The sequence below is a fragment of the Hevea brasiliensis genome, chromosome 3 (genome assembly GCF_030052815.1).
Source record: "Hevea brasiliensis isolate MT/VB/25A 57/8 chromosome 3, ASM3005281v1, whole genome shotgun sequence".
Classification (NCBI taxonomy): domain Eukaryota; kingdom Viridiplantae; phylum Streptophyta; class Magnoliopsida; order Malpighiales; family Euphorbiaceae; genus Hevea; species Hevea brasiliensis.
This window is the reverse complement of record NC_079495.1, coordinates 107,408,098-107,542,161: the sequence shown is the minus strand read 5'-3', so window position 1 is coordinate 107,542,161 and position 134,064 is coordinate 107,408,098. Positions and strand designations below refer to the sequence as shown.

At 32.4% G+C, this 134,064-nt stretch overlaps 9 protein-coding genes and 1 long non-coding RNA gene across 42 annotated transcripts; 7 read left to right on the top strand and 3 right to left on the bottom strand.

Annotated features, from left to right (window-relative positions):
* The first annotated feature begins 23,426 nt into the window (after positions 1 to 23,426).
* On the top strand, positions 23,427 to 26,371 carry LOC110662525 (transcription factor MYB4). Of its 2 annotated transcripts, XM_021821512.2 has the most exons (5): positions 23,427 to 23,841; positions 23,943 to 24,072; positions 24,167 to 24,564; positions 25,635 to 25,712; positions 26,210 to 26,371. In XM_021821512.2, exons 1-4 carry the CDS (start codon positions 23,709 to 23,711, stop codon positions 25,637 to 25,639), a joined length of 666 nt encoding a protein of 221 aa, XP_021677204.2. In that variant the 5' UTR covers positions 23,427 to 23,708; the 3' UTR covers positions 25,640 to 25,712; positions 26,210 to 26,371. The 2 variants fall into 2 exon arrangements, with proteins under 2 accessions (XP_021677204.2, XP_021677203.2); XM_021821511.2 differs by lacking the exons at positions 25,635 to 25,712; positions 26,210 to 26,371 and having other exon boundaries at positions 24,167 to 24,721.
* Positions 26,372 to 27,028: 657 nt separating this feature from the next.
* On the top strand, positions 27,029 to 33,568 carry LOC110662524 (cell division cycle 5-like protein). The gene is made up of 4 exons (XM_021821510.2): positions 27,029 to 27,670; positions 28,573 to 30,285; positions 31,028 to 31,309; positions 32,328 to 33,568. The coding sequence occupies exons 1-4, from the start codon at positions 27,494 to 27,496 to the stop codon at positions 33,186 to 33,188; spliced, it is 3,033 nt and encodes a 1,010-aa protein (XP_021677202.2). The 5' UTR covers positions 27,029 to 27,493; the 3' UTR covers positions 33,189 to 33,568.
* Positions 33,569 to 34,582: 1,014 nt separating this feature from the next.
* On the top strand, positions 34,583 to 39,096 carry LOC110662522 (low-specificity L-threonine aldolase 1). Of its 7 annotated transcripts, none has more exons than XM_021821503.2 (12): positions 34,583 to 34,710; positions 35,930 to 36,030; positions 36,431 to 36,458; positions 36,532 to 36,979; positions 37,208 to 37,319; positions 37,526 to 37,576; positions 37,685 to 37,756; positions 37,846 to 37,978; positions 38,069 to 38,127; positions 38,257 to 38,357; positions 38,675 to 38,741; positions 38,838 to 39,096. In XM_021821503.2, exons 3-12 carry the CDS (start codon positions 36,437 to 36,439, stop codon positions 38,874 to 38,876), a joined length of 1,104 nt encoding a protein of 367 aa, XP_021677195.2. In that variant the 5' UTR covers positions 34,583 to 34,710; positions 35,930 to 36,030; positions 36,431 to 36,436; the 3' UTR covers positions 38,877 to 39,096. The 7 variants fall into 7 exon arrangements, with proteins under 7 accessions (XP_021677195.2, XP_021677198.2, XP_021677199.2 ...); XM_021821507.2 differs by lacking the exon at positions 36,431 to 36,458 and adding an exon at positions 34,783 to 34,807 and having other exon boundaries at positions 34,627 to 34,710; XM_021821508.2 differs by lacking the exon at positions 34,583 to 34,710 and adding an exon at positions 34,792 to 34,807.
* Positions 39,097 to 43,705: 4,609 nt separating this feature from the next.
* On the top strand, positions 43,706 to 45,423 carry LOC110662523 (protein LIGHT-DEPENDENT SHORT HYPOCOTYLS 1). Its single transcript, XM_021821509.2, has one exon. The coding sequence runs from the start codon at positions 44,455 to 44,457 to the stop codon at positions 45,040 to 45,042; it is 588 nt and encodes a 195-aa protein (XP_021677201.2). The 5' UTR covers positions 43,706 to 44,454; the 3' UTR covers positions 45,043 to 45,423.
* Positions 45,424 to 52,044: 6,621 nt separating this feature from the next.
* Positions 52,045 to 63,495, bottom strand: LOC110662520 (putative lysine-specific demethylase JMJ16). 9 transcript variants are annotated; one of them, XM_021821497.2, is made up of 13 exons: positions 63,304 to 63,431; positions 62,350 to 62,411; positions 61,400 to 61,722; positions 61,158 to 61,229; positions 60,868 to 60,945; positions 60,219 to 60,740; positions 59,834 to 60,058; positions 59,052 to 59,213; positions 57,692 to 58,060; positions 54,801 to 56,229; positions 54,589 to 54,692; positions 53,213 to 53,410; positions 52,045 to 52,836 (listed from the first exon to the last, which is right to left on the bottom strand). In XM_021821497.2, exons 3-13 carry the CDS (start codon positions 61,715 to 61,717, stop codon positions 52,507 to 52,509), a joined length of 3,807 nt encoding a protein of 1,268 aa, XP_021677189.2. In that variant the 5' UTR covers positions 61,718 to 61,722; positions 62,350 to 62,411; positions 63,304 to 63,431; the 3' UTR covers positions 52,045 to 52,506. The 9 variants fall into 9 exon arrangements, with proteins under 9 accessions (XP_021677189.2, XP_021677190.2, XP_058000441.1 ...); XM_021821498.2 differs by lacking the exon at positions 63,304 to 63,431 and adding an exon at positions 62,782 to 63,274; XM_058144458.1 differs by lacking the exon at positions 62,350 to 62,411 and having other exon boundaries at positions 61,415 to 61,722; positions 63,304 to 63,495.
* On the bottom strand, positions 57,304 to 95,420 carry LOC110668146 (uncharacterized). 8 transcript variants are annotated; one of them, XM_021829267.2, is made up of 33 exons: positions 95,402 to 95,420; positions 94,852 to 94,971; positions 94,644 to 94,731; positions 94,390 to 94,498; positions 88,999 to 89,097; positions 87,547 to 87,589; positions 85,753 to 85,824; positions 85,549 to 85,644; positions 85,191 to 85,427; positions 84,667 to 84,850; positions 83,738 to 83,849; positions 83,567 to 83,653; positions 83,282 to 83,420; positions 82,855 to 82,951; positions 82,691 to 82,753; positions 82,432 to 82,541; positions 81,476 to 81,580; positions 80,304 to 80,377; positions 79,346 to 79,421; positions 78,558 to 78,791; positions 77,488 to 77,559; positions 77,089 to 77,160; positions 76,934 to 76,998; positions 76,738 to 76,840; positions 76,502 to 76,633; positions 75,898 to 76,041; positions 74,012 to 74,119; positions 73,849 to 73,899; positions 73,707 to 73,784; positions 73,515 to 73,628; positions 73,053 to 73,249; positions 72,798 to 72,867; positions 71,630 to 72,148 (listed from the first exon to the last, which is right to left on the bottom strand). In XM_021829267.2, the coding sequence occupies exons 2-33, from the start codon at positions 94,936 to 94,938 to the stop codon at positions 71,960 to 71,962; spliced, it is 3,507 nt and encodes a 1,168-aa protein (XP_021684959.2). In that variant the 5' UTR covers positions 94,939 to 94,971; positions 95,402 to 95,420; the 3' UTR covers positions 71,630 to 71,959. The 8 variants fall into 8 exon arrangements, 4 of the variants coding, with proteins under 4 accessions (XP_058000443.1, XP_021684959.2, XP_021684957.2 ...); XM_021829265.2 differs by lacking the exon at positions 95,402 to 95,420 and adding an exon at positions 95,098 to 95,241; XM_021829266.2 differs by lacking the exon at positions 95,402 to 95,420 and adding an exon at positions 95,125 to 95,195.
* LOC110668147 (uncharacterized) lies at positions 66,672 to 71,499 on the top strand. Of its 2 annotated transcripts, none has more exons than XM_021829270.2 (6): positions 66,672 to 67,009; positions 67,563 to 67,740; positions 67,881 to 67,978; positions 69,892 to 69,988; positions 71,018 to 71,114; positions 71,270 to 71,499. In XM_021829270.2, the coding sequence occupies exons 1-6, from the start codon at positions 66,785 to 66,787 to the stop codon at positions 71,352 to 71,354; spliced, it is 780 nt and encodes a 259-aa protein (XP_021684962.2). In that variant the 5' UTR covers positions 66,672 to 66,784; the 3' UTR covers positions 71,355 to 71,499. The 2 variants fall into 2 exon arrangements, with proteins under 2 accessions (XP_021684962.2, XP_021684963.1); XM_021829271.2 differs by having other exon boundaries at positions 66,675 to 67,009; positions 71,029 to 71,114.
* Positions 95,421 to 97,662: 2,242 nt separating the features above from the next.
* LOC110668149 (uncharacterized) lies at positions 97,663 to 100,642 on the bottom strand. Of its 7 annotated transcripts, XR_009147726.1 has the most exons (4): positions 100,209 to 100,613; positions 99,667 to 100,022; positions 99,499 to 99,567; positions 97,663 to 99,202 (listed from the first exon to the last, which is right to left on the bottom strand). It is a non-coding gene; the product is annotated as an uncharacterized LOC110668149 (long non-coding RNA). The 7 variants fall into 7 exon arrangements; XR_009147728.1 differs by having other exon boundaries at positions 97,663 to 100,022; positions 100,209 to 100,270; positions 100,342 to 100,642; XR_009147724.1 differs by having other exon boundaries at positions 99,499 to 100,022; positions 100,209 to 100,619.
* Positions 100,643 to 100,747: 105 nt separating this feature from the next.
* LOC110668148 (casein kinase 1-like protein 10) lies at positions 100,748 to 107,101 on the top strand. Of its 4 annotated transcripts, none has more exons than XM_058144453.1 (14): positions 100,748 to 101,461; positions 101,567 to 101,607; positions 102,684 to 102,753; positions 102,890 to 103,038; positions 103,135 to 103,230; positions 104,183 to 104,253; positions 104,795 to 104,856; positions 104,976 to 105,039; positions 105,164 to 105,248; positions 105,435 to 105,561; positions 105,863 to 105,936; positions 106,026 to 106,089; positions 106,543 to 106,676; positions 106,782 to 107,101. In XM_058144453.1, the coding sequence occupies exons 1-14, from the start codon at positions 101,386 to 101,388 to the stop codon at positions 107,052 to 107,054; spliced, it is 1,386 nt and encodes a 461-aa protein (XP_058000436.1). In that variant the 5' UTR covers positions 100,748 to 101,385; the 3' UTR covers positions 107,055 to 107,101. The 4 variants fall into 4 exon arrangements, with proteins under 4 accessions (XP_058000436.1, XP_058000439.1, XP_058000437.1 ...); XM_058144456.1 differs by having other exon boundaries at positions 100,757 to 101,461; positions 106,029 to 106,089; positions 106,546 to 106,676; XM_058144454.1 differs by having other exon boundaries at positions 100,757 to 101,461; positions 106,029 to 106,089.
* Positions 107,102 to 115,458: 8,357 nt separating this feature from the next.
* Positions 115,459 to 131,559, top strand: LOC110668151 (serine/threonine protein phosphatase 2A regulatory subunit B''beta). Its single transcript, XM_021829276.2, has 13 exons — positions 115,459 to 116,004; positions 118,144 to 118,386; positions 118,548 to 118,653; positions 118,739 to 118,838; positions 119,372 to 119,477; positions 119,650 to 119,740; positions 120,269 to 120,410; positions 120,651 to 120,798; positions 120,984 to 121,093; positions 129,470 to 129,626; positions 129,987 to 130,112; positions 130,228 to 130,378; positions 130,979 to 131,559. The coding sequence occupies exons 1-12, from the start codon at positions 115,849 to 115,851 to the stop codon at positions 130,366 to 130,368; spliced, it is 1,626 nt and encodes a 541-aa protein (XP_021684968.1). The 5' UTR covers positions 115,459 to 115,848; the 3' UTR covers positions 130,369 to 130,378; positions 130,979 to 131,559.
* Positions 131,560 to 134,064: the final 2,505 nt, after the last annotated feature.

Below are 134,064 nucleotides of genomic sequence, written 5' to 3'. Positions count from 1 at the left end.
ATTAAAAGTTAATTTAAAATTATATTTTGGTATCTTTTAATTATACAAATTTTAAAATGATTAAATTTCTTACTTCTCAATCACAATCTTCAAAGGAGCATAAATTTATTTAAAATAAATTATTTAATTTAAACTTTAAAAATATAAAAAATAAATAAATTTTAGTTTAATAATATTAAAATAGTATCTTAATCAACAAAAACATTAATTATTAAATTAATAATCTTTTGCAGCGTAAATAGATAATTTTCACTCATAAATGGTCATACAATATTTATAATAAAACTCCATCTTTTAAATTTAAAATATTAAAATAAATTATTATTTTATATCATTAATAATTAATGACAATTCAATTTTAACTTTGAAATAACAGCATTATTCCCACTATTCGTGCATTGTATAATATATTTAAAATTTATATTTTTTTATAATAAAACTTTAAATTATTTTATAAATTTTAAATATATAATTTTTAAATTTTATAATAAAATGAAATGTTACATCAAAACCACTAATTATATTTATATATCAATAATTTTTTAATTAAAAATTTTTTATCGATTGTAATAATTGATATAAATCATAAAATCTTAATTTTAATTTTATTTAATTAAATAAAATTAGAAAAATAAATAAAATTAAAATTAAGATTTTATGATTTATATTAATTATCCCATTTTAAATTAAATTATCACTCCCAGTCAAAATTAATTTAACAAAATATAATTTGACTGATATTAGTAAAAATCTATTCATCAATCTTATAAAATTAATATATAACATTTGATGAAGCAGTTATATAAAAAAAAAAAAACCATGATTAAAAATATATGCATATTATGAGATGCACAAGTTTTAAAGAAAACCAATATTATTGTTATTTTTTATCAACTATAAAAATAATATAATAAATTTTTAAATAATAAATTTAATTATGTAGATTTTGAGATTTGACAATCAATTATAAAGAAAATAATTACTTAATCATTAAAATTGAAATAACAATGTCAATAATAAAAATATTTAAAAGAAAAAAATAAAAGAAAATATCAATATAAAAAATAATTACTATAATTATAAAGCAAGACAATCTTTATATGGTGGATGTGACATGATAATTCTAATGAAAAATTTATTTACATGACAGTACCAATCTATTAAATACATTAAATGTATAAGTCTAATAAATTTATGTATTGGATTTATAGTAGGCTATGTCTATACAAGAATTTTCTATATGAATTTTCTTGCCTAGATTTGATCTATCAGGTTTAAAACATAAACATATGAGAATGCACCTATTAAAATACATGAATCTCATATGTTTGTGTATTGAATCCTAGTCAATAAAAAAATTATTTTACCGAACATTTTTACTTTAAATTATTGTATAAACAACTAACAACCAATATGTAATATCTAATATCTAATAATTAATAAAATAATTAACAGTTATTAAAAGAGTTAATAACTATTAAAATAACTAATAAAGCTAACCAAATAAACCATTAATAGACTTTCATTTAAGAATTTTAAATATAAAGAAAACAGAAATTTCTATATATTTTTCCTTTATATTTATATTTGTAATTAAGTAAGCATTATTAATTCTTGCTTGCCTTTGTTCAATGACCAAAATTAAAGGCCTATTTGGCATTACTATTGATAAAAATTATTTTTTTAAATATATTAGTTGGAGAGTATTAAAAAATAATTAAAAATTAAATTTAATAAATTTTAGTCATTAAAATACTAAAATAACAAAATAACTTTTTTCAAACTGTTTTTTTCAACATCTAAAATGATATTTTTATTTAGAAAAACAGTTTCAGGTTTTAGAATTTAATGCCGAACAAGTTGTAAGCCCATAACAATGACATATGCTGTGTGCTTCCACCATTTATAAAATCATTGGCAAATTAATCATATTCTTGTTCTCATGAAAATCATTGATTGAACCAATCTGTGTGCTTGTTTCTTCAAAAAATTAAAATAAATCTGTGAGCTTTCTTTTCAATTAAAAAATTGTATAAAATATGTTATTTCCATTGCCAGCTATCTTTTTTTTTTAATTTATCAATCTCAAAAAAAAAAAAATTCAATTTATGCTTATTGAGATGAGCTTTGTTTTTTTCCCTTTTAGTTAATTCAAGAAAAAACAAAAATAATGCATGATTAGATAAAAATAATATTTTAAAAATATAGCTTCTACCAAAAGCAAAAAATATATATATATATATTATTATTTTTTATTTTTCTATGATGTAGGTAAATTCATATATTTACTAAATATATTATTTTTATTATATATATTATAATAAAATTAAATTTTATAATATCAAATTTAAAATAAATCAAAACCTTTATTGTTCAAAGGAAATTAAGTTTAATTAGAGAAAGCAAATTAGGCAAATTATAGAATATAATCAATACAATAAAAAAAAAATACATTCAGTACTCACAAAAAATCAATTAAGTTGTAAATATAGAAAAGTGGAACTTACTCTTTTTGTAAATAGAAATATATGTGCATCGAATATACCCAATAATTTTTCTTCAAATTAATGCCATTGAATTTAGGGTTTGAATGCATATTAAAGGTTATTGAATTAAGTATATAAATAAAAAAATGAGGAATTATTAGGTGCACCCGTGTATATATATATTCTCTTCAATCATGTGTGGGACTCTCTATATATAATATATAATGATCACTTTTTCTCAAGAGAGATAATTTTTTTTTTTTTTTAGTGTGTACTAATAATTAGCCAAAATTAGGTTTACTTTATCTTGCATTAATTTGAAATTTAATTAATATGAGAAGAATAATTAAGATTTTAATTACTCTTTAACTTGATGAATTTATTTGATAAGAAAGAAAACAAGAATTTGTATAAGTGTTGAGACACCCAACAAATTTATATAATGAAATTATTGCAAAGAATTGTGTTAATGCAGGGTTTATTAGTTATCAAATTATGTAAAAAACAAGAAAATTAATTAGAACAATTAGATGAGGATCATGTCATATTCTTTCAATGCCTTATCCATAGAGAATATTATTTGATTTGTAATTGTATATCTTATATAACCTACTTTATTTTCTCCAATAGATTGGCTCCACACTCACTCTTTTTTTTTTTTTTTTTTCATAGTACTTCAAATATAGGTTAGGTTTGCTCAGTCTATTGTCTTTTCTTTTGATTTAATGGTTTTTTTTTAAATAAAAAATAAAAAAGAATGTAGAGCCTAAAGATGGGTAGCACATACATTTTAATTGTAAATAAAAAATAATTTATATTTTAAAAAATAGATTAATTTAGAAACATGCATATTGTGGTTCCATTATTGTATTATATTATCTCCATGTAGGAGAATATGGTAGGACAAAGGGTAAGGTATAAAATCAAACACCCTTAATACATCACATTTCATTAAGATTAGGGTTTTCAGATCAAAATTAATTAATCTAAATTAACATGATTAACAATGACTCAGATTGCAATTAAGGAGAAAGTATGGTGAAATTGTATGATGGGATTGAGAGACTTTGTTTCCATTTGACATAATTAAAGGAGGTTTTGTTTGTGAGTGGGGCACTTAGGTTTGCCACTGAATCAATGGCCATGTCTGTCTCCACCAAGGTGATAACTTTTTCTTAAATTAGATTTCTAAAGTTACTCTCATGCCTTACACTATTAAATAGAAACTACATATAAATATATGGAATGACAGAGATCGATCCATTAGATAGAGTACTTGGGATTCTTAAATAAAGTAAAAGTCATTTTGGCTTAGGTTGGGGGAGCCTCCTCAGACCTCACCTAACTGAGTGGATTTGCCGGACAGCTCCAGGTACACACCGTGGACATTTCTTTAGTGGGTCATGCACTATCTCTCATGCATACACCGAATCACAATATGGTAAAGTATTTCTCTGCTCATCGGATCATAAAATTCTAATGCCTCAATATATAAATTAGTTCTTGAATTTTATTAAAATATTTAATTGCACCTTCAATTTTAAAAAATTAAGCATTCCATCTCACCCTCAAATGTTCGTATTTTAATAAATTTTTAAAATCAGATGCATAAATTAATCTTTAATCTTTATAATAAATTATCTCATAATCTAATAATTTCGTATAAGTAATTAACTCCTTATAACTTCTTTGAGCTTAATTTTTAATAACTATAAAAAATAATTAATAGGTCTTAACTCCAAGGCTCATATAATTAAATTAAATTTATAAGAAATTAATTTAATTAATGGGTTAATTTAATTATTTTTAGTATAAATATATTCACAATAAATATAAATTGTGTATTCTTAAAAAATATATATATATATATAGATAGTTTATTAAGAATGTGATAAAGACAGGAGAAGCCGCCAAGCGTCAAGACAGTTGTTAAATGTGCATGCTATAGTTTAGTTAGTTGTCGCGCCTGACTCCCTTAAGATTCTCCTCAGCGGCGCATAATTCGGAAAACAACAAATCATAAACATTAAAAAAAAAAAAAAGTAAATTATTACCCAAAAAAACAATAAATTATTCCAACCATATTTAATTCAATAATATTTAAATTATTTTTAAAATCATAAAATTTTAAATTTAAATATTAGTAATTATTTTATATTTTATACTATAATTAAAAAATAAAAATTTTAATTTTAATATTATATGAAATGAACACTTGACTATTAAGTGTTAAATTCAGTGATATCTCTTAATTCATGATCTAAGCGATTACAGGAGATTTAAAACTTTAAATAAATTTTATCTCTTTTATTTTATTTTATTTAGCAACTGGCAATAGTTAGTTTATTACATTATTGAAGATACCAAGGTAATTAAGTGGTGGGTAATTAATTTAAGCTAAGGCTTAATTAAAATCCATTCCTTTATTCCTTGCTAATAATTATCCTATAAGCATGATTCTTGAAATAAATTAAACGACATGACATTTTTGATAGAGATGGGTAATCCATTTCCCTCAACTGGGGTTTGGGAAATTTTCACAAGACTCAAACTTTATTAAGAATTGATGACCTATATATCATGCCTAATTAATTTATTATATTAATATGATGGATAAACTTCTGTTTGCTTAAGGTATATGTATAATGCCACGCTTCGAGTCCTCATTTCCTCAGATAATTTAATTATTTACAATTATTTATGATAAGGGTTTTTTTTTTAATTAACTTTATTGAAACTTATAATTTAATATGGCTGATAATTAAATTACTTGTCACATCTAACGTGTGCAAGTGCAAATCACCATATCCTATAAATGTTTACTTCATTGGATCATGCCTGACGTTTAATTTTTAAATTAATCGATGGCAACCCCACGCTGAATAATATTATAGACTGCATAATTGATGATGAACATCATATTATAATTACAAAAAGCTCAAAGAATATCTGAAAAAAATAATAAATAAAATAAAAATGACACTAGCTATAGTGAGTGATACAACATGTATAGAAGTAGAACATCCAATTGTGTACAATTTAATATAGGCACAGAACATTGGTTTTCAAAAGCATAGCAGGGTGGTTTTGCCACCATACATGCGTCTTGTTTTAAATAAACATCAACAAGACCTAAGATCTATATATTTATTTATTAACAATAATTAAAAAAAAAATTAAGTAGATGAATCTAATCAAAATAGATAGATTTATCATTATTCCATAAGGCTTGGAAAAAGTAATGCAAAAGCCTGGCGATAGTGATTCAAATAAATGATTTAGCATGTTGATGTTAACACAAATCTTTTTGTAATTGGGTTAATTGTATACTGTGGTTTCGGTACGTTATAATACGATGGATATTATTGCTTGTTGTTTGGAATGATGAGATTTTGGGCAATTTGCTTTTTGAGTTGATGAGTACTGGTACGTTTGTTTGCCTCTGCTTATTTTGCAGTAAATTGTTTTTTAAAAAATGATTTTTATATTTTTTTTAGTATTTAAATATTTAAAAAATAAATAAATATAAAATATTTTTTTAATTAAAGATAATATAAAATTATTTTAAAAAATTACTTATTTATTTAAAAAAAATCATTTTTTATATTTTAATAATCTTATTAATATGTAAAAAAAATATTTATACATATTTAATATAAATATATATTATTAATTTAATATTACAATCAAATAATAAAAAATATTTTTGATACTTAGAAAATAAACTTCATGAAAAATAATATCCATATATAAGTTATTTTTTATAAAACAAACAGAGATATATGAAAAATGATTTTGCATAAAAAATATTTTTTAAACAACTATTTTTTCATGAAAATATTTTTTATTATTTGATTGCAATGTTAACTAACTATATACATTTATATATTTTATATTTTAATAAAATTATCAAAATTTATAAAATAGAAAATAATTCTCTCTTTTAAAAAGAGATTATCATTTTTCTAAAAAATACTTTTAAGTTTTTTTTTTACTAAGAAAATATTTTTTATTAACCTATTTTTTTAAATGCTCTAAACATTAAAAAAAATGTAAAGAAATATATTTCGGAGAATTTTTTTTTTAACAAGAAATTAGAAAAGGTTGTTTAGTACATTTACTGTATATATATTTTTATTAATAATTATTTAACATTTATTATGTTAAAAAAAATTATATGACATTTACTTTTTAAAAATTTATATTTTTATGAGTGAACGAGCATTTCTCTAAGTGTATTTTTGTCTCTAGTATGAAAATTTTATAGAAAGTGAAATACATAATCTTCTTGATTTTAGTTTTAAATTTAATTTCACAGTGAGAATGTACGAGTTCTAAATATTTTTATCTATTTATTTTAAAATAATTTATTTTTATAATAATTAAATATTTTTATCTATTTATTTTAAAATAATTTATCTTTATAATAATTAAATATTTTTATCTATTTATTTTAAAATAATTTATTTTTATAATAAAAAATAAAAATGACTACTTATCCATTACTACTCGATCCATTAACCTCTACTAAAAAAACAATATACAGAGAATTTCATCAATTTTGGTGCTGAAACTGAAATTCATTATTTAATGGTTTTAATCAGAAAAAATAGTACTTGTTAGATCAGTCCATTTTTATGTTGGTGGGCCTTGGATTACTTTTTTGGGCCTTGGATTATCCTAACTTTGAAATTTTTGTGTTAATCCGCTATTATTTTTAGGAGAACGTAAGAAAGAGAGATGGACAGACAGACAGACAGACAGACAAAAGAGAAGAGGGCGAGAGATCGGTGAGGATAATTTTTATATTTAAATTTTTCATTAGAGTTTCACCTAATGACTTTCAGAAAATTAATTTTAATTTATATATAAATTAATTAATTAATTAATTTAAAATTAATTAATTATATCATTAAATTTTCAAATAATTACACTCAGAAAGTGGAGGATAAAGAGATTAAGAGAGGTGAAGAGGTAATTAAAACTATTAAATATACTTAATGATATATAATAATTAGCATCAAATAAATATATTATATCATAATTAATTTATGTTAAATGTTTGGTAAAATTATGTTTAATTGTTATTGTTGATATATGAAATAGCTAATAAGGGTATATATCATATGATTTATTTTATTATTAAAATAAATATAAAATTATAAATTTATTATATTATATTATATTATATTATTATTAAATTAAATATATAATTATTAAATTTGTTGTCCCAAAATAGTTCAAGAGGGGGGTGAATTAGACTTTAACAATTTTTCGGCCCTTGCTTGTAGCCTAATGAAAAATTGTGACTTTGTTCAACTAGGTGCTTCTTAATATATAATGACAGTGATATGTATTTCAAGAAAGTGTCCCCAAGTTGCAATTCAAGCTTTAATCAATATTTATGGCTATTACAACATGCATTACAAAATATTCAACTAATTTCTCATCATATTCATAAATCCTCAAATATACCAACTCAATATATTCAATCAACATTCAAGGTCATGTATAAAAATTAAATTGCACAAAAGTAAAGAGGTCAAGGTTAGAGAGATCAAACACAATGATTTTTATAGTGGTTCGGCTTAACTAGCCTACATCCACTCTCTCAAAGAACCCTCTTTGAGTCTTCTCTCCACTATTTGCTCTTTTAAAGGCAAGAGACCAAAAGCCCTTTACAACTTTTTAACACCAAGCTTTTATCAAGGTAGCTTGAACCTTTGACAAGTGCTATCTCAAGCACTCACTCTCTCAAGCTTCAATAGGTGCTTGTACAACCTCTCTTAAATGCAACTTAATGTTTTAACACTCACTCTTACTCAATACAAATCAAATTATAAAGAAGAGATGAGTTGATTTGCCAATGGTAGCTCAAAGTCTTTAAAACTTTTGAATGAAAGCAATAAATGAAAAATCAAAGTTGGAGTTCAAATATAAGCTTTCATCAAGTGTAAAATGAAGTAAAGAAGGTGTATTTATAGTCTCAAATCATTTTAGACCGTTTGAAACCTTTTTGGAACGTTATACATACTGTTCAAGACAAAATGGCCGTTATTTTGTCTTTTTGTGCGAAGTTGAGCAGCTCTGATCATTTAGTAAACTAATGAAATTTTGGCAACAGCAGTAAACTAGTTAGTAAACTAATGTTTTAGCAAACATATTAGCAAACTAATATTTTAGCAAAGCAGTTAGTAAACTAAGTCAACAGCTGCATGTCTCAACTTGTAATATTTAAAAAACAAAGATTTAGACCTTAAGAAAAATAAGTTCCAATAGCAGTATCCAAGGTCATGATGAGGAAAAGTAATCAGAAAATAAAGTTTCATTTTTGAGCTCCATTCGATTAAACTCTCATCTATTCTCTTCACATAAGACCTAAGACTCAATCTCTACCTCTATGACTTTCATACCTTTACTTTGAGTCTTGGCTTACATAATCTTGTCCTTTCTCATCTTGGATTTGACTTGAGATACCTTTGAGTACTCTTCCTCCTTAGATGCAACTTCAAAAATTATTTATGAATAAGAGAAGGAATCTACACATCACTTTAAAGTTGGGTTAGATAGATTCTGTTTGAGTTTTGTCATAATCAAAATTAATGCTCATTTTGAGCTATACGGGGTCAACAATCTCCCCCTTTTTGATGATGACAAAACTCAATTGAATCATCAATCAAGAAACAATAAAAATGAGTGTAAGATTATGTATATCCAAGCAAGTTAGTATGCAGAAAAATGCTCCCCCTAAATATATGCACATAACTTCCAAGACATTTATCAGCTATACAAAAACTCCCCCTGAGTTTATGCTATAAGGCATGTTCACAAGATATTCACAATATTCTCAAAAAAATATGCACATAAACATGCTTCCATTTGTCAAAGTATAAACACATATCCATCCTATCACATATCCATCCTATCAAAGTATAAACACAAGTATAAACACATATCCATCATATTCTCCCCCTTTTTGTCATCATCCAAAAAGGAAACAGGAGAGATTAACCCAAAAAGAATCAAGTTAGCCCAAAGTTAAACGCAGTAAGCTAAATAGTAGCAAATTAAAAAGCCAGTCAACAATAGTAGCAAACAGACTAGTAAACTAAAAATGTAGATAGGAAACTAAAAATCCAGATTAGATGCTAATCATTGAAGTCTTTTGCTCCTGCGAGTGGCTTTGGAAGGCACCATCTTCTTCCTGGTGGGTTTAGCAGCAGGTGGCTAAGAACCTTGGTCAGCCAACTGGTCATGCTTCTGTGCTTCATCTTCATCAGATGGTGGTTGAAGGGTAGCAGCTAGGGACTGGTATGGATTTGACACGGTAGACTTAGATCTTTTTCTACCTTTCTTGGCTGGAGGTGCAGCAGCTGCAGATAATTGAGATGGAGCACTCTCTTGGTGATCCTTGAGAGAGGCTTCCTTCTGCTGTGTAGAGGCAGCTGCAGGTTCCAGAAGTGGTTCACTTTGAGGTTCAACAGCTAGCTCACCTTCAGGTTCTATAACCTTTTCACTACCATGCTCAATAGGAACATCAGTTGCAAGACCAACTTCGGGTTTAACAACCTATTTACTAGCATGTTCGACAGGGGCTTCAGCTGCAGGTCCAATTTCAGATTCAACCACTTGTGCACTTTCATGTGCCACAGCAGCTGGAGACTCACCAACCTTATTGCCTTCACCCCTATCAGTATCATGAGTAGAGGCATCATTTGCAGGTATAGTAGTCCCAACTTTGGTTGGGAAACCAGTTTCCTTGGCCTGCTGAAGAACCACAAGCAGCTTCTTCAATTCCTCATTTTGAGTAAGCAAGTGACTCACTTTGTAGTCAACCACATCCACAAATTTTCTCAGAAGTTCAATGGACTGATGGGTTGAACTAAATTGACCATTAATAGCAGTTTTTAGCCCTTGGAGCTCACTCATAAACTCATTTGTAGAATTTGAACCAACCTTAGCTGAGGAAGAACCACCTTTTTCAAACCTTTTCTTTCTTTCATCAGTGTCAAAGTGAATTTCTCTAAGCACAATCAAATCAGTCCTAGAACTTTCCTTAGAGACATTTATATTCAGTTCTTTAAACAAAGCAGTCAAGAGATGTGCATAAGGCAATTTTCTAATCCCATAAGCTTTGCACATGTTCTTGAAAATCAAATAAGCCAAATTCATCCTTACTTTGTTAATAATGTGCCACATGATACACATGTCCAGGTAACTCAAATAACCATAGCTGCCAGACTTAGGACAGAAAATGTAGTTCACCATACTGTGAATGATTTTAATATGTTGAAAAGCTTTTGTGCTAGTGTACTTTTCATTTGTGGCAGTGTTGGCAGGGAAGACTTCTTTTTCAAACTCAGCCAAATTAAAGCCTGGAACCCTAGCCACATCTCTATGAGTGGAGATTTTATTTCCATCATTAGGCAAGTTCAAAGCTTTAGCAATCATCTCAACAGAAACAACATACACACTATCATTCAAAACAACTTCAAATTTGTCTTCGTCATCAACTGTTCTTAGAGTTCTATAAAAGTCTTAAACCAGTCTAGGGTAATACGCATTTGTACACTCACAAACAGTCATCCATTCTTGAAACTCAAAAAGTTCTTTGAATTGAAAATTTACCTAACCAAAGTAATCCCATTTGATGAATTTACAATCAAGCAGCGCTTTATCCACTGAACCCAAAGATTGGGCAGTGCCCTTTTTGCGTTGGGTATCAATCCCGCGCATTTTTCTCCTCTTTTTCTTTTCTGGTGTTGATACAGTGGGTTCGACAACCTTACATGGGTTAGAGGATGCACCAGTTGATTCAGGTTCAGGTGAGTTCTTCTTTTTTTTCAATTTCTTGATATGGCGACGAGATCGTCGGATGCAGATGAGGATGACGGCAAGAGTGTGATTTGCATTTAGTGCGAGCCATCAAAAAAAATATGGTGAAATCTAAAATGGCTTTCGGGGCAGTGATGAATGAAGAAGAGAAGAGAGATGAGCGGTCTGATAAAAATGGGTTAGTTTTGCCGGAAAGAAAATTTTTGGAGGTGTAATGTTGTAAACCAATGCAGAGGAGAGAGGAAAAATGGGTGACGGTTTCGTGTAGCAGAGGTTTTAAGTTTTCTTGAGTCCCGCGCTTTTCTATTATGGTGTACTTTATCTGAACTTATTTCCCCCTTTTTTTTTTTTAATTTTCAAATATATCTATCTATCTTTACGTGCACATATATATATTTCTACATGTCTGACACAGCACTGAGAATGTGATACCAAATGTGAATAGATAAGTGCATTGCTGGACACGTAGAGAGTTTCAAGCACAATCACTTTTTGGTTTGAAATTTGAACAGTACACGATATAGCAAACTAATTTTAGTCACGCAACATTAGCATACAACTTAGTAAACTAATTTCGCGAGTACGCAAACAAGTTAGCTAATGTTCTTTAGAGTTTTCTCAGTAAACTTATATCACAGCAAATTACTCACACATTGGATAAAATGCAAATATATGAAATTACTATGACTTAAATTTCAAGCAAGTGGTTTACTCATGCCAATTTCCCTTCTAATTTTACAAAAAGTTTCCTCATTAAGTGGTTTTGTAAAAATATCAGCAAGTTGATTTTCAGAGGCAACAAATTCTATTTTGATTTTTCCATTTTGGACATGATCTCTAATAAAATGATGTCTGATCTCAATATGTTTTGTTCTTGAATGTTGGACTGGATTTTTGATCAAGTTTATGGCACTAGTGTTGTCACACCTAATTGGAACAAGATTATATTTTAAACCAAAATCTTCCAATTGTTGTTTCATCCATAAAATTTGAGCAACACAACTACCAAAGAACTATATATTGTAGATAAAGCTACTGAAGTTTATTTCTTACTGTGCCAAGAAACTAGTGCAAGACCAAGAAATTGACAAGTACCTGAAGTACTTTTTCTATCCAATCTACTTTTAGCAAAATCGGAATCACTATAACCAACAAGATTAAATGATTCACATTTTGGATACCATAAACCAATTGAGTATGTGCCAATAAGATATCTAAAGATGCTTTTAACTGCACTTAGATGAGATTTTTTTGGACATGATTGAAATCTTGCACACAAGCAAACACTAAAGTGTATGTCTGGTCTAGATGCAGTAAGGTACAAAAGAGAGCCAATTATACCTCTATAAAGCTTTGTATCTACTTCTTTACCTTTTTCATCATTGTCCATTTTAATTGTTGAACTCATAGGAGTGCCCATGCTCTTCAAATCTTCCATTTTAAATTTCTTTAGCATATCCCTGATGTACTTTGATTGATTTATGAATATGCCATCTTTCATTTGCTTAATTTGAAGTCCAAGGAAGAATGTGAGCTCACCCATCATGCTCATTTTAAATTCATTTTGCATAATCTTAGAAAATTTCTTGCAAAGAGATTCATTAGTAGCACAAAAAATTATATCATCAACATAAATTTGCACAATGAGCATATCATCATGATGCTTCTTAACAAAAAGTGTTGTGTCCACTTTGCCTCTTTGGAAATCATTTTGTAAAAGAAATTTACTAAGCCTTTCATACCATGCTCTAGGAGTTTGTTTTAAACCATATAAAGCTTTAGTAAGTTTATAAATATGATTTGGATGCTCATGATTTTCAAAGCCTGGAGGTTGTGCAACATACACTTCCTCATCAACATAACTATTTAAAAATGCACTCTTGACATCCATTTGATAAAGCATAAAGTCCTTGTAACATGCAAAGGCACACAACATTCTAATAGCTTCAATTCTAGCAACCGGAGCAAAGGTTTCATCAAAATCAATCCCTTCCTCTTGGTTGTAGCCTTGAGCCACTAGTCTAGCTTTGTTCCTAACAACATTGCCTTTTTCATCCATTTTGTTTCTAAAAACCCATTTAGTACCAATAATTGAATGATCTTTTGGTTTAGGCACTAAATTCCAAACTTTATTTCTCTCAAATTGATTTAGTTCTTCTTGCATGGCAAGAATCCAACTTTCATCATTTTGAACATCTTCAAAACATTTAGGTTCAATTTGTGAAACAAAAGCAACATTACCAAACTATCTTCTCAATTGTGCTCTAGTCATCATCCTCTGAGATGGATCATCAATAATGTCTTCTTGGGGATGATTTCTATGGAATCTCTATTCTTTAGGTAAATCTTCATGTTGGGGCTCATTTACTTGTAATTCTTCCAAATTTGGCATTTCTTCATTGATTTGATCTTTATTGACATTATGGACATCTATTGTGGTTTCTCCTTGAGTTTCTTCATCTTTGTTATCAATTTGTTCCATTTCTTGACTTGATATTATATTTTCTTTTTCAAAAACCTGCTCATTATTATTATCATAGACATTTTTCTTTCTGATAGAAGGGTTAGTCTCATCAAACAAAACATGAATAGTTTCCTCAATAACTAAAGTTCTTCTATTGAACACTCTATAGGCTTCACTCTTTGTTGAATACCCAAGAAAGATTCCTTCATCGGATTTAGCATCAAATTTCTTTAAGTTATCCTTCTTGTTATTTAAAATATAGAACTTGCAACTAAATGCTTTGAAATATGAGATATTTGGTTTTCTTCCTTTCCACAACTCATAAGGGGTCTTTTTCAAAATTGGTCTAATCAAAACTCTATTCAACACATAGTAAGATGTATTAATAGCTTCAGCCTAAAAGTACTTTGGCAAATTATTTTCGCTCAACATAGTTCTAGTCATTTCTTACAAAGTCCTATTTTTCCTTTCTACTACCCCATTTTGTTGTGGTGTTCTAGGAGCTGAAAAATTATGGTTAATTTCATATTTATCACAATATTTCTCAAATAAATGATTTTCAAATTCAGTTCCATGGTCACTTCTTATAGATGTGATGCAAAATCCTTTTTCATTTTAAACCATTTTATTAAAAGAGGTGAATTTTTCAAAAGTCTCATCCTTGTGAGCAAGGAAGAATGTCCATGTATATCTTGAATAGTCATCAACAATAACTAAAGCATATGACTTCCCACCAAGACTAGTAGGAGTTACGGGTCCAAATAAATCAAGATGAAGCAATTCTAATGGCTTAGTGGTAGACACAATATTTTTAGATTTAAAAGATGCTCTAGTATGCTTTCCTAGTGCACATGCTCTACATTGAAATTCATTTTCATAGTTAATCTTAGGAAGACCGTTAACAAGTTCTTTCTTAGACAATTTTGAGATTGTATGCATGCTTGCATGACCCAGTCTTCTATGCCACAAATAACTAGAGTTATCAAAAGATACTAGACATGTACCATGATTAGTTTCAAAATTATTCATGTTAAGCAAGTAAACATTATTGGATCTATTGGCAATGAACAATGTGTCATTATCTAAGTTATTGATTGTACATAGAGAAGAAGTGAACTTTACCTCAAAACCTTTATCACAAAGTTGGCTTACACTTAGCAAGTTGTATTTCAATCCTTCAACAAGCGACACATCTTCAATACAAGGTTTGGTTCCAACTGTGCCATTTCCAATTATTTTTCCTTTCCCTTTATCTCCAAATTTTACATGTCCTCCATCTTTCATTGTGATTTTTGAAAACTTGTCCTTTTCACTGGTCATGTGTTTTGAACAACCACTATCTATATACCATTTTTCACTTTCCTTCATCCTTTGAAACAAACCTGAAATTTAATCACTGAGCTTTAGGTACCCAAGCAACTTTGGGTCCTTGGGGGTTAGTGACCTTAGGTAAGCTTCCCTTTGGCACCCATACCTTCTTTACCTTAAGAAGACCTTTCCTAAGTGTACAAGAACTAATCATATGACCTCTTTTATTGCAATAATAACATGTAACATTAGGCAAGGAGGATGTAGATGCTTTAATGAAATGATTCTTATATTTACCATAGTTCATGAAACCATCAAAACCAATTCCATACTTTTCATTTGAAATTCTTTGGTTTCCAAGAAGTACATCTAGAGTTTCTTTTCCTTTTGTAAATTTTGCCAAACCATTTGTCAAAGACTCTACTTTTGCTTCAAGAACTTTATTTTTCTCAATGAGTATTTCACAAGTTTCTTTTGAGATTTTCAACTCTAAATCTAATTCTTTAAACAAGGTAATTTGTCCTTTGTAAAATTTATTTTCTTTATACACATTGAACATGGCAATATTTTGTGATCTCAATGATTCAATCTCTAAATTCATTTTAGTGCATTTTCTCTTGTAATTTCTATACTCATCATATACTTTAGCAAATGCAAGCTCAAGTTCTTCTACATTAGGAGATTCATAAGAGTTTACCTCATTGTCACTTTCTTCTTCCTTTTGTGAACTCTCGACTTTCTCTTCAAGTGCCATTATACAAAGAAGAGCAGTCTCTTTGTCACTTGATTCATCATTTGAAGATTCTTCACTGTTGCTCCATACTACTTTCATAGCTTTCTTGCTCCTATCTTCTTTTCCTTTCTTCTTTTTGAGTAATGGACATTTGGGCTTGATATGTCCAGGTTTGTGACACTCATAACATACAATTTCTTTTTTTGAATCCCTGAAATGTTTATCCTTGGGAGTATACTTTTTCAAGAATTTCTTGTATTTGCTTCCTCCCTTCTTGAAAGCTCTTTTGAATTTTCTTACAAGCATAGCCATTTCATCATCATCATCACTTGAAGCACGTGAGTTATCACTTGAGTCAGCTTTGAATGCAACTCCTTTCTTCTTATCTTCATCTTTGTTTGACTTGAGAGCAATGCTTTTCTTTTTCTTTTGCTCATTCTCAACTTCATCTTTCTTATATACCATCTCATGTGCAATAAGAGATCCAATGAGTTCATCATAAGTGAATGTTTTAAAATCCTTGGTATCTTGGATAACTGTTGTCTTTGCTTCCCAAGATTTTGGAAGTGATCTAAGAATTTTCTTCACAAGCTCGGCTTCCTGAAATTTTTTACCCAAGTGCTTTGAGAAGATTTACAAGATTGGTAAACCTTGTACTCATATCAGCAATTGATTCTCCTAGCTTCATTTCAAATAGCTCATAATCTCGAATAAGAAGGTTTGCTTTGGACTCTTTGACGACATCAGTTCCTTCATAAGTAACTTCAAGCTTATCCCAAATTTCCTTAGCAGATTGACATCCTGAAACACGATTGTACTCATTAAGGTCAAGTAAGCAATGCAAAATATTAATAGCTTTAGCATTTATAGAAATTTTCTTCCAATCATTGTCATCATATTCATCTTCATGTTTTGGAACTTTTGTAGTTCTTGGACCATTCTTTTGAGGAACATGTGGATCGTTTTTAATAATCCTCCATGCATCGATATCTACATATTGTATGAAATTTCTCATTCTTACTTTCCAAAATGAATAATTTGTGCCATTGAAGAGTGGTGGTCCAGTAATTGAGTAGCCTTCAGCTAGTGGTGCGGGTATACCGGCAGTATTGCTAGATGAACCGGCCATTATGGATCACTCTAAGGTTGTAACACCCTAAGCAAGAGAGACAAGCTCTGATACCAATTTGTTGTCCCAAAATAGTCCAAGAGGGGGGTGAATTGGACTTTAACAATTTTTTGGCCCTTGCTTGTAGCCTAATGAAAAATTGTGACTTTGTTCAACTAGGTACTTCTTAATATATAATGACAGTGATATGTATTTCAAGAAAGTGTCCCTAAGTTGCAATTCAAGCTTTAATCAATATTTATGGCTATTACAATATGCATCACAAAATATTCAAGTAATTTCTCATCATACTCATAAATCCTCAAATATACCAACTCAATATATTCAATCAACATTCAAGGTCATGTATAAAAATTAAATTGCACAAAAGTAAAGAGGTCAAGGTTAGAGAGATCAAACACAATGATTTTTATAGTGGTTCGGCTTAACTAGCCTACATCCACTCTCTCAAAGAACCCTCTTTGAGTCTTCTCTCCACTATTTGCTCTTTTAAAGGCAAGAGACCAAAAGCCCTTTATAACTTTTCAACACCAAGCTTTTACCAAGGTAGCTTGAACCCTTGACAAGTGCTATCTCAAGCACTCACTCTCTCAAGCTTCAATAGGTGCTTGTACAACCTCTCTTAAATGCAACTTAATGTTTTAACACTCACTCTTACTCAATACAAATCAAACTATAAAGAAGAGATGAGTTGATTTGCCAATGGTAGCTCAAAGTCTTTAAAGCTCTTGAATGAAAGTAATAAATGAAAAATCAAAGTTGGAGTTCAAATGTAAGCTTTCATCAAGTGTAAAATGAAGTAAAGAATGTATATTTATAGTTCCAAATCATTTTAGACCGTTTGAAACCTTTTTGGAACGTTATACACACTGCTCAAGACAAAATGGCCGTTATTTTGTCTTTTTGTACGAAGTTGAGCAGCTCTGATCATTTAGTAAACTAATGAAATTTTGGCAACAGCAGTAAACTAGTTAGTAAACTAATGTTTTAGCAAACATATTAGCAAACTAATATTTTAGCAAAGCAGTTAGCAAACTAAGTCAACAGCTGCATGTCTCAATTTGTAATATTTAAAAAACAAAGATTTAGACCTTAAGAAAAATAAGTTCCAATAGCAGTATCCAAGGTCATGATGAGGAAAAGTAATCAGAAAATAAAGTTTCATTTTTAAGCTCCATTCGACTAAACTCTCATCTATTCTTTTCACATAAAACCTAAGACTCAATCTCTACCTCTATGACTTTCATACCTTTACTTTGAGTCTTGGCTTACATAATCTTGGCCTTTCTCATCTTGGATTTGACTTGAGATACTTTTGAGTACTCTTCCTCCTTAGATGCAACTTCAAAAATTCTTTATGAATAAGAGAAGGAATCTACACATCACTTTAAAGTTGGGTTAGATAGATTCTGTTTGAGTTTTGTTATCATCAAAATCAATGCTCATTTTGAGCTACATGGGGTCAACAAAATTAATATATTATATTATTTATTATATTATTAAAATAAATATGTAATTATTAATATATTATATTATATCATTTATTTTATTATTAAAAAAAATAATTAAAATTTTTTAAAAAATAATTAAATAACTTTAAAAATATAGATAAAATAATAAAATAATTATTACAATTGATAAAGGAAAAATTTATAATTAATTTTAAGTTTTTAAATGTAAATAAATATTTTATATTTTATGTTATTAATAAAAAAAATATTTTAATAAAGTTGAAATGGGTTAATTAAGAAGTTAAAATTATAAATAAAAAAAGATAAAAATATTACTAATATTAATTTTTAAGCTAAATAAAAAAGGATAATATAATCAAAATAAAAAAATTAAATTAAATTAGTTATCGACTGATGAGAATAAAAAAAAACTTATAATTAATTTTAAGTTTTTAAATGTAAATAAATATTTTATATTTTATGTTATTAATAAAAAATATTTTAATAAAGTTGAAATACGTTAATTAAAAAGTTAAAATTATAAATAAAAAAAATAAAAAATATTAATAATATTAATTTTCAAGTTAAATAAAAAATAAAATCAAATCAGCTATCGACTGACGAGAAACAGCTCTAAAAATGAAGTTGATATAAACTACAGCTGATGGGTATCATATCAGTTACCCATCAGCTATCAACTTTATTTTTTTAAGCTTAACAAATATTTTAATAACCTATTTGAGTACCTATCAACTATCAGCTACACCCAATAAGTAAACTAAACACCCCTTAAAATGACAAAAAAAATTAAAGAAGATATTTTTTTCATAGATGCAATTTTTGGAAGGCCGTTGATAGCCATTTATTAATTATTTTAAATTTCATTGAATCTTTCTATTTTATTATTATTTGTTCAAAAAATAATTTAATAGAAAATAACTTTCAAATACTTTTAATTAATATTCATTTATTAATTATTTAAAGATTTATTGTTTATTTTTCTTTTATTATTGTTTTATAAATATTTTTTTATGTTAAATAAATTACAATATTATAAAATATAATTATTTCATAATTTATTGAGAAAATTACAGCATTTTATAAATAACACCATTTTGTTTGAGTGGACCTTTTAGTGCAATTAGAAAAAGGAAATTTGAAATGATGAATTTTATTATTTTAAAATTTTTATTGGGGATTTTAATATAATTGAATTAAAATTAATAAATAAATTTAAATTAAGATTCCTATCACTTTTAATAAAAATATTTCTTATAATTTTTTTGAACAAAAATTCAAGCAAAGGATATCAAAAGGACAAAAATTAATGCCCTTTCGAACAAAGGCGTTTAACTCATTGCAAGCTTAGATTTACTTTTCCAACCAAATCTAATGTCGGCAGAACTCCTACTATTTGTCTCTCCACTATAACCTGTAGCCTTTTTTATTTTCTCTTCAAGGATCACTTTCCCAGAAAAAGTTCTTATCTGCCAAGAAAAATTTTGAAAATCCAATTCAATCTTCACCCCAAGTCAACATTTTGGCTATAATGCCATCAGCCAAGCTGCAAATTGGTCTTACTGAAATGATTTATTTTACATTCTCAAGTCAAAAATCTGACTCAAATGCCATTTTCTTTTCCTTTTTTTTTTTCTTTCTTTTTATTCCTTTTATGGATATGGAGTTGTCCAATCTACCGACATATATAAACTTAATATTTACTCTAAAATTCTGTTTATTTTATAAAAAAGAATTTAAATATTAAAAATATTTTTATAAAAAATATTTTTATTTATTTAATAATAATATTAAATTAATAACATATATTTATATTATATATTTATAATTTTTTAATAAGATTTTTTTAATTTAAGTGTGTTTATAAAAAATTTAAATTTATACGAGAATGAATGTATTTACTATTAGATTTAATTTTTATATATAAATTTATGAATTTTATATATATATATTTTTAATTAATTATATATATATTAATATAAATATTTAATTTAATTATAATTAAATTCATTTTCTCCGACTTATATTAAATATAGCATAATTTGATTATGCTATCTATAAAGGGCAGGAAACTGGGCCAGTTAAGCAGAGCGACATTATTAAAGCAGAAACTGACCATGGCGGTGGCCTCTAGCTCTGGGCCTTCTGGCCAACAACCAACACATCACTGCACACACATGACACAACCCAATCAAAGCACGTGAATTTGATGCTCTCACCGTCAAAATGCTGTTAAAAAAAAAGCACGTGAATTTGCTGTTATTAGAACTTGGCAACCCAATCGAAGCTCCCAATTAAGAGCAATTTACATTAATCTATCTATAATTAATTATGATGATAATTTGTAGTTCATTAAATATAATTATTTAGCACAATTTTTCATACAATGTCATTAAAATTGTAATGAAGGAAAATTTTAAAGGAAAAATGATTGTGTACACGTGAAATGCGCAAAATTCATTAACATAAAATTGATAAACAAAATTTACATTGAACTCAAAATGATATTATTACAAATTGAAGCAAAATAGCAAATGAAAAAAAAAATGGAGGAAAAAAAAAGAGATGTTGCTTGTGGCTGCGGAGCTGGGACATTGCGATTTGCGATAGCTGATTGGTGAGGGATTACCGGATTGACAACATGCAGAGCTACGGGATTGCCATGTTTGTAAGGTAGGGCGATGGGCAAATTAGAACAAATGAAGGAAAAGAAGAGATGGGGAGGTAGGGCGATGCGATGGTGGTCGTTGGCAGAGGAGAAGGATCAAAGGTTTGAAAATAGAGTGGTTACTAGTGAGGTAGGGGCGTCGGATGGCAAAAGAGAGATGGAGAAGAAATTAGGGTTTGGAAAAAACATATATATGTCATAAAAATGGGTGGCTGAGATTATTTCTTAAGGATGGATGGTTAGGATTTCATGTAAGTAAAAGTAAAAGAAAAAACAAATAATAAAAAGAAAGAGGATGAGCAGAGGGGTGGGGGGGGTATCGGACTCCAGACTTGCATTTGCCTTACTAAATAGCTAACCATTAAGCCAGAAGATACAAACGCATTTTCTTTTTTAATTTTAATTTATTTTGTTTTGGTTAAATTTTCCGAAATTTTTTGTCTCAAAAATAAAATTGAACGAATCAAAAAATTTAAAAATAAAAATCGAATCAAACCGAATTTCTAGATTAATTCGGTTTGATCAGCTATTTCAATATGAATTGAATAATGCTCACCCCTATCTAATTAATTAATTGATTAAATTGATTATAGTTACTTGATTTATGGTATAATTGATTATAATCTACTTAATTAATTGATAAAATATCCGATAGTACTTGATTATGATATTAATTAAAGTTACTTGATTTATGGTAAAATTGATCATAATCTACTTGATTAATTGATAAAATATCTTATAGCAGTTGATTATAATATAATTGATTATAGTTACTTAATTTATGATTTAATTGATTATGATCTACTTGATTAATTGATAAAAATATCTAATAGTATTTGATTGTAATATTTTTTATCATAATTACTTGATTTATGATATAATTTATTATTATCTACTTGATTAATTAATAAAATATTCGATAGTACTTGATTATTATATATTTAATTATAATTACTTGATTTATGATCTAATTGATTATGATATACTCGATTGATTAATAAAATACCTAATAGTACTTGATTATGATCTAATTGACTATAGTTACTTGATTTATGATATAATTGTTAATAGTTATTTAATTAATTGATTATGATATAATTGATTATAGTTACTTAATTTATAATTTAATTGATCAATAATTACTTGATTGATTGATTTAATTATTAATAGTTATTTAATTTATAATCTAATTGATCAGTAATTACTTGATTAATTGATATAATTATTAATAGTTACTTGATTAATTAATTTAATTGATTATATTTACTTGATTTATGATATAATTAATTAATATTTATTTGATTAATTGATCTAATTTATTATGATATAATTGATTATATTTAGTTGATTTATGATTTAATTGATTAATTTATCTAATTAATTATGACCTATTTCGTCGGTAATAATTGATTCGATTTGATTAATACAAATTTAATTATTTTCTAATTTAACTTCAAATTATATTACGATTTAAATGAAATAAAATAATGAATTGAATCATGTTACTTGAAATTAGATTATAATGTAAATGAAATAATCATGTAATTTAAATTTTGAGTATAAAAAATAATTTAATGAAATTGAGATATAAAAGTCAGAGTAATAAAAGAAGATAAAATAAGATGGAGAGGTAACATTTTGGGTAACAAAGAAAATTGATCAAATCGAGGGTAAATTTTCAGATGGATTGTGGATGAAAAAGTTAATTTTCAGTATATTAACATAATTAGTTATTTAATCACAATTTAATAAAATAAATAAATTTTAATTTTGAACTATAAATTAGTAAGAGTTGATTGCACAAAGAAATAGAGAGTTATGAGTGGTTGAATTTTGAAAGGAAATAATTTTAAAAGGAAAATAAAGTAATTTAGAATCAAAATAATTTAAGAGTAAAATAGACATTTAACTTTATTTATATATTTTTTGAATATAAATTTTTATACGCTAAATCAAATTTAATTTTAAAATATAAATAATTATAATTATTAATTATAATAAATTTTTTATAAATATTATATTAATGAATCCCATCATGATTAATAAGGAGAATGTATTTATTATACACATTAGAAAAACGATAGTATAAATGCATATTGTTAAAATATCCTACATACAAGCATGCTTGTTCCAAGCGAAGGATATAATGGAGTGGAGTGGCGGCTGTGAACATCACCAAGCCCATTATGAATGTTGATCATGGCGCATACTAATCTTGACTATTAACAATAACACGTGTCGCTTACACTTTTCGGCAATCCAAAGCGAAGCAACCAAGAAGCATAGTGGGACTCGGTGTGTTTTTTCCTCTACCCTGCGGATTCTTTGGTGTCATCTTCAAATGAGCTTATGACTGATATCAGGCATGTGACTATAGGATATCGTCATTTACTTTAAAATCAAGCTACAAAAAATCGGAGTTGAAGAGTCCTTTGTTGGTCCATTTCTTAGTGATCAACGATAGAAAGGCAGGTCCTGCTTTTGAAAACCATGCAATTCTTGGACCATTATTACCGGAACGTAAGAAGAATGTTTTGAGCTTTGAAAGAAGAAACAGAGAGAGAGAGAGAGAGAGAGAGAGAGAGAGAGAGGCATCCAAGATTTAAAAGCGTAAAAATGGTGAGGGTTCCTTGTTGTGAAAAGATGGGGTTGAAAAAGGGACCATGGACGCCTGAAGAAGATCAAATCTTGGTATCTTATATCCAACGTTTTGGCCATGGCAATTGGCGAGCACTCCCCAAGCAAGCAGGTACATAGGATCAATATACAGAGATTTTGAGTGCAGGGGATTGGAATAGCTACTTCAAATTTTTGACTAGCCTTTCTTATGTGTTTTCTTTACTACTACAGGTTTGCTAAGGTGTGGAAAGAGCTGTAGGCTTAGGTGGATAAATTACTTGAGACCAGATATTAAACGAGGAAACTTCAGCAATGAAGAAGAAGAAACGATCATTAAGCTGCATCAGAACATTGGGAACAGGTATATATATATAATTCAATTTCGTTTGCTATTTTTCTTTAGTTCTTTTCTTTCTTGCTTATAAATTTTCGTGTAATTTTCTTTTGATCCTCAGATGGTCTGCAATTGCGACAAAATTGCCAGGAAGAACAGACAATGAGATAAAGAATTATTGGCACTCTCACCTAAAGAAGAGACTTGAAGGGAAACAAGCTACCCCAAGCACAAGCAGTTCAGCTGGTCAAACCACCAAAACATCATCAAAAATAAGGGCAGCTATCAACAATGCAAGATCACCACAGCAGCCTGAGAATTTTCCTACCCATCAAATTAAAAGAAGTCATCTTGACCATGCAACAGTTTTCCCACAAGAGCCATCCCAGGAACCTTTGAGTTCTATGGCAACAACTGTGGAAGCCATCAACAGTTTCAATACTGTAAATGATACGGAGTACTTTTGGATTGGACTCTTAATGACAGCAGGAAATTCTAAAGAAGTGCATGGAGATTTAGGTGTGTAGTCTGTGTTGTGTTATTTGGTTTGTAATATATATATATATTATTTACTGGCTTGAGATTTGGCAATATAGCAGTAATTCCTAGGGTTTGTTTTCCAAATCTGTAATTTTTCATGATTAATCAACAAATAAATCATATAATTATAAATAAATTGAGCTAAAAATATAATATATATATATATATATATTTTTTTTTTTTTTTTTTTCTTCCCCCTTAAATAATACAGCCTGTTTACCTAGAACATTATCATATAGAAGAAAAACATCCGTTCACGATGGGACTCGAACCACAATCTCCCGCTCCGGAAGCGAGCGCCTTATCCATTAGGCCACGCGAACTGAAGATTTGGCTCCTAAATTTTAAACTTTCTCACGTTTCTTCTGACCAAGAATTCTCCGCTCAATTTCTCAATCTTGCACTCAAGGTTGTTTTTTTTGCTCAAGGGTACAAAAGTATAATATTTATTTTATTTTTAACTTTATTATTGTTATATAAATATTAATTTTTATAAAAATTTTCAATTTAAACTAATTACTGGTAACTTGAAATTTCCGTATTGGACGCAACGCGTAGAAAGTTAGAAACTACCTTTCATTGCGTCAAAACCTCTGCCGGAACCCTACACAAAAATCGACTGTCGCAAACAGTCAAAGCAATGGCTTTGTCGATCTCAAATGTGTTTAATTGCCCTAAACCCCAAATTACACAAAGGAATGGCAATATCAAATGCTTGCTTTAAATACAAGCTCCTCCATTTGTCAGATAAAATAATGGTATTGAGATAATTCAAACTGCTATTTCTGTAATAAAAAATAGATATTATACTGAATTCTTAATGTTTCGGCACCTGCCAAATGTTATTGATCATTGTATTGAAGCTTAGTTCATACTTCATATTATCGTATAGTAATGAGTCGATAGATGGAGGAGTTCTATGAACTGTTTTGTTGCCGAGAAAGTGTTTTATAAGAATCTTTATTGCGATTTGGAAACTTTACTTGGGCACAATGACGAATATTGTCTTATTCTGTGGATCTTGTGGTCTTTTTATGCCTTACTTCCAGCTTGAAAAGGCGTATGATAAACTGATGATGTCGCAATTGGCAAACCGGAAGAATGGCATGATATATGATTCATTTAAGGTATGATCTCATATAATTTCTATGTATTATTAAGCCTGCTTGAGTTGATAGTGAAAAATCAATTGATTTATGTAGTCTTTTATACACTGGTGCTTCAGTTGGTGCATGAACTTTAAAGCTTTGTAACTACAACAGCAAATTTTAATGTTCTAATAGTAATGCTGCTTTGATGTTGTTTATAGTTTGCCAAAATTACTGTGCTTGCCAAAATTACTTTGCTTAATCTGTCTTTCCTTGTTATTATGAATCAAATTTGTATCTTCATTGAGGATGTAATTTTGATGTCAATGTAGTCAGATAAATGTCATAAAAAGCTGCAGAAAAAAGTGAAATTCTTATTCAACAGAATTTTGTAATATTGTTATATTTTTTTAATAGAAATTTTGGAAGCCTTATTATTAGAGATGTTTAAATTGATATTCTGAAAATATAATTAATTTGCTGGATTTATTCATGCATTGTTGTTACTGTCCTTATATTTATTTGTAAAATTGCAGGTTTCAAAGGACATAAAATATGCTGATAAGCAGCCAATTGTAACATGGGGGCCAGAAACAGTGTAGTTCTGCCACTACAAGCAAGGGCTTATCTACTTAACATGTATAGTTGCATTTCATTTAAATGGATAAATCCTACTTGATTTTCTTATAATCTGGAGAAACACTTGGTAATGCCTACTTTCTTGCTTTCATCAAACAGTTTAGAGCAATTTCCTAGGGGGAAAAGGAAGAAAAAAGGGGCATTACCATAGCTTCTTGATGCGTTCTTGTATGATAATTGACTTCCCTCATGTCCGCATTTATGAAATTTATGGTAGATGGAAGTGAAGCTTACGTTAAAAAGAATTGGCAAGCAAGCCTTAGTTATTTCAGGGAGAGCTCAATTCAGCTTGGTGTTGTTAAATTAATTTCATTCGGTCAGTATCTGCATTTGTTCCTGAACTTGAAGGATGACCTATGACAAGTTAGCCAAACTTGAGCATCTTCTCATCCCCAATGACAGGTTCTAATCTGCAGGAACTGTTAGCCGCCACTTCATCAGCTGTCATGCTCTACATTTTGGGATCATATTAAAAGGAAAAGAAATTTTGTTTAAATTTTACTGTAAGTTGTTTTATAATGGGTAATGTTATATATATTGTAATTTTATTTTTTTATCTTTGAAAAAAAAAATGAGCTAATTTTTTTTTTAAAATAAAAATTTTAAATATGTACTGCATATAGTATATCCAATAAACTCAAGGGTGGGTCGGGTTGACTTGACCCAATGATGGGACGTACGGGTTAGACTCTTACTCTATAACCCTTAAACAGATCAAAGCAATATAGCCCTCGTGCCCGAGGATCGTGTTTGGTTTTCTCAGTGAACTTCTAACCCGCGTCGCCATTTCTCTCGTCGGCGAGTCCCTTACGTCCTTTGCTTCATACCTAAAGCTTTATCTCATTTCCTGCATCCTTCCGCCGCTGTTAGTCGCTGGTCACCGCTATTTATTCATTCATTTCCTTCCGTCTCAGCTTTTTTACAATCTCGTCACCGATAAATTCCAAATTTTATCGCTCTTTCTTTGTTTCATTACAGTATCTTCACTAACTGCTTCGTAGCAGTTACGGTCATCACTGCCGCAGCCTTTGTTGCTTTTATCTTATCCAATTGCGAGCAATAGAGTAAATCCACCTTAGGGAAAACCCTACGAATATAGATTGAGAGCATTTGGCTATCAATCTTAAAACCCTTAAATTTTGAAGAATTAGAGAGCGTTAGTTAAATATAAAGGAGGCAAGATGAGGATTATGATAAAAGGTGGTGTGTGGAAGAACACGGAGGATGAAATCCTCAAAGCGGCGGTTATGAAATATGGGAAGAATCAATGGGCCCGAATCTCTTCGCTTCTGGTTCGTAAATCTGCTAAACAGTGTAAGGCTCGCTGGTATGAGTGGCTTGATCCCTCCATTAAAAAGGTACTCTGTGCTTCTGTATTCTTCAATTTGTTTATACATACATGCACACCCACATTTGCACTTTTATGATTGTATAAACTTTATTTAATATTTTAGATTTAGAAGTGCTCATTAAAAATTGTTTCAGACTTGAGCAGCTAGTTGTTTCTAGTTTAGTGTTAAGTGTATAATAATTTTGAATAACCTTTCTAAGATTTTTGAACAAGAACAGCATGCATAATCAATAATATTTCCTGTCTATGAATGGTGTTGGAAAAAAGGGTTCGTCTTAAGATTTTGTTATTTACGCTCAGGAGTGTAAGGAGGTTTTTAAAGTAAGGGAAGGTAAGATAAGGTAACGGAAGGGAAGGTGTGAAAACCTCCCCACCCACCAATTTGGTGAATTGAAAAAGTAGGGGTTTTGGAGGTTTTGAAACTCCAGAAACCTTAACCTTCCTAAAAAAACAAGTCATTAATTATGAATTTTGGTACCTGATCTTACAAAATTATGTGTGTATGATACTTCTGTTTGGTGAGGGTGATTCTTGTTCTATGCATGGAGTCTTTACCTTTTGGGTTGTTGAGAATGCTGGGAAATGATGATCTACAATTTTGGATTTTGATGTTTTATGGCACCCATTGGGCATTATCTATTTTCCTAACCCAATTAAGAAAATACATTAGTTCCAATCGGCTAAGCCACATGTTGCACTATGTGTACTGAAGAGAGTTTTGTTCTGTTAACCCCAAGAAAGGAAAATTATAAGCCATATTCTTTCCCTCTGGCATTGACAAGTCATGACATGGATGCAACTCTGTGATCTTAGTCTTCTACTTAATGTTATGTTTTCAAAATAATGGCAAACTCAACTCATGTAGGTGCTACTTTTTATTAATGCCTTTTTGTTTCATGATATTTGTAGACTGAGTGGACCAGAGAAGAGGATGAGAAATTGCTTCATCTTGCTAAGCTCATGCCAACTCAGTGGAGAACAATTGCCCCAATTGTTGGCCGTACACCATCTCAGTGCCTTGAACGTTATGAGAAACTTCTTGATGCAGCCTGTGTTAAGGATGAGAACTATGAACCTGGTGATGACCCACGAAAATTGCGTCCTGGTGAGATTGACCCAAATCCAGAGTCAAAGCCTGCACGTCCTGATCCTGTTGATATGGATGAAGATGAAAAGGAAATGCTTTCTGAAGCACGAGCTCGGTTAGCCAACACAAGGGGCAAAAAAGCAAAAAGGAAAGCTAGAGAGAAACAGCTTGAAGAGGCTAGGAGGCTTGCATCCTTGCAAAAGAGAAGAGAACTGAAAGCTGCTGGTATTGACACACGGCAACGGAAGAGGAAAAGGAAGGGGATTGATTATAATGCTGAAATTCCTTTTGAAAAGAGGCCTCCTCCTGGCTTTTTTGATGTTGCTGATGAAGATAGACCAGTGGAACAGCCTAAGTTCCCTACTACTATTGAAGAACTTGAAGGGAAAAGAAGGGTTGATGTCGAGGCCCAGTTAAGAAAGCAGGATATTGCAAAGAATAAAATTGCTCAAAGGCAGGATGCCCCATCAGCTATTCTACAAGCAAACAAGTTGAATGATCCAGAAACAGTAAGGAAGAGATCGAAACTGATGCTTCCTGCACCGCAGATTTCAGACCATGAATTGGAGGAAATTGCAAGGATGGGTTATGCAAGCGATCTTCTTGCTGGGGGTGAGGCGCTAACAGAAGGGAGTGGTGCAACACGTGCTCTTCTGGCAAACTATGCCCAGACACCACAGCAGGGAATGACACCATTTCGAACTCCCCAAAGAACTCCTGCTGGTAAGGGCGACGCTATTATGATGGAAGCAGAAAACTTGGCTCGGTTGAGGGAGTCACAGACACCATTATTGGGAGGAGAGAATCCAGAGTTGCACCCTTCAGATTTTTCGGGGGTCACCCCCAAGAAAAGGGAGATCCAAACGCCAAATCCAATGCTAACCCCTTCTGCAACTCCTGGAGGTGCTGGCTTTACTCCTAGAATTAGCATGACACCATCAAGGGATGGGTACTCTTTTGGTATGACACCAAAAGGAACTCCCATCAGGGATGAACTCAATATAAACGAAGACATGGATATGCATGATAGCGCAAAGCTTGAGCGACAAAGACAAGCTGATCTAAGAAGGAACTTGCGGTCTGGTCTTAGTAATCTTCCACAGCCCAAGAATGAATATCAAATAGTTATTCAACCACCTCCAGAAGATCAAGAAGAACCAGAAGAAAAGATTGAAGAAGATATGTCTGATAGGATAGCTAGAGAAAAGGCTGAGGAAGAAGCAAGACAGCAGGCGTTGCTTAGGAAGAGATCAAAAGTACTGCAGAGGGAACTCCCTAGGCCTCCTGCTGCTTCATTGGAACTAATTAGAAATTCTTTGCTGAGAGCTGATGAAGATAAGAGTTCCTTTGTTCCTCCTACGTTGACTGAACTTGCTGATGAAATGATCCGGAAGGAGCTTCTAGCCTTACTTGAGCATGATAATGCAAAATATCCGCTAGATGAGAAGCTGAGTAAGGAGAAAAAGAAAGGTGTCAAGCGAGCTGCTGTCTCTGTTCCTGTGATAGAGGATTTTGAAGAAGACGAGCTGAAAGAAGTAAGTACTTTATCTCTGTTTTTGTTAAACTTATGCCCTTCCATTTTGCTTCTGCAGTCAGGTCATCGGTATATTGATTATGATCTAAGCATCTTGTTGAACTCAGTAGTTTCTATTTTTACTGTTGTTTAACATTTTGATTTTATCTTTAGGTATATTCACCAAGTAGGTTTTCCTCTTGGGATTATGAGTATTGAGTATATATTCACTATTTTGGGTTTTCTTCTTGGGATTATGAATATAATCACTAAGTGGGTTTGAGGCAAAATTTTGTTATTGTTTAGTGAAACCATTTACATTATCAACTAGGTCATGTTTTGATTTTAGTTTATGGGCTAGAATATTTGTCCCAGAACTGCAAGCTGCTGGTTGAAGAGGGATTTCTGTCTGAAGTATTTGAACCATTGCTGCGAGGAAGAAATATACATTAGCACATTTGACCTCCTGCCTAATGCTCTGGACATTTACTGTCTATTCCCAAACTTCTATATTTTATAATCTTTCTGTCCATCTTGTTTCTTGTTATAATCAGTATTTCTGATGTTCCATCTTATCTGATTCTTGCGTGTTGTCCTTTTACTTTTACATGCTTTCTGTAGTTATTTTATATATCTTTGTTCTGGATTTGATTTTGTAAAGTTTATTCCTTTGCTTGATTTGACAAAATAATGGCCTTGATAATTGTATTTCAGGAAGTCACTGGAAGTTTAGTGATTGATGATGATTACATTCTTCTTTACAGGCTGATAATTTGATTAAGGAAGAGGCTCAGTATATCCGTGTAGCAATGGGACATGAAAGTGAATCTCTTGATGCATTTGTTGATGCACACAAAACATGTCTAAATGATCTGATGTACTTCCCCACTCGGAATGCTTACGGTCTCTCAAGTGTTGCTGGAAATGTGGAGAAACTAGCAGCTTTACAGAATGAATTTGATAATGTGAAAATGAGGTTAGAGATTGAAAGAGAGAAGGCATTACGCCTTGAGAAGAAGGTCATTGTTCTTACACAGGGTTATCAGGTATGTCGTTGTGTAGCTTCTGGATGTTTGTTATGACTGGGAGTTGTTTCTATATTTCTCTTGCTTTATTTTGGTTCTCATTCTTTTATTAATTCTGATGTAACTTGTTCCTTATTTCCTCTGCCTTGCTCTTATAGTTTGTTGGGCATTGTTGCTGTTGAGGGAGTATAATTTTGAATTTGTTCACTAAAAGCCATTAAAATTTGTTTTTAGTTGTAGATTTGGCATGCCTTTTACAACAGATCTAAAAGAATGCTTTTTCAAAAATTAATTTTGACTTCAATGCCAAACAAACGAGCAAGATATGCTTATTGAACTCCAGTGGTTTTTAATGGCACTGGCATATCTGAGAGATTTGCATTTTAGTTTTTCTTGCAAATGTTCTCATGCCCTTCTAATTCCATGTCTAAATAGTTGTGAAATTATTTCATTATTTTTATTGGAAGGTCTCTTGCTTCAAAGTATGTCATTTGGCAGTATCTAATACTGCCTTCAAAATAATATATCCTCATACACTGACAGCTTAACCTTCTTAATTTTGTCTCTTCTGCTACTTGTGTCTCTTTGTGTGTTGATTTCTTTCTCTATCATCTTATAGTATCAAGCTTTCTTTAATTTCCTTCTTTTATCTTCCCCTTTTTCACTGATTCAGTTATTGGCTATTAATTGAAAGATTGAAACCCGTCAAAACTGACTTGCATCTTTGCTTTAATAACAAAATAGGGTATTGATCTTGAATGACATTTCATTTAAGTTTTTAAATGAATGGATTTCCTTTTCTTTGAGGTTCATAGGTTGTGGCCTTAAAGGAACACTTTTACTTGAACACTGTCAAGTTTGGGTGCATTTATCCTCGAGAAATAATATGCTTCTCTGGTTTCATTTTTTGTCTAAGCAACAATGTAATTGAAAGTGAATCTGACACTTATTTGTGATGGGATCTTACAATTTTACATTCTCATTAGAGTTCAAGATGATAATAGTGGGTTACTAAACCACTAATATTTTGAATGATCAGACGCGGTCAGAAAGGCAGCTGTTGCCACCAATTGAATCAATTTTAAAGCAGATGGACACTGCTGGAACAGAACTTGAGTGCTTCCAAGCTTTACGGAAGCAGGAGCAATTAGCAGCATCCCACAGGATCAATGGCCTCTGGGAGGAAGTTCAGAAGCAAAAGGAGCTAGAACAAACTTTGCAAAGGCGATATGGAAGTCTTGTGGCTGAGCTGGAAAGGATACAGCATCTTATCACTGATTACAGAACACTAGCTAAGCAACAGGAAGAAATTGCTGCAAAGAATCGTGCACTTGAGTTGGCTGAGAGTGCAGCAAAACAAGCTGCCATACAAAACTCAGAAACTTCTGAACCTATGTTTTCAGATAACCTTGGAAGTTCTATGCTAGTCAATTCATCTAATGAAATACCAGAGCAGCAAACAAATGCTGTTCAAGATGACATTCATGCCAGTCTGAAACATGGTATAAATGCCGATTCAGAGAATGAGCATGCACCTATGGATACAGATGTTAGCATATCTACTGATGTACCTTCTGTGGTGGAGGGGTTGCGTACTGCGCAGAACTTGATTATGCAAGGAGATAATTTTTCTGATGTGGTGGTTGCAGAGGGAAATAATTTGAACGGTGAATCTATTAATGGGAATGCTGGTGGCATTGCAATTAGTGCTGAGGCTACAGAGGATGGTGCAGTTGCTGAGGACCAACAAATTGTCATGGAAGCAACAAAGCCAGATGGTGTTGCAATTAAACAAGGAGAGAGTGGTGAAGATGAGAGGGCAAAATCAACCAAGGATGAGATAAATGTTGCCAATTCTGAACAGGCAACTGCAGATGAGGATGGGGGGAGGGAATTGTAATATCTATGAATGAAAGGGAAAGTTTTAAGTCTTACTGAAATTTTGCGACAATAGCATTCTGAATCTATTGGAGCCATGAATTCAAGTTTGTCTTGTATGTCCCTTATTTAGCCGCACTAGTAGTGGTGGTTGACAAGGGACTTTTGCGGACCGTTTCCACAATTTGTCCATTCTGTGTTTCTGCTAGAACCGGACAGTTATGCCCATTGTTTTGTTTGTGCTGTTCTGAATGCTTGAAGGGACCAGATAAGAAAATCCGGTCATATGTATGGTACGGTGCAACTGATGTTAGATTGAGGAACTGTCATATCATAGTATCTGTGAAGAGTAGTGTGCCATAGTCGAAGCTTTTTAATTATATCAAGTACTTATTCATAATAGGTCAACGTTGTTATAGCTGAGCTGAGGCTGAATTTTGTTGCTCGATTACTCTTCCCCAATCCCAAACTCTGTTATTTGAATTGCTCCGCAATCAGTTTTGAGGTTGTGGCATGTCCAGCTGGATGTGTCATTTCCAATTGCATGAGCTTAAATCTTTTTCCCGAGTAAAAACTTGAAATGGTAAATGAGTTGGCCGTCTTTTATTGTGAAAATCAATTGCAAAAGCAGACCAAAGATCGTTTCAATAAGCATGCGAGGCATAAAATCATTGTTTGGAAGTTAAAAATTTATAATAAGAATTTAATTAAATTTATAATTTATTTTAAAGTCACATTCTAAAGTTGGAGAAATTTTGCCCATATCGAGTGTGTGAGCCAAGTTGGGTCAGGTCATGGTATAAATTTTAATAATTATCTCTGAACTTATATGGTTATAATATTACGGTACTTCAACTTTAAGTGCAACATAAAATTTTTTAAATTTTTAAATTTTATATAATAAAATCTCTCTAATTTTTAATTATTGATTTTTCAGTTAGAAATTGATGCAAATAGTTTTCACATTGTCTTTTGTCAACATTTCTCTTTCAATCTCTTATACTAAGTGTAAAATTATTTTCTCTATACATGAAAAATTATTTTGTCTATAGAGTAAAGAATTATTCAATTTATACATGACTTGAAAAAGAAAAGAAAAATATTGACTAAGTTCCATGTTGAAACTATCCAATTAGCATCTAACTGAAAAAATGATAATTAAATGTTAAAGGAATTTTATTATGTAAAATATAAAAATTGATAAAATTCTATATTACATATTTAAATTTAAAAATTATAATATCACAACTAGATAAATTCCACGATGGCTGATAAAATTTATCCCATGCCATCACATCTTCGCGTATGCACTTATCCCATGCCTCCCTTTGGCACGTAAAATGATACAGATTACTTGTTTGACAAGTCAAGGAATTACATTAATAATGACAGCTAATTTAAGCACAAGCCAAATTGAACCTCTCCTCCTCCTTGATAAGAGATAAGCACCATTGTGAAGCCACCTTTAGAGTTCTATAAGACAAGTGCTCCTCTCTCTACTTGTATAGTAGCATTCAATCGAAGCCCATGCTAGTTGCATAGAGGTATGTCTCTCTTTTTTTTTTTTTGGCTTTCGATTATGACCTCACTCAATAATCCTTTTTCTCCTTTATTAGGCAACTCCACTGTGTCTTTTTTCTGGTAATTAAACTTCCAGTCCATCCATTTCACGTTCATTCATTTTCTAAATTAGCAGATAAAATTTGTATGTTACTCTATTACAAAGAAGCGAAAATGCAGGATCTGATGGCTCTCAAACTCGCAATCATATTATGGAATCAATCAGTAATTAAATTACCCAAAATATTTATTTTTTATAGTTTGAAATAAGATAATCTAGGCTTGAGTATGTGGGTGTCATAAACACAATATTTTTTTTTTCTTAAAAAGTATATTTTTTTTCAAATATAAATAGTTTAATGCACTGAATAATTCCCCTAAGCCAATTTAATATTAATATCGTAATCTTCATTGATATTTCTAGTTGGAAAAAAAAAAAAAAATCTTTCATTGAGACAGAACAAGAAATGCCAGAAAATATGATAGCTTTCAACTTTACCTGTCGGCTCTAGTTAGAGTATACCACCGCTACTGGTACTGGTACACTGCACTTTCAGAACCAAGTGGACAAGCTTGTTTGTGCACATGTTTATGCATGTCCCTCTTTGTTTGAGTGGTTTGTTTGGTAATTTGGATTCTTGTTTAAGAATTTATTTCCAAGTTTTCCAAGACCACCTCCAAGGATTCCAGGAATTTTCTTCTTTGAATATTGTAGCGGGTGGTTGTTTTGCATATTTGAGTGGTGGGTTAGCTTAGGTAATTAGTATATGGTTGCTCTTTTGGATTTTTCCTGGAAGTGTATTTAAAGAAGACTTAACACGACCATTTGCTGGTTTCTTAGAACTATAAGACTCCGAATTTTGGGTAAAGATGATATACTTAGTTTTGGTTTAATTAAGCTTCTTCGAATGAGAATTTGAGTTTTGTGTGCTTTTAGGCTTATATTTTGATATTCTTGGGATTATTTTCTTGACAAGGTTGGTTTAATTATTTTTATAATCTAAAACTAAGTTGCTTCTCTGGTAAAGTAGTTTCTTATTTTAGTCATAATGTTTCTTTATGCCAGAGTTAGTTTTTTTCCCCCCTGTTTTTATTGTCGATAATTCTGTTGGTTTCTGTTAATATTTTTGTGGTTTTAGTTTAGAGCTTAGTGTAGTTTTCATAATTTAAAGTTTTCAACTTTTCATGTTTCCTGGTATGCAGAGTATAAGGAAGTGAGCAGCAGTTCCAATAAAGAAACTTTCTTGAAATTAAGCTTAAAGGTCAAAAATTCTTTTGTGGAGAAGAAAGAAACTTGCACACAGGTAAGACCCTCTCTGTGTGTGAAACACACACTTGAATTCTTGACTGGGCTGAGCTAAAATTCTTGAATTTCCTTAAAATCCTAGTTCAAGATGGGCCGGGCATGCTTTTGAAATTAGAAAACTGCAATCGGGTGAAGAAATTATTAATTGAGATTTTTGCTTTGACCAGAGCAATGATCCGTATATGTCTTAATTGAATTGTATATACTTTTGTTGGTTTCTCATCTAATTTAAAAGAAAAAAAATGGCTTATTTATATCATATTCTAGTTAGATTAACAACGGGGTGAATTTATGAGTTTTTGTGGTTATTTTTTTATCCTCCAACTTTCACCATAGAGAATTTTGATTGTTTCTTCAAGTTTTATTGCCTCTTACTCAATCACTGATGTGGATATCAGCCAAACATGGTTGCAGAAAAACAACACCGTAAGCATCAATCTATTAGTTATGATTTACCATCCCTTAAATTAATGTTTGTTTAATGATTAATTGTTTTCAGCAAAAATGGTAACCAGAACAGTGGATCTCCGGTCTGACACTGTGACTAAACCAACTGAAGCAATGAGAGCAGCTATGGCAAATGCTGAGGTTGATGATGATGTTCTGGGTTATGACCCGAGTGCCTCAAGATTAGAGACTGAGATGGCGAAAATCTTGGGCAAGGAAGCAGCTCTATATGTTCCATCGGGCACTATGGGTAACCTTATTAGTGTGCTTGTGCATTCTGACATTAGGGGAAGTGAAGTTATTCTCGGACACAATTCCCACATTCACATTTATGAGAATGGAGGCATTTCAACTCTTGGAGGTGTGCATCCAAGGACCGTGCAGAATAACAAGGATGGAACGATGGATGTTGATTTAATTGAAGCTGCAATTAGAGATCCGAGAGGAGGGCTTGTGTATCCAACTACTAGGCTTATTTGCTTGGAGAATTCACAAGCCAAGTACGTACCACCCTTCCATGAAATTGTCTCAAGTTTGTGGTGGCTAGATGGTGATATGATAATGATATCCACCTAAGTAATTTAACCTTTTAGCTTTCTGTTTTTACTGTCATTGAGAACTGAGATCGTCAAATTAATTTTTTTTGTTCCTCTTCAATTAAACCAGCAGTTTACACTGTACCTTTTCTTGTCTTTTACCTCTTATAATTGGTTTTTTAATCAATGCAGCTGTGGTGGTAGATGCCTATCTGTAGATTACACGGATAGAGTTGCAGAATTAGCTAAAAAGCATGGTTTGAAGCTTCACATTGATGGCGCTCGCATTTTCAATGCAGCAGTTGTGAGTAAAAATGTTTTCAATATGTTCAGTTATGAGTCCCATCTGCAGCTCTATGGCATGTTGTTAGGTCATATAGAGGTCAAGATAAAGAAAATGATTGTCCTAGATTTAAATCTTCTTTTTTCCCTAAAAAAAATCGTTATAAAGCATTAAAGGTATATTTGACTACTGTTTTCAGTTTCTGATCTGAAAATATTATCCCTCAGGCACTTGGAGTTCCTGTGCATAGGCTTGTTCAAGCTGCTGATTCAGTTTTGGTACGATGAAGGGATGAAGTTATAAGTCTTCTTTCTCAGATGACTGATATTCTCTTATTTATTGCGTTGCTATTTTTTTTTTTTAATCTCCTTAAACTTTTGATCCAGGTATGCCTATCAAAAGGTTTGGGTGCACCAGTTGGTTCAGTTATTGCTGGTTCAAAAAGCTTTATTGCCAAGGTAGTATATAATGTTTGCTTTGATGGGGAATGCCAGCCTTTTTTCCTCATTGAGAATAGATTCAAACTCTTTGGTTTGTTCTGCTTTAGGCACGAATACTCAGGAAAACACTTGGAGGTGGGATGAGACAGGTTGGTATCCTTTGTGCTGCTTCTTTAGTTGCCATACAAGAGAATGTAGGAAAGCTCGAGGATGATCACAAGAAAGCCAAGACGCTGGCAGGTTAACGTCTATATGCTTGATTTTAGTTCTATCCTCTTGCTTTACAAGGTTTACTCTAATTTTGCAAATTTATGGATTTCTTTTTTGCAGAGGGACTGCATCAGATTAAAGGACTAAGAGTGGATGTCGCCGCTGTAGAAACCAATATTGTAAGTATCTGTTACCTATGTATCAAATTGTAAAACTGTTGCTGCTCTGTTACCTTGGATTGAAAATCTTTCCGTATGAGAATTTGAACAAGTGTTATATTTACTCTTTCTTTATATTCTATTGGCCAGATGTATTTGGAAATAGAAGAGGGCTCAAAATTTACAGCAGAAAATCTATGCAAGAGCTTGGAACAACATGGTATACTTGTGATGCTAGCGGGCCCATTCAGGTCTGTCTAATCTCCAACATCTGGAGCCATGAAATGTTATGGAGCATTTGTTACATCTGAGCATTTCATATAATTTTCTTTAAATTTGCATAATATGCCTCAGATTCTGAGTCTTGAGACTCATAATCATAAAACTAGAGCAGCATTATTGGTCAACTTTAATATTCTGGTACATGCGCAATTCAGAAGGCATAGTATTCAATTAGTCCTCAGTCGTGAAGCATTCTTGATTATATCAGCAAATGCATTGTTTTCATGGTCATATAGACAACAAGCTAACAAGTCGTGTTTGTGTTCGTTTTCGTTTCCTTTGTCAGAATTAGGATTGTTCTTCACCATCAAATTTCAGCAAGTGATGTGCAGTACACTTTATCATGCTTTCAGGTAATCGATTTTTCGCCGATATCCATGTAACTGTTTGTATTTCATGTTCTAAAAAATTGTAGAAGTCGTCACATTTCTGCTGACTTGAACTTGCAGCAAGCTTTAACAGGGGTGCAAGATGAAAATGGCAACTAGTGGAAGAAATTGCTGTGAATTTCTCTTGAATATGATCATTTCCATCTGTTAAGTGGAAGTGTTTTTACCCTTCATCAGAAGTAAACTGCATTCACCTGTATTAATGAGTAAAAAATAGTTTGAAAATTGAAATTAAAAATGGTTGGACAAATAACAGTGCTCTACTGCCATAGTTTGTAACATTTATCAAAACTAATTAAGAAAATCTTATTCCTCTCTCTCTCTCTCTCTCTCTCTCTCTCTCTCTCTCTCTCTCTCTCTCTCTCTCTCTCTATATATATATATATATATATATATATATAGAGGAATTAGATATTCGAATCTAAATTTGCAAAGTGAGTAATATGATTTTAGTTACAGGATTAAGTTTGGCTAGGTTTAGCCTCCTATATTTAAATAAGATATAAATTATTTTTTTAAGGATATTTTTTATGAACAAATAAAATTTAATTGAAAATATAAATGCATCCCAACATATGGAACAATCCTTCAGCATCAACTGGGTCATCTTATAGGTTGCGCTTTTTGTTGGGTACCATTCTTTTGTTTTTGATTCATATGGGTTCTCTCCCCTATTCTAGTCCTAAGAACATGAAAATTTAGAAGATGATCATGTACCATCTCCAATGAGATCAATTTCTGCTTGGATTTTTATGAGTTAACATGCTGCTTCTTACTTATGTCCAAATTCTATCTTGTTCAGGTAGCCCCAAAGAGTAATGGGTATGCTTATTAATTACATGTTTGGTACAGTGGAGTCGTAATCGTCAAGATTTTAAATGGATACAATTTTTATTTTTTGGTTGTTAACTATGAAGAAGAAACATATGATGAGTTAGGTAAGCTTTTCATTTTCATGCATCCTCAAATCAAATGGGCCTTAATGAAAGATTCAAATTAAGCTCAGGAATTGCCTTGAAGGTTCCTAATTTTGTTGCTTTTGATCATTTGTTATTGCAGCTTTACATTTGCTTTTGATTTTTTTTTTTTTTTATGCACATAACATTTTGTTAGGAATTAAATAATAGGTTGCATTATCTACATTTTCACCAATTATCAAATAAGATGGGACATAATCACCTTCAAAATTATTATTTTGTACTGAAATATGCTTAATGCAATCACACTAGTTTTAAAATAATAATTTTTTATATTTTACAATAAATATTTGATAATTAAATTATTGTTTCAATAACATTTTGAACATTACTTATTAATTTTGATACAAATAGAAAATTTTATTTGTTATAAATTCAAAACATAAACACGTTAATAAGTGAATCTCATCATATATATTATGCATTTAATTAATAATAAATCGAGTTTAGACAAAAAAAAATATGTATAGCAATATATTTGATTTTCATTTGCCCAGATATATTAATTCGAAATTTCCTTGGGTTGCCAAAGTTTCTAAAAAATATTCAATTTATATATTCAACTGTCTATTATTTAGATTATAAAATAAGTATATTTGATTATTGAATTACTGATTGAAAAATTAAAATTTGAGAAATTAAAAATAAAATTAAGGATTTATATATCCTGAATTGTGTCTATCAAAACCTAATGTAAATTGACGGAACAATAACGTCCAAAGGTTGTTTGTTTGCATTCAAGCATACTGTCATATATGGAAGTACAAAATGAGAAGTACCTTTCGACAAGTAAATTCAAAACTAAGTAAGATGGAAACGTTCAATTTGTCATTTTACATATTTTAATTTCCCTATCTAATTTCCATACGAATTTACGTATCTTATTCATTCACCAATTGTTTAATTATAAACATCCGTAAAATTATATCTCATTAAATAAAAATATTAATTTAATCATACTGAAATTATTTAAGACTGTGAGATCTCTTTTAATGGATTCAGACTTTGTACACCTTCCACATTTTACACTGACAAAATCAATTGAATTTGAAAATGTTTATCATTTATTTGATTATTGAAAATATATTATTTTTAATTTTTTTTTTTTAAATCCCTATCCACTTTGTGGGATTGTTATTTTAACCAAAAGGGGTGGCAGCAGACCAAATCCTTGGTTCCAGGCCAGCAGTTAAGATAATGGAGGTATATGTATGGGACACAACTATTGAACAGTTTTTAGATTGGAGGGGGTTGTGTTTGACTGTTTGTTACTCTAAAAGGAAGTAAACTGAGTTGCCTTTTTGTACCATAGAGTGCATACTATTCACTTTTCTTATTATTCCTAGGATACAATAATTCCCTAGGCAATAGCCATTATAACATATAGTTTTTCTATATATCTACTTTAGTGATGATAATAATCATAATCATATCCAATTACTTGTTCAAATTTACAATCACAAACCCCAAAACTTGAACCCCCTTCTCTACACTATCTACTTAATGAGATTACAAATCATTTTTTTAACTTTCTTTTTTACCTTTTTTTTCACTTTTACTTGGTTAATTTGTCCTCAACTTTATGTTTAATTACCAACTTAGTGGTGGTGAATCTTTTGCTGGGCCCTTAAAATCCTTTTTACTGTTAGGCACTTTTAAGCACTAATTGTAAAAAAAAAAAAAATTATATTATTGATATAAATAAAACATTATTCATCTTATCGATACGAATAAAACGTTAATTTCATATGAATCGTACACGTAAAATTTATCTTTATCATATCAATCAATCAGTCGATTTTATCTTAAATTAATATTGATTGATATAATCTTTATCATCTAAAGATAATTTAAATAATTGGAACTTGTAGTCTACAAAGGTATGCAAGTATATATTAGGGAAATAAAAATTTATATATATTTGTTTATAAGATGTAAACAAGATGAGGTCCAAACGTAGTATTCTTAACAGGCTTTAGATTACTTCAGCTTTTAAGTCCATAAATAATATTTAAGCAATTTTTTTTTTTTTCTCAAAAACAAAGTTATTGGGCCAGGCATGAATTGCATATCTTATATTCCAAATGGGGGAAGTCTGTTCCTCACTCTGAGTGGAAGGTTAACCTCTTGCTTCAAATCACTGATTGCTTCTTATTTGTTAATGCTCTTTCAATGTCCCTTATTTTATTTTTCTATGCCCTTTTGTGGAGTGATTGGTCTAGGTTCATAAATGGGTCAACACCTACCTTTCCTCAAGATTGAAGTGACACCACCCCTGTGTAAATTTCTAATTTCCTTTTTCTCTCCTTGCCATTGATGGTGGAGGTAGCTTTCTATCATCCCTTTAAATTGATTCCACCAACCTTATAGAAGTAGGAATCTTTGAGTGATGCATTGATTGAAATTATTAGCTCTATCCACTAATATATATCAATTATAAAGTAGACTATGTCTGTTACTGTTGAAACACCAGCAATAAAAATTTCAAGAGAAATATCTTATATTAATTATCTCGATGTTATAAAATTAATTAAAAATCTTATATTTGAATCATGAGATTGTCTATCTTATATATAGATAATATAAAAATTTAAAGAATTCGATCTTAATATTCCCTTTATTAGGGTACGTTAGCTATTTAATTTGGTGATACCTTTCTTTACACAAAATTATTAAACACAATTTTAAATTCACTTGAAACCTTTATATCCACAATAACTAATTAACATAAAACATAGTAATCTTGAAATTTTAATTATTTTTTTTAATTATAAAAATCGATAATTCTTCAAATATAACGATTATGATTCTTTTAAATTTAAAGTTTATTGTTAGATATTAGTATTCTTAATTTAATTCAATATAATAAGATGATACTTACTATCAATTCTGACATAAATCCTAAGCTGTCAAAATTGTAGACAATTCATAATTAATCAACCCACGTATCAAACAAAAATAATATTTAATCTTTACATGTTAATGCAAAAGGTTAAACTGGAGTTGAATTTCAACACTAAAAACTTATCACTAGTTCATCACGTTCTATGTTCCTGGGACGAGGATAGGGAGGTAGGGTTTGGGAAAATTAATTAAATAATTTGAGAAAGTTAGACAAACCCCTTAACTAGGGTTGCAGAGTAAGAATCTCTAGTTACTGCAGTTTTACCCAATGGACGAGAATCAGTTATTAGCGAAACTATAAAAAAAAAAAAAAAAAAAAAAATTCATAGTTAAAAAAAAAAAAAGAAAGAAGTAAAAAAAGCAGAGAAGGCACTTTATGAAGACACATCATCTTTACGCATTATTGTCAAAATAGCCATAATAAAAAGCAACTATTGCCTTGTGCTTATGCTGATACTCACTCTGTGTTTCCAACAAATCAATTTGTATACTGCACTGCACAACTTTAATTTCCTTTTCCTTCTCCCATCTCACCTAATAAACTTAATCTGACATTGTTAATAAATATTCTTTATTCAAACAGCAAGACAATGTATATTATATTATTTCAATTAAATCTTATGGATATATTATACCAACTTTGAAAAGGACACAATCACATTTTCTTAATATGTGAAGAAAATACAAGCAGAGAATTAGGAAGCAAAAAGGAAGAATGTAGTGTTTAAAAATTGGAGCCAAAGGCATTATAATTGAGATTTAAAGAAGAAAACAAAAGGAAAGGAAATGAAGAAAAAATTAAGGCAAAGGGTACAAAGATTTTGGATGTGAGTACATAAGCAATTGCTATGAAGGTTCCTTGATAAATCAATAAATGAAAATTTATACTTTTAGAGGGAAGTGATGAGCACGCGCTTTAAAAGGTAACAATGACTAGTGACAGCATTTTTGTGTTGTGGCTCTTGGGTCACCATCCATTCTGCTTATTGCCAGACCTGTCCTATTATGGCAAAACAAAACACTCCCTTGTCTTATTAGTTATTATCAGAGGGACACAGTGTTAACTGAGCCAGATAGCCAATGCCAGTGGGACTATTTCACTCTCTATCTCTCTCCCCCTTCCCTAGCTACCCCTCACTCTCTCTCTTTCTAACTTTATCTACAGTGTTAACTTGAGTTGCTTGCTCTTTTCCTGGAAAAAAAATCTGATGGTCTGATCTTCTCTTTAAGCATATTTCAGATACCATCTATCAATAACTGCGGTCCTTAAAGATTTCTTGCAGACAGCAGCCATTCTTTGCTTAGAATCTTGTGTTTCCCCTTCAAATTTTTACCATTTTCTTTAATTACCATCAATTTCAAAACTCCTTTTCTCTCTTTCTTTATCGTGAAGACTGGGAAGCCATGCAAATTCTTGCTTATTGATCCCCTTTTTGGTTATTCTTGTGTTCTACTTCTATTTTCTCAAGAAATACCCATTCCTGCAGGGGCAAGGAGGATAACAACAAAGCTTCTTAACTCTTCCATTTCAAGGCGATAAACTATCCCTCATCACCTGAAAAACAAGAAACCGCTGCCTCTCTGTGTCTCTGTCTGTCTCTGTCTTTCTAGGGTTCTTACTTTAGTCATCACGTTCTCTCACAAGTAAGCAACAAGGGGGAAAAACTGTACTAAGACACCCAAGAAGAAGAACTGCAGCTAGAATCAGGACAACCCTACAGCAAAAACAAATCTATTAGCAGGATCCTGATAAAGACAGCAGGAAAACCCTAATCCTATCTATATCATCTGTTTACATGGATTTGGCATCCTCTTCAGCAAACCCAACCTTTTCAAGCCCAATAATGGGTGGCTCGATCACGCCCTCCAGGACCTCCACCACTTCAACCACACCAAACGCAACCTCTTCCCCATCTTCCACTCCAAGTCGCTATGAGAACCAGAAGCGGAGAGACTGGAACACTTTCTGCCAGTATCTTAGGAATCACAGGCCCCCTCTTTCGCTTCCCATGTGCAGTGGTGCCCATGTTCTTGAATTCCTTACGTATCTTGATCAATTTGGCAAGACTAAAGTCCACACTCAAACTTGTCCATTTTTCGGCCTCCCTAACCCACCAGCACCTTGTCCATGCCCTCTCCGCCAGGCGTGGGGAAGCCTTGATGCACTGATCGGACGACTCAGAGCAGCCTATGAGGAGCATGGAGGGAGGCCTGAAGGGAACCCATTTGGTGCAAGAACAGTGAGGATTTACTTGAGGGAGGTTAGGGATTTTCAGGCTAAAGCAAGGGGAGTTAGCTATGAGAAGAAGCGAAAAAGGCCTAAACCAAAAGCAACATCAACACCTCAAGCAGCAGCACCACCACCTGATTCAGGCGCGGCCTAGAGAGTTAAAATATGAACAAGGAGAAGCTTGCATTGAAGCTATATGATGCGGGCTCATTATCACCAGCAGCTTTATCTATATGGGTATTATTTTTCTGCTCTTCCTTTATTTTTATCCTATAAAGAGATGGTTATATAATGAACGTTGCTTTGCTTTGCTTTCTAAGAGCATATGTTTGGATTTGTGGGTACAATTGGAACTACTCTTTAAGGGACAAACCGCCTGGCAATGAGCTAGTACCAGTAATCAGTAGTGCTAGTAATAGTGAATCTAGTGATAATAGACTTTTAGCAGAAATTATGATACCAAGTAATCTTGTACTTGTGGTCATATATGGAATTTGTACTTTGAACATATAATCTAAGTACTTGTTGTTATATATATGCTCTTTTTAGTCTCTTCTTAAGCTTGCTGTTTCACCCTTTCTGTGGGAATTAGATATTTTATCTGTTCTGTACACAAAACCTGAAAACAGAAATGAAAGTTCACTTGTGTATAGCAGATGATTAGATAGAACTATATACTCCACTATATTAAAAAGTCTACATAGTAATTTAATCATCTATGTAATAAATCTTCTAATTCCTGCGCTCAAGCATCTCTCATATAATATTAAAGTCTACTAGAATGGAAGGCATCACTAGTAGTAGATACAATGCTAGTTATATTTGTATAATATTCTCTATCTCATGCAAAGATGCATTTACTTTTATTTGAACATTTGTAAAGAACTAACCTAGAAAATGAAATATTTCTGGTGGTGAAGGACATAGCATTTAAAAGTTGGTGGGAGATCACGAGCCCATGAACAGTGAAATCGATTAGGTATCCATTTAAAGATAATGTGAAGGACTCTATATTTAGGCATACAGACAAAAAATTTGATTCAGCTTTTCTAATATTGATGCCAGCTAAAAACACACAAGTTCCAAAGTAATTAATAAATAAATTGTACATCCAAAACCCAGCATTAAGAAATGTAATTTCGAGAATTTGGGTGGCTATATTTTATAATCCACTTGGACCAACAATCATTTAAACTTGGATTAACAATATGGTTTTATGTTTTGTTTAGTTGATGTTGGAATTGCCTCTATGGTGCTATATTATTATATTGCTTATAATAAGAACGTATACTGAAGAGAGATGATCTCATATATATATTATATTCGAATGGAAAGATTTTGGTGTTTGGAAAGAGCTAAGCATTTGTCATCAGTGATCTAGATCATGTTTCTTCTTGATCTTTAGTAGAATTTAAGTGATACTTTACCAACTATGGGATTAAAGCTTACACGCAACTAATCATCAAAGTTAAGTACTAGTTAGGTTTTTTCATTTTCCCTACTAATAGGATGAGAGTATTGGGTGTTCTATTGACCAGTCTTAGTCGGATGGCATATATTATTATTACATTTAATAAGCTTGCTTATCCAAAAAAAAAAAAAAAAGAATTACTAGCTAGGTTAGTCAAGTCAATTTCAATTAATTTCTTTATGCATGCCATGCCATGCGGATTTTCTAGTGAATTGCTTGTTGGATTTGATGAACTCAAGCTACATAACTATTAGATTTTGAGTTTTTTTTTTTTTAATCTTAGTTATTATTTTCCTTTCTTTAGGTGTATACATAGGCTTATTGCAGGCTTAATTAACAACTTTAGTATATATTTATATTTGAGTTAAACACATTGACCACTCTCCTCTTTTTCCTATTATCGAATAAATTTTCATTAGTTGAGATAGCTTTATTTATAGGTTGATTATTTAAGGATTAGTCTTCCAACATTGTAATTAACCATCATAATTTGGAATTGGATGCAATTACTTAAGTTTTAAAAGCTCGAATTGAAGCAATAAATGTTTGATTCAGAATTCATTATATCTCTTCTTCTGTGTTTCCTTTCTGTTGTATATCAAAATTATGAAAATTTGTCTACTAGATACACAATTATGTCTCTCTCATTAGTTCTCCAGCTCCCATAAACTTACCCTGAAAAACACAATATAAACTATAGCTTAGAGCCCTACTTGTATAGATCCTTCGAGCCACTTCGAACCTTAGGAAAAATATTTGACTTTCCTACTCAACGAAGAACAGAACCACAAATCTAATTAACTAGGAATTACATGGCCTTTGAAATGAGCCCTACACACAACAATTTCAAAATTAAAATTAAATTAAAGAAAGAGCTGTGCTGATATATTCAACCATATGTTTGCATGCATGTTATATCTGTTGTTGTGTGGGAAATTAAAGCTAGGGTTAGCATAATTAAGATATCTCTTTTGAAATTCATTTGTCTTATTGGCATTATTGAGGAGATCTCTAATGGAATGGTTTCAGTTAACTGTGTTCTTACCAAATAGAAATATTTGGTGAAATTTCTTGTTAGTTCATATAACCATTCTGCTCTCTAATGAATGCGCAACTGGCTGTAAATTTGTTATGGAGCTACTACTGCATATTACATTTAAAGCAACGATTTCTTAGCAACAGTTATAAAATTGTTGCCTTTATTTTATATATATATATAAAAGGCAACAATTTTGTAATAATTTGAAACCATTGCAAACAAATTGATAAATTATGTAAAAAATTTAACAAAATTGCTATTAGAATTGTTACAATAGCAATGATTTACACCTATCAAGGAAGCGGTTTTTATCCTCTGTAAAAACATAATCAAACTGTTACTTTATGTGATGGTAATAGAGGCAGATATAAGCCATATTTGGCATTGAGTTTCAGACTCTGAAACTCAATTTGGTCTGAAACTCAATGCCAAATAAAAAGCACAATTTTAGATGTTATTGAGAAAAGTAGTTTAGAAAAAATTATTTTATTATTTTAATGTTTGTACGATTAAAACTAAAACTGATCAAATTTAATTTTTAATTATTTTTTAATACTCTTTAATTAGTATATTTAAAAAAGTAATTTTCTCAATAACAGTTTCATCAGTAATGCCAAACAGGCCCATAGTGATTCTCAAACTACTATTATCAACTTCTAATTTAAACATATATGACAAGAAATTTTCACTGTTGCTTTAGATTTATTATGTAGTAACCTATTTAATTTATGAGCATTTTTATTTCATGAACCCATTCTCAAAGTTAGGTGTACAATTTCATGAACCCCTTCTAAAAATTATGATGTTATTATTATTATTATTGTTATTTGCAGTTTAAAAACATTCATCGTTTTCTTCTTTCCTTTTATCTTTTTTTCTATAATAATTGTGGATTTATTCAGTTTTTTATTTTAATTATTAAAATTATTTATAAGAGCTACTTGATTAATTAATTGGGTTTAAATTCGATCCATTATGGATCGAGATATAAACGTGAAATTTAATTTATTTAGAACTCGTATTATATTTATATCTTAATTTTATAATATTTAAGTCGAGAGAAGAAAAATTCTAATTAATAATGCATCTGTTAAAAATCACTTTCATTACAGAACTAATTCTATTAAGCTGACGGTGATTACAGTGATTTAATGTGTACTTAAAACTAATTGCGTAAGAATTTTTGTGAGGTCAAGGCAGCATTCAAACGGATATATATATATATATATATATATATATATATATATATATATATATAATATTTTTTTTTTCATTTAAGAAAAGAATTCTGATTCCATTTCTTCTTTCGAATTCTCGAAGATGATGAAGAGCTCTTATCCGCATGAGGCTTGTTTCCATTTGGAGGGTTTAATGGTAAAAATACGTGGAAATTTGGGAGCATAAATATTAATTATTCATAACTATCCCAACTGTGAGATGCTTTTTCGGACGTAATTTTGGTTCTGATTTAGTTTTTCTTAAGAATTGGAATTAAAACTAAATTTTTGTTTAAATTTTGGTTTGATTATAAGTACTTTTGATTTTAATTTAATTTTCAATTTCAATTTCAATTTAGTTTGAATTTTGATTTTTACACTCAAAATTATATATTATTATATTGTATTCACTTTAAAAGAATTAAAATAATTATATATTCTAATTGTTGAATTAAAAAATAGTATGGAATAAATTTGTATTTTACATAATATTGTCAAAGATAAATGATTTACACTAAAAGATTAAAAAGAATATTTTGTTTTTAAACAAAGAGATTCATTGAAAAAAAAAAGATTAATAACAAAAATTAGAGAATTAGGGAGCTAAACACTTGTGGTATGGCAATCAAACTAATATTATGTAAAATTAGTTTTAATCTTTTTTATTAGAGTGTTAATTATTGGCTAATAAAATTAACCCTAAAATATATTATAAAAATTATATTTTATTAGAAATATTCCACTTCATGAAAAGCCGTAATTCAATAATGTTAGATTCATCTTTAAAATTTTAAAGTTTCATATTTGTATGTGTCGATTAGTACTGATTGATTTGCAAAGTGAGAATGCCTTTATTTTTTGTCATATGATATATGCAATTGGTACAATATATTAGCAGAAATTTCAAAGTTGTACTCTATGATATGAAGAAATATATGATTCCATTGAATGTTGAGAAAGAAACCCTAATGGTGGGCTCCCTTTTCCCCCTCCTAGTCATAAATGGCCTAACTCAAACACTTCAACGTACTGTGCTCAGTCTCATTCATTTCTTTAAAATCTTAAGCTGATATTCCCTCACAGTTAATGCAATATACACTAGCATTCACCACCTTTTTGGTACACTATGGATTATTCTTTAATTTATTCTATTTTTACTCTAATTATTTAGATAGATTTATATATTGATCTTTTAAATATGAGGTAACAATATCCTCTTATTCTACCGTTTTAATTTTACCCAAGTTTTCTGCTTTGAAAATAGTGTTTCCATCCAAATGGGCCTCGCCGGTAGATCTTGAAGGGACTATGCACTTGGTAAAAGCTTTTCTGGTAAAAAGAATGGTGAATAGCCCATGGCTGTATGAACTTAGAGCCATACTACTTCCAAGTCCCAACCTTACTTATTACCATGCATGCCCTAAAGTACTTCGTATATCGTGAACCCTACTTCCAATATTATAGTCGCTGCAAACATTTACAAATAAAAAAGATAATCACCTCTAATTTATTATGAATATAAGATATAAATATATATAGATATCACCTCTATTTTTTATATAAATTTTATTTTTTAAATTTATGATGAACTAAATTTAAATAATAATTTCTCTTTAAATTTACACTTAATTGATTAATTAACTAAAGTGATAGGTTATTTAAAAAATAAAAAAAAAAACTTAGGTAAGAGGTTTTTTTTTTTTTTTCCCTCTAGCTTTTCTCTTTTAATTAAATAAATTTGTTAGTTCTATGAAATCATATTGGATTAAAATCTCAACTAGCTTAATTTTGAGTTTACTTTATATATGTCACCCATGTGTGAGTATATAGAAAAACATAATAAATTAAGACATGGTTTATTTTATAAAAAATAATTTATATATTAAAAATAATTTATTTATTAAAAATAATTTTATAAAAAATATCTTTTACAAAAATATTTTTCATTATTTGGCTGTAATGTTATATTAATTGTATGTTTTCATTTTATTTAGATATAAATATTTTTACATTTTAATAAGATAATCAAAATTTTAAAAAATGAAAAATTATTTTTTTTTTGAAAAAAGAAAAGTAATTTTTCTTAAAAATAATTTTTTTAATTAAAAAATAATTTTCAATAACTAATTTTTTAAAAGTTTTAAATGCTAAAAAATATTTTTTAAAAAACTTTTTTTGTGAAACAAATGAATGCTTAAGTTCTTGAAATATTTTACAATACTTTAATTTTATTTTTTAAATAAATTAGATTGAATTAATAATAAACGGAGAAGAATGACTTCTAGGATATAAAATTATTGGGTAAAATAATATTTTAGTAAATAAAATATTGATGAGTAATGAGAGGATATTATTTTATATTTTTAAAATTTTAGTTATTTTTAAATTATGAAATGTAAATTTTGTATTAAAAAAAAGAAAAAGAGCCTATGCTCATCGCAGTAGAGGTGACGATGCAGGGAAACCAAACGGCCAAGCCGTTGTAAGCTATAATAATAGGCAACGGTAATAATAGAAGAGCACAGCCAGCTCCCCCCTGATTCTATTTCAACTCCGTACACAAAAAGATCCGGCAATCTACGCTTTACTAGACATTTGACACGTGTAAACCTCTTTAGCCCCCACCTACCGTATGCAACCACGTGGAAACAGGCATTGAATGTCGGCAACAGAAAATTCTCACACACTACCTTGGCCTCGTATCTAGAGTTTCCTTGCTTTCTGTTCCACGTGGAATGATTTCTGCCGTTGGATGGTTTTCCTTTTTTTTTTCATACATTAAAGTGCTTTGCTCCCTTTGCTATTTATAGGAACAAACAGGAAAGGCGCACACCCATTGTTATTCCAATGTCAATTTTCTCTCTCTCTCTCTTTTTTTTTTTTTTTTTTTAAATAAATTTACTAAGAAAGGAAAACAGCTATTAGGAATAAATCTGACCGCCCCAATTTCAGGGAAAATTATAGAACCAAGTGGTGATCATTATATACTATAGAAAACCAATAGAATGAAGATAATTATATAATTATAATTATTTTATTATTTAATTTTATATTATGAAAAATTAATAATTTGATAATTTAATTTTAAAAACACATTTATTATTTTTTTTTAATTCTGTTATATATTTTTAATTTTTTTAAAATTTTATTATTAATAATAAATATTTTTATTCTTAATTTTTTAACATTATTAATTCTTTTATCCTTAATTGAGCGCCTTTTAGTTGCTTGAAAGACCCACGTAAATGCATCACTTCACGATAAAGGAAAATTATTGCCTAAATCTAAATTAAAGATATAAATATTTAAAATTTATATATTTAATAGGTTATAAATTCTAGTGGTGTCTTAGATTTCAAAAGACCAAGTATAAGCAAAAAAAAAAAAATCCCACAATAAAATAGAGCTAAATAAAATGCCCACGAAAGATTCACAAGAACATCATAATATTCTACTGAAGTGTTTGTAGGCAAGTTCAACCATTCTAGTTAATTTCTTTTTGTTTTTTTTTCATCAGAAGAAGCTCCATAAGCTTCTCTCATCCTGTCTCAGCTTATCAGCTTAGGGAGCAAACAATGTCAGGAATATCTCCTAGGCAAAGAAAATGTCAAGAATCAAGAAGAAGAATACAGATGGCATGTTTAACCCCACATGAAGGCATTCTGCTCACTGTATCACAAAAATGGGAGTATCCACCAGACACATTGTCAGCTTCTCCTTTGCTATGAATGTCCTTTCCTTCCTTTTTCTATTTTCCCCCCTCTAAAAGAATCGAGTATATTGAATGGAGATGTATGTGCAACGTGAAAGTGAGAATTCAGAATATACAGCAGTCGAAAATATTGCAATGGCAAATTCAGTCTCAGAGCCTCGTGCGACCAAATTAATGAATTATTTAGAGCGACTGTGAATCTCTTCATTAAGAAGGGTTATTAAGCCTCGATCAACTGTTGGCTTAGTGTTGTTAAGAATTCGACTCAGTGAGCATAATTCTTCTGGGATTGCCCTCTTGAATAAGCCTTGGAGTATCGTATCAACTCCCTCAGGTAGGAGATTACTCCCTGGAGTTCCTTCATTATTATGTTCCTCAGATGCTCCCTGGATATAGCCTCCACTTTCTTCGGGTTGAGAAGGTTGTGGAATCTGACCCTGAGGCCGTGAGTAGGGCCTGGAGTCCCAATAACCTAAGCAAACTCGATTTCGATCCAATGCCTCTATGGCCTGTTTAAAGAAAATAAATATAAGATGTATATAATTTGTTGTTCAATGCAAGCATTTGTTCCATAAAGAATTAAAAAATAAAAATTTTCTAAGGAAGTTGCCATGAATTGCCAATGCAACTTTTGCCATTTAAAGTGCATTTTTAATTCTTTCAACAAAGAAGCTATTCCCCGCTAACATGGATGGCGATCAACCTCAGATCCCCAACACCCTCAATTTAAAATAAAATGGAACTGTGAAAGTACAAACAGAATCTTATGATGTATGTGCTATGGAAGCAGTGCCTGTACCATATACAAAACTGTCATCCAGAAACACAAGAAAGAAAGCTCATGATTAGAGGAAAAAAGGATGATCTGCCCCACAGTTAATTTACCTGAACAATTGCTGGTGAAGAAAACCCAAACATTTCAAAGCCATCAAGACTTCCAGGAGGTTGCAAAGGAGGTAAGTTCATTCTTCCCAATTTATGTTGCTTTGTAATCTCTTGATTTACTCTCTCTCTCACCATTTCCCAGCATCTGGCTGCGGAAAGGTGAACGAATACCTCAGTTGGACAATGCTCCAAGGAAACCTAATAAATGTCAGAACATAACATATTTAGGATTTGAATATCAGCTTCAAATCTGATAAACATTATTTAATTTTTTGTATCTTGATGCAACACTGACAACAATCTCAATCCATCCCTCTAGTTAGAAATACACAGCCAAGACTACTACAAGTGAAAATATTTATGACATCAACCACAACTTTACTCACAGCTCTATTGCTTTGAACACAATAAGTTTTTAAGAAGCATTTCATAAACATCACTTCCAGTTATGAATAGTAGGGGTGTTCGGTTCCGATTTAGTTCGGAGTTTGCCTAGGAACCGGGACCGAGCTGAAATTTTGATACGGTACCAGTTCAGTTCTTGATACTTAAAATAATTTTATGTAACTATTTCCTTAAAAAGTCATACTTGAATCAGTATTTAAGTTTTAAATTGGATTATTAATATATAATATATCATATAATATATTTTTTAGCTATTTATTAATCATATATATATTGAAAGTATATAATACATCTAAAAAAATATAGAAAAACATATGTATAAATTCGGTTCTTGGTTCGGTTTCGGTATGGTTCCGATTCGACTCTTAATGAAAAACCAGAACCAAACCAAGTATCAAAATAACTTTAGTTTGGTATAATTCCCGTCGGTTCGGTTCTTCGATTCAGTTCGGTTCCCCCAAGAACCGTGCACAGCCCTAATGAATAGTTGTCAAGAATCATGAATCTAGAGGGATTTGCATCTCAACTCTTCAGGGATATCTAGTACATCATTTCCCATACCTGCAATTCATTTTTATCTTTAGAAATGCTATCCCCACTAAATACAATACCATAGAAGCCATTAACATATTGCTAATATGCCAATGAAATTCCGTCACAAGTTAAAAGTCCCACAACCATGAGCAATGAAATTTAGCATGTTAAGAGCAGCTGTCATATTCTAGTAGCTCTTACATCCTCGACAAGGCCATTCTCAATGATCACATCAATTTTAGGTACCAATTATATTTACGAACTATCATAACAAATATTTTGAAGGCTTTGCAAGGGAGATGATCATTCCACATTTTACTTATTTATTTAAGAGTTTTATTAAGGCTAACAAATAAAAAATAAGCAAAATAGCATAGTTGTCTGATCTTGTGATGCACTAGCAGTTCCAGGCTATAGGGAAAAAATTTTGCAATTACCATGAACAGAGGTCTATCTCGCCCTGCATCCAGAATTTCTGAAACATAGTAACATATATTTGTTGGATCTAAAACACTTATATATCTAACCCTGCTCCTAAATCCTGCATCAAATAGAGCAAATTTTGTTAATATAAGTGACACCTTTTTTTTATCCTAAAGAACTGTTTTTGGAATTTCTGGTCTCTGTAAAGTTAACAACTGCACCATACCTTTGGGAAAAATCGCCTGGCTGTTACACCACAATTTTCCAGGATGTATAACTCCGAATGCCAGAGGCTCAGCATTACAGTTAATCCTTCGCACTACCTTGGCAATTCGGGGACCCCTCTGGCGGAAATATCGGTCCAAATTATTTTGTGAGCAAGATGGGCTACCTGCCATAGTTCTTGAGTTATCCACTGGATTTGATGTGGCATTTGCTCCCATCTTATCCTCATCATTAGGATTTGCAATGCCACAATGCTGTGGCTGTGGACACCTAGCAATTGCCATATTTTGATCCTTACTGGTCTCTCTCATGTTTGAAGACTGTTGAACATTCTTACCACATCCTGCACTAGTACAGCCTGCATGGCAAGAGCTGTCTGCTGCGTTAGATGCAAGAACTATTTTACTATGTTGAATCTGGTCATCCTTCACTTTTACAAGATCGAATATACAATTATTCCTTTGTCCATCAGGATCAGGGGAAGAGCTAACATCATTTTTACTAATCACTGCAGCATCAGTCACAGGCGCAATTAAGATTGAATCTTTATTGTCATTGCAGGGGTCGTCATCAGAACTAGATGACCTCTTAGAAAATTCTGAGTGCTTTGCAAGAGAAATTTCTGTTGCTCTTTCTACAACTGATTCCTTTGGTTCGTCACCTTCCTCATCACTACGAAGACTAATATTATCATGGCCCAAAGTTGAAGGTTTTTTCATTCCACGTTCTGATGAAGCGAGGTCTCCAGCATAGGACATGTCTTCTCGAGATAGCTGGCATACTGCTGTCCTTAAATTGATAGAAGAAAGGACGGATTCTTCATTTGACTTTGAATAGTGATTTTGATTCTCAGTTGCTTGAAAAGAACTACAGGACATAGATGATGTCTCTGTGCCTTCCTCAGAAGGTGTCTTTTTTTCTACCGAATAAGTCTCACCAAAGATCTTCATTGAAGTCAATGTGATTTCCCTGGTGGTTCCTTTACCGTCCACATCTCTAAGAAGATCAATTGATGCTTTTGATCTCGCCTCCTTAAGTGCTCTTCTATCTGGCAAATAAGAAAATTTACAATCTTGCAAATTGTCTTTGGAGACATAAGATGTCAGGGCCAGTCCAAGATCTAATCTTGCCCATCTGTAAACTGCACTCAATTTTCCTTCCAATGCCTCAACAAGGATGTTTAATTCACTGATGTCATAGCGAAATAGGAAATATTTGGTACCCCAATCACATGAACACATCTGCTTTGCATGATTCAAGCATGCATACTTATCTGGAGAACAAGGACATCCTGCTGCAGATAGGTGCAAATCAAAAAGGCAGACACTACATTCCCTTTCATTTGTGGCATCAAAATTGCTCTCCATCTTCAGCACCTGTGAAGATTTGCAAAGAAATTCTCTCCTCACACGCTCTATCTCCACACGTTCCTAGAGAAAGGGAAAAAAAAACGAAAAAGAAATCCCAAATCAAAATAGAACAAAATAAAGTTTTATCGCATATTTACTAGTATTTTTATTTTATTGATTATGCTTAATCACACAATTCCAACTCCTCCACTATGTTCAAACTTATATTGACCATGTATACTAATTCTTTTATTGGATTGATTGCATCATATTAAGTTTTACTAAATATTGGAGTTAGACTGGGTCCTAAATCCAAATTCTAGCCTCCTAATTAGGAGTGGCCACAGTTCAGGAATCGCCGGTTCAGGTTCAATGAAATCATGAACCTGAACCAAACCGCCATGGTACAGTTTGGAAGACGGTTCCTTAACCGCCAGTTCCGGTTTGAGTCCCGGTTTAAAACAATTTGAAGAGTGGTCTGAAGAAGAACGGTTTAAAACGGTTTGAAAGCGATTTAGGGGCAGTTTAAGGGCGACTTGCACGAAAAAAATTAGAGAAAAATTTTATTGATTTAAAATTTAAGTTATATTTGTAAAAGTATTTTAATTTTTCTTAGAAATCTTTTAATAAAAATAAAATAAGAAAAAAGAGAATAAAAATAATTTATCTTTAAGAAAAATTTAATAAGCAAAGACTTGAACTTAATTAAAAAACTATACATGAAATTAATTTTTTTTAAAGAAATTAAAAAAAGATGCATGAACTTCATTTTGCCTATGTATCCCTTTAGAATTTACAGGAATCAAAATTTCTAGTTCTATTGCATGCCCTTTTTTAAAAAAGTATATGATAATTGATAATTAAAAAAGTACAAAAGAGAAAATAAAATAGAATAGAGGGTATTGTAAATTTTATTACGGATATAAAATAATAACAAAATAATTAAGATAGTATTGAAAATTTCAGTGAGCATATAAAATAATAAAGTAGGAAAATTGAAAGAGTATTGAGAATTAAAAGGAGTATAGAAAATAATTGTTTAGAGAATTTGAAAGAATTTGAAAGAGTATTAAGAATTAAAGAGAGTGTATAGAATAATTGTGTAGAGAATTAATGATATATATAAATGAATTAAGAGTAGGGTGAGATATTTATTGAGTTCTTTTGTATTTAAATCACTGGTTTGGTCCAGTTCGGAACCGTCTGTTCAATCCGGTTCGGAATCGCCAGTTCACGGTTGCTGAAAAATATGAACTTGAACCAAATAGCAAAAGGGCGGTTTCGGTCCAGTTTGAAGCCGGTTTTGGTTTTGACCGGTTTCAGTCCGGTTTTGACGATCCGGTTCCGGTTCGAAACCAGACCGCGGCCACCCCTACTCCTAATTCACAAATGCAGAAAAACATACGAACACCAAATTATTACAATACTTTTTTATAACCTGTTCAAATTGCAGTACTTGAATAATCAGACAAATTTCAAATTGCAATATTCCAGTAAGTCAATCATTGCAAAAGAAACAAGAATAAACAGAGCTGAAGTTTACCTTGAGTGCTTTTGCTAATATTCCATCCTTTCCACATACATCTTTCCATCTTAAGTTATCTGTTGTATTCTTTTTCAGTAAATTAAGTTCCCAATGAGCTCTCACTGCTTCCCTTGCCGCTCCAAGCAACAGTTTATCATGGGAGATGGAAGTCTTTCGCGCCTGCTCACGATAAAGCTCTATAGCAATCTGTCCATGGGGCAACCAGTCAACAGGGGCTACATTTACTGCCTCCGCACAATTGAAGCCACAATTAAACCCTGAATGATATGCTCGAGGAAACGTTAAAACAAACTCTCCAGAATTTTGTACACACCGATAGACTGGTACGCCTTCAGATTTTAGTACAGAAGGAGAAAGCTGTGTCACCTGCATATGAAATTAACAGATCAGAACAAGGACAGAGTTATAAATAGAGAAAAGTGCAAACTGCTCAGGTAAAAGACAAGTTTTAAATTATCAAATTTATTCATGCTATCCTAGAATCTCCATAAATTTCATGATAAAATGAGAACAAAGATTATCAATTTTTTCAACTTAACTTCCCACAAAATCCATTTCTAAGAATAAAATTTTTCTTATTTCTCCTCTTGACAAGTAGAGAGTTACCCATAAGGAATGTGTGTGTGTGTGTGTGTGTGTGAGAGAGAGAGAGAGAGAGAGAGAGAGAGAAGGGGAGAGGGCAGATGGGTTTGGAAAAAAAAAAAAAGAGCAACTATAGCTGAAGGAAGTGACAGCTGAGCAATAATAATCAGTGATGAGTTGTGACAGTACTTTCATAATCAAAATTAAAGGCATATATCTTTTGCCACAAACTAAGACATTCCACTCCAGTGATTGAATAGCATGCTTTCATCCTATTCAATCATGGAACTACATAGAGTTCATAACACGACAAGAAACAGGGATATCTTATTTTAGCTTCACTTCTTTGGAAGGCCTCCATTTTCAGAAACAAACTCTGGCAGAACGTTATAAGCCATAAGAAAAGACAAAACTATTTGCTGTACTAGAACACTTCCCTCAAAAGCCTGCCTTGAGCTATATAGCAGATAAAAGAAGAAACATAGAAGAGAAAACAGATGAACTTTGAAAATTTTGAGTATTTGAGTAAAGGGGACAAAACAAGTAAATAATACTACAGATGAGACTCATAACAAAAAACAGAGAATTCAAGACCAAAATGGCAGAATACTACCCATCTGAGCTAATTACTAATGTGTTGCAAAAGTAATTGAAAAGTATTTGGGTCCAAGTTCTGCTAGTCAACAAGCAACAAGTCCAAACAACAGCCAAGTAAGCAACCTTTTATGCTATGGGAAACTAACATGGTAACACAATAATGGGAACCTTTACTCACCAGCTTATGCAGTAAGTCAGGTTGTTCTTCAAAAAGATCAGGTAAATGCTTTCTCATAACCTCTTCCAATTTAATGGCATCCTTCCCTGGGACCCCATACCATATTTTTGGAGCACCCCAATGCATGTAATTCAGTGAATATAAGTGATGATCTTCGACATGCTGTTTCAGAATATTAAACAAAAGAAAACATAAGAGTTGGTAATAATCAGCATCCAAAATGAACAGATGGATTTAACGCTCCAGGCATTGTTCCAATTAGACAGACGATTTAATTCCAGCACTGAGTTGAAAAAGAGAATCCATATAACCAACCCCAAATTTTTGGGATAAAAGCTTAGTTTAGTTGAGTTGAGTTGACTAATCAGCACTGAAATCGAAAGTTGAATTGTAACAACAAAACCTTAAAGGTTTGAAAATTTTATTCAATATTTACTGGATATAGCTCAATGGCTTTATTCCACAGCAGGAAGGATTCAAGTTTAGGTTACTGCCTTTTGATATCATTTGGCAAGAAAATAGAAAATAGTAATAACGTTTCTCCTTTTTTATCAAGCTTTCACCTATCAATTATCATCGCCACATAATAATATAGTTCTAAAAGATGCATTGACGTACACCCACACCGAAGCCTAGCGTACAAATGATGCACAAATTGAAACATATACATATAAGAAAGAGACTCGGTACACATTTATCTCAGTACCGATCTAATATTTATTCATGCTGTTTTGAAGCTGAACATTTGGTTTATGCCAGGAATAAGATACATTTGACCTTACCCAACAGAAGGAGGAAAAGCACATTCCTATATACAACCACGGCACTAAAACACCAGATATATCACCACTTTCATAGGAAAGGACAGATCCAGAAAGCCTCGGAAAGTTATTCAAGTTCCAACCAGATTTTGCATAACGTTCATTTGCATCAGAACCAACTTGACTGAACAATTTTGGAAACCCACTGCCAAAAAACCCAGTTTCCAGATCAGCCCCATAAAGCACCTACAAGACAAAATGACAATTAAGTATTACGGTTCACTTGGTAACTCACTTTGCAAGAATGAGAGAGGTTAGATGGTGCAAACACAGCATATGATGATACAAATAAGTGTTTTCACCCAAAATAATAATATTTATAGTCTTATCAACTTTCATGCAATACCTCTATCTCTTCAGTCGCTTTCTCTACAATCCGCCAATATTCTCCTTCAATATTCTCCACAGTTGGCTCCCATTTATCATGAAGTACTGCCATGTTACCTCCCTTATTCATATCATTCTTCCTGAAATACTGGGCAGTGAAATCATCCGCATATTTCTGAAATGTGTACAGAGTAAACTCTGGACCAGGTCCAAACCCAAAACACTCAGCCTCACAAACACCAGCATCATTATACCCTGAGACATTTCCGATATCTGCCCCACAATGTACTGCCATTCTCATGCATCTTCTCCTTTTCTTTCTGGTGTGGTTATATAGCTTTGACATTTTTTTCATTGAAGCTCGATTCTGCAGTTTGTCAACCCTCTGGACACGAGTAGCAAAAGTAGAACCCTCCCAAATAGATTTTTCCTTCAGAGGACAGGGAGGTTTCCAAGAAGGAGGAGGAACAATGCGACATATTCCATATGGTTCAGCTTTTGGCCGTATGCTAGCTATGTATTTCATAGTATCCTCAAACTCCTGGAAAAAAGTTGTATACATGTTCAGAAATTCTAATTCTTAAAGGTAAAGAATTCTCAAATCTAAAAATATGTGAGACAGATCTTGAAATCTGGATAATTAAAATACTATGAGAAATAGCATAAACCTCTTCAGTAGGGTAGAACACAGGAGCATACTCAAGGTCAGGCCTGCGAGCACATTCAGGATGCCATATTGCAGTGACCTACATCAAGGAATTACTATCGTTTACATTATACTAGAAGACAGAGGATGAGTGATAAAAAAAAACAGTAAAATAAATATAAAATCAGGTTGAAAAGGGTTTAAACCATCTACAAGCCTTGGAAGCCTGTCATAAATTGCAGCAAGCTACAGCCCAGTAGCCAGACTAAACAAAAATATCCCACATGTGAAAAAAAATTGACTAAAGCTAACCTTTTGGCAATTTCTGCATTGTGCACACCCACGAATAACCCCCTTGGGAAGATGAGGCCTTAAACTGAGATTCTGCAATTAAAAAGAAGATTGGCATGTAAAGGCACTATCCATACCTATTGCACTTGCACAGGGACATGGCATTTATATTAAAAAAAATAAAAAAAAAAAAAAAAAAAAGAAGGAAAGTGCATATAAGTATCCAAAAAAAAAGATACTATACAATAATACCCAATACTAACTTGATCAAGCTTTACCAAATCAGATTCATCCTCCGAACTATTATTGTCCAATTTTCCATAGTTTATCCAGGCTCTACGCCGGAGAGACCTTCTAATTTTTGTGTCAGCACAAGGGTCGGTATCCATTTCCATCTTGACTGACTGTAATTCAGAAGAGCTTACAGAGGCTGAACAGGTAATTACACCTTGATTTTCTTGTTTTTCAACGTCTTGGACCCTCTTTAAAGTGAAAGCAGCATACGACTCAAAACCAGGAGGAACTGATGGAACGTCATCATTCTCTTCCTTAACGCAAAATCTTATGAGTTCCATTCCCATCAATACTACACAAAATAATAAAGAATATTAATTCTAATTATTTCTTTGTACATTGTGGGCAAACAGCCAGTTCAATAATATAAGAACCTAATTCCATGCATTCATTTGTTTTAGCACCTTCAGCTATCTGGCATATCAATTTAGTCCCTAGCACATCCATACATTGTTCCATGAATACAACTTTTTCTAATAAGGAATTCGCAAAGCTTAATTTTACTTCAGAAGAAAGTAACAAATGGAGTGAAATGACAAAAAGATCAAGATACGTGTAGATGATTGAATTGATCAAAAAACAGTTAGACTTGCATCTCAGTATCTCCATATGATCAAATCAGCTTCCATTTAAAAGACAAAAACCACAACATGCATTATGTTTTGAAAACCTTATTGATGTGATTTAATTATTAAATTGAAAGAACCCAAGCATCATAAACCACAATTCATCATCAAGGACAAGATACAAAATCCATTAACATCAAGATCTGAAACAATACAAACTATAAATCAAAGTGAAATCTATCCACCAATTATCACAAACCTAAATAATTTAATTCAATGACAAATTCACAAAACCCGGCCACAACCTTCACAAGTAAGACAAAAAAAAAAAAAAAAAAAGAATTCGAGCTTACATGTTACAGATCCAGAATTTGTAAATTCCACTTCACTGAAAGCAGCTTAAACACCACTCTCACTACACCCAGATTTTGAAGCACCAAAAATATTAGTAAAAAAAAAAAAAAGATATTCCAAAAAAACCCTAATTTCAAAAGGGAAAAAAATTGAAAAAAAAAATCTGATTCTAGTAGATCTAACCCTAACCCTAACCCTAACCCCAAACCTAAACCAGATGGCATGAAGGGAAAGCACTCTTTTTCCTACAGCAAAAACAAAGTCTTCTCCATTGAAGGGCACCCACAAATCCAAATATGACAAACAAGACCCACCACACCACACCTTTCAAACATCAACAATGACCAAAAAAAAATCAACCATAACCAAACCCTAGAAACCAAAAATCTGGGTTTATGGAATCAAAGAAGAAAAAAAAAAATTGAACTCACAATTCACATGAGAGGGTAAGGGCAAATCCGGAAGAAATTTATGGGGCATGTGTTTTCAACAAAAAAATCTTGAAACATCTAATCTTCATCTAAAAAAAAGAACAAATCAAAGAGAAAAAATTTGTTTATTGAAACCCAAAAAAACAAAGAGATTTAAGTATGAAATTTAGGCACCCTTTTCTTGCAATTATTATCAATATTATTATTATTATCATTATTATTTAATAACAACAACAAGAAGGAGTAGGTTTCAATTCTAATTTTGGGGGCATCCTTAGAAATCAGTAATAGTTATGCAGCCATAAAAAATTAAGGATCTTAGAAATTGATGTACGGCCAAGACAGCTTTTGCAAAGGGGTAATCCGGGAATATAAATAAATTAATTAATTATAATGGTATCAATGAAGGTTTAAGAGATGAAATTTTTTTCTTAAAAAAAAAGAGATGAAAATTTTATTTTTTTTAATTTGAAAAAGAAGGTGAAAAAGACGCGAGAAATTGGCGATATTTTGGTGGCTCACCTGAGGCTGAGGAGAGGTGATGGGCGTGGGAGAGGTAGAGTTTTGAAATTGGAATTGAGTTTTTTCTGTGCTTAAAGGTGAGTAGTGGATGAGAAAAAGGAAGAAAAAGTGAAATGCTGAGTTGTAGTAGGCAGCTACCTCGCAATTGTCGATGCACAATTCTACGGGCGCCGCGTGAAGTTGTTAAGCAGTTTCCTCTTCCTGTGTATTCTACGTATTATAATTTAATTATAGGGTACATATGATGTGTCAAAAAATAAGACATTCAATATTTATATAAAAGTAATTGTATCATCAAATTAAAGAAGTGAAATTCATTATTTGATAAATGAAGGTATATATGCATGCATTGCGGGTCCCACTTAATAATTTACTAATATTATATTTTTTATGAAAATAATTTTTAAAAAAATATTTTTTTATTTATTATTAAGTTATAATATTAAATTAATGATATATATATTTATATCATATATAAATAAATATTTTTATATCTTTATATGATTGATAAAGTTTATAAAATTGTTTTAGGAAAAAATTATTTTTCTAAAAAATGATTTAATTTTTTTTAATTAAAAAAATATTTTCGTTAACTTATTTTTTTAAATATTCTAAATATTAGAAAATATAACCACAAAATAAATAGAATCTTAGTCTTTATTTATTTTATAAAAATATTTTTAATATTTAAAGTATTAAAAATAATCAATACAAAATTAAAAAAATAATCTCCTCCGTTTAGAAGAGAAAAATCATTTTTTAAAATTTTTGATAATTTTATTAAAATATAAAAAAATCATACATGCATTACATAAAAATATAATATTAATTTAATATTATAATTAAATAATATAAATATTTTTATAGGAAACACTTTCTTAAAAAATAAGTTTCATATAAATTATTTTTTATATATAAATTATTTCAACAGCCAAAATAAAGGATTTCAACAGCCGAACATGAGTTTCTGAAACTTGATAGAATAGAGTTTTAAGTGATTGAAAGGCTATATTTGTATTTAATATATCTCAAACGGTCATTTTTCTTACTAAAACTATAAATAGATACTATTTAATACTAAAAAGAAGTAATGACAACTATTTATTTGAGAATTCATTGTGTTCAAAATATTTTTTTTCTTTTTTCTCTCTAGAACTTGAGCTACCATAATTGATTGTTGAGAGCTTGATATTTTGAATTATAATTTATTTGTTCTGAAAGTTAATTCAAGATTGTTATGAAATATTTGTTGTTACTTAAGTGTGATAGAGTTTTAAACAGCTCTTGAGTGTAAAGAGATTTATAAAAAAATAACAGTTTACTTCTGTGGTGATTGTGAGAACCTAAAGAAAAATTTTAGTGGAGTTAATTCTTAAAGAGGGTCTTGAAGAGAGAACGTAAGTTTTGTATAGCCAAACCTCTATAAAATCTATTGTATTATCTTTTTCATTTTCTTTTCTTTGTGTATCTCAGTTAAAAATTTACACATATTCTTTAAATTTTTTAATTAACACTCAATTCACCTCATATCGTGTTGTTTTAAGAGACAACAATTCTTTTATTCAGAAATGCAATATTAAATAGACAATAAAGTATTATTTTAGATTTACTAATTGTATTAAAATTTATTTTATTATTTTAATATTATAATAATTAAAAATTATTAATTTTATTTTAAATTATTGTTGACACTTTCAAATTAATATATTTAAAAAATATTTTTTAAACAACCGCTCCAGCAAACCAACTATATTTTGATAGCTTCCAAGGATAACTCACCTTACACCACCACCCACAGTTTTCTCTTGTTTTCTCCAATCAAATTACTCTTTTCGGCATATGTTGCACTTCAATCCATCGTTGAATTTCTCTAAACACAGATCGATTGTACCCGATTATACCTTAGGCAGTTGTCACATGCTACGGCTGATATCCAAAACACTTCAAACCCGTCCGATTATTTTCTATTCAAATAACTAACTATTTACATTTCTCCAATAGTTCATCCACAGAGAATGCCACTGGTCCTCTTCTACTGTAGTGTATACACAGTAGCCAAGCATTGTAATCTCTCTAACCCGCGAACGCTCACAAGTTTTTTCTTTTTTTTGGGGCGTTTCCAAGGGCTCTTCCCTTCGACTCCGGTGGCTCTGCTCGCGATCCAGTGTAAACAAGAATCCCGTCGTACGCTGTTGATTTGGAGCTTCGAATTTTTAATTTATGTTATAATTTTTAAAAATAGAAAAATTTAGATTTTTTTTATTTTTTTATAAAATGATTTATTATTTAATTTTTAAATTTTAATTAATATTACGTTTTAATTTTTATAATTTTAAAATTAATTTAATTTCTTATTTATATTTTTATTAAAATAAAAAAGTAAGGTATTAAGAATTTAATTTTTAAGATAAAAACAATAAGTTTAATATCGATTAAAATTTAAAAATTAAATAATAATTTTTTTATAAAATTAATTTTTATTAAATATATTTATAATTAGAATAAAATTTAATTTGCCCATTTAACTTTTGATTAAATTTAATTTTTTTAGGGAGACTTTTATTATTATTATTATTATTATTATTATTAATTTTATTATTTAATTAATTTAAATTATTTAATTTAATATTTAGTTAATTTATTTAAAAATTAATTTTCTTTTATCATATTTAATATTTCTAATATTATTTAATATTTTTAATATTAATAGAAGTTTTGATTTATATCAATTTAGTCTAATCTCCTTAATTTGTATTACATGCATTATTTATTAAATATTTTTTTATTTTTTTATTTCAAAATTAAAAAATTATTTTTATATTTTATAATTAATTAAATTAAAATACAAAAGTAGTATTTCTATTTTTAAATGCTAGTAATTAAAATGAAATATAAAAAATTATTTTTATATTATTATATAATTAATTAAAAATAAAAATTGTAAATACTTAATTAAATTAAAAAATAATAAAAAAGAATATTTTATTTTCATATAATTAATTAAAATTAAAATTATGATTATAATTAATTTTAAATTTTTAATTATTTAAATTAAGAAACATTATTTTTATATTTACATGTTTTAGTTATAATTATAAAATTATAATTAGATAAAATTAAAAATGTAAAAATATTATTTTTATATAATTATTGAATTACTATTAAAAAATAATTAATTATGTTAAAACATGAAAATAAATAATCAAGTAACTAATATTAAAAATATTAAAAACTATAAAAAAACAACTCAGGCATTAAATAGTGGATGAGGTACAAATTTTTTAATTTTAAGTTAAATTAAATATAAATAAAAAATTTTAAACAAAATTAAATCAAAAGTTAAAAATATCAAATAAATACAGAGCGAATAAGCCAATCCCATTCCCAATCCCCTTTTACTATCTGTCTGGCCTCTGGCCAAATTATAGTAGCGCTGCCCTAACCAAATCCTATTGACTCTACACAACGAACCGACTAGTCGATGTCGATCCCACCATCTTCAACCTCAACTCCTTCAGCCTCTTCAGGTTCGCAATTCACATACACCACAGCAACGGCGACGCCAAACTCTTCGTATTTCCCAATGCCCTTTCACCTCCAGCAATCGGTCCAACCCTACGTCGCTCCGCCCGCAGTTCAACCCGTCGTCACTCCTGTTTACACCGCTCCAGTTGGAGCCGTCTACTCTCTTCCTCAGTTCCAGCAGGTCAGCCTTAATTTATGAGTTTTCTTTTTTTAACATTGAATGATGCTATGTTATGAATTTGGGGTTTTATGAATCATAATTTTGATTTTTTACTCCGCCAGTTTTTCTTTGTTATTTTTTGAACTGTTTTATTGCGCAAGCTTGATATGATTTGGTTATGATTTGGTTGTATTTGTTTGCATGCTGGATTTTTGTGCTTTCTGCGAAATTTCGTGCTTTATTGATATTGGTGAACCAAGAAGAGACGGTACAGTGAATTTCTTGGATAACTTGAACATCAAATATCGAGTAAAATTTTTTAACCAAATAGGGTTGCATTTTGGCTTTAGGGACCAATTTATCTTTGAAAATTGGTTGTTTTTACATGTAGATTTATTTTTAGCCCAAACAACGAACCATAATAAAGCATAGATGTTGCATGCATCTGCTCAATAAACACGCACTTATGCAGTAAATATTTAAGAATGTAAGCATGTGTGTGTTCAGGATAGCGGTATTTAGCTAGCACATTTGATACACTTCAAGTGTGTAATCAGCAAGTGTTTTTGAACAGGCACAACAGTTATTTCAAAGGGATGCACAAACTATTACACCTGAAGCGCTTGAGGGTGTAAAAGCAGCCCTTGCTAGCAGTGAGATTGAGCACAAACAAGAAAACAAAAAGAAAGCAATTCCTCGAAAAGCTGCTGGCCAGTCTTGGGAGGATCCAACGCTTGCAGAGTGGCCTGAAAGTATGACTCATTCAAGCCAAACTATCTTCTTTTCAAGCATTCTTGCTTCTCATTTGCTTGTTGGACTTTACTCATATTTCTTTTGATGTCTATCTTATATTATCCAAATATCTTAATTTACTTATTCTAATATTCTGCAGATGATTATCGACTTTTTTGTGGTGACCTTGGTAATGAGGTGAATGATGATGTTCTTTCAAAAGCATTTTCCCGCTTTCCTTCATTTAACATGGCTAGAGTAAGTTTATGCTTCACTTTTCTTGAATTTTTTTAATTAACTTTTTTTGGTCTTCATTTTTTTTCTGAAGCACCCAGAGAACATGTATGATTTTGTGTACTTTAAGGTAGGGTTAGCATTCAATCTACATACTGTTCACATGCAACTTCCCAATCAATAGAATAATTTATTTTCATTCCAAAATTGCTAAGGCTGTCAATATAAAAGCTCATTTGTGTGTGACACTAATTTTGACAAAATGAGCTTTTATATGCCAGGATTTTAAAAACCTATTGTTACTTTAATAAGCAATCCAAAAGATAGAAAAAGTCTGGTTTGACCATTTAATATGGATATGGACAGCTAGAAGACATCTGGAGCTTGAGTTGGTTTTATTTCGCATGACATAACTCATGGACTAATTGAGTTATTTAGCTGATTCCGTTGATTTGAACAAGTTGGAGTCAGGTTAGTAACCCATCAAAATTTTCAAGTGGGTTCTATTATATTGATATCCATAGAGACCCAGTCTTTGGGATGTTTTGTTATCCACAATTTCCCCATTAACTAGTATAACTTTGGTAGCTTTTCTCTTGATAAGCTAGCAGTTTGAATTTAGTAACTTGTTAACAAGCTGAACTTATAAAGAGTCTCATATAGTGTTAGATTTAATTAGATTCCTCTACATTGTTGGTTGTACTGTAACCCAGTCTTTGGGATGTTTTGTTATCCTTAATTTCTCCATTAACTAGTATAACTTTGGTAGCTTTTCTCTTGATAAGCTAGCAGTTTGAATTTAGTAACTTGTTCACAAGCTGAACTTATGAAGAGTGTCATATAGTGTTAGATTTAATTAGATATTGTTGGTTGTACTGTAACTTGAGTTCTAATCTTCGATCAAATTAGATTCCTCCACATTGTTGGTTGTACTGTAACTTGAGTTCTAATCTTCTATCAGATGAACATTATTTGTGATTTATCTATTTATTTTATGAATGTTTCAAAGGCAATCTTATATGGCTTTTGAAAAATTCACTTGATATTGCTCATATGGGAATTTGGATTACTTGTATTTAAAGGTGTAATGCTAATGCAACTGAGATTTTATTATTATTATTATTATTATTATTATTATTATTATTATTATTATTATTATTATTATTATTATTATTATTATTATCTGATCTTTTTTTGAAGCTTTTTTTGGTGTCATGATGTAAATGAAGGTGTTATTTAAAATTTAGTTGTGCAAGTGTGCTACACATAATTTGCCATTTTTAAGAGGGGAGGGGGTGGAGTTTGGGGCTAGATGGTGCATTTTTCTTTTTCTATTGTGTATATCTGTGTTGGTGCATTAGCATCAACACGCACTTGTTATCGTGTTTTCTTGTAAGTTTTTTCTCCTTGATTTCTTCTATGTTGAATGTTTTGTTCTCTCACTCTTATGGTTTAAAAGGAGAAAACTATGGCCCATACTTGTGATTATCCAAATTGTTGTCCCACATTGATTTGGGATAAGGTGTTTGTGTTACATATAAAACTTGGGTAAATCTCCTCCTCTTGAGCTAACTTTCAGGATGGAGTTAGGCTTAGTCTATTATCTTAATATGATATCAAAGCTTACACTGCTTTAAATGTTGGGTCAACTGTAGATGTGTAGATGTGCTTGTCTGCAAATTTCACGCTTCAGATGTTTATGTTTGGGTGTGAGGGAGGTGTGCTTGGTGTGCTTGGGATGAGGTGTTTGTGCTATGTATAAGATTTGGACAAACTTCTTCTCCTTAAGCTAGTTTTTGGGGTGGAATTAGGTCTAATTCATTTTCTTAACACAAATCTTCTCCCCGTAAGCACCTATGCTTGGCCAAATGGTGGATTGTGGGATTTCTTATGATGAAAAGTGCATGTGCTTATGCTTTAATGTTATCACATGACAGGTTGTTAGAGATAAGCGGACTGGCAAAACCAAGGGCTATGGATTTGTTAGCTTTTCCAACCCTACGGACCTTGCAGCAGCACTGAAGGAGATGAATGGTAAGTGAACTTAAATCTTCCTTTTCTTTTCCCCCTTTTTTTCGTATTTAATACTTGTGCCTGCTCTTGGCATCTTCAATGATGTAACTCTAAAGCACATGTATATAGTTAACCGGACCAAAAATCTACTTTACTGAACAAGTTAAGAAATTCACAACTTACCCTCTTGGATTTAACCATTTGAATTGAGTTCAGATAACTCATAATGAACCATTTAGATTGTAGTGACATAAAATTTAATTCATAGCCCTCAGACTTCAACAATCATATTCGTAAGTTCTTATCAACTCAAACATGTATGACAATTTATCCAGAATTAAAGATACCATAGCTTTGTGAAGCCACTTTTCTGCTATATGGAAACCCGTCATGCTTGATTTAATTTCATGAGTCACACCCTATTTTGTACGTTGTCTCAAATTTAAGACATTAACACTTGGAAGCGAAGGAGGGTTTAGCATGCTTCATTGGCATTGGGAGCACCAGAAACAATTTCTTCTCCCATTCCATTCAATTTCGTGTTTTTGGTGAGAGGGAGATTTAAGTAGGAGGCTTAATCGAACCAAAGGAAGGAATTTGGCTCATTTTTCTCAGGCTGGATGAGTAGAAATTGGCTGGAGATGGTTGTTCTTGGCTCGTGGTCCCCCCCTCCCTTTCCCTTTTTTCTCCCTTTAGAGCTCTCTCTCTTGTTTCCCCATTTTACCTCCCTTGTACTAGCAATATAAAGACTCAAAATGAGTCGAGAATTTCAGAAATGTTTTTCGCTTTGCTGCTTTTTTTTTTTTTTTTTTTTTTAGAAATTCTATTGTGCTTGTGAGAGAAATGCGTAGCTGTACTGGGTTGTTTGAGCCCTATATTATAAACCTCCAACCTTATTTCATTATACATGTTTCCATCCTCTAGCTGCATCTCTGTTATTATACTGCTTGATAAAAAAAAGTCATTGAGGAGATTTTTCTGTCATGGACACAAGAATGATCAAATGGTGTTTAATTTTGCAATGGGTACCGTATGGTGACATTCTTAAAACCTTGATTCAGGTAAATATGTTGGAAATAGGCCCATTAAATTACGGAAGAGCAATTGGAAGGAAAGGACAGATTACGAGGCACTTGAAAGACAAAAGGTAATATTTCCTTTTCTCAGTTGATGCGTCTTACCTAGAATTTATTCAGTAATCCTCTCTCCCCACGTTTGTGTAGCATTGCGCAGTCTTTTATGCTTATACCATATATATATATATATATATATATATATATATTTTGTTAATGATGTGAACAGAACCAACATCAGAAGAAACCAAAACCTCTTAGAAAGAGTGTATTGCACAAGTAAGACGATTCACCTACCTAACGCTGGCATCTAAGGGGACCACAAATATGGCATTTTGATATGGTTGTCATTTTAATTCTGTTCTGTATCCTTTCGCATTTGACACTAAGCCAAGCAATGTGGAATCGTGTTAGAACATTTTATTTTAAAAAAATTTGAGTAAATTATACCTTTTTATATAGCTGTCTTCTGCTTTGTTTTTGTTCTTTTTTGCAATGTCGGCAGGATATACTGTGTATTTTTCTCCGTTGGAGAAACGAGAACAAACAGATTGTATGCTTCATTCTTCAAGCTCATTTCATAAGACAATTGCTATAAATTCAGCAAAGATTGTTCTAAATCAGAAATATCACACAAAATGAAAATCCTTGAACGGACGATTACATGGAAAACTTTACACAGCCCTAATTGTGGAATGTCACATTTGATTTAGAGTAGCAGAATTCCTTTACTCTGGCTGATGAAACTGCATTCTGCGATTCCTTACTATCTTACTGGTTGAATATGAACAAACAGTTGTCTATTTGCCCATTGAAACTGGGAATGTTTCACACTGATTCCAAAACTTTATGCTTACAGTGAAAAAAAATGTGCAAAAATAAAAAAAAATCCCTTGTAATTACACTACGGTTACCCACGTCACATTGTCCGCAAAAAGCTACGGACGTTAATCAGGAAGTTGTTTACATTCTTCCTAAATCTTTGGTAATTCATACGGTCTAGAGTGGATGAAAGTTGATTGGAGCTTGTGAGGGATTGTAATGCACTTGCTAGCCTTGATCGGAGTGTTGGATTCAATTGCCTCTCTATCAATTCATTTGCTAATTTCTGCACCAAAATAATTCTTCATATCAATTATCAACCTCTCAAAAGCAATCATATACATCACAGGTTCATGTGTATTGTGTGTTGGCACACAACAAGAGATAGGGGTGAGAGAGTGCACTGAATCAAAACCCAGCTGCTGTTGTACGAGGGTTGCAAATCATTCAAATTCAAATAAACAATTCTGTCACCATTCTATCCATGACAATGGGCCTAGACTATTAAGGATAGTTCATTTCCTTCCCTGACCCCACTCCGCCCTATAACTCCACCAATAGAAAGAGGACTAAAACTTGAAAAAACCCCCTTCCCCTCCCCCAGAAGAGAAGGAAGACCAATTATACTTTCACATAATTGGCTTAATACCAATCTACTAATGCTGAATTTGCGCACTAAAACCGTTCTTCAAATTGAAATCTCAAAAACCATGATCTCAAATCTGACGGTAGTGAGGTTCTTACACAAATCTTTCCCCATGGATCTAATATTATTTAACAGACAAAAGAAGCCTAACAGTTTTTTCATTGTAAATTGTAAATCAAGTACTTGAAATCCCAACATATATATATATATATATGAATCATCATTGTTGACTTTTTAAGTCCCAAGTGAATTCATGAATGCACGCACACACACATATCAAGGAAAATACCTGGTATAGGTCTTGCTCACAAAGAATCAATGGAAAGAGAGCATCTGCTGCAGGACTGACAAGATCAGGACTGGAAACACAAACAGGTAAAACTTTGGAGTAGGTAACAGATATATAAAGGGAAGCAAAACTAGCCTCAGGAATATGCGTTGAAATTATGGATATATTATGGCCAACTTGATTGATCATGTGAAAAGAAAAAAAAAAATTCAATCTCAACTTTCACTAGCAACACATATGAATTAGGCTAATTACCTGTAATCCTCAAAAAGGAGCAACTGCAGTAACAATCTAAGGAAGCGACTTAAGATGCCTTCCTGCAAGTTGCCTTGCTGATCTTTAATACCCTTGGTGTGAGAGCCCAGGCCAATTTTGCCTGCATGCGTCTCCTTGTAATGGAAGGAGGCAAGAGCTTTAAGAGCCCTCAGGCACATATTTACTACTTCTGTGTCCTGTTCCATCAAAAGGAAAATCATAATAGTTTAGCCATAAGCAAGCTCTAAGCGTCTTTCCTAATGCAGTCCATGAGCCATATGTAAACATGTTTATGCCGCACAATTTTCTCTTATAAGCCAACCATGCAAGTGGATGGAGGCAACAAGTTTAAACCAGATGCATAAAAGTAAAGACATCCAGAACATAACATGAAAATGACAAATGCTTGAACATTGTTGTTACCTCAATGACATTGACAGAACAAAGAGGACGGTCATTTACCTGGTGGTGAAGGCCAAAATCTAGAGTTCCAAGCACATGAGCAAAAGCTTCACTATTTAGTCGTGCAACTGTTTCAGGATAAACCTCCAACATATGCGACAACAGAGAGAAGTACTACACAATCATAGACTGCTTATCAGTTTTTCACAAAAAGTACTGCAAATTTATTATCATGGTCGGTAGAAGTCTTACATCATGACAAAGCTTGGGGTATTTCAGCAGCTCTAAAGAAATTAATGGGGTAACTATGAGAAGACCAAAGTAAACAACCTGCAAGACAATCCATGAGAAACCAAAACCTGATCTTTATACAGGAACAGCAATAGAAATTTACCTCAGATATATTTGTCCCCTGTGCCTCAATGGAATCTGAAGAAAAGTCGACCTGCAATGTTCATGATTTCATAACAATAGTCACAAAAATGTTTCAGATACAATTCCAAAACCTTCATTAGACGCAAAATAAACTAGAAGATCTGAAAGAAAGAAAGATGCACCAGATCTTTTGAACAGAGATTTGAAAGAAGCTGAAGAAGAGCACGTAAATCCTTGTACTTCTCAGTCTTGGCCTCACTAAGTAAGCTGCTTGAAAGACTCAATGATATCTGGAAAAACAGAGTAAGTGAAAGAAGTCAAACACAAAAATACATCAGAAATCATCTGTCAAGAATTAAACATGTCATTGAAATTGCAATAATAAAGCAAAAGGATTCAGAACAAATTATATAACAGTTTATAAAATGTGCCTTCCTATTGTTAAACAGAGGCTAAACTTCAAGTTTCAAATCAGGATGTATTTCAGCTGCCTCAGTGGTTATGAATGATTTCAGTTGGAGGTAGGATGAGTACATGGTGTAAAGATTTTAGCCACTACTGAACAAATATGGCAGAAAATATAAAAGGAAATTATGAAGGGAAGCTTCTTTTTTTTTTTTTTACCATATAAAAACAAAATTCCTTTCCTACTTTTCATTATTCAAATAGAACTTAAAGTTTGGTTACCAAACATGAAGTTAATTAGGCAACGTGATTCAGAACCACAACAAAAACATTGCGCCACACAAGAGAAGCCTAGAGAATGACATCAACCTCAAGCAACCACGTGATGAATGGTATGTTTGATTTTTTAGCATCTACAAATGAAATGCTCGTCCTACTTCTCATTAACCAAATAGAGTTGAAAGTTTGGTCACAGGAATGCAACCCATCAAGCAATGTGTTGTTCAGAATCCGATGAAAACATTGTGGCATGCGAAAGCCACTAGAGATTGGCACTTGACAGCCACATAAACATAACAATATAAGTAACAACCACATCAATGCACCTAAAAACTATAAAAAATTAAGTGTCAATATCAATAGAAGAGGTATCTTACTATTGAACTCAATCAGGTCTAACACCCTCAAAATTGTTAAAAATTACGTAATATTAATGCTATCAAATACATCTCTCTATATAAGTAACTAAACAATCATTTATCAATAGATATTGACACTTAAATATCTTACATCAGTTTAAAAATTCTATTATACCCTTATTTAATTTTAATTTTTTATAAAAAAGAGAGTTCAATAATTAAATTTACAAGGAATCAATCTAGACAAATACATTATATAAAGACTTTTTAAATAAAAAGAGGGGTCAATTGACCCCTCATTTCTTTAGCTACATCCGCCACAGTAAACAAAACATTAAAACATATGTTACACTTTCAGACAGCTATAACTGCGTGTCTGAAGCTACTCCACAAACCAGTCAACCATCTGTGCCAATGTTATTTCTCAGGCAGAATTTAGTGAACAAAATACATAGTTCTTGGGTTTTTATGATATTTCTGGCTCATAGGACTACGTATTCCAATGCTCTTTAGGGGATGAATCATGATTCCTAAAATACAAAAATAATTACAATATCTTGGTTGCACACTGAAAAGAACTACAAGAGCATCTCTTTGAAAAAGGTCTGATGATTGGAACCAGTATTGATCTTGTGTTATTTATTTATTAATCACATTTTTTAAGCCCAAACAAGGGTCTTCTCAGTCAAAAAAACCCTTTGTCTAGAAACATGTCAATCTTTTTCTGAGCATGAGTTTCCCCCCAACCCCAACCACCAAAAAAAAAAAAAAAGAATGTTAATGAGGTTTAAGGCAGATAGTAAAGCTTTTATCATAACCATGCTAGCAAGCAAGAAAAACAAAATTAGAGTAAAAACAAATTTTAGATCACAATTGGCAAAAGCAAGTGCAATATGACTACCAAATATACGAGGGAAAATCATTTAATGGAAGGTGGGAGGTGAAGTGATTCTTTCAACATTTATCTTTGTTTAGACAAGCATGAGTTGTCTTTATCAAACACAAGAAACAGTCAGGGAAATCACCTTGCCGATATTGTAAGATGAGTAAAGCTGAAGCAAACGCATACAGAAATCAATAACGGCAGCAGTTTCTTGAGCCTCCAGGTAGGAAATTTGCCCATCCACCCAATCAACAACAAACTTAAGCAGCAGATAAACAACTGCAGACTAAGCAATAATCAAAGATTAGAACCAGTTGCTAAACCCTTCAGTAATAAAGAACATGCCACTTATACCAACTTTCTGTAATAAGCAGGATTATTTCATAAAAGCAAATTTAAGTTCCCAGGAATTAAATTCATTGCCAGGAAAACCAAATATCTTGTAGGAAAAACCCAGAGAGCAGAGAACAAAAACATTTGCAGATGTAGATCTAAATAGAGCTGATAGTATATCAATTGAAGAACTTTTCAGCACAGATTACAGACAACAAATGCTAAGTGGGCAACAATCATCATAGAAATGATGCTTCTTCATGTAAGTTACAAAAAATAAAAATTAAAAAAAACTTTGCAGTAAAGTTTCAGAAGGTGAAGCTAGAAATGGATCAGAAAATAAAGAGATCATACATTCAAGTTGACCTATTATGAAGGAGAATATGCAGTCACAGATTTATATGTCATAGTACCTCGTGTTTATATGCTTCAAGGAGAACCAGAAGAGGGTTCATTACAGAGAATCCCATCTCATAAAGAGATCTTTGGGTTCGAGGTTCTGAGGCACTAGCAGCTCCACGTAGCCGCTCCAACAAGCAACTGACCTAAAAAATGTCCATGATGTCATTCAATAACAATCCTCTTAAAAAAAAAGTAAATAATATTTGAATGTAAAATGATATTGAATCAGAAAACTTCATGTTCTTACTGATAGGATGACATCTGGCTGTTGAGCAACACTTTTGAGGTCACTCTTGTTAGACAATTCCACTAGATAATTTGTCGTATGACCCATGAGATCCCTTACATATCTTTACAAACATGTAAGAAGATATTAGGGGCTAGCAATATTTTAATAAATAAAAAGAAAATGTAGACAATATGTTAACTTGCAGAAGACTCACTGATTAGATGCTTCTGAATTTCTTATTCCAGAAGCACCAAGGACAAGGGTTTGAGCCAGTGAACGCTGAAATGGAACAATGACACTAGTTATAAAAATAAATAAAAATGAGAAGAACATAAATAGCAGAATAGATAAAATCAATTTAGTTCTTACTTGATTAGCAGTGTTTAACAAGAACAAAACTTTGTCATTAGCAAAAGCATTTGCTAGTTCACGCCACGAGTCCTGTGAAACATTGAGATGCACTGGCTCAAGTAATATTCTGTTAAATGCAATTACAATGAAAATCTGACTACAAAGAACTACATCCCATCAACAACCAAGGTTATCCAGAGGTTCACTTCAAAAGTTTCCAAAATTAAACTTGCACAGAAGATAAAATTAAATTTGAACTGCCTTATCTTTTAATCATTACAATAAAGAAGATTAAAGAGAACCGGATGGAAATATAGCCAAACTTATAATTAGAAGGCAGAACTTTATTCGAACCTCAATTTAATGGACAATCTTGATAATGAAAATTTTCATAACACATAAGGAAATATGACTTACCAACGTGACAAGGTGAACACAAATATTTTTTCGACGAACAAGAGTATGAAGTAGTTGGTAGCAAGTGAGAGCCTGTCAGGCAAAAATGAAGAGCATGAGATCTAAAACATTTCCCCTGCCCGGAAATTAAGAGCAGCAACTATATTGAATAATTTGAACCAAGACATCAACTTGCACAACCTATAGATCATGAAACAGATGAATTGTCAGGGAGAACTTCCTAATGACATTAATGCGTCAGTGGCTCAGTGTCATAAATAACCAAAAAAATGAAAATTTAACTCCATTATCATAATCCATTAGCACAAGCCTTCCAATTTATTATTCATGATAATGTTATTCTAGAGAGATAATGAGCCAATATAAGTTAATGGCCATGAACGCCTGATCCCAGAAAGTTATATATAAACCCAACAAATAAAAGAACTCTTCAAAAGAAACAACCAGAGAACATATTATAGGAAGTCTACTTGAAATTGTATAATCTCAAGCAGAATATTTTCATGTTTAATAAAAAAGTTATTGAGAAAGCGGGTGCCATCCCGTTCCCTCCCTTTCAGGATATCTGTCTGTCCTATCCTATAAAAATTTTGCAAATAGAACCAGGTCCAACTATAGAGACGTTATTGAGGAGAAGCATTCTTGAGGCTCCAGCTTACTTCAGTCCTTTTACTGGATTTTGACATAAATGGTGCCGTTACCAATAATCAAAATCCCAAGAGACTTTTTAAGAAGGCCACTAGTGCTGCATCATGCTAGCTTTCATGTACATGCACATTTGAGACAGGACTCCCAAGAATGGAAACCTGTACTTTGAATGTCATCCAGAAGTCACCCCTAACCAGGCACTCTCACTCCCGCTTGGTGCTTTTACTACTGAGTTTGTGAAGCTATTTTCTTAACAAACTCCACCACAAACAAAATTAAATACAAATTAATGAAGACATAGCATGCAGGACAAGGGAAAAGCATATTTAAGTTACAAACACAGACATGGTACACAAAGCAGATACTGGTTAAAATATCAAATAGTAGCAAGTCTTACAAGGGAAAAGTCTTATAACTTGTACCTGCAAATCCTTTTCCCCAGGATAAGACAAAAGCGTTGTCACTGAGATGCGAACAATAGTGTCAAGCACAAGTTTTCCCTGATTATGTTCTCCAAAAAAGCTGAGCAAGGCTTTTCTGGAGTGCAATTGCCGAAACTGATATTCATGATCATGACCTGAATTGAAATTACGGTCCCTAAATTCTTCTGGCATGAGATATGTACGAGACCATCTGGCAAGAAACCATATAACAGCCTGCATACAGCATCAGTTCAAGCAATTAAACCAAGATAAAAAGTTTCCAAAAAGTAAAAAAGCACTCATGTCATTTATTGATTAATTAATATAAATAAATGAATATAATCAGAAAATTTAAAATAATGGACTAAAATTTCATCCTGTCAGCACAACACTGCCACCTGATCTTCATAAAAAATAAAAAAAAGTGCTATATGCTTGTTGCAATAGGCAAAGGAAATGCATGGATAGAAAATATATGTTAATCCGGCATTACTAGCCATGCTAACTCACGAGCTAGAATGTGACAGGATCAACCCAAAGTCAAAATTTCGGAAGAAAAGCATATTCACTCAAATGCATTGATAGTTTTCGAGCATAATAAGATATAAATATCACATTATTTGTGTGATGTGTATAGGTTTCGCATATACTTTAATCACTAACTATAATCTTTTTTGGCAGACATTATACATAGATTCCCACCCATAATAACAATACCCAGAAGATAAGTCACAAACAGAAAGGTAGAGGTCATATAAGGGAAAAGGAGACATAAAACACTTAGCTACCTCCATTAGACGAGGACTGAAAACTGAAGCTCTCACTTCTGGATCTAAACTCTGCTCAGCAAACTTTATAATTGAGCTGCAGCGATGAAAAAGAGCAACTCATTTCAATATCTTTCATATTTAGTTCCAGAACTTGAAAAGTAGAAATTTTTGACAAATTTGGTTGTTATTTTAATGGGTATGACTGGAAGGCAGAAGAATATAATCAGAGCACTGCAATGAAGCATTATGAATCCACTTCTTCTACCAAAGAAAAATTCAAGATGTAAGCATGTAAATATAAGATTGTTACAATATGGCAGCCACTCCCAAAATAATAACCAAAAACTATAGGAACATATAATTTGAGCATTATCCATGATCATGTAATACAAAAGCCTGATGTAGCTGCTATTATAAAAAAATGGCAACTAATAAGTCTATCAAAGGGATATCAAGACTAAGGCAAAAACAAGCATTTCTTTTCTATTCTCCATCATTTACCATCTTGCAACCAGAAGATGCAAAATTAAGAAGAATTGTTTGAAGGATTATTTTGGCAGGTTAATTACACAAAAAAAAAAAAAAAAAATCCTAAGATTTGCCTTATAATACACTTTGGTCCTTACTATTTCAATATTAGCAATTTTAGTCCCTATACTGCCAAAAAGTACAAGATTTTGAGGGATTAAATTGTTTCATAATATAATAATTCAAGAATTTAAAGAACGATTAAACTTTAAAACTCTAAGGATCAAACTGTAATCTAATTTTTAGATACTAAGATGTAGCGAAAAATTCATAATTTTATAATCACCTAAAGTGCTGAGTCATTAACAAACTGAAGAGACCAAAATTGCTAATTTTGAAACAAGGATCAAATTGTATATTATAGAAATCCTTGTGCAGTTTTGTTTGTAATTAAAACTATTTTAACACATCCTTACTTTTGTCAATAAATAGAAAGTAACAAGCTTACATTGAGAGCACAACAACTGGATGTTTGTCTGCCTCCAGAATGTCCACAAAATGAGTTTGTATGGTATTCGGAATCTGAACCATACAGTGTACTTCATAATTAGGGAGTTCAAGTCACATAATAATTTACATTAGATACAAGCATCTTAGGAAGACTAGCATATAATTAAGTATCATATTGTATTCAAGCAGAAACACACTAGGCTCATATTTAAGAAGCACTGAAAACTATTGACTAGAAAGACTGAAAAATATTATGTAGATGAATACCCTTAGGGTCCATTAGGGCAGTGACGCAGTAATGGAAGGGGATGAAACTTAGAAATTATAGCCATTGTAGAATTAGGAAGTTTAGATATTTATTATTTAGGAATTCTATTAGGTTTAGAATTTATTTAGTAAGTTTGAGTTTGTTTAGTTTTTCTAATTTATTTAGGTTTAGTGTTCCTAATTAATTTCAATTAGGGCTCGACACTATAAATACCTAGGTCTAGGTATTTTATTATTAGATTTGATTATTATGATTATTATTAAGATTTAATAAAGTTTAGAAAATTTGTTTCTCTTCCTTAAATATTGAGAATTTGTTTTTCTCTTGGTCCCTTTGTTCTTCTTGTTCCATGTCATATAGATGCAAATTTGAAATGAAGGTGGATTTTCATTTGTGTGTTTTTTTTTTTTTTTTTTGAACTGAATTTTAGATTTGGTTTTCAAGTAAACATTTACAGAACTTAAGCATAATATCAAATTCAAATATCACTTCCTTTTTTCCAAAAATTCTCATATAACCAAAAGAAACCTCATAGAACAATTAAAATAATATAAAGAGACCCAATCAGACTTTTCTCTTAAATAAGTAACCAAACGTCCAACATCTACAACTCCACACATGCATTCGTTAGTGGACATTAAAATAAAATGGGTAGATAAGAAAATGAAATAAGAGAAAATGACAAGCCTGGTGATCATTCACAAACTAGCCATTTTATCTGAAGTCTACATTTCAAAGATGGCAATCACTTGTCAAAAGAGAGTATACTAAATATTAAAATGACCAGTCAGTCTAGCCCAATGAGAAGATTTCGTGAGCAATACCATATGCACTTCCATAATTCAAGAATAAAAATCTTAGACAATAAATGACATAGTAAAGCATAAGAAGTAACCAAGTACCAAGGGTGTTTCTCCCTCCCCTTCATCTGCAAGTACATGCCCAGTTATCAATAATAATGAGTAAAGTTCCTCCAAAGTTGGCGTTGGATCAATGATGCCCCTGCCCTACAAAGAAAGTAAATAACATGAGATATAAGCAAATTTTGTCATCAATGAGTACAGATCTCACACACATGCACAGAAACCATCTAAGGTAATGTATTTATCAGAGAAGATCCCCATATTTGATCAAGAATAGACTAATATATATTGATGAACTTTTCCACAGAATCATATCCCCAGATCAATAAATTTTAAACAAAAATGTTGTGATACTTCATGCAAAAGAAAAGATGCTAACTGTTCAACAAGAAAATGAAATGATCCGGGTCATATATGATCAAACATGTAGGATCAGTCAAATATAGAAGTTCTTACTTAAAGTATATTGGAAGGTAGGCATAGCAAATTCAATCCAAAAATGAAGAAAATTTTTGGGCAATGCTTTCGATGGGATAAAATGTATTTTTTTTAATGAAGAAATGGAACTGGGGTGCCAGGGAAACAGAAATTTACAAAGCTATTTCATTTTTGTGTAATTTTGTTGATGAAATGAATAGCTAAACTTTTGCTTACACTTCTTGGATAAGAAATCAAAAAAATAAAATAAATAAAATAAAACCATAGCATACCAATATCAGCCTAGATTAACTTTTGATAGCTCCAAGCCCTAATGTTCTTCTATGACCAAATTTAAATCATAAGGAGACTAGTGAAGCACAAAGCAATCACATCAGTGATAACCGATGTAAAAACTAAAATTATATTCCATAAGTTCACAAGATATATTAAGGATAAATGATAATTCCTTCAGTTCTTGGACATGCATCTGACTAAAATCGAACTCATAATAATCAATTAGCATAAAATTATTGTTTCTGCTAAATGTACAGTATAAAGATGATAATCAAGAGCACCTGATGAATCCGTGCAACAAGCTCAGAAAAGAGTCTTGTGAGTAATGGAGTTGCGACATCAACTGCTGCTCTTGCTATAAGAGCATAAGAACTTAACCTTTCATCCATGGCTGCAAGGCACAAGATAAATATACAAGTGGCAATCATTAATAATAAAATCTATAAATATTCATACAAATATCAACTTCAATGTTGACCACAATTATAGAAAATATAAATTGAATTTACACGTGTAAGACATGGAAACTTTTTATTGTACCAGAGATGGAAGCCTGAAGGTAGTCAGATTCATCTTCATCATTCATTGCTGATGCAGAAGCCACTAACACACAAAGACAAGAATTTTTAAATGGTATTAGAAAAGACTGACAACATTATAAAGGTGACAAATTCTGAAATACAAGCATAAAGCAATGTTATTACCTCTTAGCTCAGATGCTGCAATTAAGGAAAAAAGATTGGCTGCAGCATTTATACCTTCGGGCGGAAGTAATGCATTCCCACCAGTACCATCCATTGGCTGAAGAAAAGCAAGAAATCTTTAATGTGTTGACTATGACCAAATAATCTTATGAAGATAAATGTGCATCATCAAATGAAAACAAGTATTTCATAGTGATCATCAAACAAGCTATGGTGATCAAATATCCATTCCAACCACATCAAAGATCAAACCCAGAATGATGGTTTCAACAATACCAGTATTAGTATAAATATAACCTGCACCCCTCAAGAAAGACACTGGTAAATGAATTAATTCCATTAGACAAGATCTTTATTTTTACCCACAAGTTAAAAAATCTCCATTAAGTTAAAAATTAAAATTATATACTCTCTTAATGGCACATACCATGAGTAGAGTGGTCCAGGTATCTAATAAGATATCACGTGCCTCCCAGCTCCATGTCTCCTCATCAGTGTTATTTTTCATGAGAACTTTGATAACTTCACACATCAAGGTGGATAATAGGGTAAGAGTGCCAAAGGGCCTGAAAAATGAGGCAAAAGGTTTCCATTTAAAAATATACATGCCATAACATAGTACTTGCTAAATATGCAGCAACAATTATGTACAATTAAGGAATGAACAAAAACTTGAAGGTGCTCAAACAATAATATAGAGACTCCGACTGACCTTACGGATTTCAAGAGTTGGTCAAACACAAAGGGAGTAGTTACAGTTGCCATTGATAACAATGCACGGCAGCCATCAAGCATCTCACTGAATACAATGAGAATAACTTTGAGGCTTCACAGACGGTATAACAACTAAGTGCAAGAAGAGGGTAATATATAGGGATTCAACCTTTCACTCTTCCCACATTCAATTGCTTGTGAAACAGCAACAGGAGGATCAATCCACGGTATTATCCCAGAAAGCAGTTGTAGCAAATGATGTTCTTGCATTTGTCCATTATCTAGATAATTGAACAAATGACTCACTTATATGTTAACTAAAAAATAAACAAGAAACTTGAATGCATAAACAATTTAATTTATTAAGATTACCAAGTGCCAACGCATTGGAAACACATCCAACTGCCAAATACTTCAATTTTTTTATGGTGATTAGAGGAAGAGGTGGGAGATGCCCAGAGAATGAATAACAAACTTTCTCAAAGTTACCTCAAAGTAAGTTAGCAATCACAATTTGCACATTGAAACACTATTGCAACTCATCATGGCATTTTGAACAGTGAACTAATTTGATGGTTTCAAACAACAACAGCAACTAAACATTATTTTGTTTTGAAAAAAAAAATATTATAACTTTTTTGCAAATCAATTCAACCTTTAGTATTGCAAAGTGCAAACATCATTAGAGATAATTCAGACATGGAAATCCATATCTGTGTCAAACAAGGCAGAAAATATATTCAAATTTCAGTGTCACAATGAAACTGCTCCATCTCAACATGCATATGTATGGTATTTATGAAAAAGAAACTACTTTTACTATTGCCTTTGGTCCTTAGCTCAACAGGTTTGGAGAACCATATTTTTGAACTCTTGCTTCTAACTTTTTATCCATAGAACCAGTGCAACAAATTCTTTTATACGATCAGTAATTAATCAAACAGATACAGGTAGTTTCATTCATTCCCAAATCCACCTCATTTATTGCATTAGCAACTCTATTTTACCAAGTAAATCAAATGAGCATTAAACAAATCGTTATCATCAGATAATAAATTATTTGATACACAAGGTGAATATAGGAAAAGGAAAACTTACCAGAAAGAAATATGGTTCCTGTCAAGGAGCAGAACTGCACAATAAGTTTCCGAGCAGATACTGCAATAGGACAATCAAGCCAGTAACCTCCACAAGAAAACTTCCCTCTCAGAGCTGCATATAAGCCCAGGAGCCATCCAACATGGCCACTTGAAATTAAAACATCATGCCATGCAGGACCGGGCTACAAGTATTATAGATAGTCAATAAACATACCATGCATCACAAAAAAAAAAATGTTTAGCTCAAAATCCAAACTATTCCCATCCATTGCTTCCAGCATCAGGTAAAAAAAAAAAAAAACTATATGAATAAAAACTGGCCAACTGCTGTTCAAATATTGTTTTGTAGATCTCTAGAAGGATGTAAGTTTGTAAGGGAACAAGGAAGTGAAGCAAAAATGGAATACTATAATCCACCATGAAGACACAAACACACAATTATCACTCCCTATGCATGACTTGATGTGTATTGTCATCTTCATTCTCTATATATACACAATCTTAAAAGGGGAAATTCATTACCTGCACCAATGTACACTCAGACCTCTTTGACAAAGAACTGTCTGCTCTAATTCCAGGTGAAAAAACATCTATACCAGTTTTTGTGCCAGCAGTCTTGTACAAGAAATCCCAGTTCAGAATTTGAAGCATGAGACGCAGTGCAGCAGTACAGACCTTAACCTCAGGTACCTCAGAATGAGATTCAGTTATACTCTTTGTGACACCAACAGCAGTATCTCGTGCCCAACAGTAGAATGTCTATATTTCAAATAGAACAATAATTATAAGAAGGCAATCCATTCAAAAACAACGTATAGCATGGCAACCACCAAATTTAAGAAATAGAAACACATCATAGAAGGAAACAGGATTGAAGAACCTTAAGATAGTCTAGCTCCAAGGACATCCGGCATTGCTCATGAAATTCCCGAGGAAGACCCATGGCACTAGAAGTAGAAGGTGAGAACTCAGACACCTGAAAAAAAAAAAAAAAACAAGAATTCTAGGTTCTAGATTCTGGTATGTATAAGAAGATAAAGCAAAATCCAGTCAGAAAACAGTATGCTCATTAAGCAACACGTACCAAAGATTCTAGGAAATTAATTCCAGAGAACTGCACATCCACACCATGAATGCCAAGAATAGCCTGGTTCACCTGTACCCATGAATCTGTCAGACATGCCAAATATATTTCAATATGCAATTATGCATTCTCAATCACATACATATGAATGAGTTTGAGCAGCCACGATGACCTAAAACAAGTCCTGACTCTACAACCAAAAAAAAAAAAAAATTTCAAAGACAATGGAGCAGCTGAGAATAAAAAAGGAAAAACACAATTTGGCTTCTGGGCATGGCAAGGCCAGAGCTGCAAATTTTTTTGGGGGCTTGCAACTTGGCTTGTTTGGAAATGGATGAATCAGTGTGCTTTTCAGACTCAAATGAATCCATAAAATAAACAGGGAAGAGGAACATCTTTGAAATAGAAAAATCCCTTGATATAGAACTGAAGTGTCACATAGCTTTGAATTGCAACAGGAGTAAAAAGCAAAAGAGATTAATTGGTTTGGTAAGTCCAAGAAGAGAGTTAGTTAAACTAAACTCTGATGGGGCATCTAAAGGGGACAGTCAGCGTGCTGAAACAGGTCTGTTATGCAATGATCAGGGGACTGATCGCGAGGTTTGCTCATGATTTTGGCATATGTTAAGCTATCTCATATGAGCTTTGGGCCATATACTCCAACTAGAAATGACCTGAATGTTTAGTTTCAGAAAGGTTATAATTCCCAAGTAGTTGTTCAGATGATTCAAAAATAACCAGACAAGGATAATCCTCACAAGCAGTTAGTATGTGGTTAGATGGCTGCTTACAAAGGGCTGGCTGGTGCAAGAAAGGCATGTGTGTTTAGAGAGGGCAATTTCTTCACAGATCAGTTAGCTAACCTTGATACTGAAAACCAGCTTTGCATCATTTTTCATGATGATCCTCCAGACAGTGTAGAAGAGGGGATTGTTTTCAACCTAAGAGCAGTGTGGCCAATGCTTTAGGCTGGATAGTTTCTTTTTGGGTCTTTTGAACCTTTTCCCCAAAAATGAAGGGAAAGACAGCATTGCAGTTGTTGGTGGGTTTACACCTAGGTTAAAATGAAATAATTATTTAACACATGATTTTAAGCACCTAGGTAATCATATATATATATATATATATATATATATATATATATAGAACCTGTTCCCCCAAAAAGAAGGGAGAGACAGTGATGTAGTTGATGGGGTTTACGCCTAAGTTAAATTGATGTAACTATTTAACACGTGATTTTAAGCATTTACATTAAATAGGCATAACCACCTCAGACTTCAAGAGCTACAACTTTGGTCGACTGCAATTTCACATTTCATTTGCAGGAATGCAGCACAGTTATGCATAACATCAAGAAGTGATTCAATGCCCATGCAGGTAATTAGATAGTAACACCCCATAAGGTAATCTTTACTCTTCTGATTGTCAATTAATCTAAAGACAGCTTATTGCATTTTTAAGCATCGAGAGGAAATCTGACAATTTTATTAGCCAATATCTAAGAAGAGTATATGCCCTCATAAATCAAATTTCTTATCTGTATGGAAATTCATATGAAGAATTGAAGCCAATGGTAAATAAGAGTTTTAATTCTCCTCGAGAAATGATTCTCATCACCATAGTGGGAGGGAAGAAACAAAGTCCCAAATGATAATTGACCCTCAGTGTGACTCTAATGCTCTGCCAAAAATTACTAACATATATCTATGTATGTATGCAACATGTATGCGCAAAATGACAAAAAAATAGTTGAGAAAGGATGAGTCAGAAGAGGGCCAAATACAACATTTATACCTGATAAAAAAAAGTCTCCTTTTCAACAGCTGTAAAATCAAGCCTACATTCAAAACACATTCAAATATAACTACCAAGTTATCAATTTGTCCACAGCAAAGAAAAACTAGAATTCATCAATTTCTCCAGCTGTAAACTTGAAATTCTATGTAATTGTGACCTCATAGTTACTTGGACTTTATGAAATGCTACATGGATGGGCAAAATTTCAGACATGATAAACCCATAAGCATTTCATCATGCAAGGTTCAGAATGTAAGATGAAGTGTTTCATAAAATTGAATTGTCAAGCAAGACAAAGCATACAGAGTTACAGAAAATGCAGGATTAATTCAGCCTTAATTTTCCAATGTAATGCAGTGATCCATCAATCTCATGCTGAAAGTATACAAGAAATTTACAAGAGTGAAACACTATTAGCACCGTAATTTGTATATAAATTGGTAAGGATTTAGTACAGTTGCCCGTGGGAAAAAGTTATTTGCAGCTGATCCTTATCATGGATTTTTTTTAACTCCAGAACCCAGATGCAGTACAAAATCTTGCGAGGAGACAAGGAAGAGTTTTGTAACATTCACAGCAAATAACTGTACTAGGCATGCAATCAGAAGTCTACTAAAATTTGTTGAGCACGCTAAATACATCTCTAAATTCACAAACTATAAATAGGAAAGAAGTCCCCAAATTCTGTCAAAACCAGACATGAAACTTATACCCTAGACTGAAACCAGTTTGATTGATCACTATAGCTTTCCTAACAGGTACAATTCCTATGGAATTAGCAAACCTCGTACTCAAGTATTTTTACAGAATCCCAGTTCCCTGGTTTCCACGTTTTGTATAAGTAAGCCTTTCTGTTCAGTCATTGGACCCATCACTGTTAAAGCATTACCTCTATTATCACTGCCACAATAAACTCCACCACACTACCAGAATCAATTAAGATGGAGAAATATCTCAACATCCTCCAACACCAAACTCCTACCAGATTCTCTCCATCCTTCTGTATTTTCTATTTTCAATTGAAGTGACCGGTGTATGGAGACATATGATATTAGTTGGCCCAAGGCCAATTAATTTGTCAAAATGACTCAGTCTACATTCATTCAAGACAAAACAGATGGTTCCTCCTACATGTCACTTAGAATGGAACATATTATTTATATATACATCTAGTCCGTAGAGCACCCCATTCTCATGCATGGCATATCAGATAATATCATCCAGTACATTGCTAATGGCCATGTACCATCAGGCAGTAATATCACAAGCAAGTTACAGTCAATGGCAAAGAAAATGTAGCATATATAATGCACACAGCAAACGATTCCATGTCATGTCCCATGTACGAAAGATGAAGCATCAATGTCACACATGAGAAACAGTTGCCCACAATGAGAGCTAAATATTTTTTTCGGCTGATTAAATATGAAAATAATAGCCGTAACCTACCAGCCCCTCTTGATCAACTGAGCAGCCACAGAAGAAACCTTGGCTTGGACATATCCCTCAGGCGAACTAGCATGTTGCATAACATAGTAAAGACAAAAACTGCAAGCAAAATACATTAAATCACAGCACGGTTGATGGACAACAGTAGAATGTGATGTTAGAATCCCTCAATTAGTGTGAATCCCTCAATCAGTGTAAATTAGAATATAATTAGGAATCATTGTATTTATTGGCTATTATTAGTTTCCTAGTTAGTCCTAGCCTTTGTATATAAATTAGAATGCTTATAAATCATTTTAGTATGAAAAAATATAAAAGAAAATTTTCCAAATTCTCTATTTTCTACATAGTATCAAAACAGTGCCAAAATTTATTGGCGTGAACAATGTAGTTCTCAGTAATTTTTTTTTTTTGGTCAAGCTTCTACGTCGTTCTAGGAAGGGAGGTGACTGTTACCACCTACTTGAGAAGGAAGGACACCAGCCGATCAGCCTACGCCCGGAGTCCCGCCGCCATCCGGTGAAGCGCATGAGCTCACGCGCCTCCAGAAGTCTCGCGTCATTCTTCACGCGCCGGCGCATGCACCCTTTTTTTTCGGTGATTTCTCCAACCGCGCCTCATGCCGACGACCTTCCCTGTCCGGCGCGCCTCTAACCAACGTGTTTCCACATCTGATTTGCACATTTATTTTTTTGGATACCTTCCATTGCCCAGTTTCTTCCTTTCTGTCCTAGTGCCTATTTCTTTAATTGAAAAATGACTGATGAAAAGAAGAAAGCCTCTGAAACAAAGGCTGAATTTGTTGGTGATAATCCCTCTTTACAAATTAGTCCTATAAAGTTGGATGGAACTAATTATTTGTCATGGTCTAGATCTTGTCTACTGTTCATTCAGGCTAGAGGACTGCAGGGGTATATCACTGGAGATAGAAAAAAGCTAGAAAGCACTAGTTCTACCTACAGCCAATGGGAGTCAGGGAATTCTCTTGTTATGTCATGGCTCATCAATTCTATGCAACCTCATATAGCTCGTGGGTATTTACTGTTGGACAGTGCCGCTACCATTTGGAGTGTTGTTTCTCAGACTTATTCTCAAGTTGGGAATGATGCACAAGTTTATGAGTTTATAAACAAGGTTCATGGAATGAAACAAGGTTCATGGAATGAAACAAGGTGAGTTGACTGTTGCTCGGTATTATGCGGAACTGAGTGGTCTATGGCACGAGTTGGATTTCTATCAGGACTTTCAGGCTTCATATTCGGTTGATGCAGTTAAGTTCTAGAAATTGGTTGGGAAGGAGCGCATATATGATTTTCTTGCTGGGCTAAATATGAAGCATGATCAGATTCGGGTCCAAGTGCTTGGTAAGGATCCTTTTTCCACCTTAAGGCAGACATACTCTTATGTTCAGCAGGATGAGAGCAGAAGGAGTGTCATGATTAATTCTACAGCTGTTAATAAGGCTGGGCTGGCTACTAACTCCTTACGAGAACAGTCATATGGTCCATCAGATATGGATCACTTGTATTGTGACATCAGATATGGATCACTTGTATTGTGACTACTGTGGAAAATCTCGACACACCAAAGAACAATGTTGGAAGCTGCACGGCCACCCAACTAAAGAGCGTGGAGGAAAAAGGATGGCCTCTGCTAGATCACAAGCAAATGTATCTGAGGCTGTGAGTGTTTCTGAAGATACGGCTCTCACTGGGATGTTTTCCAATGAAGAGGTACAGACTCTGAGAAGATTCCTATCACAACTTGAATCACAATCCACTACAGTTGCCTCTTCTAACTTCGTCAACTCATGAATGCTTTTCTTATCAATCATAATAATTCATTTTGGGTTATAGATTCTAGAGCAAAAAAACATATGACAGGCTCTTTGAATAAATTTATATCCTATTCTCCATGTTCAGGCAAAGAAAAAGTTCGCATTGCGAATGGATCCTTATCTAAAGTTTCTGGAACAGGTTCTGTTAAATGCACTCCTACTATAAGTCTTAGTTCTGTCTTACATGTGCCTAGCTTTCCTATTAACCTTTTGTCTGTCATTTCTATCCCAAAAGCTCTTAACTGCAAAATTGAATTTTTTCCCACTCACTGTGTGTTTCAGGAGTTGATAACAGGGAGAAGATTGACAGTGGTAGACTGCAAAATGGGCTATATCTATTGAATGATTGTGTTGATCAGGCCACGTTGGGACAGTCTATGGGTGCTGAGGAAGAAATTATTCAGTGGCATAGGAGACTTGGACATCCTTCATTTACTGTTTTAGAAAAACTTTATCCTCTTTTGTTTAAGTAATGCAAAACTGAATTGTTAGTATGTGATGCTTGTGAGTTTGCCAAACATAGCAGACAATCTTATCCTGCAATAAATAATAAGATTTCAGTTCCTTTTATGACTATCCATTCTGATATGTGGGAGCCTACTCAAACTGTGTCTTTATTAGGTTATAAATGATTTGTGACATTTATTGATTGTTGCAGCAGGTTAACTTGGGTATATCTGATGAAAGGAAAAAATGAAGTATTTTCATATTTTCAGCAGTTTCACAAAATGATTAGCACCCAGTTTGATGCTCATGTTAAAATACTGAGAACTGATAATAGCACAGAGTATATGAATGGAGTTTTTCACGAATATTTGAAGTCACACGGAATTTTGCATCAGATTAGTTGTGTTAACACCAATGCTCAAAATTGAGTGTCTGAGAGAAAAAATAGACATTTACTTGAGGTTGCTAGGTCTCTTATGTTTACAATGAATATTCCCAAACCTTGCTGGGGGGATGCAATTCTTTTTACTGCATATCTTATTAACAAGATGTCACTCTGGACTTTGGATTTTAAGAGTACTTTAGAGATTTTGCAAGGTAAAAATTCATATACTGTTCCTCCAAAAGTCTTTGGTTGTGTTTGCTTTATTCATCAGCCTAATAGGGGGAAGTTAGAACCTCGAGCCCTCAAGTGTGTTTTTGTTGGTTATTCCAGTACTCAGAAGGGGTATAGGTGTTCCCACCTTCCTACACGGAAATATTTTGTAAGCATGGATATTACCTTTAGGAAATCTGAATCTTATTTCCATCCACTTTTTCAGGGGGAACATAGGAAGGAAGAAGAGGTGTCTTTCCCTTCTTCTTTGTGCTCTCCCAACTTTCAACTTCAAAGGGAAAATCTGGGTCTAAAGCCTATACCTAATAATGATACTCAGGGGGAGTCACCTAAATCTCGAGGGAGACTGAATGGACCAGATTTGAGAACGGCGGAACAAGACAGATATAGCCATCGAGCAGGAGACTGCTGGTCAATCGGAATCTCTGAATTCAATTCCTGAATATCCTGAGGTATATGATAAGTCTCCTTTGGTTCCTGAAGATTCTAATTTTAATTCTCAGTCTACTCTTCCCTCTTCTAATAATGATCTTGATATTCCTATTGCTCTCAGAAAAGGTGTTGGAACCTGTACTAAACATCCTATCTCTTACTTCATTTCCTATGATTCTTTGTCTCCATCCTATAGAGCCTTTCTATTGTCTGTTTTCTCTATTTCTATCTCACAGGATTGGAAGAAAGCATGTCTTGATCCAAAATGGAAGGCAGCCATGGTGGAGGAGATGAAAACTCTAGCAAAGAATGAGACATGGGAACCTGTTACTCTTCCGATGAGGAAAAAACCAGTTGGATGTAAGTAGGTGTTCACTGTGAAACATAGAGCAGATGGTTCAATTAAAAGGTATAAGGCTAAACTTGTAGCAAAAGGCTTCACACAGACGTATGGGGTAGATTACCAGAAAACGTTTGCTCCTGTTGCTAAAATGAATACTATTAGAATTTTACTATCATGTGCAGTAAATCTTGAGTGAGATTTGTAGCAGTTTGATGTAAAAAATGCATTTCTACATGGTTATTTGGAAGAAGAAGTATATATGAAAATCCCTTCAGGGTTTGAAAATGGGAAGACTAAAGGAAAAGTTTGCAGATTAAAAAAAGCACTACATGGTTTAAAACAGTCATCTAGGGCATGGTTTGACAGGTTTAGTAAGGCTATGGTTTCTTTTGGATACTGCCAAAGCAATGTTGATCACACATTGTTTATAAAACACTATAGGGGTAAGATCACTCTGCTTATTGTCTATGTGGATGATATTGTGGTAACTGGTGATGATAGAGAAAAAATGATTCATCTGAAGGAACAACTAGCACTGAAGTTTGAAATCAAAGATTTGGGAAGGCTAAAGTACTTTCTTGGAATAGAGGTTGCCAGATCAGATAAATGAATCTTTATTTCTCAAAGAAAGTACATACTAGATCTGTTGGAGGAAACAGGAATGCTAGGTTGTAAACTAGTAGAGTCTCCCATTGAGGCAAATCATAAATTGCAAGCTGGAGTTGGGGAATCCGTGAATATTGGGAGATATCAGAGGTTAGTTGCGGTGATTTACCTTTAAACACGGACGGATATAGCATATGCAGTGGGTCTAGTGAGTCAGCATATGCATGATTCTCGTGAACCTCATTTGGAGGCTATTTTCCGCATCTTGCGATACTTAAAATCTGCACCTGGGAAATGACTTCTTTTCTCAAAGTATGACCATTTTCAGATTAAGACCTTTACAGATGCAAATTGGGGTGAATCTCTTGATGATAAGAGATCGACATCTGGTTATTGTACTTTTATTGGTAGTAATCTAGTCGCTTGGAGAAGCAAGAAGCAAAATTTGACAGCTAGATTCAGTGCAGAGGCTGAGTTTATAGCAATGACTCAAGGTATTTGTGAACTATTGTGGTTACGAAAGTTGATGGAGGAATTAAAATTGTTGGAAACTAGTGGTTTGTCCCTGTTCTGTGATAACAAAGCTGTCATCAGTATAGTTCACAATCCAGTTCAATATGATCGGACCAAACATATAAAAATTGACAGACACTTCATAAAAGAAAAAGTTATCAATGATTCCTTAAGTATCTTTTACGTATGGTCGAAAGACCAGTTAAGTTAACTGATGTGTTCACTAAGATATTAAGTTGTAAGGAGTTTCATTCCTTAGTTTGCAAGTTGGGCATGTGCAACATACATGAACCAACTTGAAGGGAGCGTTATAATCCCTCAATTAGTATAAATCCCTTAACCAGTGTAAATTAGCTGTAAATTAAAATATAATTAGGAATCATTGTATTTACCGGCTGTTATTAGTTTCCTAGTTAGTCCTAACCTTTGTATATAAATTAGAATGCTTATCATTTTAGCACGAAGAAATATAAAGGAAAATTTTCCAAATTCTTTGTTTTCTACATGTGATACCCACCAGTGGACTGATCATCAAGTTATGTATTAATACCAATAATACTATCAATGTCCACGTAACTTATTACAGTGCAGAAGTACCTTATCAAGCTTTTCTTGTCCTCAGTAGTGAGGAAACCCCACTCCCTGATAGCAGCATCTCGAATTGCTGCAGCCGCTTGAAACCTCGCATTTGCTACTTGAGAATTCTCTGATAGATGAAAATCACTGTTAGCATGAATTAATGGTTTACTCATTTTCGAAACCAAAACAAAATTGATCATATCTTTCAAAATCAGCAACTCAATGAGTAATTCCATGCAATAAGAACTTCCAAAGGCAATCAACATACATACCAAGAATGAACTGGCATGCCTTGTATGGCTGAGGCGACTGATTTAGCGATAGGATAGTTGCCTCTGCGGCTGCCGGATTCATATGCATCTGCCACAGAATCAGCAACTCATTAAGTCACACACGAGATTCAATCCGATTCAGTAAAATCTTCCTTGAAGTAACCAAGCAGAAAAAATAAAAGAAAAAAAGAGACAAAAATTAGGAGACCTGAATAGAAGAGCAAGCGAACTCGATGGCCTGCATGGTGGACTGGAGCTGGGCTAAATCGGCGGAGCCTCCTTGCTGCTGCATCATCTTATGCTTCTGTAGAGTAGATGAATCCACAATCTAGATAGAAAAAGGAGATGGGTTATTGACGAAATCAATGGCGCTTCAGAGTTCGATTAGATTGATGGTTTTGCTAGCGTTAAAGGTAATGAAAAGAGGGATAGAGAAAGTGGAACTGTAAAAGACCATGAGTGAGAAGAAGAGAATCGGCACCAATTGAGGCTGAAAGGAGAGAGCAAATCCTCAAGAAAGAGGAGCTTTCACCACTCAAGGCGGGGCTTCTAGCCTTTTACAGTCCACAGGGAAAATAAATTGTACATAGCGAAGAAATTGGTAATTTTCAGTGATTCGAGGGACTAAGATAAAAATTAACTTTATAGAAATGACCAGTTTGCAATTTCCGTTAACTTATTATACGCTACCCTAGTTAGAAACGTCAAATCGTTGCACCACATCATCAACCGAGCAAAGCCTCTCTTTTTTCCCTTACCAGCGTTGCTTCCCCACTCTGAATTAATAATCCTTTTATTTATATATTTTCATCTTCTCTTGGTTAACAGCTTTGTCATCATCTTCATCTTCTTCTTCTTCTTCTTCCCAAATTCAATAGATATGAACTGAAGATTACAACATGAACATAGAAAAGCACGCTGATGCTGGTGTTACAATTCTGTTAAATTTGAAGCTGTAATGTTTTTCATGCTAATATTCTCAAGTGGATTCTTGAATTTGTTGGGTTTTGGTTGTTGTGGCTCTTCCTTTAGTTCAGCTCATTTTCCTTGGCAAGTTATTAAATGCATCTTTACGCACAAACTAATAATCACATTATTAATATATTAAATCTGTTAACCTACGTGGTTATTAATAATTTTAATTTATATATATATATATATATATATATATATATATATATATATATATATATATTATTTTAAATTTTTTATTAATTATTTTAAAATTTATTTTATTATTTTTTAAACTTTTTAATAAAGTTTTTATAATAAAAATAATTAAAATTTATTTATATATAATATAAATATAAATACAAGAAATTAATATATATGTTAATATATTATAAGTTATTTTCACTTATTGTAGTATTAATAAAATAATTATTAAATAATTTATAACTTATATATAATACAGAATGTCATGTGACAATATTATAAAAGAGAATATCACGTGATATTTTCTTAAGATTACATTATATTTATTCATCTAATAGGCTTTTTTTTTAAATTATAATTTATTTATTAAATTATAAATATATTCTCGTTGAAAGTACTTTACCTCTTAGTAGGCCGGACAAGTATGAACATGATTGTTCTGATTTAATGGGTTGAGATATTGTGCAATATGCAATAAAATATTAATAGCTATTGAAAAAATAAAATTTATTAATTTAAAAAATTAATAACATGAATTATTTAATTTTTAATAAAGCACTATGAATAAAAGGTTTTTTTTTTTAAATAAAGTGAAGGGTTTATTAAAAAATAAATAAAATTTGTTGTTTTAATTATATTGATTATATTTTTGAAACCATGTAAAAAATAAAAAGTGTATTAATTTTTATGAACGGAGGAGGGAGCATGTCTTTTTGCCCCTTTGAGCTGAGTGATTGGATTGTCCCTTTTTTTTTTATAAAAGAAATTTCTTTATGGCCTTTAATTTAATTTTATTTGTATTGGGTTTTGATTTTAGTTTGAATTGGGCGAACTAGGTCTCAGGATTTTTCAGAGTCCAAGGAGTTGAGAGGATTTTGAATTCTTGGTCTTGTAGTTAATTCATTTTTGTTATGGAAATTATCTACACTTGAATTTGCGATGTTCTTCTTCACTTAGTTATGTTTTATGTGCTGAGAAATGGCTCTTATGAGCTGAGCTTGCTTTGCCTCTATGTTTTCAAGTGTAAGTTGAGTCAAGTTCTCCTTGTGAGGTGACTTTCTAATGTATTGTTACAGGAGTAGGATAACATTTCATTCTGCCTCAATTGAGAATTATGAGGTACTTTGACTATATCTTAACGACCAAAGTTGTTTGTTTGTATGCTTCATCTGTGTTCTTTCTTCCTTTTATTTATTTATTGAAATGGCGAAAGCATCAGTCTTCACTCTGAATTATTCCATGAAGTGCATTCAGAGTCACAGAAATCATTCATATTTACAGTGGACAGGAGATCTTCGTTCAGGATTTTTTTTTTTTCTCTTTGCAATGCAAAAGCCTGCAAAGAAGTGTTTGCATTGATAGGTTTGAAGAAAATGATCAAGATGAATGGAGCTCTGAAAATCATCATTGGGCGTTAGGTAGAAAATTCGGGGAGCAAATGAGCACAAAAAATCATGGATCTCCAACACTGTCCATTGATGGGCCTTTTGTTGAAAATGATGAGGAAACCAACAATGAAATCCTTCAGCATTTTTGCAGCAATGGGAGACTCATGGATGCATCGAGGGGCAGTTCTTTGAGCTTGGCTATACCGTCTGCCTTGGGATTTGATGTAGAGATGTAGTTTTCTTTCCTTACTTGACCACACATGTCTTACACATTCGTATGTGGGTACGGTAACAGATTTGCCAAGGCAGTATCCTAGCATAGCACACATTTTTAGGCTTAGAGAATGGGAATTGTATTCAAGCTAACATTCGGTACTCAAACCATTATTGTCAGAATTTATTTCAACTTCCGACTGAATGTGTGCAATGCAGTTATTTTGATAAATAAAAATATATTGAGGAACTAGAACGGCCAATGAGTTCAACTTGCAATCTTTCATTTATGCTTAATTGCTATCCGCTCTAATTCACATAGATGCTAATTCAACAAGGAAGACATTGCCCTTTGTAAGAACTTAACATCGACATTTCATATGTTTCACAGCACTTTCCTATACTAACTGAAAGTACTCATAGTTTGACAACATGAAACTCAACCAAAAACTTTTGGACACTGATATCCATCAAAGTTATCATCTATTCTCATTCAAACCACAGGTTAGATGCTTCCAGGTAGGCAGCTGCACTAGAGTGAGGATCTTTCAGGACAAGCTTCATGCAGCAATTAGCATGGTCTTCAAGCTTCCAGCATTTTGCTTCTTTTTGAGTTCAATCTCCTGAACTTGGGAATTTGCCGATGCACAAAACCAGCGGCGTAAGTATTCAATTAATACCTTAAGAAAAGAAACGTCTTACAACATTGGATAATTGAAGAGAAACACCACAGCCTTTGTCAACCATAACATGTAAGTAGCAGCATGTATTGCTTGTGCTTGAAAATCTTCAAACTTGTTGTCAGGTATAATTGAGCAAGAATTTATAAGATGCAACTCATTATCCAAAAAGATATTGATGTCATCAACTATGCTTTACTTATGCTTGGATTGGTTAGTTACATCACCAAGATTAGTTGCAAAATGCCTTATCCAGAACAGGGAAAGGAACCCATGATAGAGCTACATAGCCTGTAATTCAAATAAAATGCCATTTGAAGTTGACTCTGGTGGTTTAAAGACCACTGAAAATTCCCATAGAAAAATCTATTTTTTTTATCCTTTTTATCAAAGAGATTAGGGGAAAATATCTAAAACAAGTGCATCAATACTCAAAACGTATTATCACAACGTAAGGCCAGCTATTGAGCTTGTGAATTGAGATGATAGAATGCCAGGAATCCTTCCTGGATCTACCAGGCAATACCACACATAAATAGATTTCAAAGATGGAACAGTGAAGGTGTTCTTGCCCATAAAGAATATTGTGAATAAGTCATGAATATTGTTATCCTAAGTACCTCATCTAAACTCCTTAGCATTAGTAGCTGCAATTTGGCAAGAACTCAAATTGTGATGGACATGGGAAATATCATAAAAATTTAAATGATATATTGAATTTCAACATAGTTATTATTGCTGTGAAAGATTACATCATGTTTGATTTCGTAGAAAGTGCTATAATGGCTATTCTACTCCAACAAAAGGTCAGCTTGCTACTGTCAATAGGTTGGCTATTTCAATAATAAGTAATGCCACAAGAATCTGATAAGTCATGCTACATAAAGATATCCAAGTTCCTATGCAAAATATCCTAAAACCAACAACATATGTAGGCTGCAACTGTCTGATAAAAGACAGTAGCTTTATTACAACCTCATTGTCCCTTTTTTTAATTTATTTTTATTTTTATTTTTATCTTGCTCTACATAATTCAATTTAAGATGAGAACTCACTGCACAATAATGAAACCAATAATTGTCAGCAACATGTAACCCAGCCCAAAATTTGTTGAAAGCAGCACCTGAAGGCACAAAATTTGGTTTATATAATTCAGAAGAACCATCAAGATCTTAAAAATCATATTTTTCTAGATTAATAAGAACCTAATCAAAGGGAAACTGATCAAAACCAGAAAGAAAAAGTCAAGACAGTTTTTCTAGAGTGATAGTTTGAGAGTAAAAGGTAACATAAACTTATACAAAAACTGCCTTCATCATGATTTTGTTAATAGGGTTTTTCTAAAGGGGGAAACACTCTATACCATGGCACTCTAAAAGCATTCATACAAGTGAATGACCTTACAAAGTACAAACTAACCTGTTCTCTTGTCATGTAACCAACCAGCAGCAATGATTCCATGCTCTGTAGTCTGTAGTTCATTTGGATCTCCGCAAAAAAGTGAACATCACATTAATACCACTTTCTCCATGGCATCATTTTAATATAGAGAATGCATCCAAAAACTGTGCAGTACAGAAAACCTACTCAAGAGAAACGTCAACTTGTACACTTATATATCCCCTTTTATGGCCATTGTAGACTTCCACTGGAAGATATGCTCATAAAATTTGTTTGTATAACCACTATCATTGAAAGTCTGCAGTTATTTAGCCTATTGGTGATGTCCTAGCAAAGGGTGCTGTAACATGAACAAAAAATGCAACTGATATGAGAATATAATATTAACTAAAACTATGAAAAGTTTTTGAATCTTCATTAATTAATAGTTCAATTCCTGAACTGAATTTACATCTCAGCTAATTTTTCCACTAGCTCAGATTCTTTCCCTGCAGTCTGTTGATAGCTGACATTTTCCAGTAATCATCTTGATCAACCACCGCCTGTCAATTTGATATGTGCATAAGAAATTAAGAATTAGGTTCTCTACTTAAAAACATTATGGGAGAAAAAGTTGCTATTATTATGAAGGGCAATTACCAAGACATTTATAAAATCTTTAAAATCTGAAAGAATAAAAACTAAGCAACATCTGATTAAGAACAAGAGAATACAATAATTATTGTTACCATGCAGATGCAGTGCCAAAATCACAGCTTAGCAACCAAAGCGCCTTGCTATGCTTCATGACCTCACTTTCAAGAGATGAATACCTACGCGTATCAATCTCATCACCAGATGCACCAGGCAAATTCTCAAGACTCTTATATTGTCTGCCTCCATGAATGCATATAAGCACGATATTTGCTTATATCAGAGGATCGAACTCCAAAATGAGCTCGAATTCATTCATCAAATCAAAACCATTTCCTTTCGAAATCGAATCACCATCGCTTATCTTCGGTTCTCGCTGCCACGAAAAAGATTGATCTTCCGCACTTCACAGTTCTGTTTGGTTGGCACGAAATAGCAGGGAAGGACGAATACCAGGCATTTTGTAATTACAGTTTGGTCCCTGTGGTTAGTCGGAATAGCTAAAAATACCCATCGACTCTTTTTTTCTCCCAAAAAGAGCAGCCACTGGGCACGTGTAAAACACCTGCGTTTCGAGCCATCACCAGAACCGCGAATATGAGACAGGGACAGGTGGAGATTACAGTATCATGATGGACAGAAGAAAGGACTAAAGGAGGAAAATTGAAGGGACAGAACAAAAACCATGAAGCTGTTTTCGTTGTTTTAACAAAGCACTTTTTTAGTCTCTTTTTCTTCTCTTTTTTTTTTTCTCTGTTTTCTTTTATTTGAAATCAAAAGCATCAAACGAAAAAACATTTCTGCAGAACTCCTTTTCTCATATCTTTTATGAACTGTCTTCTCCATCCAGTATTTTCTTTCGATTTGATTTAATTTCTTGAAAATTTTATTGAATTTGGCGAATTTTGTATTTTCTTGAATTTTTATTTTATGATTTTTATGGAATGTGCTTCCATGTTCTTCTTTATAATTATTCAGGGTTTTGATCTCCATTTATTTCATTTGTGGGGCAAATCCTTTGTTGGTTTGTGAATTTTTTTTGTTAATATGTTTGTATATTCATCAAGTTGGTTTTGAATTAATACTGCATTATTAAGATTTTTTTTTGTTTGTTTGTTGTTGTTGAAATAATTAAAGCTGAGTGATAATTTTCTTCCAAAATTTTTGCCACTCAAAAGAGATTTTTGGATTTTGAGTGTTGAAATAATAAGGTTCTTTAATTTTCTTTTTTTTTTTTTAATCCACAATTGGGTGTACAAATCAAGTTTAGTCATGGATCATATAGTTGGGGGAAAGTTCAAAATGGGTCGGAAGATCGGTGGTGGATCCTTTGGCGAGCTATTTCTTGGTTAGCTCTTTTTCTCTTCATGAATTAACGACACACATGTGCCTGCGGATGATTGTAATTTTCCTTGACAGAAAGTAATGTTGGTTTGTGGCTTAATTGGTACAGGGGTTAATGTACAGAATGGAGAGGAAGTTGGTATAAAGCTGGTATGAAACCAATCTTATTACTGGTTGAAACTCCACGTTGATTTTTTTTTTAAATATTGATTAATGCTTTTTTTGTTGTTGAATATATTGGATTAATGCTTTTTTTGTTGTTGAATATATTGGCCATTGAAGAGAAAGAAAAAAAAAAGTACGTGGTAATTTAAAAAAAAAAAAGGGGGCCAAGTATTCTCCTTGTTCTCCTTTTTGTGGCTTTCAAGTGCTTTGGCTTATGCATTGTGCCTTGAGTTGGGAATTTTTTTTTTTTTGCCTTATGTTTGTTTATTGTTTTATGTTTGTTTATTATTTTATCGGCTTTGCCATTAGCAAATTACTGCAACTTGATAGTGATGGCTTAAGCTCATATTCTTTCAGAGAATGATATTGACGAGGGAAGTATAAATGTTTGTGTGTACTACGTTGTAAGAAAATTTTTACAGTATTGTAGCAACCAAAGAGCTCTTGGCTAGAAATAAGAAATGCTGGACATGATTTATTTGTAAAGAGTAGTGCAAAAGACTCAAGTCCAGATTTTAGTGGGGCAGATAAATCTTAATGTGTTTAGTCACTTTGAGCTTTAGCAGCACTTATGAATAGAGATTAGATGGATGGATAGTGTTGTTAAAATTGTTTAGGAAGTTGAGACAGCATCTTAAATTCAATAACATCTTCTTTGATAGCTAAATTAGTGATTCATGCATATGCATGCATATGCATATATTGAAAGGTTTTACCTGGGACCTGATCTTGTAGACTTACTTAACCTGTGATCTATAGCATACTGGAGATTGTGGTTGTTCCCACTCTTATCTGTCATTTTAAGGTTGAGTCAAAACTTCTTCAGAAAGGGCAGGCGTGAAAGATGCTTTATTTAGCACTACTTATTGTCATTCTTATGAAAAAAGAAAAATGTTTTTTCTTTTTCCTCTTAAGTTGTATGTCATTAAAGCTTACATACTTCAAGTTGTGCGGCACTGAAACACAGACAATAATTGCTGATAATTTATATACTATATTATCTTGGAGCATATTTAATGTTTGTCAGGCTTTCAACTTATTTTCTTCTTCTCAATTTTCAGGAACCTGCAAGGACCAAGCACCCTCAGCTTCACTATGAATCTAAAATTTACATGCTACTTCAAGGAGGAAGTAAGTTCTCACTCTCATGTCTTGTTGAGAATAAATTTAGGTTTAAGCTCAATTCACTATGATTAATTAATGCACTATAACTAGCATTTGCACTACAATTGATTGAGTGGCTGTCTGATTATGTTGTTTAATGAAGCGGGAATTCCTCAACTCAAGTGGTTTGGTGTTGAGGGCGAGTACAATGTCATGGTCATTGACCTTCTAGGGCCGAGTCTTGAAGACTTGTTTAACTACTGCAACAGGAAGTTCTCTTTGAAAACAGTGTTGATGCTTGCAGATCAGTTGGTTTGTATTTACTTCTCTTTCTAGAATGTTGTTTGTCTAACTAGATGAACATCTGCTGTTAGAAGTTCTTTCACTAATCTTTTGCTTGCTTCTTAGATTAACAGAATCGAGTATATGCACTCAAAAGGTTTTCTTCATCGTGATATAAAGCCTGACAACTTTCTAATGGGTTTAGGTCGTAAAGCCAATCAGGTATGTACTCACACAGGCATATGGTTGACTACACCACTTGTGCATTGTAAAGTCTGTCTCATGATATTAATTTTCATGCCTTATTTATGCATACTAAATGTTTTCTGAAATGGCCTGTGCGTGGAGAATGGTCTGATTCCTGATTCCTGGTCGATTTTGACCCTTTTCTTGTTTTATTTTTTTTCTTCTTCTGCTTCTTCTTCATTCTTGCATCTTCTTCTTCTTCAATTTTAAATCACATAGTTTAGAAATGATAGTTGGTTAGCTTATCATTGTTGTTCAAATTCTGATAAACCTTTCCTGATATGAAATAACACTTCAGCCACTCTCTCTCTCTCTCTCTCTCTCTCTCTCTCTCTCTCTCTCTCTCTTTTTGTGTGTGGGTCTTGGAAGTTATGTTTTTGGTAGGATGTGCAGTGTGAAATGACAGATCACTTTTTGCAGTGTTGTGAGACTTCATTTTATTGCATCCTTTACATGCCTGTAAATATAACAGACAATGACCATGTGATGGATGTGTGAGCCTCAATACAAAAATATGTTAACTGTAGTTAAAATCAAGAGATACTATTTTGTAATGGGTAACCCAGTTGAATGTGTAGCATTTGCAATGAGCATGAGACATAGGAATGCCCTAATAGTTGGATCACGGTGCAGTTATTAAACTGGACATGAAGCAAGCTAATATATTGTTAATATTCTATAATATTCCAGAAATATGCCAAACACAAGTTTATTACTTAATCAAAAGTGCTAAGTATCATCTCCTGCAAAGTTATTATGGTTGCCTGCCTTTTTTTTTTGAGAGACGCCTCATATTACTTGCACATATAATATTGCCTAACTAAAGCACTTTGTTTCCCCAATATAATCTCTGATTATATTGAAGTGAGGACATTTTTTTATTAGGTAATTTAGGTTGCCATCTAATTGCTGGTTGACTATGCTACAGGTTTACATCATTGACTATGGGCTTGCAAAAAAGTATAGGGATCTTCAAACACATAAGCATATACCTTACAGGTATTCCCTGTGGCTTTCTGTTCTCCTATGTATGTTCTCTCTTTTCTATGGTAGTGTCAGAATCTGTATCAGCTCTGTGTGTTTCCCCTTTGTCATCTTATTTCCCTGTGTGGCGATTGTATGTGAAATTTTCATTGTCCAAAGGTGGAAGAGAATGCTGTAATAGATCTTTCATATGTCATTTTGAATATAAGGCTGGTTACTTTCCAGGAAGGTACTATGGGAAAACATTTTATGTAGCATTTTTATGAACTTGTTAGCTGGGGTGTCAGTATTGTTAATCCAACTATGTTCAAATTCTGATAGTGCTTGGATTGATTTTGCTTACATTTTACTCTCTTTTTAGTGCATAGGCAGTTAGCACTTTAATTGAAGCAGGATATAAATTTATGACAGATGGCATTTACCTGGATTTTTTTCTATAAATATTGAAATGGTTTACCAAAATTCCAGTTTACATTCTTTTGTGATCTTGTATTAGGAGATTTATGGACATGTTATGGATTGCTTATATTTTTTTGAATCTTCTGTATCTTAATAGGGAAAATAAGAATCTCACTGGCACAGCACGATATGCTAGTGTGAACACTCACCTTGGAGTTGGTGGGTAAACTACTATTTTGGTTATTGAATGTTAATTACTGGACAAGGAATTTCAGATTTTTTTTTTCTTTTTTTTTGGTGTATCAAGTTGCAATTTAACTGTTTTTGGCTGTCTGCAGAACAAAGCAGAAGAGATGACTTGGAATCTCTTGGTTATGTGCTCATGTATTTCCTAAGGGGAAGGTTAAAAAATATAATAGCTGTTATCTTAGACTTATTTAATTTTTCTTCTGAAGCTTTTTTTTATTGAACAATGAGAGGTTGTTCATTCACTGCATCTTCTTAGTTTGTGCACCATTGGTTTCAGTCTTCCCTGGCAGGGCCTTAAAGCAGGGACAAAGAAGCAAAAATATGATAAAATCAGTGAAAAGAAGATGTTAACTCCTGTTGAGGTATTGAAAATTTCAACCTGGCATCTGCATGTAGAATTGTGTGTCTTTAGTTGTTGCCCGTATTGCATTTGTTTCCTTATTTATTTATAGGCTGTTGTCTTAATGCTGTTGTTTTTGTTGGTCTTATTTATAGTTTATCTTGTTGGTATTCTACTAAAGACATCACTACTGAAAATTCTTTCACAGGTGCTTTGCAAATCATATCCATCAGAGTTCATATCATACTTCCACTATTGTCGATCATTGCGTTTCGAAGACAAACCAGATTATTCCTATTTGAAAAGGCTTTTCCGTGATTTATTTGTTCGAGAAGGTAAAAAAGAGGAAGGTTATATGTGTTACATTTGGGTTTTGTTTATGTAATTTCAGTGTGTAGCAAGCAAATAATCTTTTCGTTGGAAAAGTTATTTGCTATTTATTAGTCCTGCCTCTTTTTACCAGTAACTACTGCAAGCTTGTGCATAATTTGGACTGTTGTTGTATTCTTGATGTCTACTTGAGAGCAAAATGTCACTTCTTCCTCACTAGCCTATTGTGTGGGAATGAAAAAAGTTGTCTAGGCTATAACAAATTGAACAGCCTAGTCTGGTTATTAACATTGATTATGTATGCAGGTTATCAGTTTGACTATATCTTTGACTGGACTATACTAAAGTATCCTCAGATTGGGTCCAGTTCGAGACAACGGGTCAGCTCTTGTTGCTTCTGTAATTTGGATTTCTTCTTTGTGGTGTATTTTGTATTCATTATTCTGTTTGTTTCTTCTTTCTTTTTCAGCAGTCCAGCGGGAAAGCTGGTTCAAAACCACGACAATCTGTTGAACAAACAGAAAAGGCTCCAGGTATCTTTCTTCTCAATATAGGAAGCTATAGAGAAGACTGCTAGGAGTGTTTATTCTTGTGTTTAAACTATACACCGACGCATACAACTCTGTTAAATTAATATAAACTTATTTCTTGAGCTGACTTCCTAATTATCAGATGCTAGGTCAACATTTTTGGTAATGGCCATTTAGGTTTTTTCCCTTCAATTATATGTTGCTCGGATTTGAGCATGAATACCTGACGTGGGTGCCCTTGGGGTCAGATGCAAATATTTTCCATTTAATTTGAAGCGTCAAAAAGTGTCATACCCATGTGCAAGTGTCCTTATTCAACGCGGATACTCAAGGTTTATGTGAAAAGTCAAACTAGGCTTGCATAAATCTTTTTTAGCTGGTAATTTGGCAAGCTACTTTGCTTTCCTCATTTCAGAATATTAAATGCCTTCCTGTTTCTTTTTGTGTTCTGAGTAGTAGGACAAGAGACTCGTGATAGATCGTCAGGTGCACTTGAAGCATTCAGTAGAAGACTTGCGTCTGGTGTTGGACAGCAGGGTGACCGCTTGAAGCACAGGACATCAGAGGATGCATCATCATCTAAGGAGGCAGTAAGTAATGCAAACCAAAAACTGCTTCAATTTTGTGCTTGTGGTTCTCCTGAATTCCTTCTGTGATGCTAAATTCAGCTTTGAATGTTCATTCATCTATTTCAGCGAACTCATTCAGAAAGAGGCCGAACTTCTCGCAATGGCAGTGTGTCAAAGAAGGCTGTTGCTTCGAGCAGCAGGCTAAGCTCCACTGTTGCAGGCAGTGAGAGTCGATCAAGTTGGCTGTTCTCAAATGGTAGTCGTCTGTCTGCCACCCACAGAATCCATTCTGGAGCCGGGTCTAAAGTCTCCCATGGCACTGCCACAAAAGACACTCGTGATGATCAGCTTCGGAGCTTTGAGCACCTCAACATTGGCACAGATAAGGGCAAGCGATGAACATTAGTGCATCGTATTTGGTATAAAATGTTGCTGCTTTATTCAAGGCAAGTATTCATTGCGCACTAAAGTTTGTATAGCTAAATTACAATGCACTTTGCCTATTCAAAAAAATTATAGACTCGATATTTCTCAACATTCCTCGTGGATTGTTCTGATTTCGTAGTGTAAATTCATCCAGAAAAAGATGCTAATATACCCAGAAGCTGCTGAATATTGAGGCATAGTCTTGGCGTATAGGATTGCAACTATGGACAGAAGACTGAGCGTTTCTATTGCACCCATCAGATTAAAAAGTTCAAATTGAGACTTATAATCTTTATGTGTCTAAGTATTCTATCATTATATCAGTGTTACGTCAAGGGATTCTTTCCGATGTATCAAAAAAGTGTTACCTCAACTGATGCAAAATGGGACTCAAAATTGTCAATTTGGACAAGAAATGTTTGCCTATGGTTCAACCTGCTTTATTTCAATGTTGGATAGGACTTCAGGTATTTATTTCTTTTGCTGAATCATCATATTTGACCTTAATGCCAAGTAATTAATATTTAGATTGTGATGTGTTGAGTCTTAATTGAAAGTCAAATTAATTAGCGGGGGGAAAAGTTCATTCTTTATTTTATTTTGACTAAAATTGAGTCAAAATTTTCAGTTTGAATGTTGAAAAAAACAATGGATTTATACCTAAATTAATAAGCAAAACTTAATATATTACAATCTCTTCCCTAACCCTGTAAAATCAAGCTGAGAATACTTAAATGGCTAAATTATTATTAGGTCTCTTTATTTTATTAAAATTAATTATTTAAACTCTATTTTTTAAAAAAGTTATTTAAAACATACTTGTAATTTGTAAAATTAAACTCTTTAGTCATATTAGATTTATGTTAAAAAAAAAAAGGTTATTCAACTTATTTTAGTTTTAGTCAAAGGCACTAAATAGTATGAACAGTTAAAATTACAGGAATTAAATAATATAAATAATTAAAATTATAAGGACTAAACAATATTAATATTCAAAATTTTTTTGATAGAAGGATTAAAAGTTTAATTTTACAAAATATAAAAAAAAAATTTAATTGAATTTTAACAAAAATAAAGATTAAATAGTTAATTTTGACAAATTATAAGATCTGATAATTAATAATCCATCCTATTTAGATCCACTTGAATCTTATTTTTATAATATAAGCATTCTCTTTTTCTTTTTTTTCTTTTCATTTGCTAATATTATTATTTACCATCGCCATCATTTCTGACCCACATAATCAAACGTTTGGTAGTACGTTGAAATTTACATTTTTTTTTAATATATACGTCTTTTCAAATATTCACATAAAAAAGTAATTTAGAGTTATTATATAATTTTTTTAAAATTTATTGTCAAGGCTATTTTTAAATATATAATTGTTACAATGTGTCACCACCTGAAATCGCTGGCCGGACCGGCACTAGGACTTGGGTCAGCATAAGTTCCTCGAAATCTGTAATAAGTCCAATTATCTTTCAATCCAAACATAAATTCATATTTGGCCCAATTTCAAGGAAACAACCGGACAGAGTCCGACCATAATATGGACCATCTAACAGAAAGTTTTTTGCTCACCTGACCTGTAAATAAAAAAATCCAATCCATTAGGGAGCTTAACTCACCCTCACAATCATCCACAAATCACAATAAGATCAAATGGAAGCTCAGCTCACTCAAACAAAGCTATATACCCAATCCATTCAATATCACATGCATCATAAGAAGTTTACAAATTTTCAAAAGAAAGAGACATAATCTTTTACAGCCAAAATTAAATTAAATAACCTCTACACATGCGGAGTTCTAAAACTTCCCTTGATAACATAAATTATACAAAATTCAATAAGTGAACCTATGAGAAATGGAACAGGTCATTTACAACAAGGCTCTCCTGTATCCTAGAAAAATAGTGAATATGAGTGAGCGTTCGACTCAAAAAGTAAATATTTATTTTAACTACAATTTCTATAACTATCTAATTCTAATGCATCCTTATAAATGAAATGCATCATCTTTATATAAGTCATGCAAACAAGTCAGGTCACATCAAAGATAATCTGGAGCACTCACGCACCCAAGTTATATTCATAGTCACGCATACATATATGGGGGGCTGATCCCCCTATCCAGCTCTCTTAATTTAAGGCCTGCCAGCGATACCAACTCGAGCCTTACTTTCGCTTAATAATCCATATGCGGAGGCCAGCGAGATCAACTCAAAACCGTGCCTACCCCGACTTATCCATAATAAGGATCGAGTCTCAGCGAGTTAAACTCCAGCCGCGTCTACCCATCCTACCATATCCATATATTCCACATACACACCAACTCACACACACAGTTCAAGATTATCAAAACACATCAATCAAAGTAATATCATAAAGTATAAATGCAAAACAGAGTATGCCTAATATTTAACTACATAAATATAAGTATAAGTGATGCATGAGCATGCCAGAAATATAATAATATTTAAATTGTAAATAAAATAAATATCTACTCATGGATTAGTTGACTTGACTGCGGCTAGTCCGATTGAAAGGAGAAGACGACCGGTACCGATCACCTAAACATACAAACTGACTTCTATTAAAAGATTGACAGAATTAAATAATTAATTTAAACCATAAAATAAAAATAGTTTCTAAGATCTTGTCAAAATTTTGACAGAATTTCCCCTGCAACTAGGATCTATCCAACCTGCAGAATGGTTCAAATAATACTTATATAGAATCACACATCTCAACTCATATCTCATCAATATCATATGGTCCATCCTAGGGCCTCCAAACTAGGCAATAGTCATAAACTTAAAAAAGGTATGTTTTAACCTCTAAAACGGATATTTTGCAAAAATCATTTAAATAAACTCTAAAAATTCTAAAACTTTGCTCAAAATCTCAATAATATTATAAAACTATTGCAAAAAGAATTATAATTTTTTAATAACCCCTTAATATTTTATGAATTTTTATTCTAAACCTAACACTAAATTACTAAAGAAACTTTGGGTTCGGGTTTACTTATATTAATTTCAACGCTTGAAATGTATCCGGGGTATTTGCAAATGGTAGGGTAGCATATAACTTTGACCCGATTCCGAAATGGTTTCAGTAGCTTATCTGCTCGATCAGAAATTACAGATCCGAACGACCATTGAATTTTCACGAAATGAAATATCTACGCGAATTCCACAATATCAAAATTATAATAAAATATTTACATATAAAATAATTATTTAAAAATTAGAGATATTACACAATATGATTATAAATTCAATCCATATATGTACGAGTTATTTATAAAAACTTCATTGAGGTTAAGTACTAAATAAATTCGATGATATTGTTTTGAAATTGTTAAAAAATAATTTTAAAAAATTTCTTGTTATTTTAATATTATTTCTTTAAAATTTATAAAATTAATTTTAAATTATTTTTTAATAGTATCTAATTAATATAATTTAAAAAATAATTTTTTTAATAATAATTTTAACAATAATACTAAATAATTCCTTCATAATTCATATGCTCTCTCTTTTGCCTTTTGTTTTTTTTAATAATATAAATCCATACGATCTAGGGGTAGTTTTGTCAATTCCTTGTGTTTAATGGCTGAATAAATGGCTAATTTACCAACATTTTAATAATTAAGAATTAAATAATTAAAATTTCATTTGTTTCATATAAAAAAATATTTTTAAAAAATATCTTTTCATAAAAATATTTTTTATTATTTAATTATAATATTAAATTAATTATTTATATTTATTTCATATTATATAAGTATATTTATATTTTAATAAAATTAATAAAATTTAAAAAATAAAAAATAACTGTCTCTTTTGAAAAAATGAAAATAATTTTTTCAAAAAATAACTTAATTTTTTCTCTAATTAGAAAAATATTTTTTATAAACTAATTTTTTAAGTGTCCTAAATATCAAAAAATATAAAAAATAGTTTTATAAAAAATATTTTTCATATTTTTGAGTATTTAGAAATATTTAGAAAAATTAATTAATGAAAAATATTTTTTTAGTAAAATAAATTAAGTCATTTTTAAGAAAATGACTTTCATTTCTCAAAAGAGAAAATCATTTTCGATTTCATAAAGTTTAAAAATCTTATTAAAATATGAATACACTTATATATATATATAAATAAATATTATTAATTTAATATTATAATTAAATAACAGAAAATATTTTAATGAGCAAATATTTTGTTTTTGAAAAATATTTTTTATATAAATTATTTTTTTGAAACAAATGAGCATGAAAATGATAATTTTAAAAAAAAAATAGTGGGATTGTAGGCAATTGGTGGCATAGGCCTCCCTGTCAAGCGTCAGCCGAGGATCGTTCTTGAGGAAGTATTGGTGAATAATGCAAATCATAGGGGCTAGACATAGAAAGAGAAATACAAATAAAAGAGAGAAGAGAGAAGGAGGTTGAAGCTTTTTCCAAACATTAAGGGCTATTCTGCAATGGTTTGGGACCGTGAATTCAGCCAGTGGATTCTCCTTGGCTTTAGCTATCATTTGGTAATTTGAGCAGACTATTGACTAATTTGAAAAAAAAAAAAACGCTATATTTGGTATTAAATAATTAATTATATAATATAATTAAAATTATAACACATATTTAATTATCTTATTTAATAATATAAAAAAATATAATATATTAAAATTATAAGTTTTTTTAAATTGCTTGGCTAAAAGTTTAATGATCCAAAGTTTCGAATTCTAAATTGAATATTGTGATCTAAAATAGAAAGTAAGCCTTTTCCCAACTCAATCACAATTAGAATTAAAATTATTATATTTATTTATTTTTTAACTAAATTGATTATTAAATGTCAAATAAGATTAACAGTTACCATGTTTTATTATTGTTCAATTATTAAAATAAATAAATTAATGAAAAATAAAAAAATTTCTTTTAAATTTGTGATTAAGAGGTGTCTTAAAAAATTATTTTAAGTATTATTAAAAAAAATTTAATTATTATAAAAATTATACAATTGATACATATTAATTAAATTTAATTTTAAATTTATTTTTATTATACTTTAATTAATATATTTAATTTTTTTAATTGTATTTTCACAGAAATTAACTATTTAAGTTTTGAAAAATATATTATTGTTTCTCTATTTTTTATTATGTGAATTGTTTATCAATTTTTATTATTTTAAAGTTTTTTTCCCTAAACTCAACTATTTGGTAATTGTAATTTGTATTAGATAATTTTAATTTAAATCATGTAACACCCCAAAATTTTAAATTTTATTATTTTATGAGTATTATTGATATTTTAATTTTATTTAAATTTTAAGAAATTATTTGAGATTTTTCAGATTTTAAAAATCGGGTTCGATTTTCCGAAAATATAAACTTTGATGATTTTTAAAAATATATTTAAAGACCACGTGGCAAAACTAAAAATATATTTGGAGTTTACAAATTTTTTTGAGTTTTCTAAAATTTTTTCGAAATTTTTGGACCTCGTTTTCAGTCCCAAGGCAGAGTAAAAATTTAAAATTTTGTATCCTAAATCGAACCGACAGAATCGAACCGGACCGATCGAATCGGACGGGTCTTCTTCTTTTTCTTCCTCCTCCCCGCGCGCGTCCCGACCTCCCTCCCCTTCTCTCCCGTTTTCTCTCTCCTCCCTCCTCCCCTTGCCGCACCGCCGCCTCCCCTGCCACCCTAGCTCGCCGGCGCCCACCCAGTAGTCGGCCCACCATGCTGCACCGGCAGCGCGAAGTGGAGCGGCCAGCGTGATCGTTCGTCTTCCCGGCCAATCCGGCTACCAATCGGACCGGGTCTTGTGTCTAAACTCATCTACTCGTTGAGAGCTTTCCATAGACACCAAGAACACCGAAATTTATTGAGCGGTTTGTCCAATTTTTGCCCGGGAAGTTTTAGTCCATTTTGACTTTCGGGCTAGATTTCTCACAAATCGTAAACCACACGAGAAAACCGAGAGTACCAGAGCCCTCCAATCGTCGAGAGCTTCGCGGGGATATAAATTTCAAAATTTTTCGACACCGTTTTTCGGTGGGTCCCACGGAACTTCGTAGTATTTTTCCGAGCATTAAATGAGCTTAGAAAATTCCGTAAAAATTTTATACTAACCTCCGTGTTGTGGGCTTCGTGTAGGTATTCTCAATTCGGAAAAATTCGACAGTTGTCCGGGTCTGTGAATTTTCGGCTAGACAGACCCGCTACCGGAAAAGTCTCCGAATTGGATCTAGGTTTTGGCTGCCCCACCATTGTCAGACACCCTGAGCGCGTTCCCAAAGTCGGAATCGGCAAAGGTAAACCCGAACCTTGCTTTTTCGTAATTTTTTAGTGCTTAAATAGGATTAAAAATCCATAAAATATTTGTGGTAGCTCAGAAAATTATGATTCTTTTTGCAATAGCCTAGTAATATTGTTAAGGACCGCAGGGCAAAGTTTTAGAGTTTTTAAAGCTTTTTTGGGCAGTTTTTGCAAAAATGATCAATTATAAGGACTAAATTGAAATTTTACATATTGTGATGGATGATTGATTTGATGGGCCCAGGAGGGGCTGTGTGATGAGATTGAGTTGTGGATATATGAGTTGTGAATATAGAAGTGTGTTTTGAGCCCTTTTTCAGGTTGGGTAGGTCCTAGGTACAGGGAAGACTCTGCCAGATTTTCAGCATGACTTATGACGTATTTGGTCTTTTCTTGATTTGTATTGAGTCATTTGTATTAAATAATTATAATGTAATTGTCAGGTGAGTCGGGATAGCCTTCTTCCTCCGCTCAGCAGCCCCAGTGATCGTTGTCAAGTCTGTGAGTAAAATATTAATTTTAATTGTAATTTCACTATTATTATATGTTCAAGCATGCCCATTCATCACTTATATGCATATATCTACGTAGATAAACTTTAGGCACGATTTATGTTGCATTCATAAATGTGAAAGTGGCATGTATGTTGTTGTGGTAATTTGGAGTAGTGTGCGTGCGTTGGCGTGCGTGTGATGTGGTGTGGACTATGGATAGGACGGGTAGACACGGCTTGAGATCTTCGCTGGGACCCAGTCCTTCGGGGTAGTCACGGCTTGAGTTATTCGCTGGGACCCCGATTTGGTTTATTAAGCGAAAGTCCGACTTGAATTCTTTGCTGGCACCAGGTTGGATTTAAGAGAGCTGTATAGGGGATCAGCTCCCATATATTATGATTGATATTACTGGGTGTGTGAGTGCTCTAAATTACCTTTTTGCTGTTATGATATGAATTTATTGCTGATGCTGCATTTCACTCTACAGGGTGCCTTAGTTTTAGATAGTTATAGATATTATGGTTAAAATTGATATTTTACTCTCTGAGTCGAACGCTCACTCCTGTTCAATATTTTCCAGGCCACAGTAGGATATTTTTGAGGTTAACCTGCTTTCTCCCTCGCAGGTCATCTATTTTATGTTTGTGTAATTTTATAAACTTATAGAATTTCTGCATGTGTTAGAAATATTTAATTGATTTGGGTTTGTAATATAAATTGTTATTTTGGACCTGTAAAATTATTATCACATGCATGTTTGATGGACTGGATGAGGGAGCTGAGCTCTCATTTATTTTTATGTTGATATGAGTATGTGGAGGGTGAGCTGAGCTCCCCAATTGAGTATTTATTTTGTTTACAGGTCGGGTGAGTCAAAAACTACCCGTTGAAAGGTCCATTTTATAGCTGGACTCTGTCCGGTTGAATTCTTGAAATTGGGCCCAAATGGGCCTTAGAGTTGGGTTAATGAATAATTAAGCTTACTACGGGCCTCGGGGGCTTTAGACTGGTCCAGGTCCTAGTGCCGGTCCGGTTCATAGGTTGAGTCGTGACAAATCACTTTCAACTTTTTGTTAAATTTAGTCTAAAAATTTTAATTTAAGTTTAATTTAGTCTAAAAATAAGAAAATCAATAAATTTAATTTCTTAATTTTTGAGTTTAAATTAAAAAATTTAAAATTTTAATCTCAAAATTAAGAAATTCAACTTTATAATTTTTAATTTAAATTAAAAAATTTACCTAAAAATTTTAATTTTTGAATTAAATTAAATTTAAAATGAAACTTTTATTTTAATTTAGGTAAATTAACTTTTCAATAATTATTGGGATTCAATTGAATATTTTTGTAAGAAAAAAAGAACTGAATAGTATATTTATCAAATTGAAGTGTAAATAGTTAATTTTATTAAAATATAAGGAGTAAACTGTGATTATCTCTAACGTTAATATTTCGTTTACAAATCACATGTTCTAGCACGTGATCAAAAGGCCACGTGTCCCTTCTCTTTCAGTTGAGCCTTTTCAGGTGTTTTTTTACAGAAACACCCTCATTCACATACCCTCTTTCTCCCCTTTACTCAAATCTCTGCATTTTCATAGCTAATCTTCCCATTGAATAGCATCCATCATCAATTGCATAACAAATTTTCCCTCACTTTCCCTCATTTTCCTCCATTTTCTCTTCCTCCATTCGCCTCTTCTTCTCAAAAGAGAAGGACGCAAGGAGATAGAATTGTTTCATTTTGTAAAGATCTAGGGTTGCTTATCCTCCTGGACCTTCAAATCTGAGTTTCTTAACCTTATCTCTCTATACGTATATGAAATTTCAATTAATTTAAGCACTGTAAATCCATTGAAAAGCGAAAATTTAGAGCGCTTTGTTTTGGAATCTAGGGTTCGGCGATCTTTATTTTTGGCCTGATTTAATTTGATATAAATTATGGATACGAGTCCCGTTGCTGTTGGCGATGTGGCGATGCTGGATGCAGAGTTGTTGCAGCTGCCGGAGGTGGCTCCCTTGGCCTTCAAATCGTACCCAGACTTTGCACAGAAGCTCTTCGAGCAGTGGCTCGCCCTACCCGACGCTAACCGGCTGGTACCTTCTTTCTTGTTATGCACAGATAATCTTTCACAACCTGATGTGGTTTGTGCTGGTGTAGATTTGTTAGTCATCAATTCCTATTTGCACATGCCATTTCATTATTTTATGCCTGGTAGAACTCATAATTCTTTTTTCCTAATTTGGTAGTTAATTAGGTAGTACTGGTAAAGGAAAATAAGGATAATACCATGAAATGGTTGGATAAGTAGGAGTGATATTTGGCCATGGGAAAGGGATCTTGTAGCAATAGACGTGGAACTTGGTAAACGAGTTTTATATATGAGGTATTGAGGCTTTGGAGCTGGAGCAGAAATGGTGTCTTGCTATTGAAAATTTTCTTTGAATGCATTACTGTTATAATCTCTTATAGTTAACCTGTGCTGTTGTTGAGGTTCGGCAGTAATGAGATTGCTATTGTGACAATGAGGCAAGTCTCTGGACAATTATAGCTATGGCATATGGATCTTCTAACTCTTCATCCCATGTCTGCTCCCATATTTCAAAAAAAAAAAAAAAAAAAAATTTCTTGTCACGTTTGACGTTGAAATTTTGAAGATGGAGATGTGGTACTTTTCCCTTGATTTGGTAGTGGATGAATTCTAATAGAATGCTTTTGGTTCTGAGATAAGTGGTAGTCATGAATTCTGTTGCTGATGCTGATGATCTGCTTGAAATGGTGTGATACGGATTATTACTGCAATGGGCTACCAGGGCTAGCATGTTTACCTTGCTGTTGCTGATATGTTTATAATTAATATGATAGAAAGTAGTCTTCTTTTTCTCCTTTCTATTTTTTAACGATAATTACTTACTGTGGCTAGAGTTGTTGGCATGGTGGCATTTTATAGGATGTTGATGTGGGATATTTCTGAATTTCTGCATGAAAAATTCATAATGGTAATCAGGGTTAGTGTTAGATTGGTTATAAAATGGTTAAAGGATTGTCATGTTCACCTTGCTGGTACGTTTGTGATCAATGATCATTACGATAAGAATTCTTCTCCTCCTCTTTATTCTTTAACAATGTTTACTTATTGTGCTGGCCTTGTTAGCATGATGGGAGATATCTGATTTTCAGTGTTAAATTGGTTATGCATCTATAACCATTATTGTAACATTTTACAGTTATTCAAACAGTGAAATGGTGATCACGAGAAATTTAGAGAGAAAACAATAATGGGAAGAACATAGGTAGTTGAGGAGACTGTTTGGAATTGTCTTGCCCACTTTAATGTTTAACATATCTTTCCTGCTGTGTACTGATAACAATGTTGAAACGCCTGTCCCTGTCTCTGTCCTTGTACCATGTCCAGCTAGCCTTGCATTTGTTGTAATTGTAGCAACATGGTCTAAATACCTTTTTCTTTCTTCTTTCTCAGTTTAGCAGTTATAACCCAGATAATTCTTCAAATTGTGGAAGTAATAATTGGCATGAATGCTTCTAGGTTGAATCTTGTATCAATTCTGTAAATATGTGAAATGCACCAATTTGGCACTATTTCATGATTATTTTATTGTATTCAAATTTATATTTATCAATATGCATGTATTTGTATAGATAGATAGGTTTACCTGAATTAAATTTTTGAAGAAAAGTTTGAGAATATCTATTTTCCTATCTCGAGACTTGAGGAAAAAAGTTCAACTACACTTGAAATTCCTTGCTTGAGGAGCAGGGTGACACTTTGTTTAACTGCCCCCCTTGGCTTAATTTTCACCCTTTTTGTCCCTTGTTTTGATCTTTACTTAATTCTAATGGGCATGGCTATGAGGAATACCACATTAATTAAACTTTGTACTCTCTTCTTTGCTGTGGATGAAAATGTGTTTTGTCTTGTGTGGACTTACCAGTTCTGGAAGGCAATGCAATTTATGATGGCACTTGTGGAACTCTTGATATTTTTCTTCTTCTTCGAAAATTTTCTACTAAACAATGTAGCACTTAATCCAGTACTATTGCTAGAAGCATTAACTCCCTGGTTCTATCTCCCAAATTCCTTTTTCTTTTTAGGGAGAGGCTATATTAATGTCTTATTTCTTGCTTTCTGATTTTTTTTTTTTTTTTAAAGCAGCCATGGGAAATGTCTTAAGAGTATAGTGATTGCTTATCTTATTTTCCATGCTTTTGCTTAGGTGACATCATTGCTTAATGATGCGAAGGCAGGTGCTCCCTTGAATGTCTCTGGAAACTCTTCTAATACAACTGCTACCACAAGCAGTTCTTTGCCTTCCATGTTTCCTGGAGGAAGTACTCCTCCTCTTTCTCCCAGGAGTACATCTGGTTCCCCTCGTATAACGAAACAGAGAGCTGGCCCTTCTAATTTAGGTTCTCCTCTAAAAGTAGTTAGTGAGCCAGTGAAGGAGTTGATACCGCAGGTTTGTAAAAATTCATTATTATTATTATTTTATAAAATGATATAATTACATTGGTCCTTTATTCTCTTCTTTGGATTGCTGTGTTGTATTTTGTGTGCTAATATTGTTTCTTGCTTAAGTTAGCTGAACTATTTTAATATAAAACTTGCAAATTCTTGCAGTTTTACTTTCTAAATGGCCGTCCACCTCCAAATGAACTAAGGGAACAATGTTTGCTTCGGATCAATCACTTTTTCTATGGTCGCTTAGATGGGCTGCAGTTACATGGTGAGAGATTTTTAAAACTTGTCCACCTTGTATATATCTAGGGCAGTAGGGCTGATGTCTTCATTGTTTTTTTTTGCATGATCAGAATTCAAATCTGTCACCAAGGAAATTTGCAAGCTGCCCTCATTCTTCTCCACAGTTCTTTTCAGAAGGATTGATGTTAACGGCACTGGTTTTGTGACAAGGTATTTGCTTCATGTGTTAGGAGGACATGTTATCTGGGGGAGGAACTACTCGTATTTTAACTTATTTGATCTATGATGATTCTCCTGATATTTCATGCTGTAAATACTTGAGATCTCTTGTGCATTTCAGTGAACATTTTAGCGTAATCAATTTATTGTTCAATACCTGAAGGTACCTCTGCTTTGGGAAATGGAAGGTTTTTCATAACTTCCCTTTTAGAACTAGAATGCTATTGACTTCAGTAACCATATTTATTGTTAGTTAGAGGTGTTTGGAGAGACTGTTATGGAAATTGGGGCCTATGACGGGTGAGAAATTTGTCATCATTTTGAGCAACTTGAGAATTTTATGGTAACATACTTTTGAGAATTAAATCACCTAATGGATAAAGTAGAAATAAATGAACATTATAGGTTGGCCATTGACTGATGTAATTTTCCATTTTTGCTTTCTATTTGTGACAGTCTTTGCAAAAGGTATATTTGAATTTGATTGTTCTAATGAAGGTTGTTTTGACCTAACTGTTTTGTAGGGATGCCTTTGTTCATTATTGGCTAAATGGTAATATGCTGATGATGGATATGGCGACTCAAATGTTTAAAATTCTAAAGCAACCGGATCTCAAATACCTCACTCAGGTGTTTCTGTACTTTTTGTTATATAAGTTTATATATATGCATGCACACATTATAAATTGCAATGATGCCTTTTTTCACATCTATATTGTTATGGAATCATTGCCAATTTTGGATGTTATTGCCACATTTTCTTTTTTACTTATTGTTTAGAATTTTTTGAAATTGATGACAGGAAGACTTCAAACCTGTGCTTCGAGAATTATTGGCGACTCATCCAGGATTAGAGTTCCTACAGAGCACACCAGAATTTCAGGAAAGATATGGTTTGTGCTCTGATCAGCTTTTAATTGTCCCATTTAATATTATGGATGCTTTTGATTTTCATTGGTACTTGTTTGTATTCAGACACACACACACACACACACACACACACACACACACACAAATATATTCAAATGAATGAGGTGCTGGTTAAACCTTTATCTTAAGTGGTTTTGTTACTTTTGTATTATGGTTCTGGGGAACTACCATGGTAAAGCACCTTAATTTAGGCATATTTTGATGTGAATCTGTTCATGGTACTTTGATTATTCTGTCGACATTGAATGAAAGGCCAAATTATAAATTTGTCCCTAAACTAATTGAGAAAACTCTGTTGCAACCTTGACGTTCAATTTAACCTGTAGCACCCTTGTATTTTTATTTTTGATCGGTTGTGCCCTGCAATTTTTATTTTTGTAATATGTAGGCATTTGCCCAACTCATCAATGGATGTAGCATTATTACAAATGCTATACCTTTTATATGATGCACTTTGTTAACATAAGTTCTTCCTCTCTACAATTTCCCAGCTGAAACTGTAATATACAGAATATTTTACTACATAAATAGATCTGGGAATGGTCATCTTACCCTTAGGGAGCTGAAACGTGGAAACTTGATTGATGCAATGCAGCATGCAGACGAAGAAGAGGACATAAATAAAGTTTTGAGGTTGGTATCCTGCTGAAGATTTGTCATATATTTTCTTCAACAAAACTCAATGAGGCTGAGCCTAGGCTGAGTTGAGTTGTAAGGAACTTTTCTTGGCTACAAGACATAAGCTTGTAAACTAGCAAATGCTCCAGTTTTCATATAATCTGAATTACATATGTAGCACTTCATGAAACATATGCTGAGAAACATGATTAAATTCTCAATGATAATACTTTTTTTAATTCATACTGTGTACAGGTACTTTTCTTATGAACATTTTTATGTGATATACTGCAAATTTTGGGAACTGGACACGGATCACGATTTTCTGATTGACAAAGAGAACCTGATCAGATATGGTAACCATGCACTTACCTACCGGATTGTTGATAGAATATTTTCCCAGGTTTGTGTCAGTGAGATGATGCTTTTATGCTCCGAGCCCAGTCACCTGCAATACGCAGAAAGAAAATTTCCTTCTATTCAACATTGCATATCTCAGTCATCCCCCTATCTTCTTATTCTGCATTTAATCATATCTTCATCATTATTAGTTAAAGATCAAAAATCTGATTGTGTTTATCATTCCAGGTTCCGAGAAAGTTTACTAGTAGGGTTGAAGGGAAAATGGGATATGAAGATTTTGTCTACTTCATACTGTCAGAGGAGGATAAGTCATCTGAACCTAGTCTTGAGTACTGGTATATTTGCATCTCATATTCTGTAGATTTGCGGGTCTGTTGTAAAATTTGTGCATCAATAACAACTGTTTTATTCACCTACTAAATGTAGGAATATTTCATCTCATCTGTTTCATTCATTAGATTACTTTGTGAGGTGTTATACTGTTAATCTGTTATAGTGATGCAGGACAGCCTGCAGGTCTTAGAATTAATGTTGAAATTTGAGACTTTGTGAAGGCTAAAATGAGTAGGACTATAGATAGAAATTTAAGGTTCATGAAAGGATGAAACAGAGAAGAAAAATTGAACAAGAAGAGAAGATTTGAGGTGTTATACTGTTAATCTGTTATAGTGATGCAGGACAGCCTGCAGGTCTTAGAATTAATGTTGAAATTTGAGACTTTGTGAAGGCTAAAATGAGCAGGACTATAGATAGAAATTTAAGGTTCATGAAAGGATGAAACAGAGAAGAAAAATTGAACAAGAAGAGAAGATTTGTGGGCTGTGAACAGTAATAAAAGTTTTAGAAGGGTCTTGGTTTGGAAGGTAAAATTAGTATGAGAAACAGGATTTTGGGGGCTATTTGAGAATTTGGGAGAAATCTCTGCTGTATTATTATTAATAATAATGTGTACTAAGATAAATAAAGAGTTAGGGTATTTATAGAGTTTTTAAACCCCTAAACATAATTGGAAAAGAACTCTAAAAATTAGGAACCTACTTGTAGCAGAAAACCTAGGTAAAATAGGATAAAAGCTAGTCCTAGAAGAATAGTGTTGGAATATCACTTGTGGGAACAAGTCCCATATCGGTAGTGTACAGTGAAATTAAGGGGCATGTAAGTATAGGCAAAGCAAACCAAAATGGCTTAGGCCATTTGGCGATGGGGAGTCCAGTGTCAAGCCTAGTTCAACGTATAGCCTGCCAGTTTGATATTCACACTCTTGGGTCCATAATTCTCAACATGGTATCGAGTAGGTCAGGGCCTAGTTTCAGTTTCAATTCAATTTTCTGGTGTTGCCACTGCATTCAGTTTTAGGTCTCAAATGTCAACCGGATGTCCGAATGAGTGTTGGAATATCACTTGTGGGAATAAGTCCCTCATTGGTAGTGTGCAATAAAATTAAGGTGCGTATAAGTGTAAGCAAACCAAACCAAAGTGGCTTAGGCTATTTTGGTGATGAGGAGCTTAGTTTCAAGCCCATTTCAACGTGTAGCCTGCCAATTTTATATTCACGCTACTGGGTCCATAATTTTCAACAGTACTGATGAATACTACCCTGTGAACAGTACCAAAACTATGATGAATCAAGAGCTCTAAAATCATGTTACGATTTAGGAATAAGAAGAAAAAAAGAAAGAAACAGAAGGGAAAGAAAACAGAAACTAAATCTTTATTATCCTCATTACTTTTGTAAAATAGAAAATTACATATTTATATACAAATCTCTTGTAATTACTCTACTTAATTTAGGAATATCAATCCTACCCATTTAGGAATATAAATCCTACACTAATTAGGAATATATAAAATTTATTAAATAGGAATATATAAAATCCATATTAACTTTCCATAATATTCCGCCTTAAAATGGAATCTCATCAATTCCCACACTCTCCCTTGATGAAATTCACATTGAAGCCAATAACTCCCTCACAATAGCTCACAAGGCAGATTCGAAACACCTACACAAAGGTACCAGCACAAAAGACAAATCCTCTCCAAAGGCAAGGCCGGTGAGGAAACATCAACACAAATGCAACTCATATGGTTGCATTTCCCTCTTCGGCAATCTCAGCGAGGAAAAACAACAAAAACAGTAGGTGGATTTTTATCGAAACATTTCATATGGCTGCAATACAGTGGCTATCCAAATTTCAACAAACCTTCAAGAGAGTTTCAAATGAGGCAGCAGCTAGGAATGGCTCTAGAGCAACATAGTAATCGATACATAAACTGGAAGTTACTTGAGATAGGAACTGAAACCAATACAAAATAACCCAAAATTTCCACAGAAAAGTGGTAGCACGATCCAAAATCTCCTAAGAAAAGTGATAGCACAACCCAAAATCTTCACAAAACTATTTATATGAACAGTGTCATGAATAGTACTGGTGAACATTACCACGTAAACAGTACCAAAACCTAGTGATCCGAGAGCTTTGATACCATGTTAAGATTTAAGATAAGAAGATGAAAAAAGAAGAAAGGGAAGGAAGAGAAGGAAAAGAAAACAGAAACTACATATTATTATCCTCGTTACTTCTATAAAATAGAAGATTACATATTTATATATAAATCTTCTATAATTAATCTACTTAATTAGAAATATCAGTCCTACCTATTTATGAATATAAATCCTATGCTAATTAGAAATATATAAAAATTCATATTAACTTTTCATAACACTCTCCCTGAAAGTGGAATCTCATCAATTCCCACAAATAAGAAAACATAATAAATTCCTAAATTAAGTTGGAGACTCCTAAGATAATTTAGAACATGTCCTGTGGCTGTTGGAAGAAAAAAACAAGGTGTCCAGGACACTGAATTTCTGCTGTATAATTTGAGAGAGAATTTGAGAGATATTTCTGCTGTATAATTTGAGGGAAATTTCTGCTGTATCTTTACTAATAATAATCTGTACTGAAATAAATAGAGTGTGCGCAAGAGAGAGAGAATGTCCAGGTTGAGTTGGGACTGCTGGCCACTGAATTTGGCCAAAAAACGTGGCTTCTCTGTTTGGGCAGAAAAACACATCTCCACAAGCTACCACAGAGGGAAACACAAATTTCTGACTCTGTTGTGCCTTGTGGAACATGCCCTGGGTGTGTTCTGGGCTGCCGAAACACGCTGGGGCTGTGTTCTTTGCTGTTTGGAACTCCAAGCCTCGTGTCACTATTTGCTTGACTGAGTTGGGCAAAGTGAACAAAGAATAGTTTAGGCTACATTTGTAAAATTCCTTAGGCATCACATCCAAGGTTTCCCAGGCATCACACAATTCGAACTATAATTACTAGAATTCGTATTGATGTGAGTATATATAGATTCAAACATTAATCCATAACCTTTCAGGATTTGGACTCCCTAAAGTAAACCTTCAAGTAATCCTAATTAAGTAATCCTTACATAGTGTTTGGGTCAATTTTATTATAAAAATTTTGTGGAATTTAATTGAATTCTAGTTAGAATTCATTTAAAATGGATTCTACTGTTTGGTATGATAACTTAAAATGCGCAATTCTATTGAATTACATATAATTCATATTTAGTATAATTTCATAATTGAAATTCGTTTGCTCTCATTTCCTAAGCAACTGTCAAGGGTAAAATTAAAAAATTATAATTTTCTACTTTATCAAATAAATCGTATACCTAAAGAATTAAATTTATAACAATTAACAGTATATTAATAAATATAAAATAATTTCATTTCTCGTAATATAGGAGATTTATTGTGAAAGACTTCTCACGTTATATAAGTGAGCATTTTTTTTTACAAAGTAGAAAATGAGTAGGTAAAAAAAAATCTTAACAAGCTAAAATAAATAACTCTCTTTTATTTTTTTTTATTAATTAATGGTACTTGGTATTTTTTTTAATTAATAAATGTAAGATGACGGATGATTCAGTGAAATTTTTGGTAAGGGCATTTTAGTCCAAAAAATGTTATGTAAGTTTTGTGGAATTTATTTCAAATTCTATTAAATTTGATAGGAATTGGTTTTAGTTATAACCAATTCCATAGAATTGAACTCCTAGAATTGAATTCCAAACACACAAAACATGGAATTCAATTGAATTCCACAAAATTTTGTGAAATGTTGTTGAACCAAACAAGCTTTTGACCAACTAGGAATCTAAACAGTGACTCCTATAGAAATCAAGATCATTTTAGTTTCCAACAAATTTTAATTTACAAAATTATACTTGGGACACATAAGTAAAACTCTAAAAGAACTAGAAAGTACTCTATAATTTCCCCAATAAACTGTCTCTACATTATAGCTGAACTATAATCCTAAGCTTCTTGAGTATTTGACTATGAGTTTTATTGAATTCCTAGGCTGCATCATATAGTGTATTCATTAATTCATTATTGAGGATGGATTATGAATTATTAAACCAAATGAAGCATATTTGTTTTGTCCAAAATTGTACGAAGGAAATGAGTTTTGTCGGGTCCAAGAAGTTGTTCCTAACATAGCTACTAATAACTAATCTATGATCAATAAGGGATGCTGGTGGGTAGGGCGAGAGGGTGTTGGGTAGATTAAGGCCCCAATTGGCATTGAGGTTTTGGGTCAAAAAAAATCTTTCGAAAAAAAAAAAAAATAAATTTTGAAAAAAGCAATTTGAAAAAAAAAAGATGTTATTTTAAAGTTCTTGTGACTAAAACATGTGAAATTTAATTTTAAATCAATTTTTAATACCCTTTAATTAACACATTTAAATTTTTTTTTTTCAACAACATTTTCAATATCAATGCCAAACAGACCTTAATAAGTTATTTTTGGTCATTTTTTCCAATTTACCATAATTGTTAAACATAAAACTCTGAGACACGAGAAGGAGTCAATAGCAAGCTAGAGCTTTGGAAAAGTACTCTAGAGTCAAAGGGTTTTAAGTTAAGTAGAACGAAGACAGAATACATGCATTGTAAGTTCAGTGAAGGTCAAACTGGTGATAGGGAAGGAGTTAGTTTGAATGGAGTGGTATTGTCCCAAAGTAATCACTTTAAATATCTAGGCTCAGTCCTTCAAATAGATGGGGGATGTGAGGAGGATGTTAGTCATAGGATTAAAGCCGGATGGTTGAAGTGGAGACGTGCCACAGGAGTTTTATGTGATCGTAAAATTTCCAATAAGTTGAAAGGAAAATTTTACCGTACAGTCATACGACTAACTATGTTATATGGTAGTGAGTGTTGGGCACTGAAAGAGTCGTATGTGTCTAAGATAAGAGTTGCAGAGATGAGAATGTTAAGATGGATGAGTGACCATACTAGACTAGATAAAGTCCGTAATGAGAGTATTAGAGAAAAGGTAGGAGTGGTGTCAATTGAAGATAAGTTGAGAGAAGGGAGATTGAGATGGTTTGGTCATGTGAAGTGTAGACATACGGAGGCTCCAGTTAGACAAGTAGAGCACATTAGGTTAGAGGATAGAAAGAAAAAAGGGTAAGACCTAAATTGACTTGGAGGAGAGTAGTACAACATGATCTAGAAGCATTATACATTTCTGAGGATTTAACTCAAAATCGTTTAGAGTGGAGAAAGCGAAACCATATAGCCGACCCCAAATCTTTGGGATAAAGGCTTAGTTGAGTTGAGTTGAGTTGAGTTGAGTTGAGTTGTTAAACATAAAACTCAAGTCAATTTAACTAAGCCTTTATCCCAAAAATTTTGGGATCGGCTATATAGATTCTCTTTCTCCACTCTAAACGATTTTGGGTTAAATCCTCAGAAATGTGTAATGCTTCTAGGTCATGTTGTACTACTCTCCTTCAAGTCAGTTTAGGTTTACCCTTTCTTTTCTTTCTATCTTCTAAACCAATGTGCTCTACTTGTTTAACTGGAGCCTCCGTTTGTCTACTCTTCACATGACCAAATCACCTCAATTTCCCTTCTCTCAACTTATCCTCAATTGGCACCACTCCTGCCTTTTCTCTAATACTCTCGTTACGGACTTTATCTAGTCTAATATGGCCACTTACCCACCTTAACATTCTCATCTTTGCAACTCTTATCTTAGACACATATGACTCTTTCATTGCCCAACACTCACTACCATATAACATGGTCGGTCGTATGGCTGTATGATAAAATTTTTCTTTCACTTTATTGGGAATCTTGCGATCACATAAAACTCCCGTGGTATGTATCCACTTCAAGCACTCAGCTTTAATCCTGTGACTAACATTCTCCTCACATTCCCTATCTACTTGAAAAATTGAGCGGAGATATTTAAAGTGATTACTTTTGGGTAATACCACTCCATTCAAACTAATTCCTTACCTATCACCAGTTCGGCCTTCACTGAACTTACAATGCATGTATTCTGTCTTTGTTCTACTTAACTTAAAGCTCTTTGACTCTAGAATACTTTTCCAAAGCTTTAGTTTTCTATTGACTACTCCTCGCGTCTTATCTATCAGAATTATATCATCCCCAAACATCATGTACCAATGGATACTCTCTTGTATATGTTTCGTCAATTCATCTAGAATTAATGTAAAAAAGTAATGGTTTACAACTAAACCTTAGTGTAATCCAATTGAGATAGGAAAATCTCTTGTGTCTCCTCCCACTGTGTGCACAATAGTAGTTGCTCCTTCATACATATCTTTCAACACTTGTATGTACCTAATAGATATCCTCTTTTGTTCTAACACTCTCCATAAGATATCTCTTGGTACACTATCATAAGCCTTCTCCAAATCAATAAAAACCATGTGTAGATCTTTCTTTACATCTCTATATTTCGCCATCAAGCTTTTAATGAGAAAAATCGCTTCCATAGTTGAACGGCCGGGCATGAAGTCAAATTGATTGGGAGAGATAGAAGTGTCATGGCGTAGTTGATGTTCCACAACTCTCTCCCACAACTTCATAGTATGGCTCATGAGTTTAATTCTCTTATAGTTTGAGCAACTCTGTAGACTGTATGTCTCCTTTATTTTTTAAAAATAGGTACTAAAATACTCATCTTCCATTCATCAGACATTTTCTTTGAGTTTGCACTCTCATATTTCTCAAACACTTCCACACTTCAATTGTTATTCCATCGGGTCCACAGCCTTTACCCACTTTCATTCTCTTATGTGCTTCCTTTACTTTTGAAGATCTAATCCTTTTAGTATAATTCACATTTTTTCTATTGCTCTGTAATCTATATTCACGCTATTACCACTTTGACTATTATTAAAGAGATCATCAAAATAATTTATCCATCTTTCTTTAATGTCCTCATCTTTCACCAGCACTTTTCCTTCTTTATCCTTAATGCACCTAACTTTATTGAGATCTTGACATTTTCTTTCTCTTCTCATTGCTAATCTATAAATATTTTTCTCCCATTCTTTAGTTTTAAGTTTCTCATATAACTTTTCAAAGGTCTGCGCTCTTGCTTTAACTAATTGCCTTTTTTGCCTCTTTTTTTTACTATCTTGCACTATTCATATGCCTCATTATTATCACACTTAGATAATTTCTTATACTATTCCTTCTTTCTATTCACTGCCTTTTGTACTTCCTCATTCCACCGCTATCTCTCTTTTGAGGGTGGTCCATGTCCTCTAGACTCTTCAAGTACTTTTCTAGCTACTTCTCTAATCCTTGTTGCCATCTATGTCCACATACTATTGGCCTCCACATCCAGCTTCTATGCTTTGGACTCGAGAAGATTATTTTTGAACTTCACTTGCTTTACTCATTTGAACTCCTGCCACTTTGTTCGAGCTACAATATTTCTTCTAGCCTTACTTGAATTGTTCCTAAACTTGACATCCAATGCCACTAACCTATGTTGACTTATTAAAGCCTCTCCCGAAATGACCTTGCAATCCTTGCATAGAGCTCTATTTGTCTTCCTGGTTAAGAGGAAGTCAATTTGGCTTCTATGTTGCCCACTTTTGAAAGTTACTAAATGTGACTTCCTTTTTATAAAGCAGGTATTTGCTAGTATTAGGTCGTATGCCATAGCAAAATCCAGGATGTTTTTCCCCTCCTCATTTCGGCTACCAAAACCAAAACCTTCATGAATATTCTCATAACCTTGCCTATTACTTTCTACATGTCCATTCAAATCTCCACCGATGAAAATGTTCTTTTTATTCGGTATGCTTTGCATTTGATCATTCATATCTTCCCAAAACCTTTGTTTACTCTCACTATCTAGTCCTATTTGTAGGGCATAAGCATTAACTAAATTTATTGTTTCTCCTTCTATTAATAGCTTTACTAGTATAATTTCATCTCTTACTCTTTTCACAGCTATTGCGGCATCTTTCAGTAATTGTTAAACATAGTTCATAAGTATTATTCTTGTTATTCCGTTATTATAATGTAGCACAAAGCTATGTGATATTGCTTATTGAGGAACTTAACTTTTGTATCACATTTTGTGAATGACTATTTGGCTTTTTTTAAATAATTAAGGAGTGTTTGTGCTACTGATTGCCTACGGCATCTTTCAATAATTGTTAAACATAGTTCATAAGTATTATTCTTGTTATTCCGTTACCATAATGTAGCACAAAGCTATGTGATATTGCTTATTGAGGAACTTCACTTTTGTATCACATTTTGTGCATGACTATTTGGCTTTTTTTAAATAGTTAAGGAGTGTTTGTGCTACTGATTGCCTTTTTTTTATATCAATTTTCTTTCTTAGGTTCAAGTGCATAGATTTGGATGGAAATGGAGTTTTGACGCGAAATGAAATGCAGTTCTTTTATGAAGAGCAGTTGCATCGAATGGAATGCATGGCCCAAGAGCCTGTGCTGTTTGAAGATATATTATGCCAGATAATTGACATGATTGGACCAGAGGTTTGCTGTTTGCTCTTCTGTAATTTTATGGGTTGTTCCACTCTTATTTAATGCATTTCAGATACTCATGAGAGCCTGTAGACAGAAAAGCTTAAATAGTGGTGATTTTAAATTTGCTACTGGAATGCACCATATATAAATGAGGTTTCTTGCAACCTCTGGCATAGAATTTAAAGTGTCACTTATAGAGGCTAGGGCTCTAAGCAAACTCAATGGCCAACTGTTCCTTGATTTCCAAGAAGATAGCTATACACTGCATATTGTTAGCCACTGATTTACAGTACTGTACTATTGTTGTTCTAAATGCACCATTTTTGGAGATAGTTCTGGTTTTCACCCTTGACTCTTTCTTGCATGCAGAACGAGAGCTATATCACATTACATGACCTGAAAGGTTGTAAACTTTCAGGAAGTGTTTTTAACATCCTTTTCAACCTCAATAAGTTTATGGCCTTTGAAACTCGTGATCCATTTCTGATTCGTCAGGTATATGCATCTCAATTTATATTTGTTGCTCAAAATTTTAATTTAAGAAAGTATTGTAGCAGTCTAGTGCTTTGAAGAATGTTGGTAATAGACTTGGTGACATTGTAACAAACAGGAGCGTGAGAATCCAACATTGACGGAGTGGGATCGCTTTGCACATAGGGAATATATTAGGCTTTCAATGGAGGAAGACGTTGAAGATGCCTCTAATGGAAGTGCAGAAGTCTGGGATGAATCACTTGAGGCTCCATTTTGAGGTTATTTAGGTAAATCACTTTGATTTATGTCATGATGGTGGTTTTATTGGTGGCCTCTGCGTGGAATATTGCATCTTTCTGCCCCTCTTTTCCTTGTACAAGTTGCAATTTGACACTTGCCTATGAGGTAGGGAAAATTTGAGTATTGAGCCTGTAACGTCACTGCCTTACAGATTGTATGTGGTATGTTCATCTCTTAGAATAATGGCTGCTGTCTGATCTGTTTTGGTCGCTGAAATCTGTTGTTTTGTTGATTGCTGCAGTACTTATTTTGGAGAAGAGGACAATTTTGTCTTTAAAGCTCACATTATGTTTGCATTCATGAATGCTGTACTCTTAGGCAATAGCATTAGCATTGCTGCTTGATTTTTGCATTATACCCCGTCTTGTGATAGTGCTCTGAACCCCATTCTGTTTTTCCTCGAATGTGTTTTCAGGCTTAGTCATGACCATCTTGCTTGCTAGAAATCTTCATCTTGTTTAGTGTGATGCTGCATTTGCCTCCATCATATGAAACATTTTTCTTTTTGCAATTTTTTCCTTTTTGGTTTAGATATTGTTTTGTGTCAAATGTTTCTACTTGATTTATTAGTTTGATTTTTGCCTAAGGTTTTTGAATGAACGCTTCAAATTCTTCTATGGAGATGTGAGGCAGGGAAACAGTAAACTCAAAGGATCATTCTTTCAATGGTACGTGGCAGCTATGAACTTTTTAAAGGGAAAGTCCAAGCTCAGTGAGGTGGAATATATCTTTTCCAATTGCCAGCAGAGAAATTATTAAGCCTTTGTTGTGTGCGTATTGAAAAACAATGGAGGAACATTACAATGGAAGTGCTGGTTCATGATGCTAAAGTTACTGGAAAACAGAGATAGTTACCCAGAGGTGAGATTTTGATTGTCCGGGTTGAAGTAGCTCAGAACATTTAGTGCATTTTTTATTTATCAATTTGTAAGATATAAATCTATTGTCAAGGTCTTTCCCCTTTTAATTTAGCAGTTGGTTCTTTTGATACATTTTGCCTGTATGGTAACATCTTGGGTGCTGGTTGGGCATTGTTATCAATTTTTTGGATTGTCAAATATCTATTACTATTTTCTTAGAGTTCCCTCCCCACTTGATGTATACAAAATAGTAGCTTGTTGTCTATTTTCTATTTCAAAATTTTCATAAAAGAGTTGCCTATTAGCAATTGAACCGAGTTCGGAAGTATTTGTGCTTGGAAACATGAACCTTGGTCTTGTAATTCTCAAGTGTGCGTGTACATACAGAAACTTCTATGGTAGAAACTACTTGCTCATCCAGAAATCTATAATCATTCCATCATACAACTTTCAATGTTTTCTTATGTGATTAGTGATGTTCTTTATTATTATTATTATTATTATTATTATTATTATTATTATTATTATTATTATATGTTGGTCATATTTCAGAATTTACGTCGCTTTGTTTGTAAATATTGGAGAAGGGGGGTGGCTAGGGGGTTTTCGAGCATTTTTTTTTTTATTTGGTTATTATACCGTTCAAGTTGTTGGACCTTGGAATGAATTGGGATTTTCATTGTTGTGTAATTTCTATAGTTGTTTGATATTCATATTATTCCCTGATTGTTTGAAATTCCCAAGCTCATAATGTAGCAGCAATGTTTGGAATGTATAGGGAAGCCAAGTCGCCCTTGTTATATACAATAGAAAAATATTCTCTATTTAGTTCGAGGCTTTTCAAGTTGTTGTAAAGTGGTCATAGAAGGGGACTCCCTATCAGTGATTCATTGAGTGCTGGGTCAAGCTAGCTTCCGTTACATTAGGGATATTGTTTTTTAACAGCCGGCAACTTGCGTTAGATACAGAGAATGTTTCCTTTGATCATGTCAATAAGATCGAGAATATGGCAGCTCATCTTTTAGCCAAAACATGTCTGTTTGATGTTTTTTCCAATTGTAGTCCTCTGTACCCAGTCTGTTTCAATGGGACGAGGAAAGTGTAAGTAATGAAAGGGTAAAGAAGGGAAAGTGTAATGAAGGTTATATTGAAAAAAATTTTATATTTGGAAAGCGGTAAGGAAATGTAATGTATATTCTTTATATTTGGGAAGAGGTTAAAGAGAGGTAAATTTAAGGGGTATATAAATAAAAATATTCATAGTTTTCAATCTCTCTTTTTTCTGTTCTTTTTATATTTCAAATTGTGGTATAAAAAAATTTAAGATTTAAGGGATAAAAGAAGTTTAGGCTTATTTTTATTTACTTTTATTCTCTATTGATTTATCTTTTTTTAAAAAGTGATAAAATAATTACTTATAATTCTTTATCTTTATTTGTTTTTCTTTCACTCTTGTCGAAACATACCTTTCAAGGAAGATGGGTTTAGAAAATGTAAACACAACCGTTAAAGGATTCATGGGCACATCGGGTCAAATTCTTTTAAATGAATCATTAACTATAAGATATATATTTTATAATAACATTTATAAGTTTTTTATATATTGTATTTTAAATAAATAAAATTTAAATATTTTATAACATTATTAAATTTTTTAAAATAAAAATTATTAATAAAAATATATTTTATATAAATATTTTAAGAGAATATTTTATATAAATTATTAATTAAAATATGAAAATTAAACGAATTTAAGTATATTCATATAATAATATCATATTTAGAATGAATCGGGATAATTTAAAATAAATTTTAATTGATGTTAAAATAATTTAAAGTATTAAAAATAATAATTAAATTGGCATGTATCCTACCAATCCCTACAGCAGGTCTACTTCTCTCGGGCAATTTGCAATTTGCAGTCAAATTTTCCTAATTGAGTCAGGTGAACGGCACGTGATAGTGATAGAAACGACGACGTTAGTCTTATTGTTACGTTAGTTTCAAAAGCAATAAAAAATAGAAAAAATAACATGGAAGAAAGACTTATGTTTATTATTGTTTCGTAGCCCTTATTTGCTTGTATTATTTCTTAAAAAATAGTGATTTTGAATTGCAAAATAATAAATTCATTTTACAATAAATTTTCAAGATGATTTAAAATTTTTATATTTTTATTTTATATAATAATCATTTATACATTTAAAATAATAATAAAAATATTTTAATAATTTTTATATTTATTTAATCATATCATTCAAAAAATATTATTAAATTATGTTATATCATATATTTTTTTAAATATAATAACAATAAAAATTATATCATATAAACAAGCCAATTGAATTACGCATAAACTGCTACGTATATCAATTGTTTAACACCTAAACAATTTCTTTAACGGCTTCTGAAGAACTTAACAATACCCTCCAACGCATCGTTTCATCTTCCCTCCACATCTCATAGTCCTTGTAAATGGGATTTTTTACCGTATCAGTATATTACGGAATAAAAAATACAGAAAAAAGATTTGAAATAGTTAAATTACCAAAAGAGTGTAAATCTTCCACGTAGGAACCCCAGGACGCTACTCATATTAGCGTCCAGTGTCGGGATGTCATAGAGAGGGATGCATCGGGACGCCATTCAAAATGGCGTGCAGACCTAAAAATGCTAATTAAAAAAACGTTCAAGCTATTATGGATATTGTATTCTTGCATATATATATATATATGCTTCGTATTTGTATTTGAAACTGTATCACCGAAAGTGTGGAATAGAATTTCTGTACTAATCCCACTTGCAAACACAGT

Bases quoted from the DNA above. Each gene is read 5' to 3' on its own strand.
- LOC110662520 (XM_021821493.2), bottom strand. From the start codon at position 62,830: ATGCCCCATAAATTTCTTCCGGATTTGCCCTTACCCTCTCATGTGAAT. The intron at 60,059-60,218 runs GTATTGCATGAA...TTTGTCTTGTAG, and splicing joins AAGCGACTGAAGAGATAGAG to GTGCTTTATGGGGCTGATCT. The intron at 59,214-59,833 runs GTAAGGTCAAAT...ATTCTGAAACAG, and splicing joins GCTTTTCCTCCTTCTGTTGG to CATGTCGAAGATCATCACTT.
- LOC110668151 (XM_021829276.2), top strand. From the start codon at position 115,849: ATGGATACGAGTCCCGTTGCTGTTGGCGATGTGGCGATGCTGGATGCA. The intron at 118,654-118,738 runs GTGAGAGATTTT...TTGCATGATCAG, and splicing joins AGATGGGCTGCAGTTACATG to AATTCAAATCTGTCACCAAG. The intron at 118,839-119,371 runs GTATTTGCTTCA...ACTGTTTTGTAG, and splicing joins GGCACTGGTTTTGTGACAAG to GGATGCCTTTGTTCATTATT.
- LOC110662525 (XM_021821511.2), top strand. From the start codon at position 23,709: ATGGTGAGGGTTCCTTGTTGTGAAAAGATGGGGTTGAAAAAGGGACCA. The intron at 23,842-23,942 runs GTACATAGGATC...TTACTACTACAG, and splicing joins AGCACTCCCCAAGCAAGCAG to GTTTGCTAAGGTGTGGAAAG. The intron at 24,073-24,166 runs GTATATATATAT...TTTGATCCTCAG, and splicing joins CATCAGAACATTGGGAACAG to ATGGTCTGCAATTGCGACAA.
- LOC110662524 (XM_021821510.2), top strand. From the start codon at position 27,494: ATGAGGATTATGATAAAAGGTGGTGTGTGGAAGAACACGGAGGATGAA. The intron at 27,671-28,572 runs GTACTCTGTGCT...TGATATTTGTAG, and splicing joins TTGATCCCTCCATTAAAAAG to ACTGAGTGGACCAGAGAAGA. The intron at 31,310-32,327 runs GTATGTCGTTGT...TTGAATGATCAG, and splicing joins TTCTTACACAGGGTTATCAG to ACGCGGTCAGAAAGGCAGCT.
- LOC110668148 (XM_058144453.1), top strand. From the start codon at position 101,386: ATGGATCATATAGTTGGGGGAAAGTTCAAAATGGGTCGGAAGATCGGT. The intron at 101,462-101,566 runs GTTAGCTCTTTT...TAATTGGTACAG, and splicing joins CTTTGGCGAGCTATTTCTTG to GGGTTAATGTACAGAATGGA. The intron at 101,608-102,683 runs GTATGAAACCAA...CTCAATTTTCAG, and splicing joins AGGAAGTTGGTATAAAGCTG to GAACCTGCAAGGACCAAGCA.
- LOC110662523 (XM_021821509.2), top strand. From the start codon at position 44,455: ATGGATTTGGCATCCTCTTCAGCAAACCCAACCTTTTCAAGCCCAATA.
- LOC110668147 (XM_021829270.2), top strand. From the start codon at position 66,785: ATGTCGATCCCACCATCTTCAACCTCAACTCCTTCAGCCTCTTCAGGT. The intron at 67,979-69,891 runs GTAAGTTTATGC...ATCACATGACAG, and splicing joins CTTCATTTAACATGGCTAGA to GTTGTTAGAGATAAGCGGAC. The intron at 71,115-71,269 runs GTAATATTTCCT...TGATGTGAACAG, and splicing joins AGGCACTTGAAAGACAAAAG to AACCAACATCAGAAGAAACC.
- LOC110662522 (XM_021821503.2), top strand. From the start codon at position 36,437: ATGGTTGCAGAAAAACAACACC. The intron at 37,577-37,684 runs GTACGATGAAGG...CTTTTGATCCAG, and splicing joins AAGCTGCTGATTCAGTTTTG to GTATGCCTATCAAAAGGTTT. The intron at 38,358-38,674 runs GTCTGTCTAATC...TTCCTTTGTCAG, and splicing joins ATGCTAGCGGGCCCATTCAG to AATTAGGATTGTTCTTCACC.
- LOC110668146 (XM_021829265.2), bottom strand. The intron at 74,120-75,897 runs GTGATTTCCCTG...CTGTTTTTCCAG, and splicing joins CATCTTACAATATCGGCAAG to ATATCATTGAGTCTTTCAAG. The intron at 73,900-74,011 runs GTGCATCTTTCT...TGAACATTGCAG, and splicing joins ATCTCTGTTCAAAAGATCTG to GTCGACTTTTCTTCAGATTC.